We start from the raw sequence: 136,755 nt of genomic DNA, 5'->3' as shown, positions 1-136,755 counted from the left end.
CCCATGTGGAGCCCAAACCCCCTGCTCCCACCTTGACTCTTTTTCCCTGTCTCATCCCAGGGCTGGGACCAAGTGTGGGTGTGGGTGTCTGGTGTCCCCCTAACCTTGTCCCAGCTCTGGGTCCCCTGCCAGCACAGCAGGTCCCTGATCCCCTCAGGGCAGCTGGAGTTGGTGAAAATCCTCCCTCCCATCCCTGGAAGTGCCCAGGGCCAGGCTGGACAGGGCTTGGAGCGACTCAGTTTAGTGGCTGGTGTCCCTGCCATGGCACAGGGGATGGATGAGGTGATGTTTAAGGTCCCTACCAGCCCAAACCATTCCAGGATTTGGTGATTCTCTCCTCTCTGCCCTGCCCAGCAGAGATGGGTTTGCTGCAGGGAGCTGGAGCTGGGTGGGCAGTGGGAGCAGAGCTTGGTCACGGCTCCTGGGGCTGGGCACCACTGCCAGCATCCTCACCCAGTAATGAGGGGTTTCCATGGCAACCTTATTTGAGCATCTCGAGTGACACAGATGTAAATTTTAAAATGAAATATTCAGACCACAGTCCTATGAGCATAAATAAACCCCTGCACATGGGCAATTTAACAGCATTTTAAAGCAGATCCACAACTCCCCAGGGCCAGAGGAGTCTCTGTGGGATTGGGAAATTCATGGGAATGGAAGGAAAAGCGTCCTGACCTCTTTCTGCCCCAGGAATCCCAGCCTGAGTCCAGAGCAGCAGCAAATCAACAAGGTGTTGGTCACACTTGCCCTGCAGAGGATGTGGCACAAAGGGACAGCCCAGGAGGGACAGCCAGGTGTCCCCTGGAATGGGAGGAAAAGAGCTCCAAACTTTCTTGGCCTCTGCTGCACTGTCTTCCTGAGCAAAACCTGGGCATCTTTTTCCTTCTGGATTTTCACTCCCATTAATTACTCCATGGAACAGTCAAGGTTTTCCCATTGGACTCTGGAGGCTCCCAGCATTTCCAGGCTGTCACCCACATTGGGACAGGCACCCCTCCTTCATCCTCGTGCCACAGAGGAGAGCAGCCCTGTGTCCTCCAGCAGCAAGGGGAACGCTCAGCTGCAATCCATCCACAGCCCTCTTGTAAAAACGAGAGCAGGCTCCTGGTCCTAAAGGGATTTCGGCATTGATTATAAGAAAAATAAAGGCCTAAAGCAAGGGGGCCGAGCAGGAGTGCTGGGGCTTCCTGATTCACAGATCAGTGGGTCAGAAGCCCCTTTTTCTCCTGGTTTTTGTCCCTTTGGACTGGTTTCTTTTGGGATCCTTCATTTGCATGAAGGTTTATGGCGCTTGATTGGCCATTATAGTTCTGTCCAGGCTGGCTCGTTTCGCTTGGGGCGTGGTGCACTTTACTGGGGTGTGTTGAGGTACTTGAGTGCTTTATTTCTTATAACTGCCTGTTGAGGTGTTGATGGTGAGAAGAATTGCAGATTTGTCTTTCCAAACAAGCTGTGGGTCTGCTGGGAGATAAAACCAGCACTGGGAGATAAAAGAAACAATGGGAAGGATTCCACTGATTGATGAATGGAAAAAGAGATTTGCTTTTACAAATAAACTTGAGGTTTGTAAATCAAGAAATTAGACTTTGAAAGGTGAAAGAAACAATGGGGAAGAAAAACTCCTAAATTCTGTAAGAATTAAAAGTTAAAAGGGAGGGTTGTACATTAGAGGGAAATCTTTGGGATCAGGTGTATTGGGAAGTTTGCACCTCTCAAGTACCTCACCCAATGGGGAAAGAGAGAAGAGAAAAGCAGATGGGAAAATGGGATAAAAAGGGAGGCTGAGTCCTCCAAAAACTGGGAAGACCCCATGGGAATGCCCCATTGCCTCTCCCTTTATTTGAATAAAGTCAAAGGACTCCTCTGTCTGTTTTTTGGACATGCATCTCTGGTGTTTGTAGAATAATTTTCCTAAAAATGGGTGCCCCAGGACGAGGTGAGAGATGAGAATTTGAGTCCAAGTTCTCAGAAGGCTGATTTATTATTCTATTCTATTCTATTCTATTCTATTCTATTCTATTCTATTCTATTCTATTCTATTCTATTCTATTCTATTCTATTCTATTCTATTCTATTCTATTCTAGCTATACTAAAGAAAGAGAAAGGATATATCAGAAGGCTAGATAAGAATGATAATAAAAACCCATGACTGACCAGAGTCTGACACAGCTGGACTGGGATTATTCATCAAGTAGAATCAATTCACATGCTGGGTAAACAGTTCTCCAAATCACATTCCAAAGCAGCAAAACAGGGAGAAGCTGAAGCTTCCCAACTTCCAAGGAGAAAAAATCCTGGAGAAGGGATTTTTCATAAAATACCATAGTGACAACCACCCTTTTAAACCTCCTTTTACAATATAATAACCCAACTAACAGCACACGCTTAACGATCTATCAGCTCTTTCCCAACAGTTTCTAACCTGTTTTCAGCACTCCCGTCCCCGTCTCACCTTTGCCGGGAGAGCGGCTCCGAAGCCGCCGGTGCCGCGGGCAGCCCCGGCCCCGGCTGCGCTTCCCGGAGCTCCCACGGGCATGACTCACCCACAGCGGGTTGCTACGCTTTTATTTGCTTAGAGGGGGAGCTGACAGGATGCTCTTGAGGAAAACTGGATTTTTTTTTTCCTTTCCTGTTGGAAAAACTTGATCTGCTGGAGCTGTAGCTGCAGGAAAAGCTGGGATTCGCGTCTCCTGCTTGGAGGCAGAGGCTGCATCCGCCTGCGGGGACGTTTGGGGAGTGAAAGATTGTTTCAATTAAGGTTTTTCTGCTCTTCAAGATTCAGGGCTAAAAGCTTTTAAATTCTGAAACTAAACCGATCACAGCCGAGTGTTTTAATGGACACAACCTGCTTTTTCTCAGTAGCCCACCCCCCACCCAAGCCCTGTTTTCCTCCCTGAGGATGAAATGTGTGCTGCACATGCTGGAGGTTGGCATAGGAGAGGTGGGAGGGCAGAAGGTGCCCAGGGTGCCCCTCTCCACCCCCCAGCCCCCTGGTGAGGAAGGATTACAGCAGGACCTGCCTCAACCTCCCTGCTTTATCCAAGATCTGGATGAACTCATCCCAGCAGGAGTGATCCCATTCCCCCAAAGAGGAGCACGGCAGCTCCTGCCAACCCTGCTTCATCAGCCCTGTGGGAAAGGGGAACTCCAGGGGCTCAGCCTGCTGGCAAAGGGTGCTGGGCAGTGCAGGATAAATCCCAGCTCTCCACGAGGGCTTGGATATGATGCCAGCAGCATCTCTGGGCAGGATTATCCCAGCCCAGCACCCCTGAATGCACCTGAGTCCGTCACACAGGCAGAGCTGAACAGCACCACTAATAGTGCCTGGATCAGCTTTATTCATTTCTGCTGCAATCAGATCCTAAACCCTTCTGGACAGTGATTCCTGAGCTGGAGCAATCCTTGCCCTCCCTGGAGCGAGTGCTCACGGCGATACCATCGGCATTAGTAATGGGAGCCCTGATAGGGCTACTCCTGCTTTGGCTCTTTCGGGAGCACAGCAGCAAAATGAGGCCTTTGTGATTATTCCAGCAGCCTTTTATCAGGCATTTGCAGCTCTCTAATTCCTCTAAACCCCTCTGGCCGAGGTATCTTGGCAATCAGCTTCTCCTGGTGCCACGGCACCTCTGGAGCAGCTGCGTGTTGGCCACGGCTGCCCACGGGACAAGGGCCTGGCTGGGGGTCCTGGGGACCCTCTCACATGGGGACGAAGCTTTGGGGCTGGGAAGGAGGATTTTGGGGCTGGGGAGGAGGATTTTGGTGCCTCTGTGCTGTTGCTGCTGGGATGGCTGTGTGTTGGTGCCCTGCCAACACCCAGAGCTGTGTCTGCGTTAGAGGAGATGCTCTGGGAGCTGCTGCCCTGCCACCCCTCCTTTCCTGCTGCCTCTCCAGAGCCTGGTGCCACCAGCCCAGCCCTGGGATGGGGCTGTGCCCCTCTGGCAGCTCCCACACACAGCCCAGGCTCTCGGCACCGGCGCTTCCGCCTCGGCTAAGTATAAACCGTGGGGGCTGAGCTGGATGGAGACATCCTCCCTCCCCGGAGCCCAGCTTCCTGCAGGCTTTGCACACACCCAGGCATGGCCCAGAATAGTCCTGGAGACCAGCTGTCCTTCTCTGATAAGGTCACTTTGTGCTCCAAACTGTCCCGGCCCTGCCTGGCCCATCCTGCAGGAGCAGCTGCTGTGCCCAGGCTGCTGGGCAGAGCACAGAGCCCCCCGTGCCACCCTCGGGGGTAGCGAGGGCTGCAGGGCCACCACCAAGGTTTTTATGTGTGAAAAATGCCAGTCACTTGTTTTTTAAGATTTTAAAAGTTTAATAATAATAAAATGGTTATTAAAATAGCAATATAATTAGAGTAATAATAAGTTGGACAGTTTGGATTTAGGACAATAGGAGACAATAAAAACAAAGAGTTAGGGACAGTCCAGGTACCTTTTTCTGGGCAAAATATGCCCGAAAAAGGACCCATGTTAACAGAGGACTAACCCTTAAAGCAACAGCCTGTTATATATTCATACACTTCATACATGATGCATAAATTCCATTCAAACAAAGGATTCTGTCTGATCAGTGTCAACTTCTTCCTTTTAATCCTGGCAGTGTCTTCAGAGCTGAGTGAGGCAGAAAGAAGTTCATTTCTTCTGATAAGGGAGCAATAAATTCTTTTTCTCTGAAAAATTTAGGTGTCCTGTGGCTGCTATCTCGCTGCAAGTCCTTTCTTTACAAAAAGTATCCTACACAGCATAGTTTTTATTTTAACATTATCTTATAACCTAAAACTGTATTTAACACACTACTGAAGAAAATTAATACCGCATAACTTTCTAACATAACAAATATAATATTCATTTTAATATTGGCAAAAAGCCAATCATAAAATGCACATTTTTTCACACATGGGTTTGGAGAAGGCTTTCCAGTGCCAAACTGCCCTTGGAGAGCTCCTGATTGGGGTACAAGATAAACCCCTTGTGCATCTCAATAGTGTTTATTTCCTCCAGATTAGATCAAGGTCACACGTGACTATTTCTCTTCCAGCAGCTCTGGATTGATCACTTGTGCAGAGCAGGATGGGTTTTGGCAGCTGGGGAGGGTCCTGTGTGGCCATGATCACCCCATGGGCCTTGGAGGTGGTGGAATGGCTGTTGGAATTCAGATCAGTGTAGAAAGGATCTCACCAAATCCCACCCTGACCCTGCAAACATGGAAACGCACTGCAATCCCTCCCTAAGGATGGGGATACTCAGTTCTGCTCCCCAAACGGGCTCCAGGCAGGAATCAGGGAGCTGTGGGGGCAGTGGGGCAGCACCGAGCTCCATGGGGAGGGAGCAGAGCCGAGCAGCCCATGGAGGTGCTGGAGCACAGCTCGGCTTTGGGGGTGGTGATCAATCAGGAGCTGAGACCCACAATCAATTCTCTTTCTGATAATGTGGAATCAGCCCTTATTGATCCCGGATGCCCCGTGCCTGCCCCTCCCCTGCTCCAGCCCGGCTGTATTCCACCCTTCCCTGGAATGCATTTGCCCTTTACAAACTGCAGCATGTTTAGTGGCTCATTAAGGAGTCGCTTTACAGAGTGTTTTATTTCATGCTTTGTTAAGGACAGAATCGAGTAAATGCATCCTGGCAAAGGATCTAATAAGGAATTAGTCAGCTTTCCAAAAGCATAAAATATGGTTTAAAGGCACAATCCATTAAGAATTAGGGTTCACATGACAAATAACCCGGGGATGCAGGGTTGGTGTTTTTGGGAATGTGCTGGCTTTAAGGACTCAGGATCCTTGATTATCTTGCTGTGAGCCGGTGCCCCAGAATGTCCCATTGTGTCCTATGAGCCAGCAAGCCCCCTCTCCTCCCAGGGCTGTGCTTCCTCCCCTCTGTCTGAGAGCTCCATTTTCTCCCACCATGGACAAAACCTTTAGCTGCAGAGCCTTAAAATTGTCACCTGGGCCATGGGAGAGCAACCACCGACTGCTCCTCCTGGGCTTGGGGTGGGAGAGGAAGAGAAGAGCCCTGGAGAGCCCTGCAAACCTTCTCAGGGCAGGGGAGCTACCACTGGCATGGCCTTGGTGACATTCCCCCCCATCAGCCCATGGCAGGGTGTCCATGGAGGCTGAGATCAGCCCAGGGTGCGATGCAGAGGGAATCAGAGACACCAAGAAACAAGCAGAGGGTGTGAAAGCTCCTGGTGTGGAAGCTTCTGGTCCCCCCCAGTACTGTGGGGATACTGAGGCACCCAGCCTTCCTGGAGGGAGATTATTCAGAGCTGGCACAAGCTGATGGTTGCAGATGATGTGTGTGAAATGTCTCCTAATGTGCTCAGGGAATGGGTGATGGATTTGCTGAGCCACTTGGTAATTAAAGAATTAATGCTTTAACTTGTGGCAAACAGCAGGAGAGGCCAGGAAGCCCTCGGGGGTGGGACAGGTTTGCTGGTGGCTGCAGCAGGGTGGTGGCAGCAGGGTGAAGTGGCTTGGGGCAGACACAGCTGTGTAGCAGGGGCAAAGGACCAGCCCAGGCACCAGCAGGGCATCCAAGGACTCTCCTGGACCAAGGAGCAGTGTAGGGACTGCCAGAGTTTTGGCAGCTCTATCCTTCAGGCTGATTCATCAGCTTTGCCTTTCCTTGTCGTGTTCCTTATCTTTGGTTCTTGCCCGAAACTGTTTCTGTTTTCCAGGAGATGGAGCAAAGTCAGTTTTCAGCACTGCTCAGTCCCTTTGCACAGGCTGCTTGTGCCCTCCCTCAGGCCCCCTGGGCAGTGGCACCCAAGTGTCCCCGTGTTTCAGGATTCACACACAAATGCTCCATTCCCCCCCACCCCCTTTTCACTCCAGTCCTACCTTAATTAGCAGAATTTGAAACAGAAAACATCAAGATAAATGCAACCTAGGAATTGTGCTTTTGTTTAAAGCACCTGTACTGCTGAGGTGAGCTGAGGTTTACCTGGAATCTGCTTGGGAAGGAAACCCTGACTGCTGCTTCAGCCCCCATCCCATGGAGAGCTGGTGCTGTGCTGGCCACACGTCCTGGCTGCCACCACAGTCATGTCACAGCAGCTGGAGCTGCTTTAGGGCTCAGTTGGTGCAGCCCCAGGCCAGCAGTGGGGCTGGGGAATTGCAGACCCCCTGTGCCCACAGAGGGACAGACACCCTGTGATCCATGGGCTCCAAACCCTCCCAGGGGACATGAGGGGGCTGCAATGATGGTCTTTAAGTAGCGTGCATTAAGTGCTTTCCCTGGCAACTGCTGTTTCCATGGAAAGCGTTGACTCTCGGGCGCTCGGAGCTCTTTGCGGCATCTCACAGAGCTCACGGTGAATTCCAGCCCATGGATCACAGCCTGGGTCACACCACAGAGGGGATAAATCTGTATTTGTGCAGTTACCCCCTGGCCAGAGCAGTGCTGGGCAGCTTTGGTCATTGGCTCTTTCCTGCCCATCCCTGCTCCCAGCAAATGTTGGGCTGGGTTTGCCCAACATGGCGGGGCTCTGCTGAGGCGGGTGTGTTGTGCTGTGGGGGCCGGTTGTTCCTTCTTTGGGAAGTGGTGGGTGTTCCTGCAGCTTCCCAGGGGGCTGATTTCACACCAGCAGCACACAAAATTTCTAATTTCATGCCCAGCTTTGCCCAAGTCCCACTTTTCCCTGTTTCTTGCAGACGGCGGATCGGGGGCAGCGCTGGCGCCGGCCAGCCCTGACCCTCTGGCTGTGGATGAACCCCTGGAGAAGATGGACGGTGGAGCTGCAGAGCTGGGACACAGCACTGGTTTGAGTGGTGGAGCTGAAGATTTTGGGCATGCTGTGGGTCCAGACGCTGGAGCTGGAGAGCTGGGGCAGGGCACTGCCCTCAACCTCCTGCTGGCCCCGGAGGAGACCACGCCACTCCTGCCTACGGCCACCGCTGCCCCCAGACCTGATGCCAAACAAACTTCCCCTGTTAAGAAAAAGCTACCGACTCTAAAGCAAGTAAACACAGGGAGGAAGCACCCAAGGCTGAAGCCCACCCCAGCAGGGCCCCCTGGGACTGCCTCCCCAGCCAGCCCACGGAGCTCCAGGCTCCCCACGGCCTCCCCAGGGCTGCGGGTGCCAGCAGAGGACACGGAGCACAGCCCCCCTGAGCTGCCCTGGGTGGACCAGGCCACCACCAGCCACCCCACGCTGCAGATCTCCCCTTCCAGCCTTCCCCCAGCCCTCTCTGACAGCACAGGGGATGCTGGAGAGGCTCCCACCATGGCTCCAGCTGGCGTTATCCCAACCAAGGGCACGGAGAGGGACTCACATGGCTCTGCACCAGAGGAGAGCCAGGAAACCACCACGTCCACCATTGTCACCACCACTGTCACCACCACGGAGCCCACCCCAGGTGAGCTGAGCTGAGCATGGGCATGGGGCTGTGGCACTGTGGCATGCCTGTGTTTAGGCAGCCCCCCAAAATCAGGACACCTCCTGGGTTTGGGGGCTGCCTAAAATCTTCTGCTCTTCATGCACTTTGTGACTAGAGGGATGAAACACTTGTCCTGGCTGGGAGAGCTGGGAGAAGGCTTCAGGAAGAGCTTAGAGCTCTTTCCAGTTCCTAAAGGGGCTTCAAGAGAGCTGGAGGGAGAATTTAGACAAGGTCCTGGAGTGTCAGGAAAGGGGGAATATCTTCCCACTGCCAGAGGGCAGGTTAGATGGGATATTGGGAAGAAATTCTTCCCTATAAGGGTGGTGAGGCCCTGGCAGAAGTTGCTCAGAGAAGCTCTGTCTGCCCCTGGATCCCTGGAATTGTCCAAGGCCAGGTTGGATGGGGCTTGGAACAACCTGGTCTAGTGGAAAGCGTCCCTTCCCATGGCAAGGGTTGGGCTTTAATGTCCCTTCCAACCCAAACCACTCTGGGATCCTGTAATTCCCTGATGGGGCCAGGGTTCTGGGGTGTGGGAGTGAAGTGCCCTCGGTGTGACCCCGCTGTGTGTCCCCTCAGTGCTCTGCAGCATGAGCTTCCACGAGCCCGAGGGCTACATTGATTCCACGGATTATCCCCCCCTGCCCCTGCACGGGTACCTGCAGTGCACCTACAACGTCACCGTCTACACCGGCTACGGCGTCGAGCTCCAGGTGAGCCCTGCCCTGGGCTGTCCCTTGCCCTGGGCTGTCCCCTGCCTTGGGATGTCTCCTACCTTGGGCTGTCCCCACAGCCAGACCCACTGGTTTTTGTATTTGTGTTGCCACCAGATGAAGGGAGGAAGGATAAACCTGACTCCACGTTCTCAGAAGGCTAATTTATTATTTTATGATACTATATTATATTAAAGAATACTATACTATACTATACTATACTATACTATACTATACTATACTATACTATACTATACTATACTATACTATACTATACTATACTACACTATACTAAAGAATACAGAAAGGATAACTACAGGAGGCTAAAAAGGTAATAATGAAAACTTGTGACTCTTTCCAGAGTCTTGACACAGCTTGGCCCCAGTTGTCCACTGAGTTAAAACAATTCACATCAGAAACCCGATGAAACAACCACCTGTTGGTAAACAATCTCTAACCCCATTGCAAAGCTGCAAAAGAATCCTATGAGATAAGATTTTTTTTCCCTTTTCTCTGAGGTTTCTCAGCTTCCCAGGGGAAACATCCTGAGCAAAGGGATTTTTCCAGAGAATGTGAATACCACAACTGATCACTGCAGCAAATGATGCCAAGCTTTGGGCACCTCTGCCCCGGGCACCTTTACTTGATAAAATAGCCCTTTCTGGAGAAAAAATAGATTTTTTTTCTGAGGCTTTGTAATAAATTAACTCAAGGAGGGAGCTGGAACATCCTGAATGTCAGCGATGATCAAACTCTTTAAATGTCACGCAATTAATTTAACCAAGAGGCGCTGGCAGCAGGTTGTTCAAAAGGCTCTTGGTGGGATGGAGGCACCAGCTCCCTGCCCTCTGCACCCCCCATTGGCTGGGAGGGTTTTGGGTGGCTCTGAGGGTGCAGAAAACCCAGGAGGGCAGCCAAGGTTCCTCCTCTGGCTGGGGCAGGTGCCCAGCAAATGCCCACCCATCAGAGCAGGGGGTTTCACCAAGCTGATGTGCATCATTGCACCATCAGCTGCCCCCCAAAATGATCATCCCTCAGCCTGGTGAGGCTGCAAGCAGGGCAGGGGCCTCTGCCCATTCCAAACCCTCTCCAGGTGAAACCAGACCAGGGTCTCCATGCTGCCTGTAATCCTTCCTTCTTGTGATTTCCCCATGTCACCATTTGCATCCAATTTAAATCCCTTCACTTTGAATTTGTGTAATTAAAGGTGTGCATTAAAAGGAGCTGGAGCTCCAGCAGGGCTGTCCCTGCTGTCCCCCTGGTGGGCACAGGCAGGGGCTGGTCCCCAGGCCACAAGGCCACTGTGGCTGCCAGCCCTGGTGGGGAGGTTGCCCTGGGAGCAGCAGTGGTACAGGCTGAGCACTGGAGAGTCTGAGCAGCTCAGCCACTTCTCCATGGCAGTGGAAAAGTAACTGGACACAGCAACTGTCTCCTCAGATCCACAGGGTGCTAAGGAGAGGCTGCTCTGCTGTAAATTCGCCTCTGTCCATAATCCATCAGGTGACACCACTCCTGACCTCACTCTGTTGCGAGCTGAGGTTTTAATGGAGCATAAAATTGGCCTCTCCACCCCCCCACCAAGCTTTGCATTTGGCTTTGCTGATGCTTTGGAGCGTTTCAGACAAATTAAATCACAACAGCAGGTCGGGACTGGTGGAGCATGGCCTCATCTGCAGCTGGCAGTGCCCTGTGCTGCAGCACCACGGGCTTGGGGCTTGGGGGTGAATTCCAAAGGGAAGGCACTGGATAACCCGGAGTGTGGGGTGTGGGGTGCCATCAGAGGGGTTTGGATTGGATTCCCAGCTCCTGTAGCAGGGAGGTGCTGCCTCTGACCCTGGGGATCTCATTAAAGGCATCTGCAGGAGCAGAGAGAAGCCCCTGGGATGGGAGCCCCTGCATGGGGCTGTGGGACAGCCTGGTGGTGGCAGGAATGCCTGTGCCATTCCAGCCCTGCCCAAAACTGCTCCTGCAGGCACTGGGAGCCATGCAGGAGGAAACAGGGACACTCCACTTCCTTTGGAGCAAGACCCTCACTCACTGCAGGGAGGACACAAAGCCTGGATGTCAGGCATGGTCCTGGGAAAGGCTGGGAGCTGCCCTGGGCTGTGTGAGAGCTCAGGGTCCCTGCTCAGCTCACTGCCCCTCCTTGCACACCTCTCAGAATTCCAGGGAGAGCTGTGTCCCTGCCTGTGCCATGGCAGCCCTGGGAGCTGGAGCAGGCAGCTCTCCGAATGCTGGGTGAAATTATATTTATTTTTAAAATTCTTGAATCTTCTTGGCACGAAATAGAATTTCCCTAAAGAGTTTTTTTCCAGTGGGTGAGCGAGGCTGGCAGCCTGACTCGAGGATCCCTCCTGCCTTCCCAAGGCTCTGGAGGAGCTGCTGTGGGTGCAGGCAATGATTGAAGTCAGAGCCTGTGCTCCCAGCCCCTGGCAGGAGCTCGCACATATGGTCCCTCTCGCAGGGCTGACGGTCCCTGGCATGGGGCCACGGCAGAGTCTGCACTCACTGCTTACTCCAGGCTCATCTGGGAATGCCAGCCTGATGCTGGCACAGGGAATGGCACTTGTGGTGACACCCTGCTCCCCTGGCTCCACCGAGGGGAGGCTGATGGTGGAACTGAGTGTGTGTGTCTCGTGACACCCAGCACTGATCTCCAGCTTCCTCCCTTCTGCAGAGCTCTGCCTGCTCCAGCTGCTCCCCCGAATCCCCTTCCCAATTTCCCAGAGAGATTTGGCTCTGTGTCATGTGCGTGGTGCCACCAGCACTGGAGGGACCCAGCTGGGGAACAGGTTTGGCTTCGAGAGATTGCAGAACAAAATCTGTTACAAACACCTTGGAAAAATCTTTGCAGGGATCCAGACCCAGCTGGAGAAGCAAAGCTCTGTCCCAGTGGGAGCTGGGGGAAATTGTTGGCATCGTATGGAGCCTGCTTGGATCCACTGTTTGGATCCCTGGACTCCAAATAATTCACCCAAATAACTCTTAATTAATCCCATTTATTAATAATCAGATCTGAGCCATCCCACTGGCCACAGTGTGTTCAGGCCATGCTGGGGGGGTGGGCAGGTTTTGGGACAATATCTGGAAAAGAAGAAATGACCCAGGGCAGGCTGGGGGTCAGAGCTGCACATGGCCCAGACTCCAGACAATGCTTTTCCCTGACAGGACCCAGCTGGAAAAATAAGGCAAAATCAGCTCCTCTTGGATTGAAACATGGGCTAGGGTGAACCCAGGCATGCTCTGAACCGAGCTGGGGATGTTAATCCAGCTTTGCAGTGAGGAACGAGTTTTCCAGGGATTTCCTTCAGGTGCAGGCTCAGGATGCTGAGGGCTGGGGGTGGCTCCATGCAGTGCCCTTGGAGCAGGGCATATCCCAGCTTCATGTGCCAGGGGGAGGTGGGCATGGCGGTGACAACAGCCACAAATCCCTGCAGTCACAACATCGTCGGGAGCGCTCCCAATCACGGCTGGGCTGGTGCTAAATATAGAGCCCCGGGCCTCACACACTCAGGCAAACAAACGGTCTGATGAGCATCTTTCTGCTGAAATATGAGCCCATTTATTAAGCTAAATGGACGTGAAATGTAAATGTGAGGTTACTGCTCAGCTATTTCCAAATAATAATTAAAGCCTTTTGGAACTGCTCATTAGATGCACTTGCTGTGTGGCTCCCCAAGCGTTCCCCAGTGGGGTGAGGGATCCTGGGGAGGTTTCCTGGTGCACAGGGTGGGTGGCGAGCACCAAAGCCTGAGGAGTGCCCTGGTTTTGTTGCAGCGCTGTGCTGGTGTGATGCTCTGGGTGTGTGTGATGGGCTGGGATGTGACCCTGGGGTCCCCACTGTGCCCTCACAGCTCACAGGTCTCTGCTCCCCGCAGGTGAAGAGCGTGAACCTGTCAGATGGGGAAGTGCTGTCCATCCGTGGCGTGGACGGCGATGCCCTGGTGGTCTTGGCCAACCAGACCCTTCTGGTGGAAGGCCAGGTGATCCGCAGCCCCACCAACACCATCTCCGTCTACTTCCGCACCTTCCAGGACGACGTGGTGGGGACCTTCCAGCTCCACTACCAGGGTGGGTGTGTCCCCAACGTGGGTTAGAGGGTGTTTGGGGTCAGTCCTACTTGGCTGCAGGGTCAAACCAGTAGGCTGTGCCCCCACAGACCAGCCACGCTCCTGTTCCACCTCGTGCTCAGAGCATGGGCTGGGGCAGGTCGAGGTGTTGTGCCCAGGGTAGAGGGTTCAGTGTGCCCTGATGTCCCCAACCCCAGTGCTGGCTGTGCCTCTCACACCCGCCTTGCCCTGTTTCTGTCCCCGTGCAGCAGCTCCTCCTGCACACACTCACACTGCCAGTCTATTTTTTACCTCGAAAAGCTTTAAAAAATAAATGAGTTCCAGCAAATTATTTTTAAAATAGAAACTGGGTCTGGGCAGGAGCAGTAACAGGTGGGGAAGCAGCGGCAGTGGGGGGTTGGTGGTGCTCTGCCACCGCTCTGTGTGACACGTGGGCACATCCAGCACGTCCCCACGGGGTGGCTGGGAGCAGCTGAGCCCCGAGCTTCCAATGTGTGCCTGTTCCAGTGTTTATGCTGAGCTGTAACTTCCCACGGAGACCTGACTTTGGAGATGTGACGGTGATGGATCTGCACTCGGGTGGCATCGCTCACTTCCACTGTCACCTGGGCTACGAGCTGCAGGGCCCCCGCATGCTGACCTGCATCAACGCATCCCGGCCACACTGGAGCAGCCCCGAGCCCATCTGCTCAGGTACCTGCACATCCCAGCCCCGTGGTGAGAAACTGGGCCCCACTGTGGAAAACATGGATCCCCTGTCTTTGCCCCATGAGATGAATGTGGTCCTGGGAGGAATCAGTGATATTTTTCCCCAATGTCCAGGAGAAATGATGAAGAGGACTCCATCTTATCAGGAGGCTAATTAATTACTTTATTATACTATATTATTCTATATAATACTATATTTCATTACATCTAAACTGAATCTGCTAAGCACTCAACTGCACTCCCCTGCTCAGCATCTCGTGACTGTCAGCCCACAGTCCCGACACACACACACACCTGGATCCAATTGGTCAGTGAATCAAAACACTCACACCAGAATGCAATTACCAATTCCCTTCAGGTACACAATCTTCCACTATGCATTCCACTTGTGAACAACACAGGAGCAGTAAATGAGATAAGACTTGTTTTTTCTTTCTCTGAGGTTCAGAGAATGTGAAACCCAGAAATATTCTTGGGAAGAACTTTCTGTGAAGAATATTTCTGTGTTTCAGAACAGAAATATTCTTGGGAAAGTTCTTCCCAAGAATATTTCTGTGTTTCTGTTTGTGCCTTGCTTTTCTCTGTGAAGAGAAATGTGGTGACAGGGAGGGAGTGAGAGCAATGCCTCAGGTGGTCAGGCAGTGACAGCAGAATCTGTCCCCTCGTTAGGCAGCAAAGGGAAAGGAAATTAGGATTTTATGTCTGTGTGTGAGTATAAATATGTACAGACAGAAAAGCAGAGCCCAGGCAAGAGGTTTGTGCCCTGGGCACTCTGAGGGGCAGGGTGCCAGCAGGGTTGTGCTCTGTGTTGCAGCTCCCTGTGGAGGGACAGTGCACAATGCCACCATCGGCCGCGTGCTGTCCCCCAGCTACAGCGGGAACCAGTCTGGCAGCATGTACTGCGTCTGGGCCATCGGGGCCCCCCCGGGCCAGAAGCTGCACCTGCACTTTGAGAAGCTCCTGCTGACTGAGAAGGACAGGTGAGGCTCCAGGAGCTGTTTCCTCACAGCCCTGGGACTGCAGAGAGATCCCAGGGGGCTTCTTCTGCACGGGGTGAGGAGCGGGGCCTTTTGCTGGGCACTAAATATGGAAAAAATGGAATTATTTGGGTTGGGAAAGCCCTCTGATATCATTGAGTTCAACTGTCCTCCAGCACTGCCAAGGCCACCACTAAACCACGTCTCCACATTTACACACAGCTGTTAAACCCCTCCAGGGATGGGAACTCCACTGCCCTTGGCTGCCTGTTTCAATGCTTATCAGCCCTTTTGGGAAAGAAATTTTCCCTGATATCTTTGATATCCAGTTTAAACCTTCCCTGACACAAGCCATTTCCTCTCATCCTATCCCCTGTTCCCTGGGAGCAGAGCCCAACCCCCCTGGCTGTCCCCTCCTGTCAGGGAGCTGTGCAGAGCCACAAGGTTTCCCCTGAGTCTCCTTTTCTTCAGGCTGAGCCCCTTTCCCAGCTCCCTCAGCTGCTCCTGGTGCTCCAGACCCTTCCCCAGCTCCATTCCCATGCCTGGACACGCTCCAGCCTCTCCATGTCTATTTTGGAGAGAAAACCCCAGAATACACCAAAACCTGGAAGCCCCCAGCTTATCCCAGCTGCTCCAGCTCCCCCTCCTCATGCCCGGGTGGGACTCAGGGGCGCTGTCCCATGTGCCATGCCCCGTGTCCCCGCAGGATGGTGGTGTACAGTGGGGACACCAACCGCTCGGCTGTGCTCTACGACTCTCTGCGCGCCGACAGCGTCCCCTTCGAGGGCGTCATCAGCGACGGCTCCTCCATCAGGATCGACTTCCTCGCCGAGGAGCCCGCGGCTGCCACGGCCTTCAACATCCGCTTCGAAGGTGCTGTGTCCCCGTGCTGGGGTCCCAGGGCAGTGCCAGCTCAGCTAGGATGAGGCAACTCTGGTGTTTCAGAGTCTCCCCAGCCCTGGCTGCTGTGGGTGCCCGAGATAGAGAAGTCTAATAAAGCACGACCTGTCCAAGCCCCTCAGGCAGGGTCCAGAGCAGCAGGCTACCTGAGCAAGCTCAGTTCTTAGTGAGATCAGCTCTCAGTGATTTTCAGCTCATTTTGTGATTTCAGCTCTTGAGAAGCCCTGTGTGAAATTCCACCAAGAAGTCTTTGTTGATGTTTTCTGCGGAGGTGTCAGGGACAGCTCTTCTGCCAGACTGGGCAAAAGTAGCTCTTTATATCGGGTTCAGGAGTTTTAGGAATTGTTCAATAGTAAGGGTCAAAAGGAAAGTGACCTAAAGTCTTACAGAGAGATAAGCAAGGGTCTGAAGGCAGAAAACGGGGCTTTTTAGATCCAGTCATCATGACTTGGCACTTCCTATCCTGGGTTGCTGAAGGCCAGGGAGGCTGTGCAGGCCCTGTGCCTGCTACACCAGGACAGCCAGCTCCAGGGGCAGCCGCAGATATGTGGCTGCAAGAAGGGTTCTGGCTGTCCCTAGCACGGGCAGGCCTGGTGCCCCTCTGTGGCTCCCATTGTCGTTTAAGTGGCTCCTGCTGCAGGATTGTTCCCACAGGAGCCCTGTGGCCCTGAACAATCCCAGGGTGGATGGCTTGGCATCCCCAGCTTGGGAAACACAGTGCCTGGCAGTGCCCCTGAGCTCATCCCTAGTGCTGAACCACCATGGGAGTGGGGTTTGGTGAGGCCTGTGTGGCTCAGAATGGGTAAATTGTTGTTAATCCTAATTGCCTCCCTGGAAGAGGCCATCCATGCAGGTGGGGATGCAGGGGTCAGGTTCTCATGGGGACACCAGCAGGGCTTGGGGAAGCTCAGTGAGAAGCGAGAAGCTCCGTGTCCCTACAGCTCACAGGGATCTCTTCCAGCCTTTGAGCGGGGCCACTGCTACGAGCCCTACATCCAGAACGGGAACTTCACCACCTCTGACCCCACCTACAACCTGGGCACCACCGTGGAGTTCACCTGTGACCCCGGGCACTCCCTGGAGCAGGGCCCCGCCGTCATCGAGTGCATCAACATGCGGGACCCCTACTGGAACGACACGGAGCCGCTGTGCCGAGGTCAGCCCTGCCCGTGGGCACTGCCAGGTGTAGGGTGACACCCCTGGGTCCCCTCTGAGCCCTGCCCACCCTTTTTCCCCCACAGCCACGTGTGGAGGGGAGCTGACTGCTGTGGCCGGGGTGATCCTGTCCCCCAACTGGCCGGAGCCCTATACGGAGGGGGAGGATTGCATCTGGAGGATCCATGTGGGCGAGGAGAAGAGGCTCTTCCTGGACATCCAGCTGTGAGTAGCCCAGGAGCTCAGTGTCTGTCTCTGCCCCAGAAGTGCTTGTCTCATTTTACTGCAGTGTCCCACTCCCCTTGCCTGCACTGGGGAATCACAGAATCCCAGGACAGTTTGGGTGGGAGGGACCTTAAAGCTGATGTCCCATGGGCAGGGACACTTCCCACTATCCCAAGTTCCTCCAAGCCCCTTCCAACCCAGCCTTGGACACTTCCAGTGATGGGGGAGCCACAGAATATCCAGACAATCCATGCTAGGCCCTCACCACCCTCACAGGGAAGAGTCTTGCCGTGCCCTGTTCTCCCCCTCAGAGCTTCCATAATCCCCTTTGATGCACTTGGCACCCTGGGCAGGACTGAGTGGAGCTCTCTGAGTTCAAAGCACCATTACATGATCCATAGCAGCAGTGAATTGCTGCTCCAACAGCTTTGGAATTCTCCACAGGGAGCAGTGCCACAGCAGCAAGTGGCCATGTGCTTCTGGGGTGACACCCAGCACGTCAGGAACTGGGTCATGCAGGGTTAGGAGAGCCTGGAGGCATCCATGAGATGGAAACAGCTCAGTCTTTGGGCTGAATGTGAAATCCAGGCACTAAGGGAGCAGAGCCACTCAGCAAGCCCAGGCTGAACATGCTGGGGTCAGAGGGGAATGGGATCCAATGCCAGGCTGAGAGCTCTTGGCATGGTAATGCTGCTGCTGCAGTGGGAGCCTCCTTTGATGCTATTTTGGGTTTTCAAGAGGAGGACGTGTTTCAAGTAGAGGCTTAGAGTTATAAAGATTTTAAAGCTCCCCATAAAATCCCAAGTTGGAGCTCCCAGCACACCTCTCCCAGCTCTGTGGGTGCTGGGGCTGAGCAGAACTGGAGGCCAAGTGATTTGAAGCATAAATGTCACTGAGAAAATCGTGTTTGACAGAAAGCAGAGATTTACTACAAATGTCAGCTTGCCATGGGGATTAGCTGGGCTCCCTCCAAGAACATTCCTAATAAAACGTTTGGGGATCAGCTCAGGCATCTCCTGTGTGGCTGGGAGCATCCTGGTGCTCTCCTCCCAGGGAAGGGGAGGAGGAATGTCCCTGTCCCAGTCCCTCCCGTGCCACAGCCCCCAGCCCCGGGGAGCCTTGCTGGGGCATGGACACGGCTGGAGAGCGAGCAGGAAGGGTTGTCACTGCCCACCCTTGGGGCTGATGTGATCGTTCACCCACGCTGCCACCCCCGGGCACCCAGAGAACCCTCCCGACACCAGAGCTGTGTCCCCTGGCGTGTGTATCCATCCCCTGCCCTTGGCCTTGGAACGGGAGGAGAGCAGCGAGCCCCCCATCCCCTTCTGCTCCAGGGCAGTCGCATTCCCGGGGTGGACGGGGGCTGCAGCTATCCCCAGCCGTCCCCGCCATCCGCGGGCCGCCACTGCGCTCTGGTGGCCGCGGGGACAAGCGCGGTTCTTGCGGACCGGCGCTTCCAAGCGCGGGGTCCCGGGAGCAGCCGGCACCGCCGGAGGGAGGTGACCCGGAAAGAGGTGACCCGGAGGGAGGTCACCTGGCTGTCCCTTGAGCCCCGCACTGCTGTGTCCTGCCTGGGCTCCCGGCACACGCTGCTCTCTAACCAAACTCTCCTCTCAGCCTGAACATCACCAACAGCGACATCCTCACCATCTACGACGGGGACGAGCTCTCCTCCCGCATCCTGGGGCAGTATGTGGGCAGCAGCGGCCCCCAGAAGCTCTACTCCTCCAGCCCCGACCTCACCATCCAGTTCCACTCGGACCCTGCTGGGCTCATCTTTGGGAAGGGGCAAGGATTCATCATGAATTACATAGGTACGGGGAGCAGGGTGCTGGTGTGAGGATGTCACACACAGCCAGCTCAGAATGTCCAGCTGTAGGGCCCGAAAGCAGGGAGAGTCAGAGGTGGCACCACACCCCCTCCTCATCCCACCCTGAACCTCCTGCAGGACCCCCAGCCCAGCTGCAGGTCTCTGGGTCAGTCACTTCTGGAGTGTCCCTGTATGTGTCCCCTCCTTCAGGCTGGCAACGAAGCAGGTTTGGTCCCTGTTACCCCTGGTCTGGCCCAGGGGGAAAGAAACTGCTGGAAACAGGGATGCAGGATCCCCACAGATGCCTTGTCAGGCAGGGGTGGTCACTGAAGCCAGTCCCTGGGTGGGCTCCTGAGATGGATGTCCCCATCTCTGTGCTCCAGAGCAGCTCCTGGAGACATCTGTTCCATTGTCCTTCAGGGCAGCTGTGCCTGCCAGGCTGGGGCTGTGGGTGCCCACAGCGGGGACAAGGACTGTGAGGGGCATTCCATCCCCATGGCTGCCTGTCCCCCACCCTGCTTCCCATGCCAGGCTCTTTTCAGGCACGTTTTCCTTGCACTGCTGACAGCCCTGGCTACGACAAACAGAGCAAGCTGCAATGCAGAGCACCTGGGAGGCTGCAGGGCCCTCCTCGGTGCTCTGCAGCACATGGGGCTGGGAAGGGCAGGCCACAACCCCTCACCTGAGCAAACCAGCCTGGGGGAAGCAGGGAACAAATCCTCCTGTGAGCAAACCAGCTGTGCTGTGACCGTGCTGCTGGCATCTCTCCTGCACCCACAGCTGGAGCTGAGCCTGGTGCTCCCAGGTTATCCTGACCCCAGCACAGACACTGCCTTATTTTCACCAGCCCAGCCCTCTGCCTGCCTGTAGGGTCAGGGCTAGGGAGGCTTCAAAGAGCCTCTGTCCCCCACTGCTGCCCTTTCCCTGTGCCCAGGGGATGCTGCCTGCAGAGCAGCTGTGCCATTTGTGAAGTTGTGGGGAGGAACAGGCCCTTGGGAAGAGCCGTGTGTCCAGCTGGGGTGGATCTGAGGAGGGCTGTGCCATGGGTCCTGCTTGGTGGGTGACAGCCAGAATCCCTCTTGGCTCCAGAGGTGTCCCGCAATGACTCCTGCTCTGACCTGCCCGAGATCCAGAACGGCTGGAAAACCACGTCACACACAGAGCTGGTGAGAGGGGCCAAGATCACCTACCAGTGTGACCCGGGTTATGACATCGTGGGCAGTGACACCCTCACCTGCCAGTGGGACCTCAGCTGGAGCAGTGACCCCCCCTTCTGTGAAAAGAGTAAGTGCCCACAGGAAGGTGCTGCTGTCCCTGTCCCACACCCTGTAACAGCACTGGTCCTGCTCCAAGGGGCTTCCAGCTCTGAGGGGCTCCTGCTCTGAGGGGTCCTGCTCCAAGGTGCTCCCCTCAGCCCTCCTCTCTCCCCAGTTATGTACTGCACGGACCCAGGGGAGGTGGAGCACTCCACCCGCCTCATCTCGGACCCGGTGCTGCTGGTGGGCACCACCATCCAGTACACCTGCAACCCTGGCTTCGTGCTGGAGGGCAGCTCCCTGCTCACCTGCTACAGCCGCGAAACCGGCACCCCCATCTGGACCTCGCGGCTCCCGCACTGTGTCTGTAAGTCTGGGTGCTCTCTCCTGCTCCCCTGCAGTCCAGCTCCTCTCTGGGGGTTGTGGGTAGCACTTTCCTGCAGCCAGGACTCTGCCCAGCTGTGGGGGTGGTGCAGATCCTTGAGCCTCCTGGAAGCAGAGGGGAGTGAGAGCTTGGGTGCTTCCTCACTGCCCCCAGGCTCCTTCTCTCCCTCACCCTGGATGTGTTTCATTCCCTTTCAGCTGAGGAGTCGCTGGCCTGTGATAACCCAGGGCTGCCAGAAAACGGGTACCAAATTCTTTATAAGCGCCTCTACCTGCCAGGAGAGTCCCTGACCTTCATGTGCTATGAGGGATTTGAACTGATGGGGGAGGTGACCATCAAATGCATCCTGGGCCAGCCATCCCACTGGAGCGGCCCCCTGCCCATCTGCAAAGGTAACAGGGAAGGGGAGGGGGGCAGGGGGACAGCAAACACCTCTGTCCCCAGCCTGGGACAGCTCAGGGACCATCGTCTGGCTGCAGCCTTAGCTGGGAGCTGAACTCAGCTGAGAGCTGGAGCTTCTCTGGATCTGGGCTCTGCTCAGCCCAGCCTGCTCAGTCCTGGCCACATGCTTACAGTCACCAAGAGCTTATTAAAAACTGGCAATTTACAGCACGGTTTGGGACCAAATGGGGCAGGAGATCCCAGGTTTGGGTTTCCCAGCAGGCAACAGCTGCCAGCACCCAGCCAAACCCAGCTACAGACCAGTAACTCTCCATCTCTCTTCCAGTGAACCAAGACAGCTTTGAACACGCTCTGGAAGGTGAGTGACGTGGGTTTCCTGGAAGCACAGCATCATGGTGGAGCCTGGATGAGGAGGGGGAGAGGCAGAGAGGGGATCACCTGGTGCCTGCAAATGCCAGCACAATAGATCTTGTCCTTTCAGTAGCAGAAGCTGCTGCAGAGACGTCGCTCGAGGGGGGAAATATGGCCTTGGCCATCTTCATCCCGGTGCTGATCATCTCCCTGCTGCTGGGAGGAGCGTACATCTATCTCACCAGGTGGGGCTGCAGGGGCTGGCACAGAGCGGGGGCACGGCCAGGGCTGTGGCTCAGCATCGCCCTCGCCATTCACACTGCCTGGAGCGCTGGGAGGAGCTGGGATGGAGGGATGTGGTTCTGGAATCCCCAGTGACGCCGCCTCTCCCCCGCCCCGCAGGTGTCGGTACTACTCCAGCCTTCGTCTGCCCCTCATGTACTCCCACCCCTACAGCCAGATCACGGTAGAAACGGAGTTTGACAACCCGATTTATGAGACAGGGGTGAGTCCTGCTGTGCCTGTCCTCCCTAGAGACGCTCCTGAGGGGCTTGGGTGGCTGGGCAGCCATGGGATGAGTCCAGCCAGGCTCCGTGGGAACAATGGGATGGGAGGCACAAGGGGGCTGAGGGGTCCTGGCTGCGAGGGCATCATTTCCGTGGGAGCAAAACAATGGGAATGTTGTTTTGGGAACAAAACACCCAGGATATCTCTTGCTGCCTGGGAATGGGGAGACGATCCTGGAATGCAGCTGCTGCCCTCAACTGGCTTTTCCTTGCTTGCAGGAAACACGAGAATACGAGGTTTCGATATAAGGACAGCGGTAAGAGAGTCTCCAGCAGCGAACTTAATGTGCTCTCATAGAACTTCCTCAGTAACTAATCCAGAGACCACGTGGAGTTTGGTTGGACCCCCGGACCTGCTGTTGTCTTTCCTTTTGCCTCTCTATTGAAGATTTTACTGTTTTCTTCACTGTATTTATTCTATTTAAACTGCGATAGGTGTGCTGCCCAGCCCTGGGCACAGGCAGCAGCTGGAGCCGGGGCAGAGCTGGGTCCTGGTGAGGCCAGGGGTGCACGGGGGCACTGCTGTGTCCCTCTCTATGGCAGAATGTCCCCCTCCGTGGCGGATTGTCCCTCGGCACTGCCCACACAGATGCAGGGGGATTTTTGCAGTTCTGATGTTGTTAAAAATTAAAGATGTCTCCATTGCAAGAGCCTGCGGTTGATTGCTGGGAGCTGAGGTAGCGCAGGGTCCCCCACAGGGTCCCACCCCGCAGCTCCCAGGGGGCTCAGGGGGCACTGGCCCAGGGACCGTCCTCACTGCAGGGCTCAGAGACAGCCTGGCACACACAAGGTACGTGCTGCTTTCTTTTCCCACTTCGCTTTGGATGTGGAGAGGCAGTGAGCCAGGACTCTGGGGTGATACTCTGTGGAGAAGCACCAACCTGTGGAGAGTGCCACCCTGCCGCTGGGAGCCCTGGAAGTCATCCTGGAAGCCACCTCGGAGCGAGCAGAGCACCCAGCTGGTGCCCCTCTGCTCTCTGCCCATTGCTTCTGTCCAGCAGCACCTCCAGTCACCTTGCCAGGATCACCCCGACCCGGCATGGCCGAGGGTCACTCTGTGCCCCTGGCAGCATCTCAGGGTAAGCAGGATGGGCTGGGCTCCCTGGCTCCTGCTGCAGGAGGGGCCCTGCTGGGGGTGGGCTGTGCTGTGCAGGGGATGAAGGTGGAGCTGATGGGAAGGAGAGGCAGGTGGGATATGTGGAGGCTTCAGCACAGGAGCTCTGTGGGGAGCAGAACAGGCAGAAATCGCCCTCAGTCCCACCCTCGCCATCCCCTGTCCTCCTTCACTGCATCACCCCTGCCAGAGCCACACAGCAGTGGGGACACAGACCCCAAAGGGCCACCACTGTCCCTGCTGTCTCCCAGCCAGCCCCTAGGGAGGGCAGCGAAGCCACCGCCACGTCCTTGGCTGCTGGTGTCCTTCTTTTGTCCTTGTAGAACAATCACGAGCGCGGGAGGCTGGGGGAGCTCGGGGTGGTTGGTGCAGCTCTGCAGTGTACAGCTGGGGTTTAGGGGTTTTCCTTTCAAAACAACGAATGTGTGTTTGTAATTTGTAATGATTAAAAAGAAGAAAAAAAAAAGAGGAAAAAAAATGTGCCAAAAAATGTACGAAGCATTTCATTTCCCTTCATACATCTCTGTTTTTATAAGAACAATGTGAAAATTGATGGGATTAAATATTTTTGAACATGATAAACTAGTTCCGTGGGAAGCTCGAGCATTCAGTATAACCTTGATAACAATTGTTCTGTATTTTTAAATGTCTGAAATCAGTTTGCAGATGCTCTGGCCACAGGCTGCAGCCATGCAGGGCAGGTGATGGCCAGGTACACTGCATGCCCTGCTCTGGGATGGTGGCCCAAAGCCACTGGCTTGGCTCTGAGTGCCAGGTCCTGCCCTGGTGCAGCCCCATGGTGCCCTCTGCTCCTGTGGGATGGAGGTATCTGAGCCCTGCTGGGACATGAGGTGACCTGGCATGGCCCTGGGGACATCTCCTCTCTCTGGGTCACCCCACAGCATTGCCCCTTCCCATGCCAGCCCACCCCAGTGATGTCTCACAGAGTGGGTGGGAGTCTGGGTGCTGCCCTTAGGCACTGGGACCCTACTGGAGACTCTTGGCCCTGTCACAATGGACATGCAGAAAGTTCTGGGGAGCCCTGGTAGCCCAGCCCCATTGGGCAGGGGGTCTGTGGGGACCCACCCTGCCTGTGCCCTACTCCCCCACTGGCCACCCAACAACCTGTGGCTGTCACCTGGCAGCTCCCCAAAACTACAGGGAGACCATTGTGGGGACAGGAGGGGGCTGCCTCACCTGCCCCCCAGTATGCAGGGCGCTGCATCCCACCCGGAGCAGGCAGAAAAATCTTGCGAGAATCACAGGGCTGGGTGGGAAAGGTCCCCCCCTGCTCCCTGAGAGCCTCTCTGGCCTGAGCTGCCCTGGTGGGGGAAGTAACAAGCCCCTGCGAGGTTTTCCTCCAGCATCAGGTGTGGGCAGGGCAAGGCTTTGGGGGGACCAGGGGACCCTGAGCACAGCCTGGTGGCAGCACGGTGGCTGTCACCTCGCCAAGGAGCAGCGCCACCGGGACACCCCAGCTGGAATAGCACTCCCTGATGCCAGCAGCCCCAAGTGTCCCTGGCAGCAGGGAGGGAGGGGGATGCTCAGCCCACTCTACACCCCACACCCCGGGAAATGCCCGGCCGAGGAAACCTGGGCCTCCCATCTGACCCTGCCCCTTTGCACCCAAAACAATGCAACGGCGCTGCCCTCCCCAGGCGTGCTTTTAACCAAGGTTACGCTGTGACATCGATAATGGCTTTGCTCAGCAGCTGCCAGGCTAATGCACGGGGGGCGAGGGAGCCAAGGCTCTGATGCAGAGCATTCCTGGGGGAGGGAGATTGGGTTATTTTTGGACAGAGATTGCAAGAGAATTAAAATGAAGGGAAAAAAAAAAAAAAAAAAGCCCTTCGTGCTGCCGTTCCTCCTCGGTGACGTAAAGCCGGAGCCAATCTCTGGCCTCAGGCGTTGTGCTGCGGTTGGAGCTTTGTCTGGGCCCAGCAGCCTCGGCCACAACCGCCTCCCCCGCCTGAGGCTGGGCGGGGACACAGCGGGGCCGTGCCGCGGCAGTCACAGGGCTGGGGGACTCCCGAGGTCAGGGATGGAGCAGCAGGGACCCCTTGATTCCTTGCAAGCTGCATTGGAAGCTGGTGAGGGCAACAGCATCCCTGCCCAGCCCAGATCAGGCACAGCTTCCTGCCCACTCCAGGTCAGGCACAGCATCCCTGCCCAGCCCAGAAGGCTGGGAAAAGCCCTGGGATGCACTTGGCACAGCTCTGCCAGCGACACCCTGGCAGGAGCCCAGTCTGTGGGCAGCCTCCTGGCTCCAGTGGTTCCTTCTCCCTTTTCCTGAGCTGTCCTCCTGGGGCAGACACTGCCAGTGTCCTCCCCTCAGCTGTTGCCAAAACTGTGCTTGTGTTCTGCCAGAGCTGGGATTTCCTGGAATGTTTAGGCTGGAGCTGGGGCAGTGCTCCTGGAGGGGCCTTCCCTGCGCTGAGGAATCACAGAATCATGGAATCATTGGTTTGGGTTAGAAAGGACTTTTAAAGTGCATCTTGTTCCAACCCCTTGCCATAGGCAGGGACACCTTCCACCATTCCAGGTTGCTCCAAGCCCTATCTAATGTAGCCTTGAACAATTCCAGGGACTGAGCAGTCATAGCTCTCTGGGCAGCCTGTGCCAGGGCCTCACCACTCCCAGGAAGAATTTCTTTTCAATATTCTATCTAAACCTATTCTCAGTTTTAAGCCAGTCCTTGTCCTGTGCCTCCACACCCTCTTCAAAACTCCCTCTCTAGCTCTCTTGCAGCCTGCAGAAAAGCCAGGTTGATCTGCAGGGAAGAGATGAGTGGTGGAGCTGGGGACCAGGGGCTGGTCCAGAGGCAGCAGAGAGCTCAGAAGGAAGAGGCAGGGGAGAAAGGAGGGGAGAGCCCAGAGCCGCGGAGCCTGCGAGTGCCGACAGAGGGATGCATGTGCTATCTGCCAGGAGCAGGAGCTGTGCCTGAGGCTGGGGGGATCTGGGAAGGAGCAGGATGGAAAAAATTCCCGTTCCTTTCATCCTGCAGCACACAACACGGCCAGGGTCCTGCAGCAGCACACCGGGCTGGGGAATGTGCTTGTGGGGGCACGGGGAAGTGGCAGGAGCAAACAGGAGGCAAAAAATGTGCCAGGATGGAAAACAAAGTGCATTTTAGGACTGCCAGGGATGAAGCTGCTCGGAGGAAGCACAAGCACACCTGAGAGGCTGTGCAGGACAGCTCGGCTTCCACTCCCAGAGCCCTGAGCAGTGCCAGGGGAGGATGCGTGGGCACCGGATGGCAAAATCTGCAAAACAAGGCAGGGCTTTCCTTGTGCCCTGTGGCGGCAACACGTGTCCTGCACGGCTCCTCGTGGCACCGCCACAGGGCAGGGCAGGGCAGGGCAGGGCAGGGCAGGGCAGGGCAGGGCAGGGCAGGGCAGCGCTACCAGGGCTCTGCCTGGCCCCGGGATCTGCCTGGACCCAGGAACTGCCTGCACTGGGATCTGTCTGCACCTGGGCGATGGAGGAGGAAGGACTGGAGCTCTGGATCCCCTGGGACTCCCAGAACTGACAGCATTGGCTTAGGGGAACAGGAAATGGGTTGGGGAGGGAAAAGGCAAGCAGGAGGACTCACGACAGTTTCTCCACTAGCACTAAATAGTTGTCAAGGGACGCTCCAAGCTGGGAACAGTCTCCCCCCATCCCTGGTGCCGCAGCACAGCCTCACATCCTCGCTGAGGCATTCCCTGGCTGCCTGCATCTTGGGCATTGCCTCGCTGGGACCTCCTGTCCCCTGCATGCCAGATGCATTTATTCTTGGAGACAAGCAGCCCCTGCAACCCGAGGGCTGCAGCACAAGGGGCGGAATCCCCGGATTTCTGAATCCCCAATTCAGGAGCCTGTGCTCCTGAATCCCTGGAACCAGAACCCTGCACCTTCCGACTGCTGCATCCCTAATAGCCCGTGTCCCTGGAGGCAGTCCCCATTCCCTTGGTGGCTGCATCCCTGTGTGCTCCCACCCCTGGGACCAGCATCCCCAGACTGCTGCAGCTCCCAGCGCCTGAATCCTTGGAGCCGCCGTCCCCGCGCGTCCCGCTGCACCCCCGGTGCCCCCGCACCTCCCGCGCTGCCGCTACCCAGCCCCCGCGTCCCGGGATGCCCGGGGCCAGGATGGGCGCTCCCTCGGGGACCATCGCCGCCTCCTCCAGCCGCTCCATCCCCCGGGACCCCTCCCGAGTGCCGCAACCCCGCGGCTCCCCCGCCCCTCCGGGCCCCTCCCGGCAGCGCGAGGCGGGAGCGCGGGGCGGGAGCGCGGGGCGGGGGCGGGCGCGGGCGCGGCGCGGGGCGGGCGCGGGGGCGGGCGGGCTGTGCGGGGCCGGGGCCGCAGCTGCCGCCCGGCGCGGTCCCGGCGGGGGCGGCGCGGCCCCTCCTGCCCGGGCTGCTGGGAGTTGTGGTCCGCGGCGGCGGCGGAGCGGCGCGGAGGGAGCGCGGCCCCGCACGGCCCCGCACGGCCCGGCGCGGGCGGCAGGTCGGTACCGCAGCGCTCCGCAGCGCATCGCGGGGGGGCCGCGGGGGCGCGGGGCGGCAGCGGGACCCGCGGCGGGGGCGCAGCCCGAACCCCCCCTCCCCGGCCGGGGCAGGGGCTCGGCGTCGGGCGGGCGGCACGGCCGCGCCGGGTGACAGCGCGGCGGCAGGTGCCACCGGCGCGCCGGGTGATGGGACACCGGCACGGCCGTGCCATTGCCACGCCGGGTGATGCGGCCACAGCGGTGATACCCGCTGACGCCGCCACGCCGGGTGACACCGTCACACTGGGTGAGAGCAACGCGCGGGTGACAGTTACTCTGGTGCCACCGGCGGGGTGGCATGCTCAGGAGAGGGTGAAGGGAGCACCCACTGCTCTCGTTCCGGAGTGGCAGCGGGCATCCCGCCTCATCCCAAGGCTCCTGCTCTTCATGATGCTCCCAGAGGCGACACCTGCCGTGCCGAACCGAGGACATCCCCGTCACTGCAGGCCCACGGCCCGGGGACCCTGACTGGGCTGAGCCGAACCTGCTGCCTCCAGGAGATGCCGTGGCCACCACGGAGTCACTGAGATGCAACTTTTTGCTGCATCGAAGCCTATGCCTTCCTTATGTAACACGGCTGCTGCTGGCACGGTGCTCGCCTCCACGTCCTGCACAACTTCGGTGCAACGTGGAATTGATCTCCTCTCCCTGAATGGCTCTGCCATTATCATTAGCTGAGGAGCCTTTTCTGGCATCTCAGGCCAGGAGTGCTGGATGTGACCCGTGTGGGTGCAGGGCTGTGGCTGGGAGGTGACAGCACCCACTGGGTGCCCTGTGCAGCCCCAGCTACATGATGCGTGTTGGGAGCAGTGCCGATGTTTGGGGCCCTGCCCCAGCGCTGGCACAGCCCCTGTGGGTGTGGGTTTGGTCAGGTTTGCAGTGGGGTGGCTGTGCTGGCACAGGAGGCAGCTCCTGGGCAGGTCCCATGGAGACTGTGCCCAGAGGATCCCAGGGCTCTGCAGCCCGAGGCTCCCAGGCTCTGTGGGGTCAGGCAGGCAGTGTGTGGGCACGGGGGCTTGGATTTCTTGCTGCTCTGATGGTTTCCCCCTGATCTGAGGTGTTGTCTGCATCCCTGGGGCAGCACTGGGGCCATGTTTGTGCTGTGCCACCCTTGCAGGGTGTGACTCTGACTGGGGACCCCGAGGCTGTCAGACCCCCCCAAGCTCTGTTCCCCTTTGTGTTCCCATCAGCTCTGACTGAGCGTGGCTGCTGTGCCTGAGCAGTTCCCTTTGTAGGGCAGGAGCCACCCTGAATACCCATCACCCAGGGCTCTACTCCCTCCTAACATGCTCCAGTCCTGCAGGTAGCATGGGGGTTGTGCTGGCCTCAGGGGACATCCCTGGCACCGACTCTGTGGTTGCACCCCGGGAACGGAGGCCTGGGCGGGAGAAGCGGGAGTGTCTGGAGGGATGCCAGCCGTGGAGATAGAGGAAAGTTATCTTGAGATTCCCTGGAGGCTGTGACATGCCACGTGGACTGCAGATCCCGGGATGGGGCATGCAGGCAGCACGCTACAAGGAAGTAGGGTGGAGGGAGGTAGGGTGTGTGGACATTCCTCCCTGGAGTGTTACACTGCCTGAATTACAGGTCTCCAGCCCTGCAGTATGTCCCTGCTGTATGGTCAGATCCCATCTGCAGCCCGTCTCCATCACTATTGATAAGGAAATGCACGTTGAGAGGCTGCAGGACCTTGGCAGGAAGGGCTGAGGAGGGTTTGGATGGCTTTCCTGGCTCATAAGCCCATCCTGCTACTTAGAGTCAGTGCTCTTACTGGTGAGCTGGTGAAATCAAACAAGCCAACCTGAGCTGCCTCTGTTGCCACCACCCCGACCTACTCCTGTGGCCATGTACTGGCCCTGTGGCAATGTGCTGGCTGAGGTCTGGGCTCTCCCACAGATCAGTCTCTGGAGGGAGAGTCACTTCAGAGCCATCAGATGGAAGGGATAAGCTGATGTGCTGCCAGATGGGGCAGTGAAGTGTGTACTCTCAGTGTATATTCACTTAGCAGCCAGATTTCAGACATGATAAGGCAGCAGCTTAGGAGAGAAACTGGAGGACGAGCAGGAGGGGACATTGTCACTGGGGCAGTGGGAGATGGGGTCTGGGTCGGGGCCTTTTATTTGGGTATTTGTGGAAGATGTTGTTGAGAGCACTGGGGAATTTACTCAGCATGGGCAGATGTTGGGCTCCTTATCCACCATCCCCTCCTTGAGGAGCCAGTGCCCCACAGAGTCCTAGCGCACAGCTCCAACTGTATCCCGTGCACTGACCCCAGCAGGGACCCCACGGGGCAGCCCTCTCCCTAACACCTCTGGGTTTCTCTCCCCAGAACCTCCCTCCAGCACTGCCTTTCAGGATGATGGGCCCAGGAACACCAGCGGGGACCCTCCGGCCACGTGGCTGCTGACCCAGGGATGCTGCCAGGCACCGCTGCCAATGCAGAGCTCAGGGCCGAGCAGGGCAGAGCCACCACTCCGCTCACCCATGGCAGCCCCTTCCCGCCGTGCCCTGGCCCGGCTGCATGGTGTGGGTGCCCCTGAGCCCCACAAGCAGTGACCGCCGGGCCCTGCTGCGTGCTCCCAGCACCACCACCATGTCTTTGGAGTGGCTGTCAGACTGGAGCTGGTCCCTGGACGGACTCCGGGATTTCATTGCCACGGGCATCCAGTCTTTCCGGGACTGCGACGCCACGGCCCTGGTGGCTGTCGCCTGCCTGCTGGTCCTCTTCGTGTGGTACTGCTACCACGTGGGGCGGGAGCAGCCCCGCGCCTACGCCACAGTGAACGCGCTGATTCAGAGCGCCGAGGCCAACGGGGTGCAGAACGGGTTCGTGTACTGCCAGTCGCCTGAGTGCGTGCGCTGCTCGCACCACGACGGCCTCAACCAGAAACTCTACCACAACCTGCAGGAGTACGCCAAGCGCTACTCCTGGTCCGGCATGGGCAGGATCCACAAGGGCATCCGTGAGCAGGGCCGCTACCTCAACAGCCGGCCCTCCATCCAGAAGCCAGAAGTCTTCTTCCTGCCTGACTTGCCCACCACGCCCTACTTCTCCCGGGACGCTCAAAAGCACGACGTGGAGTTGCTGGAGCGCAACTTCCAGACCATCCTGTGTGAGTTTGAGACCCTGTACAAGGCGTTCTCAAACTGCAGCCTCCCTCAAGGATGGAAAATGAACAGCACGCCCAGTGGGGAGTGGTTCACCTTCTACCTGGTGAACCAGGGCATGTGCGTGCCCAGGAACTGCCGGAGATGCCCACGGACGTACCGCTTGCTCGGGAGCCTCCGTACCTGCATTGGCAACAATGTCTTTGGGAACGCCTGCATCTCTGTGCTGAGCCCGGGCACTGTCATCGCCGAGCACTACGGGCCCACCAACATCCGCATCCGCTGCCACCTCGGTGAGTGTCTGGCACTGTGGTTCATGTGTCGAGAGGGTGTGGAGGGTGGCAGCTGTGCCTGGAGCTGCAGAAGCCCCAAAAGTGTCTCTGGCACCCTGTGCTCTTGGGGCTCAGACACCTTTGGCCTGAGGAAGGTTTTGGGGGCTTTGTTGGTACTCAGTCTCTGGGTATCTGAAATCCCCAGCATCTCCAGATCAGCAGCAGGAGGGTTTCACCTCCTCCTCCTGTTGACCCAGGGCCGTGGACTCTTGCTGGTGTGTGATACAGGACTGATTTTACATAAGGGTCTCTGAGCATCCCCCTCTGTGCAGGCAGGTCCCTTTCCCATCCCAGGATGTGGGGCAGCCTGGGGCGCTGCTCCAGGACTGTGTTGTGCCACTGGCAGCTCCCCTCTCCTGGAATCTCGGCTGCTCTGCATGGGACATGGGTGGATGGGAGCAGAGATGCTGCTTTGGGGTTTGCAAAGCTGCAAGTGAGGGCTGGGGGGTCCTGGGGTGTCCCCTGCGGTGGGTCAGGCACAGTGCTCCCTGCTCTGCAGGCAGGGACGGGGAGAGCCCACACGGCACAGATGGCTGGGCTGGCACAGCACCGGCCGTGCCGGGGGAGGCACCGCACGGGCCCGGCTGGCAAACACCAACCGCGCCTGTTCAGCCAACAGCTCGGGTAAACACACCCAGGCACTGCTGGCCATTTGTTGGGAATTGTTTTCAGAGCTGATCTCAGGAGCTGCCCTTGCTGGTGCCAGGAGGAAGCTTGTCACTGACCCCTCTCTCTGGGGCACTGGGAGATGTGCTGCCCTCATGAGGGGCTGGGAGAGGCTCCTGGGAGGAGCCAGTGATGTCTGAGTGGGCTCAGGTGAGCACACCTGGAGCACACACACCCTGGGCAGAGGAATGACATGGGTCAGTTGCTTGTCCTTCCGCTGGGACTCGGCATTAGGCCGGGGGCACACTGGCACCCCTACCTTGGTGCTGGGAATGCAGCTCTTGCTGTGCTCAGGGCATGGATGTGTTAAAGACACAACCTGCCCTTTCTGGCACCTGGATCTGCAAAGCCAGCACAGCCATCAGTGGGGCAAGTCACTCCCGAGGATTTGCTCCATGGGCCAGGGCAGCATCCCGAGGGTGTGGGTGGGATGGAAGGGCTGCAGGCTGCTCCCTCCCTCCATCCGCCCGCAGCTCAGCTTCCCTGTTCCAGCATCTCCAGCTGAGGCTGTTGTGCAGGGAAATGGCTTTGGGTTTTGCAGCCTTTGAAACAGCAGCTTTGTAGTCCCAGCTTTGCCGGGCAGCTGGGAGTCCCTGCTGCGCTGGCTGGGTTTGGCATCTCTCTTGAATCCGTCCTGCTCGTTTGCTGCACCGTTACCATTCGGGAGCCACGTGAGCCCTGACCCCTTTCTCCACCACGGCCACATCTTCAGGGCAGGATGTCTCTGCAGCAGCTCCAGTGTCCCCAGCACTGCAGGGGGTGACAGTCCTGGTGCAGGAGGTGATGGGATCAACCCCTGTCAAACTGCCTTGGCTTGTGCTGGTATTTTAGGAAAAGACCCATTTTATTTCTAAGGTTGTCCTTCATGTGGCCCTCACAGAGCTGCTTCCCTATGGGCATTTTGTGACTCCCCCAGATTTCTGTCCTTGCAGCTCCATGGGTCACCCTGAGACAGCACCTTGGGTGGAGACTGTGGGATGAGGCAGGTCCCTGGGGAGCTTGAGGCAGAGCCACAACTGAGCCCCTATTTTCCAGCTCTAGTATAATTCCTGTTCTCCAAGCCTTGCCTGGGGCAGGGTCTCGCTGCAGGGCTGGAGGAAGGAGCAGGCAGGATCTGCCTTTGGTCCTGAAGCTGGAAAATATCCCAGGAGCCTGGCTCCCTGTGCACACCTTGGGGCCTTGGGCTCTGGGGACTGGGAAGCTGTTCCAGATATGAAAGTAGTGCCTGCAGGGCTGAGCTTGCTGGGTAACAGTGAAAAGGCAGGAGGGAGCAGACAGGGGGTGAGGCAGGGGCTGAGCTGCTCCAGGCTTGGAGTTCAGGTCACTCCCTGCAGGGGAGCGGCCCCTCAGCAGCCACATGGAGCTCACTCAGAGCTCAGTTTGCTCCCTGCTGCCCCACCACAGGGAACTCGGCACGGCCTGACCCTCCCTGTCCTCTCTCTTTTGTGCCTGAAGGTCTGAAGACACCCAGCAACTGCGAGCTGGTGGTGGGGGGCGAGCCCCAGTGCTGGGCCGAGGGCCGGTGCCTGCTCTTCGACGACTCCTTCCTGCACACGGCGTTCCACGAAGGTGAGTTCAGTGTGTGGGGCCTCGTGGTGTCCCCTTTGTGTTGGGGACTGGGGATGAGTCAGGGGGGCACCCATGCCCAGTCCCTTCTGCTGCCCCAGCAGGGCTGGGTCCCTGTGTCCTGAGGGGCTCAGGGCCATGGCCTGCCCCAGATGGGAGAGCCCTGTCCCTGGCATGGCAGGGCTCCCCATGAACACGCTCCCCCTCCCTCACAGTGCTGGGACATCCTGACACCCTTTCCTGGCACACCCCTGGAGCCCCTCAGCCAGCCCATGGCTCGCTCCCATCCCGACTTGCTCGTGGTGCTGTCGCAGCAGTGCCAGCCCAGCACAGGGCCTGCTGACCCTCTTCCCTCCATAGTAGCTCGGCTTCCTTCATCACCGAGCTCTGCAGGGCAGTTCCAGCTGCCGTGCCATGGCCTCGGCCTCCTCCTCCTGCCCTCAGAAACCCCTTTTGTCACCCAGGCAGGGAGCAGAGTCCCTCGCCAGCCCAGCAAGGCAGGAGCCCTGACCTCCACCCTGCTGAGGGAGCAGCACACACAGTCGTGCTCTTCAGTCTGACCAAGGGCATTAGCAATTGCCCAAATCCCTTCCTTGCTCCATCTGCAGCCCTGCTGCTGCTCGGTGCTGACAGGCCAGCAGGAGAGCAGCCTCATGCCCGCTGGATTGTTGGATTGTTCCTCCTTCCTCCTGACGGAGCCTGTTCCGCTCCAGCTCTCCCGGATTATCCGGCATTAGTCGCCCGTGGCATAAAAGCATCAGGCAGAGCTGTTCTACACAGGGGGGAGTATGAGGAGAGAGTGGGAGAACAAAAGCTGTTGCTTCCACATCAAACCTGCTGTGGGATCGGGAAGCCCAGCTCTGTGCAGGGCCGGGAAGGCCGGAGAGGCGCAGCAGCCGCTCCCTGCACAGATCCAGGACGCAGCTCCAAGGAGGCCCTGCCTCAGGAATCCTCCATGCACAAAGCAGGCCTGGCAGGGAGGAGCGTGCACTGTGTCCCTGAATTCCCAGTAAGCAGCTGTTTACTGGGGAGGTGCCTCCCTGCCCTCACTGTGTGTTTCCACTCCCTCAGGTGCCCCGGAGGAAGGTCCCCGTGTGGTGTTCATGGTGGACCTGTGGCACCCCAACGTGGCGGCGGCCGAGCGCCAAGCCCTCGATTTCATCTTCGCGCCGGGACGATGACGGCGCTGCCCGGCCTGGTGGGTTCAGGGCAGCTCAGCCGGGGCCCTCTCCCGGCACACAGCCTCGGTGCTTCCTCCCGGGGGTCTTGTAAATGGAAACTGTGACGTGTATCCGCGCCCATCTCTTTCCTCCATCCTTGGCTTCAGGGATTCTTTTCCAAGCGCCGGAGCCTCGGCCCCGCCGGGGCTCGCTGCCAACCCTGCTCCATTGTGTTCTGTTGCTACTGTGTTTTGCGGTGTTCAGAAGTAGAGTAACAAACCCAAGGGTGCTCGTTTGAATGTAATGTAAAATTTTTCTCGTGGTCATCAAAGGAACAACACACACACACACACACACACACACACACCATAACAGCCAACCAGCCTGCCCTGCCCGGGATGGACGGACAGGTGGACACTGGGGGCTGCCATGGGCACTGTGCTTCCCTCAGGCTGGGTCTGATGGGCTGGGCAGGGCACAGCTCTGCTCACAAAGAACCCTTCTGGGGCTCCTGCTTCCTCCTCCATGTGCCAGCTGGGGCACCCCAGCCCTCCTGCCCTCAGAAACCCCTTTTGTCACCCAGGCAGGGAGCAGAGTTGATCGCCAGCCCAGCAAGGCAGGAGCCCTGACCTTCACCCTGCTGAGGGAGCAGCACACACAGCAGCTCTTCAGTCTGACCAAGGGTGTTAGCAATTGCCCAAATCCCTTCCTTGCTCTATCTGCAACCCTCAGTTTTCCCAGCTCCCAGCTGGTAGGCCCTGCAGGGGCAGGGATGCTGTTTGGAAACAGAGAATGGGGGTTTTGTCTGTCTGTAGGAAGAAAGGAGGTCACCATTCCTTCTGCTGCTCCATCTTCTCCTTTCCTCAAGCCAGGGCAGGAACACACAGCGGCAGCTCCCATGGACCTGACACCACAAGACAGCTTCCCAAGGGGGGCTAATTCTGCAGCCTGAACAATGAGGCCCCACCCTGAGGTCCTGCCCACCTAGGGACTACCACGCTTTTCCTAAAGTCCCCCAGCACCAGAGTCTGTTTTGGGGTCTGGGGGCTGGTTTATAACACCCCCCAAAGAAAAGTGTGTGGTGGATACTCACAGCTCTAGCTGGAACCCTTTGCCTCTGTGCCCTGCCCAGGAGGGACCAGCCCTGTCCCCCAACAACTTCTTTACAGACTTTTCAGTGAGTCAATTGCAAGAGAAGGAAGAAATTTCAAATACATCTGAGATATTTTTTACACCCGTCTTGTTACAGACTACCTGAAGTGCATGATTTCTACACGCATTGGCTACCTGGACACAGGCCCTGGGGAAGCAGGCTGGCTCTGTCCAAAGGTTGGTAACATTCATACAGTGGATAAGCAAAGATTATCAATAAACAGTTGTGCTGAAAACAGAATGGGCTTTGCCTGCTGCTCTAATGAGTCCAGGGTCAAGCAAACACTGAGGGGTTGGGTCCTGCTTATCTAGCTGCTGGTGGGGAGAAGTGGCCTGGAAAGAGCAGGAGCTGCAGGGTGGGAAGGGGCACGGGCCTGTTTGCCAGGGATACAGTGAGAAAGGCTAGTGCTCAAAAATACCCAGCCCATGGAAACTCTGTCCTGACCAGCCACAGCCTCCCAGGCCTGGATTTGGCCAGGTTGGATGGGGCCCTGAGCAACCTGGTCTAGTGGGTGAATCCTTGCCCATGGCAGGAACTTGCAGATGGATGTTTGAGCTCTTTTCCAACCCAAACCATCCTGGGATTCTGTGATGTCTGTGGAGTCCAGGCTGCCATGGAGCACAGGGAGCATCTCCCACAGCCTGCTGGTGGGGGACAGCTGTGGGTTCCAGCCCTGCTGCCTGGCCCAGGGCAGCAGAGACTGTCCACAGCCATCCCCAGGAGCAGCTGTAGGCCTGAAGCTCCTCACAGAAGCCATCAGCCTTGCCAGAGCATCCACAAAACATTTCAGGAATTGCTTCCAGCTGCTTGCACTGATTCATCAAAGGCAGCAGCTTCCCAGGAGCAGCTCCAGGGCAGAGGGTGCTGCTCAAATCCCACCCAACTGCCTGCAAACCAATGCCTCACCCCCTTAAGCACAAAGCCAGCTTGGCAGGGCAGGAATTTCTCCCCATGAGCCCCCCTGGCAGCACTCAGACAGGCCCAGCTGATGGAGCAGATTAAAAATGCCCCATTTTTAAACATCTTCTCCAGCACAGCCATCGCCCTGAGGGCTGCGAGCTCTCTGTGTGCTGTTCCCTCCTGACCAGCACAGGGCTGGGTGGGCAGGCAGGGGCTGGGTGGGCAGATTCAGCCTGAGCATCTGAAGGAGCAGAGCCAGCCCAGCTGTTCCTGGCTGGCAGACGGCTCAGCAGATTGCAGCGCAGGATCCCTGACGGCAGCAGGCAGGAGCATCCATCCGGTTTGTGCTTTGCTGCTGTGCCAAATCTCCCTCCTGTCCCTCTCAGGCTTTTCCTTCCACTTCTCTGTGTTTCCTGCTCAAGCACACAACCACTGCTCAAGCACCCAGGCAGGATCCAGGTGGATCTCCCCGAGGAGCAGAGTAGGCTGGAGCTGCTCCTGGTGCTCCAAGGCTTCCTCTCCTGGGAATTACAGAGGGAATCCAGATCTACCAAGGGCACAGAAGGGACAGGCAGAGCAGCACCTCCCAGAGGAGTCACTTAGCTCAGCTGAGCAGGGATCCCAGAGGACACAACCCTCATCCCTCCTGCCTTCTCCAACCCTGCAAAACCTCCCTGATATTGTTCCTCACGATGTTCCCTGCGCTCCCTCCAGAACCAGAGCAGTTTGTCCATCACCCAGTGGAAATGTGCAGGGAAGTCACCAGGGAAGCAGCACCTTACCTTGTGCCATCTTCCACAGGGGTGGAACTGAAACAGGAGGGCACCAGGGTGGCTCCAGCTCAGGCTTCCCAGGGAGTTTTCACTCCTATGCTGCCAAGAGGCTCCTGACAGTCCTTCCATGCCCAGGATGGGAACAGTGCCACATGACTCTGCTCCTGCTGAAACACCTCCTCAGCTGCCAGGGCCGCCAGCCAGGTGGCATCTCTGCCCAGCCACCCCTGAGCAAGCAGCAGGCTCGTCCTCTGGAGTCCTCTGAAATTCCCAGCAATGTCTGAGGAGCAGCCCTGGGATGACAGAGCGACCTTGGGAACTGTCTGTGCTGGAGTGGGAGCAGAAGTTGTGGCAGTGGTGACCTTCCCATCCCAGCTCTGATTCTAGCACGAGCCTGCTCAGCACCTCCCCACGTTCATGTCCCTGCTCACCATCTCTTGGTGACACCAGTCACACATCTATCCATCAGGAAGCTTCCAAGCAGCTGCTCTGCAGGGCTGATTGAACCAACAGGCTCTGCCTGCTCAACCCCAGCACTGCAGGAACCACCCTTGGAGGAGGTAAACAGGGAACAGCTCCCACGACCCAGCCCATCACACCAGGAACCACAAACATGACAACAACGTGACTCTGCTGGGATGAGCCTGGGAGACTCCTTTATTTCCACAGTCACACTGAGGGGTGTGTCTGCACCAGCAGCAGGTTCCAAACACAGCTATCCATCCCTCAGTCTAAGCAGCCACCACCACAGCCCACCCTGGCCACCACTGACTGGGGACACTGTCAGAGCAGAAAGGGGATACAAAACCTCTTTGGTCCCATCAGCTAAGAGGCAACTTTGGGGTCTGCAGAGTGTGGGCAAACAGAGCAGAAAGAGCAGTGAAGTGAGGTCCTGCAGCAGGAGGGAGGGAGCACAGGCTGAGGGACACTCACACCATCCTCACCCAGCCTTTGTGAGGCTGCACAGCCAGGTGGGCACAAGGAGGGCAGGGCTGGGCTGGACCATCACTGACCAGGGAGGTGTGGAGGGACAGGGACATCCCCCCAGAGTCACCTATGGCATAAAAACCTCATGGGAGCAGCCAAAGGGGGACTGTGAGCACTGCAGCTCTTGTTCTGCTCCCATGTGACAACAGGCAGGCACTGCTAACCAAGGTAAGGCACGACGTCATGGAAGGATCATTCCCATGGATTAGGGGACAGAAATAAAGCCAAAGCCTGACCAGGGCAAGTGCAGGCACAGATAGTGGCTGACTGACATCTCTGAAAGGCAGCAGGGCATGGGGGCTGTGTAACTCACAGCAAGGTGAGGTTTTACCTCAGATTAAGGCACGTGGGGAGTCTGCAGATCACCAAGGAGTCCCTGTAAAGTCCATGTAAACCAAGAGCCCCAAGATGCTGCGTTCTGTCCTCAGTCTTTGGTAAATGCTGTCAGTGACACCTGCATCGGCCCACAGCGTGCTGCAGGACAGGGCAAGGATGTCCCTTCCTCAGGGCCAGGCAGGCTGGAGCCCCCACAGTGGCAGGGCAGGACCTCCTGCCTGAGATTTTCCTTACTGGAGATGAGCATTCCGCAGGGCTCAGCCATTGTGAGCACAGCAGCTCACAGCAGGTTCACCCCATGCTTCAGCAGCTTCTGCTTGGCCTTGCTGGGCAGGCTGAAGGCACTGTCATGAGGGTTGGGGACGCCTGAGTTGCGGAGTGGAGCTCCCAGCTGCTGGAAGTAGGTCTCCTGGACAGGATTCCTGCAGGCATACACGGCTGTGGAGGCGTTCCTGGAGGGGCAGGGAAAGGCAGGGGTCAGATTGACAGCTTTGGGCAAGATTCACAGCTGGGCACTGGGCTCCCAAGTTTTGAGAAGGACTTTCAGATGTCTCAGCATGGAGCTGAACAGGCACCAAACCCCTGAAGGCCAACTTCTAAAGGGTCCTGGCATCCGGGAAAGTGAGATAGCACAAAATCATTTCGTTTGGGAAAGACCTCCAAGACCATCAAGTCCAACCTTTGACTGAGTCTAGCTCAGTGCTCTGTAGCTCAGTGCTCTGGACTGGGTGACAAGGTGGGGATTGGTCACAGGTTGGACACAATGGTGTGGGAGGGCTTTTTCAATCTTAGTGATTCTGGGATTCCGTGTGTGGCCACGCTCCAAAGATTCCCCTTGCTGCCAGCCCAGCCCAGGACACCACGAGCCTGGAACACTCCTCGTGCCTTGACATTCCTCCTCTCCCACTGCTGCTGGCCACAACTAAATCCCAGCACAGCACCTTGCAGCAGGAACCACATGTTCACTCACAGGTGTGATGAAGCTCAGACAAGAGTCAGATTCAGTCACCACCAAAGCTGTGATTAAAAACATTAATGAAGACTAAGAATGCCCCCTCCCAGAGTATTGCCTGCAGGAGGGCTGGCAGGGATCAAAGCCAAGGACCCTGGATTCCTCCTCGAAGGAGGAAAGCAGCAACTGCTATGTTTGCTGACACCCTTCTGTGACAACTCTCCATAAAAGAAAGCAGTTTTAGTCATCTTGTTACTCAGGCTGATTCACACATGGAGTTGCTTTTTTCGGGGTAACAGGGAACATGCCAGCTTAGCCAGTCAGTTTAGGATTGGATTTAAGGAGCCAGAGAAGCTCATGCTAAACAAGGAGTTCTCCAGCACTGAAGTGTGTGATTCACATTCCCTTGGCAAGTAGTGCCAGAGTTACTGTGTAATTCCCAGGAGCATCTTTATTTCATCATGTTTTGGACAAACAAGCAGGACCAGGTGGGTGGAATCTGTGCACTCCCAGCTCACTTGAGGAAAGGGGTGTCCCATGTCCTGGGAAAGGGCTCTGGATGTCAGGAAAAGCTCTGGGTTTTGGGGAGGGCTCTGGCTGTGATAAGACCATCCTGCCTGGTGCATCACAATTGAGTTTGCCATGCACATCACAGTGTGTTTCCAACCCAACAAGCCGTGCAAGAAAACAATATCTAGGTTGCCAATTCTGGGAGCCTCTGGCTCCCTGCCGAGACACAAATTTATTAGGAACAGCTAAATTTAAAACTGTGTCTTAGAACCTTACAGTGCCAGGAACTGGCATTGTGTGAGTGTTGCATCTTAATCCAAGCCATGGCACCACTCAGCTGTGCCCTCAGTCCACCCTCCTGGTGCCACTGCAGCCTCTCAACATCCAGGAACCCACAAGTCAAAGGAAACTTAGGGAATAAAGCAATGTGACTGGTCCTTGGGTGTGGTAACAACCTGGTCAGAACCCAGCCAGCCTTGGAAAGGGGTTCTGCCCTTCTGTAACCACCTGGGGCAGGAGGGCTGTGAGCACCCCTTACCTGATGATCACTTCTGAGGCCGTGGGGAGCTGGCTGAAGTCGGAGTGGATGAGTGTGGCCGCCCTCAGGAAGTGCCGGTCCAGGGGCCCAGGGGTGTGGGGCAAGTTGGCTGCACAACAGGAGAGAGGGGTGTTAAAAACCCACTCTGCAGTGTGCCCCCATTCACTGAGCAGGAAAAGGCTCTGGAGCTCACCACACACCCTGGGCAGCTGCAGAACAGGCTGGGGACACCCTCAATCCCAACAAAGCTCAACCAACAGGGCCCTTGATCTGGGCTCTGTGGTGGGAGCTCTGCTGAGAAAGTGTCTGAGGTGTGAGAAAAGGTTCCCATAAACCCCATTCTCCTCATTGCTCCCTCCTGCAGGCCCTGAAGATGAAGACTCACCTGTGAGGACATTCTGGACACAGTCATAGTGTGTGAAGCTGTAGTTTGTCCTGGCTGAGGCTGAAGAGTCCTTGGGCAGGGTCTCCCTGAGGTGAACCTCGAGGCCATTTAGGGAGGCCAGGCTGCTGTGGTACTGCAGGAAGAGGGAAAGGCAAAGCTCAGAGCCTCACCTGGGCTTCAAGGAGGTCCTGGGAGGAGTTCAGGTGACAGAAGGACCGGACCCTTCCTCGCTCTGCTGTCCAGGCTCCCACCTAAAATGGCTGAGAAATTTTGGCACGGAGGGAACAGACAAGTTACAAAGATCCCAAGGCAGTGATGGGGCTCTGAGCAACCTGGTCCAGGGGGAGCTGTCCCTGCCCATGGCAGGGGTTGGAATGGGATGGGCTTTAAGGTCCCTCCCAACCCAAACCAGTCTGGGGTTCTACGACTCAGAAAAGAGCCCTCCAACCTGACAATCAGCCATTAAGCCACCTGATGCTACTAATTACAGGAAAATGCAAGGCCCCATTAATTTACTATCAACCATTACTCTCCAGGGCTTATTTCACATGATTTACAGCCCCAGCAAGGGACATTCCTTTGCTTACACCGGGCAGTACAAACACACACAACAAAGCACTGAATGAATGCCAAGCTGCTATTCTGGATGGATTTTCAGTAGCCCATAGGTCCTGATCATGCTGAGGCTCCCTGGGCACAGGCAGGGCACAGGCAGGGGTCCCCCACCACTCCTGGGAAGATTAACTCCATAATCCTCATCCTGCCAATGCGCTTTCCCCTACTGGGGAGAGGATCAAGCCTTCGTTCAGCAGGATGGCAGTGCCTGGCCTATCCTTGACCCCTGTCAGGGCACAGATTTTCCTTTCTGTGCAGTGAAATGAAGGGATAAGACCTAAAGAGCAGCAGGAGGCGAGGCCAAGAGCCTCCCACTCCACAGGGAAAGTCTGGGATGGAACCCACCCTCCCAGAGGTTCACAGCTGCACAAGTAGCATATTTTACCCTTCTTTGGTGTCATTTGGGGGCCTCAAAGCATTCAAAAAAACATTAATTATAACTAAGCTTTGACATCCCTGAGAGCTGAGGGTCATTTTTACCCTACAGATAAACAAAGGACAGACAAGCTGAGGTTGTGCCTCAAATCCAGCAGCAGAGCCCAGCTGCCCCTCCTTCTGGGACAATGGGACATGCAGGGCCCCTCTCCTAAGGGATAACACACCTGCACCCACGGGAGGATGCAGCAGAAGAGCCCAGCCACAGCTGAATTCCAAGCTGTGTGACAGCGCAGTTTTGGTGAGATCCAAAACAAGGGTACGTGAGATGGAAGCAGGATGTCTGGAAAAAGAGGAACCTGAATGGAATGAGAGCTTGTCAGCCCAGGGCAGCACATCAAGGAAGATGGACTGTGCAATTCTGTGCAATAGGGATTCCGCTCTCCAGCCTGACAATTCCCACCTGCCTGTGTCCCCCCTGCTGATCCAGACGAGCAGAAAGGGGACAAAGTGCCATGTCTGGTGCAAAGGACCCTGGTTGCACCTCGGGGCTCAGCTGATTTGGCAGCAATCCCAAGCCAGGCACATCAGCCCTGCTGTGCAGAGCAGACATTCCCCAGCTCCTGGGGTCCCAGGTGTCCCACAGCTCCGAGGGGAAGGAGCAACCTTGAGGCTCTGCATTAGTCTGAGCTTCCCTCCACCTTCCAGTCTGGCTGGGGAAGGAAATTAGGTTGTTCCTATGGCAACTGGCATATCAAACAGGGCTCTGCAGCTTTGACTCAGCTCCTGGTAGGGAGGCAGAGGCCAGGCAGCAGCTCTGCAGCTGATGCTTCCAGGGAAAGATGGGGGGCCAGGACATCCTTTCCCTGCAGCCCCATTATCTCTGCTCACAGGGGAGTCTGGGCACCCAAATCCCACCACAGGGATATTTGGAATTGCTCTGGTGTTACACAGGTGCAGTGCCCTCGTGGCATCCCTGTCCCCAGCCCCAGGGAGCAGCCTGGAGCTCCCACAGCCAAGGGAACCTCTCTGGGTCCTGCTGCCAGCCACGTCTGCGGTGCTCCCCAAGGGAGAGGCAGTGACGTGCAGGCTGGGGCTGCAACACAACCAACCTCCCTTCCCAAAAACCACCAAACTGACAGGGATCCCCAGCGAATCCCAGCTCCAGCACGGGCCCCTGGCAGCCCGCGGGTGTCTGTCACACCCCCACACTCTGCTCCGGAGCCGGCAGTGCCAGACAACAGCAGCAGCACCGGGAGCCGCCTGTGAGACGCGGCTGGCCCCGCTCCGCTCCGACAGCTCCCACGCAGCCGCGGCTGCCGAGCCCGCCACAGCTCGGAGCAGGTGATGGAGGCACCAGGAGCACGATTCAACACTCCCTCCTCAGCTGTGAGCCCCGTGCCCCCCAGCAGTGCAGCTGCAGTGGGGCAGAGCTTTCCCACTCACCACGTCCTCCACGGCGCTGCGGTCGCGGCGCAGCTGCTCCTCAGCCAGCAGCGACAGCACCAAGCCCTGGATGCAGTGAACGTAGAGGCTCAGCTGGGCTGGCTCACCCCCTCTGCCACCCAGCCTGTCCCTGCTGCTGGCACATGGCCTGTCCCCTGCAGGGGCACTGGGCAGAGCCTCCTGAAGCTCTGGGACCAGTGGCTGCCTCCTGCTGTGGAGCTGTGTGTGTCCAGCAGGGCCTGGACAATCCAAGCCCCACCCGTGGTCACCAGCTGTGCTGTCACTTCTCCCAGACACACGGTCCTGGCTCACAGGCCATGGCTTGTCCTCCTCACTGGATTTTCTTCTGTTCAGCTCCTGGGCAGGAGAGGGAACAGCTGAACTGTGGCTGACTGAAAGGGAATTTTGGGAAGCACAGTGACCAACATCAGAATCCACAGGGGATTCCCCCTTGTCCTGGCTCTCCTGCTCCCAGGAGTAAGGGTTGGGAAAGGAAAAGCCTTCCAGGTATGGACCTGTAGTCCAAGTACATTCAGTCTGGAGTGAGGAAGGGCTTGGGAGCTTCTCTGTGTCGCTCTCTGAGGGGAAGGATGTTTTCCTGCTGAGCTCTGAGCTTTCACTGCCTGTTCCACTCAGGTTTGCGGCTGGAGAATTCCTTGTGCCGGCTCCCATTCCGGAAAAGTCCACCAGAGGACTTGCAGGGCTGCCCAACTGCACAGCATCTCCTGGGGCAGGTGTTCCTGATTTATCCTCGTGGGACTTCTGCACAGAGATTCCACCTAAGGCTTGTTTTTCATGAGCTCCTGTTGATTCTGGAACTGCCTGGGAGCAGAGAGCACTCTCCTCTCCTCTGGGGCCTGCTGGGGACATGGGTGACCTAGTGGGAGATAACAAGTGGATGAAACACTGAGCAGGATCTGTGTGGAGTTATCCCATAGCTGCTAACCCCACTGGCTCCTGGCAATGATCAATGGCTGGCCACTGATCAGTGGCTGATCCATCCCCAGCTACAAAGAGACCTGGGAAAAGGATGGGCTGAGGTCTAACACCGGTCAAAAGCCTGGGAATCTTACACTGCAGTCTCCTGGGAATGTCCCTCCCTTGTCCACAAAGTAGTGCTGAGGGACAAGAGCTCACAGCTAGTCTGGGGAAGCAGCTCTGCTCCAGGCTGCTCCCAGCAGGGATTTGGACATGGGAATTCTGCCCAGCCTGAGGGGCTCAGGCAGCTCCAAAGGCACTGACAGAGCCTGAGTTAGCTCCAGGGAAAACAGTGACAATGGGAACAGGGACACAGTGTGAGCTCCTGCTGTGAATCCTGCCTCTGGGTCAGGCTGGTCTCCTACCTGGCCATCCACTCCACGGGGAAGTCCCGGAGAGCAGAGACCTCCTCTGCTGTGAGGAACACCGGCAGGACTCGGACACCCGGCGGCAGCAGAGGCTCTGCAAGAGCAGGGGAGAGGGAGGATTCAACAAACATGTCCCAGCTTAAAACCACAATCCAAACTGTCAAGGACATATTTTATGAAAAATCCTTTTGACAGGATTTTTCTCCTGAGAAGCTGAGAGGCCTCAGAAATGAAATGTAAACAATAATTATCTGCTGCTGTGGAATGCAACAGCTGCATCCTTGACTGGTCCATGTAAGTTGCTTCTACTTGATGACCAGTGAGAGGTCCAGCTGTTTTGGGACTCTGGTCAGTCACAAAATTTTATTATCATTCTTTTCTATTCCTTTCTAGCCTTCTGATGAAATCCTTTCTTCTATTCTTTCAGTGTAGTTTTAATACACCATTTTCTCTTAATTATATATCATAAAACAATAAATCAGCCTTCTGAAACATGGAGTCAAGATTCTCATGTCTTCCCTCATTCTGTGACCCCTGTGAACCCCACCACACCAAACCCCATCAGTCCAAAGGCTTCTGCAGGAGCTGCAGGCCTGCCATGATCCTGCATCCCAACTGAGGTGGGCAGCCTGCTCCCACCCTCCCAGCATTTTTCCATCCCTTCATGCCTGACACAGTTAAATTCCCCCTCAGTGTTTCCATCCTGGCAGATCAGCTCCACATTGATGCTGAGAGGGGATGGCTGGAGGTTTGGACTACAAGCACCAACCATCTGTTGTCAGGGCCTGGCAGTGGCCAAGTGGCCACATGGGGAATTGGAATCAAGGCAGGCATGGCTGGGAATCTGCAGAACTGGAATCAAACCCAAAAGAGCAAACCCAGCAGAAGGAGCTGGTTCTGATCACACAGCACAGGCTGGCTGGTGGCAGCAACACCCTCTGGGATATTTTGGAGCTATTCCAGCACCCAGAACAGCTTGGGTGTGAATCCCAGAGAACCAGCCTGTGCTCCCATGCAGGGAAGGCAGCCCAAAGGATGCAGCTGGATGCTCACCAGGCTCCTGCAGCTCCTCAGCTCCAGGCTCACTCTGCAACAAAAGCCAAAAATCAGCTCAGTGCATGGATCAGGGACACCAGGACACCTCTGTCACCCTCCTAGTCCCCCAAGGCTGCAGCAGACCCCACAGTAGCCCCCCAGCAAACGCTGGAACTGTTCAGTGCTGGGAAGTGTTTTGGTCCTTAGGGAGCTCTCAAAGCCAAGGGGAGCTTCCCAAGAACCAAAATACACCTAAAATTCAGGACAGAGCCCAGATTTATCATCACCACCTGCTCAGGGAACAGAAATTCCCTTCATTCAAGCAGAAGAAAAGCAAAGGTTGCCTTTATATCTGCATACTGATGGCTTTTATAGAACATCTTGTTCACATACATACTAATTTTTGACAAGTTTTAAAGCAAATGAAAACTGCTGTTTGTCAGAGACTCATTTGGTGGATTTCCCAGTAAATACCAAAACTTGTGTAAAAAGCAAGTCAAAACACCACATAAATGAGAACTCATGAATTCAGTAAGTTAAAGACTGGGGAAAAAAAAAAGCTAATTCCTAGTGCAGAAGTCTTGGAACCTTTTTAAATCATAAGCAATAAAAGCTTTAAGCACCATCACCAATATTTGTCCTTCCCCATGGTGACACATGCCAGATCTGTGTGACAGGAGCTCCCACACCACATCCTTACAGGAATCTGCTTGCAGGGAACGTGTTCAGTACCATACCTGGCCTGGGGACTCGCTGCCCTGCAGGAGGACTTTGGCAGTGAGTGGAGGTGGCAGCTGGGTGCTCACAATCCTGAAAGGACACAGCAAAGTCAGAGAAACACAGAATGGTTTGGCTTGAGAGGGAACCTTAGAGATCATCAGCTCAGACAACTCTGATGACATTTGGTGACAAAATGTCTCTACCAGACAGACCAGAGGCACAAGGTGACACACCCTGGTGCAGGACAAGGCTCCCAAGTCCCTCCTCAAGTCAAATGTCCAGGTCCTTTCACTCTCAGGTGATGCAGTGACTCACTCCAGTGTCCTGCAGCTATGAGGTCACTCCCTGGCAGATGCTCTCCCTGTGGCACATTTCCAGTGCTTGTAAAAGGTGTCACTGGAACAGTTCATGACAAAGAAAAATGGCACTTGAGCACCGCTGCCAAGGAATTCTCGGAATTCCCCACCTCCTGTCTTTCAGGGCCACCTTGGAGGCTTTCCTTGAAGTCATTCAGTCATCTTTGATTGAAGGAATCTGGAATTTCTCCTGGGGAATCCTGGCTCATCCCCCTGTGCACTTCCTGTCAGTACAGACAGTGGTCCTGGCCAGCAGGTCAGACAAACCCAGGGACACATGGACACACCTGCACTGAACTGCACACCTGCAGAGGGAACACTGCTGGGAGAGCACAACATCCACTCATCTTCCTTTTCCTGGGTGACTTCCCTCAAAAAATTCTCAGAAATTCAATCCTCGCATCCTGCTGAGTATCAAACCCAGCAGATTTCTACTAAAACCCAAGTCTTGAACTCCTTCATGGTGATGAGCACAGAAAGACTTTTCACAAGGGCCTGGAGTGGAAGGACAGGGAGGCAATTAATTCAAACTGCCACAGGGCAGGGCTAGATGGGATATTAGGGAGGAATTCTTCCCATGAGGGTGGTGAGACCTTGGCACAGGATGCCCAGAGAAGCTGAGCCCTTGAATCCCTGGAAGCATCCAAGGCCAGGTTGGATGAAGTTTGGAGCAACCTGGGCAAGTGGAAAGTGACCCTGCCCATGGCAGAGGATGGAACAGGATAGGATTTAAGATCCCTTCCAATCCAAGCCATTCCATGATCCCACGATTCCATGACTCAGTCTCAGTGACCCACAGACAGCCAGGGACTGCCTGGCCTGAAGCTCTTGAACAACCAGGAGCAGCCCTGGCTCTGCTCCCTGGATGCACTTCAGGACCCAAGCCCTGGAAAGGGGTGGATTTAACCCTCCAGGGAACAAACACCTGGTTACTTACAAGCCTTTGTAGAGGATGCAGCCAGCCAGGACATGGGGAGAGCGCTGGCACGTCTGCAGGATGAGAGCTGCCTTCAGCAAAAGCAGGGGATCCACCTGGGCAGGGAGAAGCAGGGCAGTGAGGCCACAGCATCCTGGGAAAGCTCCAAACAAACAAACACAGTGGCACTGGGACACTGCAGACAACAGGCGCTTACCTTGGTTTTGTCCAGATGCCAGAGAGAATTGAAAATCCTGTGGAGTTCACTGGTGTTTTTTAGGATGTGTTCAATGCACCTGTCCCACTCCCTGCTCAGCTCCTCCTGGGAAAATGCCTGTGGGTGACAAAACCCCCACAAACACTGTCACTGCAAAGTGTCCAAGCACTTGGGATGGGAGATGCAATCCACAGGGCCTGCCAGGTTAAGGTCAGGAAAAGGTGGGAGACAATACTGAGGGGAAACTCTTTAGGGTGAACATCTGGGAAAGGTTCAGCAGAGCCCCCCAGGACCTCGGAGCAATGGCAGGGATGACCTGCTCACTTTTCCAGGTCCCGTTTCTTGGATCTGTGACCCTTGGCAGGAGGAAGGCAACACAAGGGAACAATGCAGAGCTGGGACATCACAGAAGTGTTTAAATCTCCCCAAAAGTCACCGTGTCCCCAGTCCCTCATTACCATGTCCCAGTCTCTTGTTACCATGTCCCCATTTTCCCAGTCTCTCCTTACCATGTCCCAGTCCCCTGTTACTGTGTCCCCATGTCCTCAGTCCCTCACTACAATGTCCCAGCCTCTCCTTACCATGTCCTCACATCCCCAGTCCCTTGTTACCATGTCCCAGTCTCTTGTTACTGTGTCCCCATGTTCCCAGTCCCTGGTTACCACTTCCCAGTCCCTCATTACTGTGTCCCCACTCCCCCAGTCCCTGGTTACTGTGTCCCAGTCCCTTGTTACCATGTCCCCACATGCCCAGTCGATCATTACTGTGTCCCAGTCTCTTGTCACCCTGTCCCCATGCCCCCAGTCCCTTGTTACCATGTCCCAGTCCCTGGTTACCATGTCCCTGTCCCTGGTTACTCTGTCTCCATGCCCCCAGTCCCTTGTTATGGTATCACAGTCTCCCGTCACCCTGTCCCACTCCCCCAGTCCCTGGTTACCATGTCCCAGTCTCCTGTCACCCTGTCCCCACTCCCCCAGTCCCTGGTTACCGTGTATGCACCGCGCACGGGGCCGTGGTAGAAGGTGAAGAGGCCGATGAGCTGCTCCAGGAGCCGCCGGCAGCTCACGTCAGGCAGCTCCACGGCACAGCCCAGAACCTGCAGCAGACACAGCAGGGGATGCAGAAGGTTGCCTGACAGAACTCGGGCACGACAAGTGAGAACAGCTCTCATCGCTTTTACACAAGGACAGACAGCTCTGTGCAGGCAGACACCCCTCGGAATCACAGTCACAGGAAAAGGAAATGCAAACATACCCACACAAGAGCCCTGGCACAGACAGGATAAATAAATATCAGAAATGCAGCGCTTCAGACACACTCCCTTCCCACGTTAGATGACCTAACTTGGTGCTTTAATAGCTAAGTACTTCAAAATATTCAAATTAACTCATTATTAATGTTATGGTGATGCTCCATCTAGTTTTTGAATTGCTGAACAGAGGCAGCAGTGCCAATTAAATGGGGCTGATTGGCCTCAGCCCAGTTCCCAGGGGATGGTTTGGGGCACTTTTGTCACAACTGTCACATGCTGCTCTTTATATTCTAAATGTCTGTGGACACTGACAAAGCTCTGGGGATGCTGAGGGCTCGAATGAAAGAACAATCAGGCTATCAAACAGAGACTGTGTCCTTACAAACTGCAGCCCCATTCCTGGAATGCCAGGTTGCACTGGGACAGGGGAAGGTGTCCCTGTCCATGGCAAGGAGTGGAACTGGATAAGTTTTAAGGTCCCTTCCAACCCAAACCAGTCTGGGATTTTGGGATTCTGTTTCTAGCCAGGACCATCTTAAGAATTTCCCTTGGGTGTGGGCACAGAAATGAAGTACTGGAAATTTTTCTGCAGGAAGCTGAAGTGACCGCCAGGCCACAGAAAACAGAATTTAAGTTATGAATGAAATGAAACTTGTGCACTGCAAGGACCCTCCCCAGCTCTCCCTGGGCGCAACTCACACCCTGGAAAAGAATCAGATCTCTTTGTCTGATCCCGTCCTTCAGCCCCTGGCTGGTTTCACTCTGTGACTGCTCTGGAGCTCCTGAACTCACCCAGAGAAAGTCTCCATCCACCACCACGGCAAACTTGAGCTTCCTGAGGCGGACGAGGCTGGGAGGGGCCCCGGAGATCTCGGTGAGGCAGCGAACAACCCCGGCCATCTGCCCACACAGCAGCTCCTGCTGCTCTGGGATGGTCTGCCAGGGAGAAAAGGCTTTAACTTCCCATTAAAAGAACTCAGAAAAAAAAAAAAAACACTGCTGTTTTCAGGTATAAATATAAAGTAATTATAATTCAACTCAATTTGCAGAAAGGGTTGTTAGGAATTGGCACAGGCTGCCCAGGGCAGTGGTGGAGTCACCATTCCTGCAAATGTTCAGAAAATGTGTGGGTGTGACACCTGGAGACAAGGTTTAGTGGTTGGACTTGATTTTATTCCAACTTTAACAGTTCTGGGATTCTATAAATCAAACGCAGTAGAACAGGCAAATTTCTGGAAGAAAAATAATTGGATTGCTTTTTCCAGGCAGCACAAGGGCCTGGGGCTTATGGAGAGGAACTTCCATCCCTGATATGTGCTTGTTCACATCACCAGGACAGAGCTGGGCTGTGCTGGCCCATTCCTCAAGGAGGGAGTAGAGTTTAACCCCCAAGAGCCCAACCCTGCTCCACCTGGAGCTAATTGAGAATTGGGATTTCATAAAAAATTTCTTAAAACTCTTGTGACTACTAAGTAAGGATTAATCCAAACCACCTGCAAGCCCGACCCCTCCTGAGCCAGAACCATCAGCTCTACTTTACAGGTACTGAAATAAAGCAGACATTACCTGGGGAGGGTAAAAATAACAGATGCCAGCACTTGTAGGATCCCCTTCTTCCTTCACTTTTGAACCATCATAAAGGAAAAAGTAATTCCACCTAAAAAACATTGGCAGAAATGACCGTGTATTTGAAAACTGTTACCCTTCTCCCTCTCCTGTCTATTTCTACAGAAGAGCAACAAAAAGTTATTGCAAATGAAGAGACGTGATTCTTTGCACAATCACACCGAGTTTACACCCAAAAGCAGCACCAAAAAGGTCCCTCAGGGCTAAATTTGACCACTTCTGTGAGTTCAAAATAGGTTCTATAACTCCAACTCTCAGACACGTGGAAGGAGTACTGGAAAGAAAGTGGATTTGTGAGATGTTGCACCCTCAGCACACGGGATAATTGCAATTAAGAGAGTACAACAATTATTATAATTATTGAGAATTATTATCCATGTGCATCTCAAGCAGCTCCCGGGTGCTGCCTGCACCCAAAAATCGAGACAGCAGGGTCCCTCTGACGATTTGATATCATTCTGCTCAGAATTTCTTGAGCGCACGTATTCAGTAACAGTCTCCATCCTGTCCTGTCAGTCAGCACAAGCTCGGAACCAGCTTCGTGCGGGAGTTTTCCCCTAGGAATGGCCCGGGTTTGGAGCACAGGCTCTCTCACAGGCGGCACCGAGGAAGCCGCGCAGCTGCCGGGCCAGGAGGGGAAGGTTGGATCCGCTCCCGGACCGCCCCTCCACGGCCCGGGACCGAGGTGCTGAGCCCCGGGAGCTGCCAGACCTCACCCACCACCGGGGACAGAATCAGCGAAGGGCCGAAGGTGCTTCCCGGGGCACCGGCACGGGTGGGCGGGGGGCGGCGAGCGGGGAAGGGGCTCACCATGGCGCGGGGCCGGGCGCGGCGGGGCGGGACATGGCTGCGGGAGGCTGCGGCGGCTCGGGGATGCTCGGCGCGGTTCCGGGATGCTCCGGGATCCCCCAGCTCGTTCCCGCCGCCGGTTCCGGGCGCGCCCCCGGTCCCGTGACCGCGCACGTGACCGCACGCATGGCGGCGGTGGCGGGAGGGTGGCGAGCAGGGCGCGCCCGGCGGCGGCGGCGGCGGCGGGGCCTGGGCGAGGAGGAGGAGAAGGATGAGGACGAGGAGGAGGAAGGGGGTCCCGGAACCGAAGCGGTGCTGCGGCGGCTGCGAGAGGCGCGGTGAGTGCCCGGCCCCAGTCCGTGTGTTCGCTCCCCGCCGGGCCCTGCTAACGCCGCGCTCTCCCCGCAGGGACGATCTGCTGAGCTCCGGCTTCTGGGCGGCGAGCGCTGGTGAGTGCGGGGAGCGGGGGGTGCGGGACAGCGGGGACAGCGAGCCCCGGCGCCGCCGCGCTGACCCCGCCGCCCGCAGGAGCCGTGCGGGCCCCGCTGAACTCGGAGCCGCCCGCCCGCTGCGTGTGCTACGGGCTGGGCCGGTTCGGGCGCTGCCCCATCGCCCGGTACCAGCTCGCCTTCCTGCTGCTGCTGCTGGACGAGCTGCGGGTGAGCACCGGCACCGGGGGGAGCAGCGGGGGCAGCACCGGGGCGCTCCCCGCTGACGCCGCGCTGTCCCCGCAGGTGCCGCCTGCCCGCTGCGCACTGTTCGACCCGGCCTTCTCGGCGCGGGAGGCGGCGGCGCTGCGAGCGCTGGGGCTGTGCCTGCTCCCGGAGAATGAGGTGAGGAGACCCCCGGGTCACACCGCGGGGCCCGCGGAAGGGCTCGGCTGTGATGGGCTCGGTGGTTCCCGGGCAGGAGGGGAAACACGGCATCGAGGGCGCGGCCACGCTGTTCTACATGGTGCACTGCGGGAAGGCCCTGTACAACAACCTGCTGTGGAGCAACTGGAGCCCAGCGGCGCTCTCCAAGCTGGTCATCATCGGGAACAGCTTCCGAGGAATCGAGGAGAGGTCTGGGCACAGCCTGGACAGGCTCTAGTGCCTCCCACCCTGCTTTCCTCTTCTCTGTCCCCCACTTTATTGCTTCCAACAGCAGTTTCCCTGTTTTGTGCATTTTTATTGCCATAAAATTTTCAGTCATGAGCCCTCTCCCCCCTCTTCTGTCCCACCCCCATGCAGAAAACTTATCTAAATCCACAGGAATGTCATGTCTAACATGGACATCTTCTGTTATTGCAGATTGCTCACCAGAATCTTGGAGAGAGATTATTCTTACATAGCAAAGGTATGAGGCAAGGGTTTAACATTATTGTTCCATGTTGACAACACACCTTTTAATGAGAAAGGAAATGAGTTGCCATTGGAAAGAACAGGGGGGTTATTTTCAAAACCCTTTTCCTAGACACTGTAATATAAAAGCTAATCACTTTAGGATTGTTGAACATCTGCAGAACATCCTGCACACAGGGGCTGAGGGCAATGTAACACCATTCCCATCCTTACTGGCTCTGCTTTGCAGGAAGGGGCTGCTGCATTGTCTGTAACTTTTCCCCCAAATGATCTTTAGGTCTTGAAAGGAGTGGAGGAAGTGGCACTCCCCAGTCACCCCCGCTACCTGGACACCTTCAATGACACCTCTGTGCACTGGTTTCCCTTGGATAAACTGCAGGAGCTCTCCCCTGAGGTCTGGGACTTCATGGAGGAGCCGATGTACCAAGATTGTGAGGACCTGGAGATCATCAGGAAGGGGGAGGAAGCTACTGCCAAGTCCTGACCATCCCTGTGGTGGCAGGGCTGGGATCCACATCTCTTCCCATGGAAGCTTCTGTGCAGCTTAGATGGAGCTCAAATAGCAACTGCAGCACCAGGCTCTGTCCAAAGTGGCAGCACCTGAATGCTGAGGTGATGGGACATTCTTGTATTTTATTTAAGAAAAAAGTAAAGCAGAGCTTTGATTTACACTCACTGAACTCCAGCAAACTAATTCCACCAAAACCTGCCTTGGGAGCCAGTCACACTGCAGTGACTGCTCTGATTCCCTCCCCTTCCATAACAATTCAAGGCATTTGCATGTCCTACACACATTGCAAAGCATCAGGAAGGGGAAATTATCAGAGGGGTTTGTAGTGGGAGGTGTTGGGGTCTGGTTCCCAGTGCACACTTGGAAAAAGCTCCCAGCTCTCATTACTACTGAGATCAGCTCTTGATCAGTCCTGAGAACAACCAGGTTGGTTCCCTCCAGGAGAAAAAAGCCTTAGGATTCCTTCCCTCACCTCTGTGCTCTTAACCACAGCGGAGAGAGTTGGGACAGATCCTGGCTGTGTGCAGCAAAGAGGAGCCCACTGTGTGAGGGATGTTGTGGGGACAGTAATTCACTGCCAGCACAAGCTGTGACATCTGTCACAGGAGATTCAGGGGATTCAGCTAGGCCAGCCCTCACTGAGCAGAGAATGTGATCCCTCCTAACCTGCTGGTAAACCTCTGTCCCAGGTGGCAATTACAAGTGTCAGCACTGCTTGTTCTCCTTTAGCCTGGCTTCTTAGGTTGGGAAGTCTGGCCCTCCACCCTCTTACCACTGCCTGAACACCCCTTCCAATAAAACCATCCTGGCATCCAGCTCCAGTGTCACTATTTACAAACCTGGAACTTTATTCTAGGGTTACCCAGAGGCTGTTCCTGGCTGGTGACTCAGTCCCCAGCAGGGCCTCACTTGGCCATGTCTAAGGCTCTGTAGCAAGGTGGGCACCCAGATCCTCCTTTTGCACAAAGGCCTCACTTGGCCATGTCTAAGGCTCTGTAGCAAGGTGGGCACCCAGATCCTCCTTTTGCACAAAGGCCTCACTTGGCTATGTCAATGAGGCTCTGCAGCGAGGTGGGCACCCAGTTGGTCTCCCCCTGCACAAAGGCCTCACTTGGCCATGTCAATGAGGCTCTGCAGCGAGGTGGGCACCCAGGTCTTCTCCCCTTGCACAAAGGCCTCACTTGGCCATGTCAATGAGGCTCTGCAGCGAGGTGGGCACCCAAGTCTTCTCCCCTTGCACGAACACCACTCCCCTGTCGATGTAGATGACGATCCTGCCGAAGGTGTAGAGCTGCTTGCCCTCGTGCCTCTTCCCGATGACGGGCATGAAGACGATGTTGTGCTCCTCGGCCTTGGTCTGGATGAGGTCCTTGAAGTTCATGGGCACGGAGCCGGCGGCGGCGCCGATGCCGCGCTGGGCCATGTTCTCGGCCTCGCGCCGCTCCTGCATGGCCTCGTACTGGAAGTCCTTGCGCCGCTCTGTGTGCGTCAGGTACGCAATGTTCTCCCGGGCACCCGGCTGCATGTACCCACCTGGGGAGAGAACACGGTCCTGAGCTGCTGCCAGAGGGAAGCAGCTCCACTCAGGACATGAGTTGGGAGTGTGGTGGTCAAGTTTGGGCTCAGAAGGGAGTTCTCAGTTTTGGAAAGAGGGCAGATTCCAGGTGATGCTCCCTCAGGCATGCCCTTCTCTTTTACACCACGTAACTCCCAACTATCACTTATAGGTAGTAGGGAGAATCATGTGGAAGGGAACTGCTGGTTCCCTTCACCTCACCACAAAGAAAAAAATACCCAATAATGACAGCCTTAGAAGTCAAGCCCTAAAAGATGATGTCTGACTTGACAGGGCAAGGCTGGAAGAGGATCAGTTCAACAGCTCAGGAAGCCACCAAAAATCTGTTTCTGCTTCAGTGCAGTCCAGAACTATTGAGCAGCACCTCAGAGGTGTTCTTTAAGGACAGGGCAAGGCAGAGCTCACTGACTTTTGCTCATAGGAGTTACTGCCATGGTGCCAGCAGGGCCATGCCCCAATCAGCCTCCCATGCTGCCAGCCCAGAGCAGCAGAGCCACTCCCACAAGCCACCTACCCACGCTGGAGGACACGGCCCGGTTCATGATGTCAAGGGCTTCATTGAACTTGTCTTTGATGGAGGGATGTGCCAGCACCTGGTCTGAGAACATGGACTTCCAGCCCAGGTACCACTTGGTGATCTCTTCGTAGTTGGGGCTGTTACTGAGCCAAGAGCAGAGGACCTGCAGAGCAAGGGACAGGTCAAAGGCAGCACAGGGATGTCTGTGCAGGAGAGGCCTCTTTGCCCCAGAATCCCAGAGTCATTTAACATGGAAAAGAATCCAAGAGTATTGAGTCCAATGTGTGACCAATCACCCCCTTATCAACCAGCCCAGAGCACTGAGTCCCACATCCCTGGAGGTGTCCACTCCTTGGACACCTCCAGGGATGGGGACTCCATCACCTCCCTGGGCAGGCCCCCTCCAGTACCTGACCACCCTTTCTTTCCATGAGGAAATTCCTCCTGACATCCAACCTGAATCTCTCCTGGCATAATTTACCACTTGGTTTATTACTGTCATTAAAAGGAGGAACTGTTCCAATGACTACTGAGCTGAGAGTGGGCACCAATCCAGTTCAGCACCAGGGCAGCAATTCCTGGACAGGAATCACTAAAACACTCCCCAGTTAATCAAACCTCTTTCCTCAGCCCCCAGTGTCTCACCTGCAGCCACTTTGGGAAGAAGTGTTTCTCCAGCAGCCCAACGAGGCTGGAAACAGAAATCATCCCCTCCCAGTCGATCACCCAGTAAAAAGCATCCATGTGCTGCTGGTGAGGGTTGATGATGAGCTCATTCAAACACATTCCTGGGAATGGAGAGGACAGTTAAAAAAAAGCCTCACTCAGTTTTATCTCTCAGTAACCTGACCTCTTTCACCACCAACACACAGAACTTGAGCAGCACCTTTTTGTTATCCTAAAGGACAGTGGGGATCTTTGGCTATTCCTGCCACAGAATGGTGCATTTCCACTTCCAGTGATTACAATTTGCAGCCAGAACTGAGAAACTAAAAGCACTTGACTATTTTTTAACCTTTGAGCCTCTTTGCATTACAAAACTCATGGAGAAAAAGAAAAAAAGTAGAACAGACCAAGGAATTCAAGAGTAACAGAGAGACATCTTACAGCCCGGTCCTACCTGAAGCTCTCAGATATTCCTACCAGCTGGAGATGGATGACTTATAAAAAATAAGACAGAAAACCTAGAGAAAAACCAGAGTAATTCCTTGTATTTTTCTATCTTTCTGCTTCTGCACAGGACTGGTAGCAGAAAATCAGAGGCAAGCTTGGTCTAACCTCACTAACAACAATCTCTGAAGTAACACTGGCACCCACATTAGCAAGGACCTTTCCTTTCGGGGGGAAGGTGCCACTGCCAGCAGTGTCTATTGTCTCACCGAGTTTTGGCACGATGTTCTTGACCATGAAAGCCTCCCAGGAGCCAGGAGTGAACACATCCTTCCAGGGCTGAAGGATGAGCTTGGCAGAGGAGTCGCTGGGGTGCCACTTCTGCAGGGCATTGGCCAGCTTGTTGCGGATGGGCGAGTACAGCGGCTCCAGCCGCGCCTGCATCAGCGGCAGCCAGGGATGAATCCACGAGTGGATCGGCACCGTGTCCGTCAGAGGATTCCAGCTCTCCACCTTGGGGCACAACAGCAAAGATTAACTAAATCCAGCCACCAGCAGTAAATTTTTTTGAAGCATAAAGAGCTCTGTTACAACCCCCGAGTCCTCAATCCATTGGCAGGAGTTGCACACTGGTGTTTGGGAGTTCCAGCTGGAATTCAAACACTGGCTCAGAGCACGACTTTGCTTTCCCCTGCCCTCTTCTCTCACCTCCTTCTGCAGCTTGGGGAAGATGAGCTGATCCAGAATGTTATCCAGTATCCACACAGGGACAACGTTCACCCAGCTATCCAAGAAATCCACCATGGATCCGCAGTTCCTCGGCTGCCACCGCGCCACGATGTTCCTGACATATGGCATCCAGATCTCCCACATCAGCCTGGCAAGAAAACCCAAATAAATTAATGTGAGGCTCAAAGCTACAGCCTGGGCCTAAATAAATTAAATGGGAGCTGTTAGCTAAAGCTGCTTCTTTTCTATAGCTGAAAACTGGATTTTAACAGACCCAGCAAGGGAATCCTCAGGAAAAGCTCCCTTGTGTCTGCTCTTTTTCATCCCCAAGGAAGCAGCACAGGAAGATGCCGCACAAAGTACAGATCATTTGTTCTTTACCTGTGGAAAGCATCTGTTGACAGGTCCTGCCCACTGTGGGATAACAGCTGATCGTTTTCCAGAAGGCTCTTCCACTTGGCTATGATCTCTGTGCCATATGTACAGTCCTGGGAATGACAGGGCACAAATGGTCCATATCCTTTCCCATTAATTCCAGCTGGGATCTGCACAGAGCAGGCTGAGGGTGTGCTGAGCACAGCCAGCAATTTCATCTCCTCTCGGGGCAAGCCAGGAGCTTGCAGTCTTAATTCCAGAATCCCACAATCACTGAATTTGGAAAAGAACTCCCAGACCACTGAGCCCAACCTGTGCCCCTCCCCACCTTGTCACCAGCCCAGAGCACCAAGTGCCACATCTGTCATTTCTTAAATGACTTTTAGTAAAGTCCTGCCAGAGAAAAATCCCACCTTGCAGTACTAACACACCTGCAGGGAGAGGACAGTCTGAACTTTTGCAGGTGTACAGAGAGATGCAGACTCTATTCCAGTGTAAATGGCACTGAGAACAGATTGTGAACCTCTGGTACCTGACAGACAAACCTCCTCTGCTTTTTGCTGAAGAACAACAGCTAGAGATTTGTTCTTCACCAATTCTTTCATCCCAACACTCATAAAAGGGATTTGTTTTAGCCTTACAAATGCCTAAATTTTTACCCAGCAAATGTCTGAGAGTGGGGACACTACAGAGTTTCATTTTGTCTCTTTTCTTTTTCTCCAGACTGATCAGGAATTTAGAATCCCAGAATCCCAGACTGGTTTGGATTTGAAGGGACCTTAAAGCTCTCCTCATTCCACCCCCTGCCATGGGCAGGGTCACCTCCCCCTAGACCACAAAGATTACTGGAGCCATCAAGTGAGAACTGCAGATAACTCACACTAACACACACCTTGAGGGGATCCCAGTTCTTGAAGTATTCCTTCATGAGAGGATAAACTATGGCCACTGCCAGGTCCACCCTGTCTGACATCCTGTACTCCTCATAGTACTTGTCCTGCAGAGTCTCAAAGATCTTTGCACACTCATCCAGGGTCAGAGGGTTCTCACAACCCGGCTGCATCCGCCTCTCACACTCCTCCACCATGTCTAGCACCTTGCTGAGGTTGCTGATGGCCTTCTCCTCGTGGGACAGCACCTCAGCCATCTTCTGGATCTCGTGGCTGAGGTTGACCACCATGTCCCTCTCGTACTGCAGCTGCCGGTCGCTCTGGATGATCTCCTGCTCCGTGATGTCGATGAGCAGCTGCAGGTTGTGCTCCAGCTCGGGCAGGGCAAAGCCCTGGGGCTTGGAGTCCTTGCCCAGGGGCTGCTGGGGGCTGTCATCTGGGATGTTGTGCTTGTGGCTGATCTGGCTGTAGCTGTAATAAACCTTCTGCTCCCGGCCTGTCATGTCGATCACCTGTCAGCACACAGAACAAATTCTCTAACAAAAAACTCTCAGCTTCAAAAAAAGGAGAAAATTCCTGACTCCAAATTGAAATCTGATGATTTCCAAGGACCTTAATTGCTCCAGGAGGCTGCTAGTGTATACTATATTTGAACAAGGGGACTGCCTCCACAATGGCCTTCTCCAGACACAAGGAATCAGAACAAATAAGAGCCAGTCTGGAATCAGAGCCAGAAGAATCTCCTCATCTCATCCCAGTTTTACTGAATGATTCTACAAGCAGTGATCTTGCCATTAGTTACTGCACTTAGAACTTTTATAATTTTATAAAGATACTTTAATATCAAATTCATAATTTTATTGAGTGCACACCAGACTAATCCCTTACTGTCCCTTTGAGGTATAAGATGGTTCAAACAATCCCAAAAAGGACAACTGTGCTTTCAGAAGTGGGTGAGTGTTGATTACAACAAATGTGAAACAATTAAGTTGCAATTAACCCTCTACACACACTGGCATTTAATATCATTTGTCACCACATCCAGGTGACACAGAGCTGTTGCATGGCTCAGGGATGAGCTCCATGAGGCTGCATAGGCAGTTGCTAGGACTAGCTTTTCTGAGGTTACCGGTGCCTAAAATCTGTTGGTGACACTAAAGGGCCCAAACTGTTCCTCAGGGGGTCACCTCTTGGCTCATCAACCTCACCTTGACCTGGGACAGCTCCTTTTGAGGGGCTGCAAGCTGCTTGCTGATCCTGCCCTTGGCTTTCAGCTCTTCCACTGTCTTGTAGCTGTACTTGGGCTTTTTCTTGCCTCCGTTCGGGTCCTTCCGCCACTGGCTGAGCTCCTTCTGAAATTCCTGAACAAAACCAGCAGAGTTGAGGTGGCTGCTCTTTGTCACACCCCAAATCTGCCTCTTTTGCAGGAAAATAACCATCAGATCAATGAGGAATTTGTACAGAAAATAAATGGGAAGTGGAAAAGCTCATGGCAAACCAGCTTGGATGCTGTGGGCCAGTCACCCACCCTATGGATTAAATGAACAGGATGTTCCTGGTCTTTTTTTTTTATTTAAACAAAAGACAAAGACTAGTTATGTGGGGGACTCTTCAAAGGAGGGATTCTAGCAAAGCTACTGAAATAGAGTGAGTCAGAAACAACAAAACATTACAGTGACAAGGAAGATCAGCCTAAATGAAATCAACATGCTCTGTGTTTGGCTTCTTATCTAAAATGAGCCCAAACAGTTCTCTGACACAGAAATTAAGAAAACTGAATTGTGGACACACAGCACAGCAGGGAAACAGCAAGAACCCCAGAAATACCTCCTCAGTTTCCTCTTCTGAGTCCACCACAGGGAAGTCCTGCAAGGACTGCGTGGTCCTCTCGGAGCCGTAAGCACCCACAGCACCTTTGCCTTTCCTCTGCTTGGCCTCGATGGGATTGATGATTCCTGGCAGGATGGGAATGGGGTCAGCAGGAGCAGTCTGTGTGCTGGGAGAGAGCTGAACAGCCAGGCTTTCCCTGTGAGTTACCAGATCAGCACCAACACCCTCCCTGGCACTGCCTGCAGCACTGTAGTGCTTCCAACATCACCAATTCCCTGTAAAATCTCTTCCTCCCAGCACACACCAAACTGCCAAAGCCTTACTCCCAGCCACATTTCACTGCCTGTTTAATCTGCCATATAAAACAGCATTTCCTTTCCCATGAGATGACCGCCTTTGGAATTTACTGCCTTTCTTCTTGCTCTTTTTCTCTTGCAAATGACCACAGGTCACTTTGAACATCCCTGACTCTCACCACAGGGCCCGGATCACTGGCAGGAAAACAAGAAGGAAGTTTAAGCCACCTGGGGCTGGCAGTTCTTTAAGGAATCCAACCTCTCCCCCAAATCCCCAGTCAATAATAAACCACCAAACACACTGACAGTACCTTGAGCATTCTTCCCCAGACCCCTTCCAGGGACATATCCCATCTTCTGGAGAAGCTTCTGCCCAATTCCTTTAGTGTGTCTCTCCCAGCTGCCAAAATCCACGAAGGACTTGGAGCCCCCTACGAAGCCTTTCTGGCTGGGCTTGAAATTTCCACCCTGTCAAAAACAAACACACAAAATCCTGCAGCCCTGAGGCTTTAAATAACCAAAGTGTGCAAAACTCCCCTCAGAAGGTTCTTCCCACACCGCCCAGCTCACTGGAACCTTGCTTGTGCATCCATGAAGCACCAGTGGAGATCCCTGAAATTCCTCAGATGGGAAAGGAAAATCCTGAAAAAACTCTGGTTGACAACCTGACAGTTCTCAGGGTCCATCACCAGATTTAGCTGAAGCTGATTCCTGATTCTTTCAGGTTTTAATTGAAAATAAGGGCTTGAGTTTTAAACTATAACATGCCTGGATTTGTCTGTTCTGTGAAAGCAGAAAAATAAAGTCTCTGAAAGGCAGGAAACCACAGGAATTCTCTTCTTTAAACCTCCAATGACCAAAGGGAATATTGAGAAAAAAATGAAAGGACTGATTCCCAAGGACACACAGTTATTATATCAATGTACAGTTGTACCAATAATTTATTATCCTGATTTTTGTTTTATCAATGTATTTGTATCAATGATACAAAATCTAGAGCAAACACTTCTCTTACTGACACATTTGGGTCCCTGGTTTAATTATTCCTCCCTTTTTTAAGGCTCTGTTACAGTCTCACTGCCCTCAACCACAGACTGAATTTCATAAACATAAAACAGAGAACAGTAAATTTCCTTGAGAACTCACTGTCTTTAACTTCTTGGGCACAAACTCCTTGGGAATCTCCTCCTGCTTCACAGGCTTCTCATCGTCATCTGAGTCCTCATCCGAGAGCTCCTCGGCCGCCGCCTTCCTCAGCCCAGCACTCACAAAGCTCACGGGGGCCGAGTAATCCCTGGAGCTGAAAAACGAGAGGCAACTCTGCTCATTCCTGCAGGAGCCTGGAGGCTGCTGTGCCATACACCCCCCAAAATGCGATATTAAAGGCCGTCGAGCTGTTTAACCCTGCTTTTACCAGGCAATCCCCATCCTCCCCCCAGCGCTGCAGAGAGCGAGCACAGGGAAGATGTCTAAAGGTGAGGGGGTCCCGAGAGTAGCCCGGACTGCTCGGGTGGGTATTCACAGCTAGGAAAGGCCCAGGGAAGCGGGGGAAGCTCTAGGGAACAGGGGGAAGCTCCAGGGAACGGGAAAGCTCCGTGGCCGGGGCAGCTCCTAGGGTCCCTGAGCGGGCCGGGGGTCCCAGCCCGGCCGTACCGTTTCCCTCCGAAGCTGGGCCGCTCCTCGTCCGAGTCGCGCTCGGCCCACACGCCGTAGGTGGCCTCCTCCTTGGTCTGGCGGTGTCGCTGCCGGTGCGGGTTGAATTCGTTCTGCAGGTCCCAGTCCGACACCTCGAAGCTCTCCATCTCCACGCCATCGTCTCCGTCCGTGCCGTACAGGTGCGACATCGACATCGTGGCACTGCCGCGATGCCCCGATCCGCTCAGGGAGCCCAAGCTCCCTCAGGAACTCCTGACCCGGGACCCCCGGCCCCGCTCACGGACCCCAGCACCGGCCCGGGCCGCGCCGCCACACCGGATGCGGCCCATTCACTTCCGGTCCGCTTCCAGCATCCGCAAGCCCCGCCCCGAAATCATAGACTCGCCTGGAGCGGAGCTGGTAGCGCCACCCTGTGGCCCGGCGGGGTACAGGGGGCGGAGCCCGCGCGATAAATAATTAAAATATTAAATATCAAATCAACACTTTAATGGTGTCCGACACCGTTGATGGGGGGAAGGGGGGAGGGCATATATTAACTCTGCAATAGCCTCTGCAGGGTCGGGGATAGGGCTGGGGGGAGGGCACACGCACCACAAAGGCTCTGCAGGGCCAGGGGGCTGATCCTGACCCTGGGAGTTGGGAACAGCAGGACCGGGGTGGCTCTTCCCGATCCCAGGAATACGGAACAGCGGGGATGGGAGGGCTGTTCCCCACACCGGGAACGGTGAACAGGATCACGAGACACAAACGCGATGTACGGAGTCCTCCAGCCACGGCACAGGCAATCTCCTCCCGTCCCCTCCCCGAGCCCGGGTTTCCACAGCTGCATTCCCCACAGAGCGCCGGGACGGGCCGGGGACGTTCCCGCCGTGGACCACGTTTGGCCTTTGCAAATAAATGCAAATACATTCCTGGAGCGCAGTCATTTGGCAACAGTAGGAGCAAGCAATATGCTTGGAGAACAGATTTCCACGGGCCCACTGCACACTCGTCCTTCTCGGGCAACAACAGGCCATTGGCAGCGTTCTGGAAGAGATAAAACGGAACCTCAGGGGCAGGATCCCCTCAGGGAAGGATCTCCTCAGGGGAAGGATCCCCTCAGGAGCAGGAGACCTTCAGAGGCAGTATCTCCTCTTAGGAACAGGATCCCCTCGTGAGCAGGATCCCCTCAGGAAGATGATCCCCTCAGGGGCAGATCCCCTCAGTGAAGGATCTCCTTGGGAAGAGGATCCCCTCAGGAGCAGGAGACCTTCAAAAGTAGGATCTCCTCTTAGGAACAGGATCCCCTCGTGAGCAGGATCCCCTCAGGGAAGAGGATCCCCTCAGGGGCAGGATCCCCTCAGGGAAGAGGATCCCCTCAGCGAAGGATCTCCTCGGGAAGAGGATCCCCTCAGGAGCAGGAGACCTTCAAAAGTAGGATCTCCTCTTAGGAACAGGATCCCCTCGTGAGCAGGATCCCTTCGGGAGCAGATCCCCTCAGGAAGATGATCCCCTCAGGAGCAGATCCCCTCAGGAAGATGATCCCCTCAGGGGCAGGATCCCCTTGGGAACAGGATCCCCTTAGGAACAGAACCCTTTCAGGGGCAGGACTCCCTCAGAACAGGATCCCCTCCGGAGCAGGATCCCCTCAGACTGGCACAACATGGCCCGACTGAGGGTTTAAAGCCCCTGTGACACAAAAAATGGACAGAAAGGAACCAATTCTGAGCCCAGGACAAGGGAACACCCAATTCCTAATCTTCCCTCAGTGCTTCTGATCTTTTTCTAGCCCAACCATCTGCTTGTACACAGAAAGTTTCTCCTAAAGGATTGGTTTTAGTACCAAGAATGGTATTTTATGCTTTAGCATGGAGGAAGAACATCCAACACATCAACAGTTGTCTCTAGAGCAGCAGCCCAAGGCAGCAGCTTTGTTTTCCATCATGTTTTCCTTTGTTTTCTATCCCCTTCCTCAGGTCCATGGCACGTCTTTGGAGGCATCTGGGGAGCAGCTCAGCTCATCCACACATTCCATGTGTCCCTGCTGTCCGCGGGGACGGGCTGCAATAACCCTCCCAGGCGGCTGAGTTTCATTTTGCAGCTTTAATCCTGTTCCCAGAGCTCAGGAAAAGAATTCCTTAAAAATGGTCCCACACAGCAGCATTGTGTGGGAAGATCTGAGGCGACTGTGAAGGATCCCTGGCACCAGGAGTGTTCCTGGAACTCCAGCACATCCACAGAAATCACACAAACCAAGTGCTGGTCCTGGAGCAACGCAGGCAGATTTGCCCAAATCCCAAAATTAAGTAAACAGGGTCTTACCTGGAAATCATTAATTTTCTTAGTGAGAAGATGACGTGTTCTGAGTCACCTGGAAGAGCCCCAGAAGAGAAGGGTCAGCTCTGAGCCAGCATTCCCCAGGGAAGGCAGCAGCAACCAGGTACCCTGGTGTGTCCCAAACCCCCAAACCACCCTCAGGGTGCTCTTACCTGCAGGTGACCTTTGAGATTGGCCGGTGTTTTATAATCCCCCTTTAAAACCTGTGGGAAAGAGAACCTGGAGTGACCTCCTGGGGCTGTGGAATCACCTCTGGGTCACTGCTGCCAGCCATTCCCAGCCTTCCCAGGGAAAAGGCTGTACCTTGAGTGCTCTGTCCTGCTCTGGGCCCCTCTCTCCAAAACAGACATGGAGGGGCTGGAGCGTGTCCAGAGAAGGGAAGAGAGCTGGGGAAGGGGCTGGAGCAGCTGAGGGAGCTGGGAAGGGGCTCAGCCTGGAGAAAAGGAGGCTCAGGGGGACCTTGTGGCTCCGCACAACTCCCTGACAGGAGGGGACAGCCAGGAATGTCAGGCTCTGCTCCCAGGGAACAGGGAAAGGAGGAGAGGAAACTGCATCAAACTGTGCCAGGGGAGGGTCAGGCTGGAAATCAGGAGGAATTTCCCCATAGAAAGGGTGGTCAGGGACTGGAAGGGGCTGCCCAGGGAGGTTTGGAGTCCCCATCCCTGGAGGTGTCCAAGGAACATGCTCCATATGGCACTCAGTGCTCTGGTGGGGATCGGGCACAGGTTGGACTCAGTGGCTCTGAGAGGCCTTTCCCAACCTGAATGACTCTGGAATTCTGTGATTCTGTTTTCCCTGTGTGAGGCTCTTTCCCCCCCTCTTCCATCCTGACCCGGCTCAGGAGCTTCCTTTGCTCCAGAGGGCTGTGTGAGCCCCTGGCCTATCCCCTCCATGGCAGCGCCACTCACTCTGTGCGTGTTGTTGACAACCAGGGGGTCGGGGTGGCCGTAGTTGGGGGGGTTGGCATAGGGGTCGTAGCCGAGCCTGGCCAGCATGGGGGCGATGTGGGCCATGTCCTGCAGCACATCCCCCGGGATGTGCCCGATCCATTTGGATAACGCCTCCATGTTCACCGGCTTGATCACCTGGTCTGTTGACCTCTCTATCCTGGGGAAAATAAAGGAAAAAAAAACCAAAAGACACAATGGTTGGATTTCACACATGTGCTGGGCTCACACACAGCTCGCTGCCACCTCCAAAGAGAACCACAGGGTGGGATCTTAAATCCCATCCCGTCCCACTCCCTGCCATGGGCACAGACACCTTCCACTATCCCAGGTTGCTCCAAATCCTGTCCCACCTGGCCTTGGGCACTTCCTTGGATGGGGTAGCCACAGTTTCTGTCCCTCACAGCTCTGCTCTGGGAAAGCAGACCATGGCAGGGGGTTCCACAGCCCCAGAGGCTGGGTCCCTCTATTTAGAATCGTGGAATCATTAAGGCTGGAAAAATCCTCTAGGACGAGTGAGTCCAAGCATTCCCCCAACACTCCTAAGGCCACCACTAACCCATGTCCCCAGCTGTCACATCCACACAGCTTTTAAATTCCTTCAGGGATGGTGACTCTACCACCGTTCTGTTCCAATGCTTAATTACCCTTTCAGGGAAGGAATTTTCCTTTTTATCCAACCTAAACTTCCTCTGCAACAACTTGAGGCTGCTTCCTCTTTTCCTACAGGAGGTATCTATCCTGCACTGGGACAGAGGCTCTCACCATGACACCTCTGCTTATCAGAGGAAAACAATGTAAGATATGTGAGCTGTAGCACAGATACACTTGGTGACCCCTATGAATATTCAAAACCTGATCTAAGCAACCTGGACCAATTTACTCTGAGCAAACAGGGAAGTAGAGCTGGCTGCACTCCCAGGGCATCCTGGAAAACTGGAGCAACTGCACATCCCCCCCGTGCCTCCTGTGCCCTCACCACCGGGGCACCAGCAACTGATACAGAGACTTGGATAATTCCTTTACACTGCTGATTAAATTTTGCTAAGCCTGACTTAAGCCTCCATTTAGAAAAGAAAAAGCATTAAAAGAGGAAGAGAAAGTGGGAGAAGGCAAACACCCCCTACACATGGAGAGGGCAGGAGGGAGGGCTGGGTGTGCCTCCACTGAGCAGGTGTTGCTTTTATTCTGCAATACCAACCCCAGACCTGGCAAGAACTGCAGCTCATCATCATTAGCAGCACAACTAATCACACCAAGGAGGCATCTGAGGACGGGTGGAGAAAGAGACATTAAAGAGCTCACGTTTCAGAGCAAGCAGTTCTTTGCAAATTAGAGACTGAAATAATTTCTGCAGTGTCAAGAGAGATTAAACAGTCACCTGCTCCTGAAATCCTTGCTTGACAAGCTGTTCTGTGGAGTACAACAGATTGGGAGCATTAAAGCCATCTCTTACTCGGGAACACAAACCCCACTGCAGTGCAATGTGTTGTCCCTCCTCCCCCAAAATCACACACAAACACGGCTCTGCCCCCAGTTTTAGCCTGCTTTGTGCAACAAAAAGCTGAGGAAAGAGCCGAGACTCACTTGGAAAGGGACACCCCACCGGGCTTCCCGATGAGCTCCTCGTGGTGCAGCACCGTGTCGCTCCAGGAGATGTCCAGGAACCTCATGATGTTGTGCATGGACTGCTCGGGGTGCAGCACCAGCTGCTCGTAGTAGACGGGCAGGCAGCGGGCGCGGCCGATCTCCAGGCACTGGGAATACATCACCTCGATGGCCTTGTTCCACTTGGTCAGGCAGTCCCGGTAGCTGTTCAGGTCGAAGCCGGCGATCGTCACCTTGCGCGTGATCATGGAGTGCACCGAGGCACGCCCGTCCCGCACCATCAGCAGGAACTTGGAGTTGGGGAACAGCCGGGACAGGTACACGGAGGACTTGAGCGTGAAAGGGTCTTTGTTGCACAGGTACCTGGCGGGCTCGCCATGCTTGGCGATCACTTCCAGGATGAAGGCCTGCATGGCCGCGTCCAGCACCTGGTCCGTCACCCCCGCCTCGTCCAGCCGCATCTTCTCGCGGCCGGACTTGGACCAGGCCTGGCGCATGGCCAGCACGCGGGGGATGATGCGGGTCTCCTCCCCGCAGCGCACCTCGGGGTGGGCGTCCAGCATGGCCCTCATCAGCGTGGTGCCGCTGCGGGGGACACCGCCGATGAAGATCAGGGGCATGTCCTTGCTGTACCGGTACTCCACGTGGTTGGCGTCCACCATCACCAGCTCCTCGTTCTCCGGCCTCATCAGCCTGTGCCTCCTCTCGCTCAGGACCTGCTGGCACTCCAGGACCTGCTGCCCGAGGTGCAGGGTCACCATCAGGGCCGCCACCGAACCCACCAGCAGCAGCACCCTGCGCGTGGTGACCCGCATCCTGCTCTCCTGGGCACAGGCTGGGGGCTTCAGCTCTCCGCTAGCGAGTGTCCAACCCCACGGGCATCTGAAAGAGAACAGCACTGTCAGAGCAGCGATGGGATGCTGACACCATCCCAGATTTCATCACCTCCTTCACTTATCAGCACCTCTTTCATTTATCAGCACCTCCCAGGCTTGGTGCTCTACACCCAGCAGGTAATTAAAGTCTGCCTCAGTGCACACCCAGAGAGAGAATTTCTGCATTGTGCTCCCAGAAACACAGGTTTACAGCTGGAGCAAAGCTCCAGGAATGTTTTGGAGAGGAGGAACACTGTATATTCAGAGACTCCTTAAAACAAAATCTTTACAGAGAGCCTGCTCCATCCTAGATGAAGCCCAGACCCAAGCTGAGGTTATTCCTCCCAAACCCATGTCAGCACTCCAGCACTGATCACCTCCCAGTCACCTGCATCCTCTGTACATTTTGCTTAGTTTAACCCTAGGGTCACAGGGGAGGGGGAAGCTGAAATAAGAGAAAAACAAAAGCCTCTCATGCCAGCTTTAAGGATCTGAGTCAGGAGAAACCGTTAGAATGAAACACTGAGAGAGTCAACCATCTGAGAGTGAACACGCAGCGTTCACCACCCTGCCCTGCCTCGGGAACTGACCTGACAGAGAAATCCGTGAAACTTCATCTGGCACCGAGACTTTTCGGGGTTTTCCACGGCTCGGCAGGACATCCAGCAGGAAGGCTGCAGCCTCTGCAAGTGCCCAGCTCAGCTGCGTGCCCGGAGGGACTCCCGGGAATGCTGGCACCGCTTCCCGCCCCCTCCCCCCCGTCCGCCCCAGTTGCGAGTGCAGGTTTTGCAATCCTCCCCTGGGCTCACCCCGGGATTTCCAGTTCTTTGTGATTATGTGGCTGGGGCAGGAGCTGAATGGAGTGGAAGGAACGGGCCGTCCATGGATTCTGTTTTGCTGACAGGCCAAAGAGCTGCTCCAGGAAAGAGTTTCCCCCCGCAACGAAGGAATCCATTGTGCAGCAGCCCATGCAGAGCAGGGAGCAGGCAGGAGAGAGCCTGGAGCTGGGCAGCTTTCCTGCTCCTCCTGCCAGGCACTCAGGGACTCGCTCTGCTCCCCCCTTCCAGTCCCTGACATCCCACTCCACCATCCTGGACTCCACCCACTGGCTTGTATCCACTCCTGCACAGGCAGTGCCTCTCTGCCAGCCCAGTGATGCCCTCCCACAACCCAGCAGCACAGCAACATCACCACCAAAAGTATTTTTGCAGCTCTTTACTCCCTGGTCCACCCTGACCAGCTGCTTGGTAACATACCTGAAGGTGAACAACCTCAACTGCATCCCCACGTATGAGATAAAGTGGGTGGATTTGTTGGGATGTAGATCAGAGGGACACCCAACAGCTCTGGCATTTTTGCAGCACCAAGCAGAGTCAGGGCCATTAACAAGACAAGTGCTGCTCCTTCCTGCTCTCTTCATCTGTTTCTGTCATGTAAATATATTCAAATATTCACCCCAAAATAATTGCAAATGCCACAAGACCCATTTCAATGGATGGCAGAGGAGCAGGCAGGATTTAGGGCCAACTGGAATAATTAGGGCGATGCAGACCAAGACAGGCTAATTAACAGCAAAGGCTGCAGCATGAAAGGAGGCTGGAGCACAGAAGTGCTCTGTTCTCCAGGAGAACCAGCTGACAGGGAGCAGCTCCCACTGAGATGCTCCAGCAGCTCCAGCCAAGCTTCGGAGGGAACAAAGGGACTCTCATATTATGTTTGAAGGGGCTGCCAGCTGTGCCAGGGGAGGTTCAGGTCAGACATCAGGGGGAATTTCCTCATGGAAAGAGAGGTCAGGTCTTGGGAGGGGCTGTCCAGGGAGGTGGTGGAGTCCCCCTCCCCGGAGGTGTCCATGGAATGCCTGGATGTGGCACTCCGTCCTCCGAGCTGGTAACAAGGTGGGGACCGGGCACAGGTTGGACTCCAGCTGGATGGTCTGGGAGGGCTTTTCCAACCTGAATCATCCTGGAATTCTGGAAGTCCCTGGGGACTACCATGCCTGTCCAGCAGGCAGAGACTGAGTCCTCAGTGCTCCTATCCAACGCCACCAGCATGGGAAGCTCTCATTCTGCGTGGGGAGTGGGGAAGGCAGGTGCCCAGAGGAGCATGGCCACTCTGCACTGCTGAGCTCTGGACTCCAGCTCTGCCACTGCACGGCAGCCCCTGGGCCCAGGAGGGCTGGAATGGGACAAAGCTCTCCAGAGGGATCACCCTGGGATCACCCCAATGTGCTGGGAGGGCTGAACAACACCCAGAGCATGTCTGGCCACTCACACTCGTGCACACTCTTGCACACTACTCACACTCGTGCACACTCTCACACACCCGCTCACACTCTCGCATGCTCACGCACACTACTGACACTCGCGCACAGGAATCAGGGTGTAATTAGGTGCAGGGCTGTCTGAGTCAAGACAGCCCTTCCAGAGACTGCACCCTTTTAAATGCCCAAGCTGGCTCTGAGAGCTTCCCACTTGAGCAGGATTAGGGAGCTCTCAGAGGCTACTCTGGCAGGGAATAGTGACATGGGAGCAGAAAGCAAAGTGCCAGCAGCAATCCAGGGCTGAAACCCCTGAGTACAGCTTGGACACGGAAGGACAGGGATATCACACAGGGGCAGGGGCTATGTCCCTGGCCAGCATCAGGGGGCCAAGGCTGTTTCCAAAGAAGAAGCCATGGAGGAAGCCATGTTGTGGCAGTTTTGTTTTCCCTTTGGGATGCTTTTTGCAGCCTGGAGCTATGGGCTTTGTGGTTTTCAAAACCCTAACCCTAGGCATAACCCTAACCCTAGGCAGAGCACTTGTAAGGTTGCCACCCAGAGCATGGGGGAGGATGGGGACCAGTGGGGATGTGACAGCAGAGTGACAAGAGGTCCTACAGGCACCAAGTCTTCCGTATTCCCGTACTGATGGGACTTGAGCATGAAGAAGGCTGACACGGTGTCGTGCCAGCTTGTGAAAGCAGCACAGGATCAGTGGGGCACCAGTGGTGGTGTGGACAGATGTGCAACATCATGAGACAGATGTGCAGCAGCCACCCAGCCTCCCAGGGGAATCACACATCCAGCAGCTTGCTCTTACCTTTTCTCCGTACGGTCATTGTGCTTCTAGTTGAGCTTCATGCTGAACCCGTGGCCACCAAAACACCTGATGGGGAAGAGAAGCCACAGTGCTGATTTGTTTATTTAGCACACACATCTGCTCTCCTCTTCAGCACCTTCTGCTCCTCCCCACAGCCTCCTCTGAGCCCCAGGGAAAGGTGTTCCTCCTGGAGCTGGTGGCCCCAGCTCATGGCAGAGCTGGCAGCTGGACTTGGCACACCTGTCCTGAGACACCAGCACTGTTCACAGAGCACAGCCAAGCCAGGAGACACAGAGGGAAGCAGCAGGGCTGCGGCTCTTTTAGGAAATGCAGCCTGCTGGAAAGGAGAGAGATCTCAGGGGGACCCTAGCAGCCTGGATGTTTAAAGCCCAGGGGATGACAATCCAGCTGGACACAATTCCAGCACACACTGGCCAGCACAACAGTCTTGACCAGAGGAAGCAGCTCCAGACTCGCCTGCTGCAAATGCTGAAATCAGACACACGTCAGACTATGACCAGAGCCCCCAAATCAGTGACAGTGAAAGGAGACAGACCCCAGAAGACCTGCAGGCCTGGCAGGAAATATCTCCAGGTTGGGAACCAAACCCCTGGACACTGGGTTTCCCACAAGGACTGCTCCATGCCAGGGAGCATAGCAACCTTGGCTGAAGCCATCCTGCAAGCAAGAGCATCCTGGGGACAGTCTGGGACATGGAGCTGCAGCAGAGCACCTCGAGGGGCCAGGACCTGGCAGATCACCAGATGTCACTCTGCTCCCAGGATCACAGCATGGTCATGGGACCATCTTAGGGTCACTGCTGCTGGGACATTCCCAGTCAGCTCCCCCTGGCTGCGCAGCAGGTCCTGGCCTTGCAGGATGTCCCTGAGAACATTTCCAGCAGTGACACTAATGGCTATTCCAGTCTCCTCTCGTGCCATCAAGTGTCACCAGCCCCTCCACCTCAGCACTAAAGAGAAACCAGAGGGAAACTCCACCCAGCAGGAACTCTACAAGGTCTTATCCGCAGTGCAGGCGCTTCCCTGCGAGGCTTCCTGCTCAGCCTGGCCTCCATAGATTACAGGATTCCAGCTCCAGACGAGGCTGCAGCTCCAAGGAGCTGCAGCTGCATCCCTGGATGTGCCTCTGCAGTGCTCCGAGTGCTGAGGTGCAGGGACAGAGGTGGTCCAACTGCCCACCCAACTCACCCTGCTCCAGAAACAGCTCCAGATCCTGCCCAGGCACAGACACGGACAGACACACAGACTCGCACTTGTTTGTGACTTCCTTCCTGATGCTGGGCAGGGCGTCACCACTAGCTGGGCTCCAACAGCAGCTCTGACCGAAACCCGACCAAAACCCCCCCTGACCTTGGCACCTGTGCTGGGAACGGGTAAAAACCACCCCCGGAATAGCCCCAGAGCCAGCACAGCACCCTCAGCAGTAAGGAAACACCATTTGTTAAAGTGTTACAAACAACCACAGAAACAGTTTCTATGAAAAGCCCCATATGATCTAAAGTTGCATTTTTCTTTAAACCATTCCCAGAAATGAGTGTCATTAAGTGCAGCCTCCCCAAAACACATAGGTGTGGCCTGGAAAATTTGAGCTCAATTTGTTGATGCTTAATAAAAGGATGAGGATCTGCAGACGCCCCTGTGGCGGAACAGCAGCAGAAACTGTGGTCAGCAAGAAATGTCCCAACATATCCAACTCACATCTTTAAAAATCAGCAATATTTAATTACTGAATTGATAGTCTCCAGTTCATTGACAAAAATAAACATAGCTTGCCTGAGGGCCACTGCTTCATCCCAACCTGAGCTCAGTCCGACACTGGCACTGTTGATGGCAGCTCTGCTCCTCCTGGATGCTCCTGCTGGCACCTTGTACAGCATATTTCCGAACATTTCCCAAGTATCTCTCTTAGCAGGACGGGAAGGCAGCAAGCATGGGGCATGGAGCATGGGGCCAGCCCCAATCTCCACCAGGAGCACACAGAGGCACCACGGGGGTGGCTGTGGTCACTGAGTGCAGCGTCAGCCCTGTTGCACAACCCCCAGCTTGTGCTCCTCCACCCCAGCACAAACCGGATCGATCACACGGGACAGTGGGAACAGAGTCCAACCCACCCACCCCAGTGGTAGCACAGGGGCTCTGCGCCTACCTCTGCTGCAGGTGTGCCATGGCCTTGGAGAGAAGATATAAAAATTAAGCTGCAGCACTCAAAAAAAACCCCACACAACAGAAAAGAAGCTGCTGTCAGCCTCCACGTGGCAAGAGCAGCACCACTGAGAGCAGGACTGGTTTGGTGACTAAAACTGAAGCTGCACTGCAGGTCATGAACCCAGGGCATCCACTGGAACAGAAGCCAATTCCAGTGAAAACACAACCAATCCCAACAAAAACACCTGGGTCTGGAGCACTTTGGAGTTCTGTGTCCCTTGGAAAATCCCCAAACAGCACTGACAGCCCTGTGGTTTACACTTGCACCGCCACCATCATCCCAGGAAAAAAATAACAGTCAAAAGAGTTCAGAGATGAGTGTTCAAGCAGCCACCTCAGCATCCAAACCACACAGAGGCTGCTCAAGCTGCATCTTAGCACCCAACAGGCTCAGCGGGCAAAGAGGAATTTATTCTCGCTCCTGAGTACTAAGAAAAATAAACCAGCAGAACCTGCTGCCCTGAGGATTAAGGCAGCGTGTGTCAGTTTAAAACACTTTCTGGCTCAGAAAAGCCTGCAAGGTGAGAGCCCTAAGCCACACCAATCATTCCAGCTGAAAATCCCAAAGAGCCCAGCCAGGGATGGGGCACTTTGTGCCAGCCAGCTCCAACAGGCTCTAAATCACATCAGCAGAGGATCCACAGACATTTCACAGCACAAACAGACTGTTGGTTTATCGCCTCAAGGCTGTTATGATTAGCAAAACATTTTATTATCCTGCTCAGTGGTACAGTGTTCCTCAAACAATAAAAATCCCACCAATTTACAGTAACTCCCCTCCGCCCATCCCTTGTTCCAAGCACGGCAATGGCTTTTTATCATCGGGAGATGGAAACCTCAGCACTCACCCTGCCAGCCTCGCAGGGACACGGCCTTCAGCTCAGAGTGGCAGATTAATTATGGAATGCCCAAGGGGGAAGCTGCTGGCAGGACACAGGGATGGAGGCACCTACCCACTCCCCAGCACCTGGCACCGTGTGCCTGCACCGCAGCAAAGCTCAGGCACGTCAGACACGCTTGTGCTGAAATAGGACACGAGCTCTGCACTTCAGAGGGAGCTCCTGACTTTTAATTAACCCACAGAGCTTCAGCCTTCCGTAATTACTCTGCAGTTGCTGCCTCAGGGGGACAAAGGCAAAGCCAGCAAAGGTCCACTGATGGTGACACTCCTACGTTGGTTCCCCTTGTGCCCTGACCAGTGACTGCATTGTCCTGCTTGAGGAAGGAGCTCTGGGAAAGCACGTAGCTCTCCCCCAGCTCCTTTTGCCCAGGGAAGCTGTGGCTGCCCCATCCCTGAAATGTCCAAGGCCAGGCTGGATGGAGCTCTGAGCAACTTGGTCTAGTGGAAGGTGTCCCTACCCAAGGAAAGGGGGTGGAACTAGAAGATCTTTAAGATCCCTTCCAACCCAAACCATTCCACGATTCTGTGACGATTCTATGATTCCTCTCCATGTCTCTAATCAGTTCCCTCCAACTCTCACCCCTCGTCCAGGGTATGTCTGGGAATCCCCATGGGAGAGGGGCACTGGGCGAGGGGTGCCGAGGGCTGCAGCCTCCCTGTTCACTCACCACGCTTGATGCAAACACATCTCTTCCCTCACAAAACTGCACAAATATTCCCTTGAAGGAATGTGGGTGGTCAGAGCCTGCCATACAACAGGGAGGAAGAGAAGTCAGAGGAACTGCTAGAAAAAACACCAAGTATCTTCAAAAAATATTTTCCCAATCCACACGCCAAACCCTAAGTCTCAACAAGCTCCATTCTTGCATGCACAAAGATCAGGATCTGCAAATAAAAAATTGTTTCTGCAAGACAAACCCCAAAACCTCAAATTTGCTTAAGAAACAAAATCAAAGTGTTTTATTTCCCCATGCAGCAGCAGCAGCAGCCCTGGAAGCACTGCCTGAGGGCAGGGCAGGGCAGCAAGGATGGAGGTGCCACTGCTCACCCTGCATGCAGGGATGGGAGAGGGGACACTGCTCCCCATCTTCTCCAGCTCCTCTGCTCGTTCTTGTCCTGTTTCCTGCAGCTCCCTCAGGAGCACAGACCCAAGCACAGACCAGACCCAGGATCTCCAGCAATGCCCAGCCATCCTCAGCACAACGGATGCCACAAAGGCAAACATTTGGCATCTCCACAAAGCCAGAAACTTTGGGAAGCACCAGCACCCACTTCAGCAATGTGTGTTTGTGGCCTCCCACTCCCAGCCCCACCGAGGATGGGCACTGACCACTCCCAGGCCCTGGCACGGGTGAAGCCCTTGTGAAACCACCGATGGAAGAAACAGAACTGGGTCCTTCCGAGCCTGCGCCGCTGCTGCCTCATCAGCCAAAGCACCCTGCACAGCACATCCGAGCTCCTTCCTGTCTGCACCAGCCCAGCTGGAGCCCTGCTCCTCCTCTGCTGCCACTTGCATCTGCAAACGCTGGGCCACCAAGGCCTGTGCCCATGCCCTGAGTGCCACCTGGCCACGCTGGCTCACAGCCAGCTCTGAGCACAGCTGCCCGAGGGGGGCTGGCTCTTATCCCACTCCCCTTGAAGCTCAGCCACAGCCAGCAACAGCTGCTTGCACCACAGGATCCCTCCCAGCACCAAGCAGGAACAGAAGTGCTGGAAAAGCTTCCCCTGCCCCAGCACTGCAGCCTGTGGCTCTGGAGCCAACATGCTCATGGCCATTCCTCAGTGGAGAAGCACCTGCATGCTTCAGCCCCTTCAGAGCCCTCAGTCTCACTCTGGGGTCACTGCCTGGGAATGCACAGTGGGAAGCAGCTGCTTGCTTCACTTCCGAGCACTGCGTGTTGAGCAACCCCCGCTGCTGCTCTTGTTTGATGTCCCTGGGAGGGGACAAGGGGCTCCTGTGGCAGGGCCACCCCCTTGCCTGCAGTCACACTGTGAGGCACCACAGCACGGACTGGGGACCAAAAGGGGGGCAAAAAGGCATCATTCACCTTGAGAGGGGAAATCTTTGAGAGAATTCCTGCAGGAATTCTGGAGGCAGACAGGGCTTGGAAAACAGAGTGAACCAAAGCGGGCAGCCAACACCAGGGCAAGCTTCTCCAGGGTTCTGTGTGCCCGCTGCCTGTGGAATCTGGAAGGAAACGTGCTGGGCCGAGGCGTGAGGCTGAGGTTCCTCAAGGCATCACAAATTCATCACAAGGCACATCTGCACGGTGCCAAATAAAACCACCTGCTGGGGGTTTGTTTTCTCTCTCCAAAAATCTTCTTGACAGTCCCCGCATTTTAACAGCGCTCCTGCCATCCCACACATCCCCAAAGGCTGAGCGTACCCGGAATGCAAACTGCCTTCGGAAAAATCTCCTTAAAATAGCGACAGAAATTACTAATACTGCTTGTAAAGCCTACAGGCAGAGGATAGCCATGGCATGAGCCTGACCATGCTGGTGAGCCCACCAGTGTCCTACAGAGAGCCCAGGTCTCAACCTGCCACATCCCCCCACAGTGAAGCCCCCCAATGCCAGCTGCTGTGGGTGATGCTCGGGAGGACTCACACAGTGCCCAGTTCAGCTGCTGTCCCCCAAATTCCAGGCTGCCTCCCTTGTGTGACTCCACACAGACCCCTGGGCTCCCCTCAGGCTCTGCAGCAGAGCCGCTCCTGTGGTGCCACATGCAGCAGCCTCAGGGCACCAGCTGCCACCTGCATGTGATGGCAAACCCCGCTGGCAGGTGCCCGCGTTGGCACTTGACAGCTCCCCACAAGCAGCCTGCAGCATCCCCACAGAACACACAGCAAATCTGGAAACCTGTTGGCACCAATCTTTGGGATCTCCCCACTCACCATTGCTCGGTGCCTGAGCAGAAGGGAGCAGCACGGCTGTGCTGAGGGGGGACTCCGCTCCTGAAACAGAGTCCAAGCAGCCGGCGGGGCCTGGCACAGGGGAGGTGTCTGAAGGGGTTTCAAGCTGTGAGATGACTTTTGGACAGAGCCTGAGCATGCAAACAAACACAGAGAGGGACAGAGCAAAGGCCTCTGTGATGCAAACCATCCCCTGCCTGCCCAGGAGGGCAGCTCAGCTCATGCTTGCTGGCCCCAGTGCCAGCAACTCCAGCCATGAGTCCCAAGAACTTGAGCTGGACAAAGCGTGGATGTCACATCCCTGCCACATAGGGCACAGTAACAGATGGGCACTGCCAAGAGAGTGCCAGTGCTTTGTGTGGGCTGCAAGGTGACAACACAGCTGCTCAGGAGCCCATCTGCACCCCCTGCCAAGGGACCCACATCCCACAGCCACCCCAACCTCGGTGCTGCCAACACCTCTCAAGCCTCAGCAGAGGCTGATGCTGCCCAAGACCTGCAGGTGCAGCCTCCCACTGGGCAGCCACTCTGCCTAGGCCACCACGCTCATCCTGGTATAGAAGGGCAGTCCCAACCCTGGCTGAGCTCTGGACACCTGGACAGACGGACAGCCCCAGCCCATGGGTGCCTCTGTGTATGGCAGTGCTCAGGTTATGGGGGCACGGCTTGGTGCTGGGCTGCCAGAGGGGAGCTACGGGAGGGAGGAGAGGGCACTGTCTGCCAAAGAGCAGAATGGGAGGACAAACGTACGAGGAGAATCCTGCACTGAGCACCTTGTCCCACCTGCCGTGTATCCTGCACTGTGTTCTGTGCACTGAGCACCCTGTAGGCACCTCAGCACACCCTGCACTGCACTGAGCACCCTGCACCCAGCACCACGCTCTGAACTGAGCATCCTGCGCTGAGCACCCCGCACCGAGCATCCTGTACTGTGCACCCAGCAGTACTCTGAGCACTCTGCACCGAACACCCAGCACCGAGCACCGCTCCGTGTCCCCAGTACCGCACACCGAGCACCGCTCCGTGTCCCCAGCACCGAACACCCTGCCCCGCTCCGATCACGCATCACCACCCGGTGTCCCCAGCACCGCGCACCGCGCACCCCCCGCACTGCGCACCGAGCATCCCCCGCCGCTCCGCGCCCCGTTCGCTTCGCCCGCGCCACCCACCGAGCCCCGAGCCGCTACCAGGCGGCGCCCGCCGGTGCCAGGCACCGCCCGCCGCGCAGCCCGGCCGCTGTCACCTGCCAGCCGCCGCGGCTGGGGGGACAAACGGCAGAGGCACACGCGGTTCCCGGGCCGGGCCGGGCCGGGTCGCTCCCCCCGCTGCCCCCGGTGCCCCCCGCACTCACCGGGGCCGCCACCGGCCCGGAGCGGCGCGAGACGCGGCGACGTCACGCGCACACGGGGCCGGGATCCCCGCCCGCCGCTCCGCGCGTGCGCCGCGCGCGCCGGGCAGCGGGCGGCACCGGGGGACCGAGCCCGGGACCGAGCCTCAACCCGTCCCCCTGCCTGTCCCCCTGCCTGCCGCCCCCCCATGCCCTGTTGCCCTTGCCGGTACCGGCCGTGGCTCCGCAGCCGCCCCCGCCAGTTGCCGGGAGCGCTCCGCACCGCGCTGCCGCGGCCTCACCGTTATCCCCGGTCCCCGCCCCTGTCCCGGTGCTGCCTGTGTGCAGCGCCCTGCCGTCACTGCTATCGCTGTAATTAATCACCGCCGTCGCTAATTAGCGGCGTGGGAGCGCAAGGAAATGCCACCCGAGGTGCCCGACTGGGGGGCAACAGGATGGGAAGGGGGAATGAGGCGGCAAAGAAGTGCCCGGTGAGGAGGAACAGCGTCCGATGGGGGAAAAAAAAAAAACCTCCTTGAAAGTGAATCGGTCTTCGATTGACTGCAATATCGGCTGTTAATTAGCGCCCAGGTGGATCCCACGGGCAGGGACCCAGGACCCCTCGCATCCCCCCGGTCCCCCAGGCGTGGACGGAGCCAGGAGCCCGTCCTGGATTCCGTGGACAGAGCCAAGAGCCCACCCAGATTCCGCAGCTCCCGGGGCACCCCGAGTCCCCCAGCTGAGAGGGTCCCCATGGAGGCTGATGGGGTTGGGCTGCAGAGCCTTTGCCACCCCCTTCCCCCACACCGAGGGTCTCCTGTGTCCCAACCCCAACGCGGGGAGTTTCTGCATGAGACATTTCCCTGGCAAAACCCCCCTCCCCCGTATCCCACCCGGCTCCAGTGCAAGGCTGGCACATCCCGGACAAGCGGAGCCGCGTTCATGCACCACGGACCCCCGAGCAGTTCTAATCTTCTGGTTTTTTTTTAATTTGCCTCACAAGGTAGAGTACATCCAGGGAATGTGCAATGTACAAGGAAAGTGCTGGGCAGGCGAGCGCGAGGGGAGGCGGGGGTGCCCCACGGGGCCCGGGACTCGTAGCTAGCAGGCAGCACGCTCAGTCAGAGGGCGCGTCGGGGGTGACAAAGGTGCCCTTCTGGTCCCACTGCATGTCCCGGATGCGGCGGATGGACTGGATCTGGGGCTGGAAGGCAGACCACTCATTCCAGTGTCGGAAGTCTCCGGTCTCAAAGAGGTACTGGTAGCCTCTGTAGCCAGGGTACTGGTACCCGACCCAACTGTGGGAAAAGCAAATACAGGGCACCTGAGCGGGGTTGGCCTCTCCAGGCAGCAGCCACATGGCTGGTGGGTGCTCGGGGGGACTGGTGGGGCCTCCCTGTGCTGGCCACCAACCTCTGGGGGATGGGCCACACCACTACAATCAGCCACACCACCCAAAACAGCCACGCCAACCGAAAACACCATGCCACCAGAAACAGCCGTGCCACCAGAAACAGCCGTGCCACCAAGATCAGCCATGCAGCATTTTCTAGCTGCCTGAGAGCCCACAGCAGCTGGTTAGGGAGGACAGGGAGCCTGGCACGAGGCAGCTGCCAGTGCAGCCCAGCTTACGTTCCACTGGGCACCTGCACGCTGCCCACGCGGTCGCAGAAGCCATAAGCCCAGAGGCTGGGCACGTCGTCCTCCTGGATTTCCATCTTATTGCCCTTGAAGTCAGCAGACTCGTAGAGGGAGATTTTGTGGTCCTCAGCCTCCTGGGGAAGACAGAGGGAGGGTGCTGGGCAGTGTGGCCAAAGCCCTGGAGCTTTGCTGCAGTGAGGCATCGAGCACACAGCCCTGGGCAGACCCCACCAGGCTCTCTGCTCCCCAGCACTCACCATTTTGATGGGACGCATGGACATGAAGCAGTCGCTCCGGTAGCTGCTGGACCAGGTGTCCCAGCGAGGGTACTCGCCCTTCTCCAGGATGAACATCTCCCCACGCATGTTGGCCTGCTCGTAGGCCACCCAGCTGGGGAGAGAGGTGGGCAAAGAGCGGGTCAGGTGCCATCCAGTAGTTCCCCTCCTACTCAGCCAGCTTGCAGGACAGTGGAGGGGTCTCCAGAAAGGCTGAGGCCCCACCCCATTCCCACCTTTCTCATGGACCAGGCACAGTGGCCTGTGCAGAGCCAGCATTGATCCATGGGCTCCAGGCTGGAAGCTCACTGGTGTGTGAGTGTCCAAACCTGCAGCAGGCACCAGCACTCACAGTGCTCCTCTTCCTCAGCAGGGGACCAGCAGGACCCCTGCACAGCTGGTGACCCCACAGAGTCAGCTCAGGACTCTGTTGTCCCTCCTGCCTGGGCTGTGTAACCCTGGCATGCCTGCACGCCTCACTGCTCCAGCGCCAGCCAGCGCTGGCACCCATCCCACTGCTGGGAATGGGGCTCACCCAGCTGCAATGTCACCCCCTCAGCAGAGCCAGGAGGTGCTGAGGTGCTGGGAATGTCATGGGTGTGGGGCTCCCGAAGCCCCCAGCACCACAACAGTTCTGCATTTGCTGCTTCCCCTTTCCCTGCAGAACAGCTCTTCCTGCAGATGCCAGCAGGGGTTTTCCTGCTGGCAGGAGATGTGTTCAGGTACCTCAGGCTGCACAGCCTCAAGCTGGCTGCTAAAGCTCAGCTTGGTTGTTTTGCTTTTGTCTTTCCCTAAGCACATTTTTGGATGCAGAGTTCCATCAGTGACTCTCAAAAAAGCTTCTAAGGACCCCAATGATACCCAAGTTCTCTCCTCCCAGTTTCACCCTTTCTATGTCTAATGCAGCTTCCCAGGTATCATATCTGAGCTCCTTCCAGGCTGCTCCATCCCTCCTTTGTTTCAAGAAGAGTTGGATATTCTGGGTCCCTAATAAAAAAGTCATAGGTGCTGCATGGTGTCATTCCAGGTCATCCTCCTGGTCCCTCAGGGATGCTGTCAGGACAAGCCATGTCCTGTGCATCCTCCCCACAGCTCTACCAGCCCCCCTGCATTCCTGGGTACGCTGTTTCCAGCCAGGCACGCCACGGTGGGATGCTCTTTCAACATGGAGATCATCTGTCTGCTCAGTTATCTGCTTTGGGGATCGTTTTTGTCCCTGCCTGTGTCAACTGTTCCCATGGCTTTGAGACCTGCCCAGCCCCCTTGTTGCTGCTCAGCTGCCTGGGTGCAGGCGGGTGCTTGTCCCTGCCCGTCCCTGCCTGCCCCATCCTGGCCCAAGGATCCCACCTCATTTCACCTTGACTTCTCTAAAATCTGCAGGTCCCTTGTATTCCATGCACAGCTCCAGGTGGCTGAAATGATGGACATGTTTCCTCAGCCCCTGGCTTTGCCTCTGGTGCCCTTTGCTTTGCATATGACCCTGGCATCCTTCCCACCCAACCTGGCCCTCCTGTCCTCCTCGAAGGAGATCCGGGATGCCCTCTCTGCTCCTGTGCTGGCCCTGCTGTGCTCTGCCCAAGCAGCAGCGAAATGTCCCTGAACATCACATAGTGCCCAGGGCTGTGTCCCCACCCACCGGGAACATCCCCAGGGTCACAGCCCCCTCCGTGGCTGGGGTCACTTACGGTCCGGAGGTGACAATGACGCTGCGCACCCGGTCGAAGCCACGGTCAGCCAGGTTCAGGCACTCGGCGGTGAACTCCATCTGCCTGCCCTGGAAGTTCTCCTGGTCAAAGACAACAATCTGGGGGTGCAAGGAAAGGGTTGGATGAGGACAGGCATGCACAGGGAGGGCAGGCTGGTCCTGGGTGACCACTGCCTGAGCCCACTGCTCCACGTGTCCCCCTCGGCTCTCCAAGCCTTCCTGCAGCTTCTCAGTTCTGGTGCCCACCCATGTTGAGCTGGGCTCTGTGCACAGGCATGCCCAGCACAGGCTGAGCACAGGAAGGCTCCCCCAAGATGGCCTCATCCTACTGCTGGTTTTGCTGCTGCTGGTGCCCACACTGGTGTGAAGGAGCTGCTTCTCCAGGTGCTCTGTCTGCACCTTGGCCTTCTCAGCCTGGCACGGTGTCACCGGAGCCCTCGTATCACTCTCCCACCATGCCAGCCCTGCTGCTGTGCCCTGATGGCATGCTGGTATTACTGTGGCATTTCAGTGCTGGCTCTGTCACTTCTAAGTGTCCCCTCCACCTCCCCACAGGACCCCTGAATGCAGGGGGTGCCTAGAGGGAGCAGGTGACAGCAGCCAGCCTGACACCACAACCCAGGGGAGAGCACTTCCAAAGCCTGTGGTCCCCAACAAGCTGTCCTGGCCAAGGCATCTTCAGACTGTTCCTCCTGCAGCAGCTGCCCAAATTCCGTGCCTGCTGTCAGAGGGACAGAGCAGGGATGGCATCACCCACACTTCCTCAGTCCTTCCCCCTGGAACAATCTCCTCCTGCCCTTGTCCCTCAGCCCGGAGCGTGTCCCTGCACATGGGGAGCCACAGGGCTTACCCTGAAGGCTTCTGGGGAGGGCTCCTCGCCCTTGCTGTTTGCGACAGGAGCAGGGTCGAGGGATGGGGTTGGAGCAGGAGCTGCCTTCTCCTTGTCATCCGCAGCCTGGCCGGGAGCAGCGGGTTTTGTGGTCTCAGACATTGCGGTGGTGGGCTCAAGTCTGTGACAGGGCACCAGCAGCAGGTTAGAGGGAGGAATGGATGTGGGCACCCACAACCCACCCCAGGAACGGTATCATCTGGATGGGGACTCTCCATGGGGTGGGTGGGCAGGGCCACTAGAGGAGCTGCTGGAAGGTTCTCCAGCAGGCACAGGCAAGGATCCTGCCTTCACCAGGGGGATCACAGGAGGTCCTGGAATCCACACTCTCCTTCTGTGGTCAGGAGAGCCCTGAGCATGGTCCCAGCACTGTAGGAGTGCCCAGGGATGGGGCCTGGTGCTGTGCCAGGCACTGGGGCCATCCCGCATGGGGTGCACCTGGGAGCCCGGGGGATATCGGGCAAGCATGTGAGCGATGGGAAGGGGACAGCCCTGGTCTGCTGAGGCCCTGCAGCTGGCACCCTGCTGTGGCCCCGCAGGTGAGTGTCAGCAGCAGCTCCCCGGGGAGTGGGGGGCGGTGGGATGCTGAGCACAGAGGTGCTCCCAGACGTGACCACCACAGCGGTGGTCACGGCTTAGACCCTGAGTTTCCCTCTCCCCACCTCGGGTCCGCTGCAGCCCGGTGTCCGGGGACTTTGTCCTCTTACCTGGGCAGCTGCTGCTTCTTGTTGGAGTGAGCGGGCTTGTGTTTCGGGGCGCCGCGAGGCCCCCACTTTATAGCCTGGCAAGGGCAGACCCCCGGGCGGGCTGACAAAGGAACTGCCAGCTCATCAGTGTCTGCGCGGCCGCCCAGTCATCACATCCTGCAAAGCGCTGGGCGAGCTGGAAGCCTCTCCCCGGCCCCGTGCCCAGCCGCTGAACCCAGCACTTTCCTTTGTGCCCCCGGCACAACAGAAGACCTGACCGTGCCACTTTGCAGCTCGCCCGGCACCCGCTGCCCCGCGTGCGGCCGCCCCGGCAGGGCATATATAGCCCTGGCACGGCCCGGCCGGCGCCGGCACCGGCACAGGAACACCTCCCGTGCCCAGCTCCCCGGCCCAGGGCCCGCGGCGACACCCCGCTCCCAGCCCCGCCATGCAGGGCCTGCGGCCGCGCTGTGCCCGGTCCTCCCCTCCAAACACTGAACCTCTCCCCGTGCCCGCAAGCACCGGCAGCGCTGCCCTGGAGATGCCAGAAAGAGACACCTGAAATGTTCTGAAATGCTTCAGGAGTCAGGTTTTTTTCCAAAGGATGTGTAATCGAAGCTGACACTTTCCGAACCACCTGAGTGCCTGAAAACAGTGTTTGCTCTCTCTTGGGAATGTCCCTGCTCACTGGCAGGCTTCTTCCTTTGCTGTTTAGCCCATTTCCCTGTGATGTGGTCACCCTGTACCACCCCTGGTTCTGCCACCACCACATTCATGGTTTTGGAGCATCAGTTCTGTCTGACTAGTGAAGGATGGTCATGAGGTGGCTGGTTGGGGATGCACTGGCACCAGTCCCCGCAGCAGCTCTGGTGCCACATCTCCCCCACCCCATGGCACCTCGAGGGGACCTTCCCCTGAGTCCCTCTGAGCCTCTGATCAGTTTTTCTACATTTCCACACCCCTGTCCAGCACCCTCAGCGTCCCACAGCATCCAGCACCAGCAGTGCCTCACCCGGGGGTGTGCGGGCACAGGGCTCAGAGCCCCGTGTGCTGCCCTCCTCTTTTGTTCCTCTCATGTGTCACCCAGCAGTGGTGGGATCCAGCTGCACCCTCTGGGCCATTGCACAAAATCCCCAACAAAAAGAATGTATTGATCCCTTCTTTTCCCGAGGTTTTTCAGGAGGTGTGCTGTGCCCGTGACATGGCTGGGTGTGGGGTCTGCTGCCCCATCACCCTGGGCATTGGCTCAGTCTGGTTCTCATCTTGATACTGAGCAGTGTTTTATGATTCACAATCTCAATTTGTGCTCGTTTCCATGGTTTTTATCCAGATTTCTAATTTAATCTGCCCTCTCTTCCTCCCAGAGCCAGTATGGGTGCTCTGCCTGTGCTGCCTCCCCTGTGCCTCCTGGGCATTAATCACCAGGTCTCACCCACCCCCTGCTCTTGGCTCTGCTTCCCCTCCCAGTCCCCAGCACCTTTGAACCTCGGCGTTGGAAAACCAGATCAGAGGGGCGAAGCTCTGCTCCTGAAGGTTGCTTTGCTTCATACTGAGCGCCCAGCATCCCCATGGGCTTCCCTGACAGCAGGGATCAATCCTTGGCCATTCCTGAGCCCCCCAGATCCAAAATCTCTGCCCTGCCATGGACCCTGTGCCCTCACTGCCCCATCCCTCCCTGGCACAGAGATGCACAGCTCCACCACAGCAAAGAGCTGCCCTGGAAGCAGACAGCCAGAGCTGGCACAGTGTGGCCACAGAGGGCATGGGGATGAGGGTTTGTTCTGTCCTGGTGAGTCCCACTGCCTGTGGATTTCCTGCTGCTGCATCCCTGCCTGGCACTGAGTGCCACCGTGGGGGCACAGGCTCCAGTGACCATGTCACACTGCCAGGACATGGCGTGGACAGCGAGTGAGTGGTGGTCACTGTGCTGGTGACCAGCACAAGCTGAGTTTAGCTCAGGCCACAGCAAGAGGCCAGGGACAAATTGTGCCAGTGCCAAGAGGGCTTTTGCTGGGCTTGCAGGTGGCAGGGACTGCCCGTGCAGCCCTGCTGTGCCCTGGGGCAGCCTGTTGTGCTGAGTCTCCCCAGCTGCCCTGCTCTGCCTCCCCCAGGGTGCCCAGGGCTCACAGGGCTGCTGCAGCTGCATGAGGGGGACTCTGGCTCAGCCTCCTGCCAGTTTTCTAGCAAACTCTGTCCCAAAACACAGCACTCCCCGTGGACACGGGTTTTCCCATTGGGCTCAAGAGCTTCCATTGCCTGCTGCCTGCTCTGTGGGGCAGGCCGGGTGGGTGCCTCTGCCCAGCCTTTGGAGCCCTGGCACCACCCCAGGATGATTTGTGAGGTGTATGGGTCACTGTGAGCAAAGCTGGAAGTTGTTTAGGTCCCCAAAATGTGGGGGCAGCAGGGTCTTGTCAGCACTCAGAGGCAGGAGGCTGCTGCAGGGAGCATGACTTCCCAAGTCATGACCTGCATCTCCAGTCCCTCCTGTGCCTTTTACACCCCCCACCACCACTTTCCAGGCCCTTGGTCCCCACTTCTTATGGTGTCCATGGCTGTTGCGTGCCCAGCCTGCAACAAGCCACCCCAGATTTAGGGCAGAGCTGCTCTGCCCTTGCAGGGAGAGCAAGTGGAGACGTGTTCTTCCTCCCACTTCCCAGAAAAGGGTGAGGAAACCTCCCCACACCCCCAGTGCAGGCAGCATTGCCTGCGGGCAGGGGGAGCGCTGCCAGAGCTGAGACACGGCCCCAGCCCAGCCCCACGCCAGGGAAGGCACATGGCAGGAGCGCTGGCAGGGCCTGGGGGCGATGCCCCAGCCCTGGAGCTGTGGGGTGGGGGTCAGAGCCCGTGCCTGGTGGGCCAGCTCGATGTCCCGGCTCATCAGCGTCTCTGACACGGCGCCTTTGTTCTGGCCAGTCCCTCCTCCCCACCATGTGCTGAGTTAGGGGTTTCAGTAATGCTCCCCTGGGCTCTGTCTCTATCTGGAGGCTATAAAAACCCAGCCGGAGGCTGCTGGACATGTCACCTCCCTGGGCACCAGTGCCTCACCCCAGGTAAGCGCTGGAGCCTGGGGCAGCTGCCCCATGCCATGGCAGGACCTGGGAGTGAGCAGCTGTGGGAGGAACATCCAAGATCTTGGGTTAGACCTCTCCTCAGCACTGGGAGCTGGTGGGAGTTGGGGGATAGGGGGCTGTCCCTGGCTGTGGCAGTGGCAGGGGTTGATGGTCACTGTGGGCATGCCTCTGCAGTGCTCCCAGCTCAGCACTGCCCTGCCAGCACCGGGGCTTTGGCTCAGGGAGCTGCCAGTGGGAGGAGGAGTTTCCCTGGGCACGGGCAGGGATGTCTGCCAGGGCCAGGTGCCCACTGGGCCAGGTGCCCGCTGCTCCACATGGCCCTGATTGCAGCTCCAGCTGGGCAGGGAGAGCCACAGAGCTCTTCATCTGCTCCAGCATGGAGCAACCCCCTTGTTGTCCCCCACACTGCTGGTGAAAGGGGACAGCAAGGGCTCCTGAGGTCATTTTCATCAGGGCAGAGAGGCAGCTTAAACTGTGCCCTTCCCCTGTGCTCTGGCAGAGCCACCATGAGCCACCGCTGCAAGAAATCCTCCGGTCTCTGGAAGGTACGGGAGCCCGGGCAGGATCAGCACCATGCCCTGTGAACACCCGGGAATGGGGCTGCAATATCTGCGAGAGCCCCCTGACTCCCTCCATTCCCCCCAGATCGTGGTGTGGGATGAGCCTTTCTTCCAGGGCAAGAAGCACGAGTTCACCACCGACTGCTACAGCACCCCAGAGCACGGCTTCAGCACCGTCCGCTCCTGCAAGATCGAGAGCGGGGCGTGAGTGGGGGTCCCGGGGCACTGCCATCCCACGGTGCTGCGGGACCCCACGGATAGCAGGGGGGTTGGAGCATGGCGGCCTCCAGTGCCTTTTGCTACCCGAGCTGCCTCCTGTGGGCACCGCTGGGCGCAGCGAGCACAGCCCGGCTGTGAGTGAGGTGCTGGGCACGCTAGGAGTCTCACCCCTCCCGCCCCGGCAGGTGGGCAGGCTTCGAGCACTGCGGCTTCCAGGGGCAGCAGTTCGTGCTGGAGCGCGGCGAGTACCCGTGCTGGGAGGCGTGGAGCGGCAGCAACGCCTACCACGTGGAGAGGATGTGCTCCTTCCGCCCCATCGCCTGCGCCGTGAGTGCCCCCGCCCCGGCTCCCCCCGCGGGGCGGCCCGCGTTGCCCACCTCTGGCCAGGGTGGCAGTGCCAAAGCCGTGCCCGTCTCGCTCGCAGGACCACGGACGGAGCAGGTTGATGCTCTTTGAGGAGGAGAACTTCCAGGGCAAGCGGGCAGAGATGAGCGACGACTGCCCCTCGCTGCCCGCCTTGGGCTGGGGCAGCAGCACCGTGGGCTCCTTCCTTGTCCGTTCCGGAGCGTGAGTACCCGGGGGTCGCAGCCTGCCGGGACCGCCGGGGCGCGCAGCGGGGCCGAGGATGCTCTGGCAGCGGAGCCGAGGATGCACTGGCAGCAGGGCCGAGGATGCTCTGGCAGCTGCCGGTGCTCCGCGGTGCCGCCAGCCCCGAGCCATCGCCGCTCTCTGCTCTGTCGCAGGTGGGTCTGCTCGCAGTATCCGGGCTACCGGGGCTTCCAGTACCTCCTGGAGAGCGACAGCCCCGCGGGCGAGTACAAGCACGTGCGGGAATGGGGGTCCCACGCTCAGACGGGCCAGGTCCAGTCCATCCGCAGGGTCCAGCAGTGACCGCGGTGCCGGAGCCCCCCCGCCCCGGGCCCCGTCTGTCCCCTGAGCGGGGACAAAGCTCAATAAAGGCTCAGTTGTCCACGGCGGCGCTGGCAGTTGGGGATGAGGGCCATGGGGGAGCGTGGCCGGGAGTGATGCCACTCCCGAGGGCGAAGTGGGGCTCTGCAGCGGCAGGGATGAGGTGGAGGGGAATTTTTCTGCCCGGGTGCAGGGGCTCTGCAGGATCCCCGCATCCCACCACCCCACAGAGACCATCTGTTCTTCCAGCACCTGCTAGGGGCTGAAAGGAGCTGCAGGATCAAGCCAGTGTGAACGTATGCCTGTGTCCATGCACACCCTGTACCCATCCCAGCACTGTCACCCACCTGTACACACCTCTGCACCCATCCTGCCACACATCCCTCACTCCTGCACACCCAGTGTGCAGCCAAAGCTGGAAATGCAGCCGGGAAAGGCTGCTCTGGAAAAATTCCTCATTTCAGAAGAGCTCTGGAAGAAATGTTTGATGTGGTGAAAATGTCCCATCCATGACATTTGCAGCAGCAAGGCCACCAGCGGAGGGAATGCTGCCCAGAAAGGGATTCTCTCCGCAGGAAATCACAATTAAAAAAGGCTAAATAGAAGACGAAACAAAAAGTTGTGGGATGGGCTGAATGAAACCCTCCTGCTCCCCAGGGCAAACCCGGCCGGGGCCGGCAGCCAGGGAGACCCGAGGAGCGGAGCTTCCTGTCACCCCCCGCCCTGGGTACCCCCCCCGTCTCTGCGCAGCTCCAGAGCCCTGGGGGGACAAGGGGTCCGGGAGCGGGGCCAGCACATGGCCAGGCACGGCGGGCAGCTGGCGGCGAGACCAGGGGGTCCCCGGAGAGCCGGCGGGGACTTGGAGAACAATGCGGGAGCCCAGCAGCTGCAGAGCGCTGCGGAGGGGCTGTCACAGCCCCCGGACGGGAGGGGAACTGGCCCCAGCATGTGGGGGGGCTGTCCTTGGACAGGGCTGTGTTCCCAAGCCGGGCTGGTCTGTCTGCCATCTGTCCCCACCGAGCCCGGCCTCATCCTGCCACTGTGTCCCCAGGGATGTGCCCGACAGCCCCTGCCCCCCTTGTCCCCCGTCCCCTGGGTCACACCCATGGCTGTGGGGAGCCCGTGACTTCACGGCGAGCAATGCCTGGCAGGGGGTGACAGCGGCATTTGCAGCCGCTGTCGTGGCAAAAGGGTCCCCAGGGTCTCCTGCAGCGGGAGCGGCGCGGGGAAAAGGTGACTCGGCCGCATTTCCAGCATTAAAATTTAATGCGAGTTGCAGCATCCTCCTGCGCCGTAGGTAGGGCCGGGGGGGCCGGGGGCTGCTGGAGGAGGAGTTTGCTTGGCCGCCTCTTCCTCAGGGATGCTCTGGGAAAGCTCCAGCACAAAGGAGCGGCGCGGCGGGCAGGAGCGAGCGGAACCGGCGCCCCCCAGACCCAGCCCGGCCCCCCGGGAGCAGGTAACGCACCGCGGACATGGCACCGCTCCCTGCGGACGGGGATGGGGTCTGGGGGCGCGGGGAGCCCGGGGACCGCCCCCACCTCCGGCCGGGAGCGGGGGTGATGTCGCCCCGGGACTCGGGGGGTCCTGCGGGCATCTCTCCGGGAGGTGCGGAGCAGGCGGATGCGGCTGCTGCCTCCTCTCCATGCCCAGAAAATACCCACCTTCTCAATATAATATTCCTTGGTTATAAATAACCCCACGAGAGGCCCCCCCGGTAGGATCCCCCTCCTTCCCCGGGGGTGCCAGGCCGGGCCCCCTCCCTTTGTTAGGACAGGAGCAGCCGCGCATCCCGCAGCGTGTTCCCGGCACATCCCGGCCCGGCGGGCGATCCCGGTGATCCCGGTCCTGTGGTAGCGCTGGGCAGCCCACCCCCCCCTCGGACACCGACTGCAGCCCCCTCCCCCAAATCAGAACTAACTGCTGCACAGCTTGTTTGTATTTTTTTTTTCCAGAATCCTCATCAAGAATAGGGCTCCTGCCAGGTAAATGGATTCTTGCCTGATTTTCAATGCTCCTGGGAGGATTTGTAGCCAAAATGCTGTCATAGTGCTTTGTCTCCAAGCCCCCATTTTCTCCTAAAGCTGATGATCCTAGGCGGGGTTAGAGGCGAGGCTGGGGCCAGCAGCCCCAGGGCACAGCCCAGCCCTTCCCTCCCCTCAGCGTTAACCTGGCAGATGCTCTTCTTGCGGAGCCATTTTCTCTCCCTCATTGTCTCGCAGCCTTTTGTGTGTGAGGGTAGGTCCTGCCTGGGAGCCAGAAGGAGCCCAGAAATAATCAGATTTTCAGGCGCTGTGGGCTTGCAAGGAGCCTTTCACAACCCTCACAACCCTTTTCTGCCGGGCTGCCCAGCCCCAGAGCTGCAGACAAAGGCAGCAGTGCCCGGCACCCCTGCAGCAGCACCGGAGCCTGGGCTGTGCCAGAGCCTGGGCTCTGCTGGATGGCAGCGAGGGTCAGGCAGAGCTGGCAGGGCACAGGGCCGGGGTGTCTGCCCACCCTGCTGAGATGTGGAGGCTCAGAGTGCCTGGATGCGACATCCCAGACATCATCTCTCTGGGATCTCTGGCCTGTTGTGCCCTCATCTCCCAGCTCCTGCCTGCAGTGGAGCTTGTGCTCCTCTTCCTCCCTCTCTCCTCATTCGAGGAGGGGGTTTAGCCCCATTTAATTCGGGTGTCCAGCCCCCAGGTCCACTGTATGTGCCACCTACGACTATGGCAGAGGCAGCTGAAGCTCATGCCCAAGACGAGTGTTTAGATGAGTCCTGTCTGCACAAAATTGTTTTTCCCTCCCTGTCCCCTGGGATGTGCTTCATTCCCAGGCCACAGAGGCCATCCTGCCCCAGCACAGGCACCTCCCGCTGGAATCCAGCAGGGGATCCATGTGCCAGAAGCTCAGTGCCATCTCCACAGCTCATTCCGGCTGCTCGGCCCCACCGCAGCTGGGCTGCAAACGCCGCCCGGACGTGCTGCCCCCACGGCAGGGACTGTCCTGCCGGCAGCGCCGTGTGGTGACAACGAGCCGTGGGAAGCAGGAGCGGCTCCGCAGCTGAACTGCAGAGTCATCACGGCCCGGATCCCCCGGGACCTGCTGCCGTCCTGGTCTGCCCAGGCAGGCAGGGCAGGGCAGGGCAGGGCAGGGCAGGGCACAGATGTGAGCTGGCTGCTGGCACCGGCCACGTGTCCCCAAATCCCCCAGGAGATGAAGCAGCACTCATGGCTGTGACTGCCAATTGTCCCAGTTTAACCAGTGCCTGTGGAACCACAGGGTCCCAGTGGCTCAGGTTTACCCCAGGGCAGGGGCAGAGGTGGCAGCAGAAGTGGCAGTGGCAGTGGCAATCAGTCCCTGCTTCCAGTGAGGTAGGGACAGTTTGGGGCATTGCCATCATTTCTGGTGTGGTCGTTCCAATGCCCCCCCTGTGCCTGGCTCAGCTCCTTCACCCTGCAAGGGGACAGGGACAGGAAGGTCCATGTCCAACCCTCCTGCCAGGCTCCTGCCAGCTTGGCTAGGCTGTGCCTGAGGGCAATGCCCTGTTTCTCTCCCTTTGCTGCGTTGGTTGTTTCTTTTGCAGCTGCTAATGACTGACCTGAGGTCTGTTCACACAGTCCCCTCGCTGCCCCCAGGGCACAGAGCCACGTGGAACAGGGGACATTGCACAGCACTCCGGTAGCTGGTGACCACAGGTAGGACTCTGGGGAGGGGAGACAGGAAGTGCCAGCCCCATGCTCTTCCACCCCTTGTGAGCAGGGAGGTGCTGGGAAGTCGGGATCATCCTTCCTCCTCAGGGCCCCATCTCCTGGAGGGTTCTCCCCAGGCCCCAGTGGGGTGCAGGGGTTCACACCATCCCCTGGGCCACCTGCATGAGAGGATGTGTCCCTCATGTGTGCTCAGCAGTGGGGAGGGGGTGGCTGCCACAGCCCAGGGTCTCACAGCATCTCTGCTCCTCAGTGCCACCATCCCAGGGGTATGGCCCAGCTCCTGCCTGGCCAGACTGACCATGTCCAGAGGGGAGCCGGGCTCAGGAGCTGCCATCACCACCAGGACATGATGCCAGAGCCAGGCTGGCCCCAGCAGAGCACCCTGGTATCCACTGCCATGGCGTGGAGCCACCAGCCTGGCCACTGCGGGGGACACGGCCCAGGAGACTGTGGTGGTGACACCTGAGGACACGGGGCTGAGCCTGCACACGATTCTCTTGCAAGGTGCTGGGGTGTCCTTGCCTCTCACAGCTCCCCCCAGGCCTGTCCCCTCCCCTGAGCACAGAGTAGGAGGAGGGAGAAGGAAAAGGGATTGGGAGCAGAGCTGTGCCAGCTCCTCATGGTGACACGATGGGCAGAGCCCAAAGGGGCTCTGTTTGTCCCCTCTGATCCTGCCCTGGTGAAGTCCTGGTGCTTTCTGAAACACCTGGTGTGTGGAGCATCCTGGGGCTTGGGGGGGAGCGTGGGCAGGGAACCCTCCTGCCATGGCCTCTGCAGTGGCCCTGTAAGTGAGTGGGACCCTGTCCTCACCAAGCAGCCACTCGGGCCCATGTCCCCACACAGGCACAAGGAGAGGGGGTGCAGTGGGCTGGGGGCAGACACAGCTCATGGCAGGTGTTACAGCCTCGAAGTCCAAACTGGAAAAGTGTCTCTTGGGGACCAGAGGAGCTCATGCTGTGGGAGAAGGGGACCCAGAGGGACTCAGGGCAGAGGCTTTCCTGGGTGTCCTGTCCCAGCCCTATTTCTTGGGGCACAGTGCTCCTGCAGCCCTTGGAGCACTGCTCAGCCCCACAGAGAGGCAGCTTCTGATGGGGAGGGGGTAAGGTGTGGGTCACCTTTCCTCTGCTCCATGGTAGTTTTCCCTGCTGGACCTCCTCCTCCCTGCACGTTCAGTGGGAGCTGGGTCAGTCCTGGAGCAGCTGTCGTGATCTAGGCTGGAGCCTTACCCCTGACACCACCAGTGATTCTTTCACCCCCCTCCTCCTCTGCTTCTTCCAGCTCCTTTGGAGTCCTTTAGACACTGCTGGGGCTGTGTCCTCCGTGCATCCTGTCTCTCACCTTTCCCAGCACCAGACATGGGAAGCCCATGTTGTGAGGGTCCTTTGGTACCTCCCTGGCAGGGATCAGAGGGGCAGATGCCTGCTGAGCATTTCATCCAGGGACAGGTTCTGTTACACCAGCTAAACCCTCTACTAACACCTTCCCAAATGCCAAAGCCCAAAAACGCCTCCTGCTCTTGTGAGCCAGAGCCCTGCTGCTGACAGGCCTGGCTCTGCATGCTGCCAATATTAACCTACTAACCTGCTGGGACCCCTGTGCCCTCCCTGGGGCTGCCAGAGCCCCTGGCACACGGACTAACCCACTAACCAGCCCAGCGCATGCCCTACTAACCCACAGCAGCCCTGCCTCGTGCCCACTAACCACGGCAGCAGCGCTGCCTTTAAAGGGGAACAGAAAAGCTGGAAAAAGGGTTTGGAGGTGCCAGGTGTCAGAGCCAGGCTGCACAGGCAGGGGCAGGCAGGGGCAGCCTTGGAGAGACAACTGGCTGCTCAGCACTGGGCAGGAGGGGTGTTGGGCAGCTCCTGCCTGTGCAGGCAGCCCTGGCCTGGGCAGGAGAGGGGACTGCTGGTCCCTGGGCAGGAGAAGGGACCAGCAGCCCATGGCCCGGGCAGCCCTCGGCAGCACGAGGAGACGGTTTCTCCCCGCACACCCTGCCCAGCCCTGCCTGTGGAGCCTGTTGCTGACTAGGACCCTAAAATGGTTTTATCAGCAGAAGCTTTTCAGTTCCTTTTTAAGCCAGTAGATCTCTGTTACTAACACATTCCTGAACTGAATTAAACAAACTAACCATTGCTGCTTTTCTCTTCATTTCTCTTCCAGTGTGTGTGTCCTCTAAGGCAGACCAGCGCCCTGCTTCTGTTACTAACCTGTACTTCTGTTCCCACTCTACTAATCCTCCCTGACTGTTCCTCTCTTGCTACTAACAGCTCTCTTTGCACTTTGCCTCTCGGGTGCTGTTTGCCATGACAAGTGACAGTGGCTCCTCCTGGACTTACTCACCTGCAGCACTCGATTTTCCGTGCTGCTGAGCATCCCTGGCTCCCGTTTGGTACTATGGGAAAGAAGATAGATGCTCAGCCTGGGGCACTTTGAATATTTCCCTCTTGGCCTGTTTTCCAACAAATTTCACCTGGCACAATGAGGAGAAGAGGCTGAGTGGCAATAGGGCAGTGCAAAGCCATTAATGACTGTAGAGGCCCAGCAAACCCAGTTTGCAAAGAGCTTCAGCCACAGAGCAAAGCTGTTGCTGTGAGCCTGAGCTCGGGGCTCTCCTGAGGCCCCAGGTCACCTGTCATGGGGAATGTTCTCGTGCTGCTCCCAGCATTGGTGCTCCTGGGCTCCTCTCTTCCTCCCTGTGTCTCTCCACAGTTTCTCTTGTGCCTGGTGCATGTGGAAGCCACTGCTGGCAGCGTGGCCCTGACTAACTCAGCTCTGTGTCACCATCCCACTGCAGGCTCCCCTGGGCCCAGCCAAGGACAGGGGTGGGCAGTGGGTGTCACAGGGGCTCTGCCATCAGGTAATGGGGGCACAGCCTGGCCTTTGCTTTCTGTCCGTCTGTCAGCCAGATGAAGGTCCCCTGCCTCTGCAGGGACCCTGCCAGGGTGAAGGATTCAGGCCCTGGCCTGCTGTTGGTTTGGCACATGGCAAGGCACTGACAGCATTCAGAGTGCCATGACCAGGAGGACAGAGCCAAGCTGTCCCTGTGTGCCAGCAGAGGATGGTGGCCCTGTGCTGCTGGCTCATGAGGACATCCCAGACCTGGTTGTTATTGGGTCACACAGCTCTGTCAGGGGGGCAGATCCAGGCAGGGTCCAGCTCTGGCTGCTCTCTCTTGGCTCTGCCCTGTGCTCTCTCTCCCATGGCCAGGGCTTCCCCAGGCCACCCACTGTCACCCCATGGCAGCTCTCCTCCTGCACTGGAAGGCAGAGCCAGAGGGGTCTCCTGGTGACCCCATGACACTGTCACCTCCCCCTGAGCACCCCTGCTAGGCACTAAGCCCAGCCTGCTCCTTTAGCTGGGGGGTCTCTCTCAGGCTGTTGGGGGTCCCCTCCCCACCCAGCTCCATGTCTGTTCGACCTCCACCTTATCCCACTGATCCCCCATCGGTCCTTCCTCTGCACAGCTGCCACCAGGATGGGTTTTAGGGCTGATGCTCCTGTGTTTGATGGAAGGGGGAGACAGGGGCAGAGTGGGGAGCACAGGGACAGGAATGGGACAGGAATGGGACAGGAGGACAAGCCAGGTTCGGCCCAGGGTGGGCAGATCAGGGCTCCTGCACAGGACAGGAGCATCACCAGCACTGGTTTGGAGTTGTCAGAGCCCATCTCTGTGAGGGACTCTCCTCCCCACCCTACAGACCGCCCCCTTTCTGCTCCAGAGCAGCCCCTCTCTGCCCAGGGGGACCTCTCCTCTTTGGTCATCCAGGGGAGCCGTGGGACCACAAGAGGATGCAGCTGGCAATGTCACCCTGCACAGCCTGCACAGTGGGGACAGGCCCCCAGTGCCCGAGGGTGGCTGCTTCCCGCTCAGAGCAGGGCAGGAGGGCAGAGAGGCTCCACCAAAAACCAGGTCACTTCTTTGCTCTGTTCCTGCACCTCTGTGCTCCCTGTCCCTTCTCCCCAGTCTCCGTGGCTGGCAGGAGTTGATCTGTCTGTCTGTCCATCCCTCTCTGCTGGTGTCCCCAGAGCTGTGTGGAGAGGGGCACGATGTGTAGACCCCCTTCCAGCTGTGGTGGTGGACGTGTGGCCAGGGCAGCCCAGCAGTGACGCGGGCAGAGGTGCAGCCCTGGGGACACTGTCCTGCCCAGGCTGCTCCAGCCCAAGCTGGTCAGGGCTGCCCCTGCTCTGTGGGCACAACCACGCTGGCTGGGCACTGGCCACGAGTCCCATAAGTCCCCACAGCCCCGAGGATGTCCCCACAGCCCGGAGGATGTCCCCACAGCCCCGAGGATGTCCCCCCTGCCTGTAAAGTCTACTGTGAACATGGCAAGTGTGCAACCACCTCGCTGTCTTCTTTGTCTTCTGTCTTTGAGCAGCATGGGGGACTGGGGAACCGTGTGAGGCTGGGCTGGGGTTGCAGTATAGGGGGCGTGGGGGGCCAGGACAGGCCGTTCTCACCGCGGCCACCTCAGCATCCTGCTGAAGCACCGGAGCCACCGGGGGTGTGGCAGGACCGGGGGGGCCCTGGGTGGGCGGAGGAGAGAAGGAGGGCGGTCACCTCTGGGCACCCCGGGGCACCCCGGCTGGTGACTCTGGGGGCGCGGTGCCATCACCCAGCGCAGGGAGCAGGGCGGGCACGGAGCCCACGGAGCTTCGGAGCCGGGGCAGCCCCGGGCGCCGGCGGGGAGAGCGCTGCGGGGGCACCCGGCGGTACCGGGCCGGGCTCGGAGGGCGGCGGCAGGTGGAGCTCGTGCTCCAGGAAAGCCCGGTGGCCCCGCTGCGTCCCTGCAAGTGCCCGAGGCCAGGCTGGACCGGCCTTGGAGCGGCCAGCCTGCCATAGTGGAAGGTGCCGCTGCCCACGGGCGGGAAATGGAAGGATTCGATTTCCCTCTCGCCTTCCAACCCAAACCATCCCACGGTTCTGCGATTCCAGCCTGGCACACGAAGAGCAGGACACGGCTCCTGCCTGCCTTTCTGCGGAGGGGGAGGCTGGACACCCCCGGCTGTGGGGAGGGGTCCGGCTCCATCCCTCCCTGCAGAGCGGAGCTGCCGCGTTTATTTCCCCAGCATTTTGTGGTGTCACAGCCAGTGCCCCCAGCCCGTGGTGACAGAGAACGCGTACGAGCAGGAGAAATGATGCTCATTTCCATCAAATTGCGGCTCTGTGGAATGGATCCGGGGCATTCTGGGGAGCGGCTGCGAGCGCGGGGCTCTGCCACAGAGGGGCCCTGCGGGAAGGGCTTTGCCGGAGGGATCGGGAATGCCCCAATTCCCTTTCCCAAATGCCCAATTGCCATTCCCAAATGCCCCAGCGCTGGCCTTGCAGCTGCCGAGGGAGCCAGGGAAGCAGGCAGGGAGCCAGCCCAGGCAGCAGCTCCATGTCCACAGCTCTGCCCGAGATCAGCGTCTCTGTTCCCACTTCTGCAAATAGGGCATTGGAAACCCCACAGATCTTCTATTCTCCCCTCCTTCCCTTTCAGCCGGCGGGCAGATGCAGCAGTTCTCACACAGACACACCCTTATCCAGATCCTGGAGCTTTATCCCGGGAAGCATCATGTGTTTGCTGTCCCCAGCACCTCACAGGGACAGAGCAGGACTTTGAGCCACCCTGAGTGGGAAAAGTCGCTAACTGGGGGCATCCCCCCTGCCAGCAGCTCCCCTAGGGCCGCTGAGCAGTGCAAGCAAAACCCTCCTTAACTCCACCCGTGCCCAGCTAGCTCTGTCCATTTTCCCCCAGCTAGCTCTGTCCATTCCATATCTTGCAGCCAGCAGAGCCAAGAGTCACATGAGGGATACTGAGTGAGGCTGGAGCTGAAGGCAGGACATCCTGGCACATCTGGAAGCAATTAAAGTATCACTTACAGAGCTCTGAGCCACCTCCGGTCCTTCCCTCTTCCACCCTGCAGAACAAGGCAGGGGCTGGGGCATGGCTGGGCACCAGGATAAAGATTTCAGCTGGCAGAAAGCAGGTTTAGGTTGAATACCAGGGAAAAATTCTTCCCTGGGGGGGTGGTGAAGCCCTGGCTGTGGCTGCCCCATCCCTGGAAGTGTCCAAGGCCAGGCTGGACAGGGCTTGGAGCAACCTGGAGCAGTGGAAACTGTCCCTGCCCATGGCAGGGGTGGCACTGGATGGGCTCTAAGGTCCTTTCCAACCCAAACCATTCTGTGATTCCATGTCATGCCAAGGGGTCCCAGATCCTGATTTCTCTAGGATCAACCATGTTTGGGCTCTTCCCTCCACTGGGAGCAGCTCCAGGCCCGTGCAGCCACACTCTCATTAATATGTGGGATTGTGAGGCTATCCATAATTAGATGCTAACTGAGTTTTCTCTAAGTTGGGTGAGGGAAGGTCACCAAGGTAGGACTGGAGTCAGCTTATTGTTATTATCAATCAATAACCTATTTATTTTCCAACATTCCTATTAACCTCTGCGAGCCACTCGCTGTTTCCCTATGAAAGGGCTGTGCTGCTGCTTTGCTGACTGGACAACTCTGATTGAAAATGGAGCAGTGACCCGACCCCAAAAGCAGAATCCAATTAAAATCATTTTCATTTGTAGATTAATATCTTTTAACATGTTCTACATCCCTTGCTTCAGCATTTCACACAGGAGCTGCTGCCTCGTTACACCAGTGCCCGTATCAGTGGTGCCATAAGAAAATAATTACAATTAATTAGACACGGAGATAATTAGGACTGTCCTTTTCCAGGACTGAGGGACAGTGCCCAGCTGTGATGTGGCACTGCCATGGTGGCAGTGATTTGTGGCTGGTGGGACAGGACTGGCTGTGCTTGGGGCAAGGTGGGGACAAGGAGGCCTCAGTGTCTGGCTCCTTGTGCCCCTGTCCAAGCACAGGGAAGGAGGGTGGGTCAGGGTCCCTGGTGGTCCATCCTGTGCTGATGGAAGAGGTCCCCAATCATGGGGGTTCATCACATCGTGGTGGGTCCCATCCTTGTCCCCTCCCTCGTGCTGGGCATTGCTGAGCACAGGAATTGCCAGATGCAGCTCGGTCTCAAGGTAAAGTCCATTATTAATAACGTGACTTTGATAATAAAAAGATTAAAATTAGGTTTATGGTTTGCCGACTGCCCTTTCCATGCTGTAATCATCCCTCATCCATATTCATGAGCCTCTCATTAGTAACCACTGCTTACAAGGCGGCTAAACATCCCAACCCTTCAGCAGCCACCATCTCCTTAACTGCTTAACTTGCTCGCTGATTACCAACATCAAATTAACTCTGCAGAACGGATCTAATAAGCTTCCCGGTGGCTTCAAACCTCCTTGAAAATTGCTCTGATGTCTCCATGGGGCCCTATTAAAAAAAATCCTTCCCCTGTGAGTAGAGCAGGGAAAGCATCGGGCCGCGGCCGTGGCGCTGCCGGTGCCCAGCCCTGCCCGGTGCCCCGGGGCAGCTTCCCGGGTGCTCCCGCAGTGCCCAGCGGAGCAGCCCCGCTCTGTGTGGTGCCTTTGCACCGGGAACAGCTTTTTGAAATGATGAGCTGTTTTCCCTGATCCTTCATTAAACACTCCAAGACTTAATTTCGTTATTTGGTAGCTCGGGGGTTGTGTAACAAAAGAATAAATAAGAACGACCTTTCCATTTAATTACTTTTTTTTAGATGTGGGAAATGCCTCGGCTCTCTGGCAGAGGGTGTGTGGAGCTCTGGGGATGTTTAGGAGTGATGGGAACCAACCTGATGATTGGTTGGTTGGGCTCTGGTCTGGGCCAGGTTTGGGGACAGCCCACAGTGCTGGGGACAGGGCACTGCCACGGAGGACAAGCCATGGGCTGACACTTGGCACAGAGCACGGGGGTGGCTCCCTGGCAATGAACTCTGAGCATTTCAGCAGCGGCCGTGGCCATGCGGAGGAACGCCAGGGAGCGAGGGAGCCTTCATCCCTCATTGCCATGGCAACCGTGCACAGGGATGGAGAGCTGAGGGGCCTGGGAGGATGCATCCCTCCTGGTACACAGACCTCTGGCAGGGGTGGCTGCTGAGACACCCCAAAACCCCTTCTGGGATGGGGATGGATGGGCTGCACCCTCTGGGATGCCAAGGGCCTCCATCAGCAGATCCAGCCCACCTGGGGCTCAGAACCCCCTGGATGGGAGACCCACCCTTGGGACAGCAGGCAGGGCTGGCTGCATCCCCTTCTCCTGGGAGAGGTGTGCCAGGTGCCAGGCTGAGCCCCCAGCCCCTGTGCCATGCTCCCCCACCCCCTTGCCCTGCCTGGCACTGATGAAGAGAGCTGGGTGGCTGCAAATTCCCACATCCAGCCTGTATTTCCTGCCTGCTGGAGAGAGTGCCCTGCAGCAGGCACAGACAGGGAGATTTAGGAGGCAGGAGGTGGAGAATTTGTGTGCAGGCTCCCTGCTTGGTGCCACCAGGGGCTGGGAGCTGGAGGAGGCAGCTGCTGGCCCCTGAGTGAAGGACAGGGATTCTCCACTGGGTCCTGAGCCCTGGAACCCAACCCTGGGGTGCTCACCAGAGCCAGCAGTGTCCCCCTGCATGGTTAGAGGGGTCAGGAAGCAGGCTGTGTGCCCAACTCCTGCCCCAGGGTGGGCAGAGGATCCTGTGGCCCTGATGCACAAAATCCCAGCCCTACATCATCTCTGTCCCCCACCATCCCTGTCCCCCACCATCCCTGTCCCTGAGCTGCAGGGCACAAAGGCTGTGGCAGGGGCACAAGGCCACTGCTGTTGAGCAGGTGAGGAAGGAGATCCTCATCCTCCTGCCCAGCCAGAGGAGACCTTCCCAGCTGGCCCCAGCCCAGCTCAGAGCTGGGGCACTTGGGAAGGCAGAATTCCACACCCTGGTCCCTCACTTTCACCCCACATCTCTCCCCCACTACCCCCTCCCTGCATATTCTCCCCACATTCAGGCTGATATTAATAATGGCTAATTTCAAGCTCTCAGCCCACTTTCTCTGAAGAAAATATTTATCCTGAGCTCCATTTTCCATTTCTTTTCAATTACCCAGGGCAGATCACCGCCCCACAACTCTCCTCTTTAGCCATGAACACAAATCCTATTGCCTTTTCTCTTTCCCTGTATTTGCCCTTTGATTTAAGCTGCATTTTCTCCTGTTTTCATCAGTTCTGGCCCTCTCCTGCTGTATATCTCCCTGTTTATCTACTTTCCAAAGGCCTCCCCCTATTTCTCTGGCCTGGATCAATACAGCTGCAGAACCAACTGGCAGCTCCTTGCTGCTGCTGCCTGTAGTTTTTCTTAGGGGACTTGTCCAGTATTTCTTGTTAAGCTTCTGTCTCAGCTTGTTCCATTTCTCATTAGGTTTTAGCCCTGGCATTGTAGTATTTCTTGCATTTCCATGCTGCCCAGTGGATCTCTTGGAATTCTTAATGTTGAGGCTTAAAGCCTCCTCTTTAGTGGGCTCCTGGGTCCTCCCCAGCAGGCTGGAAGTGCTGAGCAGTGAGACACTGGATTTTCAGGTGGAGAAAAGAATTCCTCTGGCTCCAGGCCACTTGGATTTTCTCTTCAGGTGGAGAAAAGAATTCCTCTGGCTCCAAGCCGGGCCAGGAGCCGTTCTTACCAAAGAGGTGATGGGGATTTATTTACATTTTATAGTGTTCTTAGCAAGGGGTGCATTTCCTGGGGCTGTTGTGGGTGGCAGTGCCAGAGGGTGGGGGAAGGATGGGGTGGCAGGAAGGGCAGAGTGTGGCAGCTCCCCTGAGCTCCCTCTATGCCCCCAAAACCCAAACCCATTCATCCCTACCCACCAGCACACATCCTGGCTATTCCAAAGAGTTTTTTTTCTTTTTTCCATCTGCATCCCTCCCAGAATTTTCCTTCTAAGAGAAAAGCTGCTGTTAAAACCCAGCCCAGCTTTGCAGCTGTCAGGAGCCAGCAGATGTATTGCTCTCATGGCTGCATCCCTGAGTATTAAACACGACGTGCAGCCGCCACCACGCAATATTTCCTGGGATGCCACGGCTCTGCAGGAGCCAGGCAGTGTCCTTTAAAATCAAACCAATTTTTCCTGTCTCCTCCACAGAATAGTTTTATTTATCCACACTCCACCAGCTGTTACTGCAGGTTAACCAAAGGTTGTAAAAACACTTTTTTAACACCCTTTAACTTTGCGTGGTTTGTTATTGAAATTGTTCATCTTGGATTGAGGGGTTTTCCTTATCAGGTTGGGGTAAAACAGGGAAATCTGGCCCTGCCCTGCCCTGCAGGATGCTCTGTCCCTGGAGCTTGGAGCCTTCCTGGAGCTGTGGAGCTGCTCCACATTATCTGGGAGGGATGGAGATTCCAGGGATGAGGATTGAGGGATAGGGATTGAGGGATGGGGATTGCAGGGATGGGGATTGAGGGCTGGGGATTGCAGGGATGGGGATTGAGGGATGGGGATTGCAGGGATGAGGATTGCAGGGATGGGGACTGCAGGGATTGATGTTGTGTGATGGTTCACTCCTTGCACACCCCTGAGTGCCATATTTGCACCATTTCTGTGCAGGTGATTCCCTCATCCAGGAGGGGAAAATGAGGTTGATGAAATCCAATCTCCTCTTCAGTGTGATTGGGATAATTCACCATGAACTAAGCAAAAGGGAATTATTATTAAATGCAAATAAAAGTTAAATAAAGCTGCTTGGGAGCTGCTCTCTGATGGACCATCCACATCAATCAGGGGGAAACACATCACTGGAACTCCTGCTCAGGTGTCCAGAGCTACCCAGACCCTCGTTACCTCTCTGTTAATGGGGACAGTGAAGGCACCATGGGGGATGTGGAGGGGAGCCACAGCTCTGACACAGCCTGGGGACAGCACAGCGAGGTGGGCAGGGGGACAAGGGGGGCAATGGGGACAGGAACTGGCTGGAGGTGTCTGACTCACACCAAGGAGCCACGGAACATCCTGGTGTTTGCACTCCTCTGCAACCCACCCACCAATCCCAGGGCTGACAGAGATGTATTTTTAGCTGCTGCAGCACAATTAAGTCTTCTCGTTAGTCTCAGGAGGAGAGGGAGGCTGTTGGTTTACTTGCAAATGCTTGAGGTAATTCTCTAATGGCTCCTCCACCATTACACAGACTCTGTTTTCCATCTCTTATCATATGTAATCCCTAATGATTCCTCCGTTATGTCCTGTTTTATTAAAGCACCATTGAACTATAGCCTATTGATTTAGATTTCACAGACAATTGAAATTTAAATTGACTCCAAATTGAATGTCTCCATGCAATCTGTGTTCTGCACTAAAGATAGATAAAATGCTTCTATTTTTGATAACAACTTACAGCAGAGGCACATTTTAATTTCAGGAAGCACAGAAGGGCGTCAGGATTTCCATGACAATGGCAGGTGGCCAGGTGGCAGCAGGTCCCTGACCCCTCTGGGCACTTGCTGTCCCCTGGGGCTCGGAGGGAGCAGCAGGGCAGAGTGCACGTGGCCATTTGTGGTGGATTTGGAGAAAAATGGGACTTAATGCCTTGAAGGCTGTGGCTGGGGAATTCCTGGAGGGCTCTTGATTTCCTGAGCACCAGCTGAGCCACCTGTGCTGGCTGCCCGAGGCACAGTGGGTGCTTGGCCCTGGGATGCTTTTCACAGACCACAGAACTGTGGAATCCCAGACTGCTTTGGGTTGGAAGGGATCCTGAATCCCCTCTCATTCCACTTCTGCCAGTGCTGCTGAGGGATATCAGGGGATGCTCCAGCTCCTGTCCCCAGGCAGGGACTGTGGGGATCACCCTTCCTGACAGGGCTGTGTCCATCAGCCAACAAACAGAATTATCTCTGCTGGCATTGAGGTTGGCTCTAACACAGTGAACATTCCCAGCAGGAGGCACATGAGCAGAGCTGGTGGCAGAACCCTTGGTTATTCACACCAGAGCTCCTGGGAGGTGGGGGAGAGGGGTCTGGAGCTGCAGGGGTGGCCACACTCACCCTGTGCTCTGAGGGGACACCCAGAGATGGGTACAGGGAGTGGGGAGTCACAGTGCCAGGTCTGGGCACAGCTCCTGGCAATGAGCTCCTGCCCCAGCCAGGTCTCTGCACCCCCAGAGCTGGATTAACCCTAAATTTGGTGGATAAAACCTGTAAGACATTTGGGCTCTGGTGGGTTTCCCCCTCTGGAGCTGTGTCTCCATGCTCTGTGTCAGTTCTACTCTGTGTGTGCTAACAGTGGGATTCCTGAGAGTGTCCTGAACAGGGCCAGCAGCTGGATTGATGATCCTTGTGGGTCCCTTCCAACTCCAGATATTAGGAAAAAATTCTTCCCTGTGAGTAAGGTGAGGCCTTGGCAGAGGCTGCCCAGAGAAGCTGTGGCTGCTCCTGGATCCCTGGAAGTGCCCAAGGCCAGGCTGGACAGGGTTTGGAGCAGCCTGGGAGAGTGGAAGGTGTCCCTGCCCATGGCAGGCGGTGGCACTGGATGAGCTTTAAGGCCTTTTCCAACCCAGGCTATTCCAGGATTTCCCAGCTGTGTGTGGGATCAATGCATGCTCCAGGGGTGGAGAGTTGAAAAAAACCTAAAAAATACTAAAAACCCCTAAAAAACCTTAAAAAAACCCTAAAATCCCCTAAAAAACCCTAAAAAACCCCCTAAAAAACCCTGCTGCCATTGGTGCTGCCCACCTGGAAAACAACAACCTCCAACACCTCTGCTGAAACCCACCTGCCTTTGAAACCCACCTGCATTCCTACAGCCAGAGCTGTCACCCAGTTTCTCAGGGCACCGTGGTTTTCTCTGAATGATAGACAGTAATTAAAACTCAGCTAATAACCTCCTCACTCCTGACATTTCTACAGGGGTTTTCTTCACCATTATCTACATATAGATTAAAAATTGTAATTGGACCAGAGATAGGGTTAGAAAAATCCACCCCCTTCCCACTGATCGTTTGCTGCTGAGTGACACTTGGAAATTTTATTTAATCTGAGGAAAATTGAGTTGAACTCCAGTAAAAGTTGAGTTAACGTGAAGTACCTGCGTTGGGTAGGAAATGCACTTGGCTGAGGGATGGAAGGAAAGGGTGGGAAAGGGGGTGGAGCAGCAACAGGGATCATATTGATGTTTCCATACCAAAAAAAAGTTAAAAAAAAAAAAGGCAAAATTGGTGATGTTGGCAGCACCAGGTGCTTTAAAGATTCATTGGGAGCAACCAGTCAAGCTGAGAATTAATTCAGCCTCACCCAGTAATTCCCAAACTCTTATCCCAAGGTTCATGCTGTCCTGGAATACCCAGCTGCCCCCTGGGCATCCCAGGAAAGCAAAGATCCTGTGAATTCCGTGCATCCTGGTTCCCATCCCAACCCCACAATGACTGCAGACACTTAATTATGACCTCAATAATTATTACACCACGGAATTAGTAATGGGATAATGACAGCATTTATTGGAAGCGGTGACATATTAACTAAGCAGGGCAGTATTAATTGCAATGGTGAATTATTCTCATTGCCACTATTTCAATTCTTGTTTTGTCACTATTACATTTATGACAGCAATAATTACATCTCTAAAATACTCATTATTGGGAGATATACAGAATAAGTCTGGATAAATGCAGCAATTAAGGGATAATGCTCCTGGTGGGGAGTTGAGGAGCTAGAAATGGCTTTTTAGGCTGGTTTTAAGGGCTCTCCTGATGGAGATGACCTTTCCCAGGATGAAGGCTTGGCACAGGGAAGCATCACATTGCCCCAAGACCCCAGGGAGGCCTGAGCTCCTGGAGAAGTTGGAGCTGGGATCTCTGGGGATGTTTCCACGGGCAGAGGTGCCCAGGGGTGCCACTCTGGGGGTCCCTGTGAGCTGGGGTGCCCAGGAAAGGTCATTAAGGTCATCAAATCCAACCATCAGCCCAGACTCACCACTCAGCAAGGTGACCACATCCAACATGTTTTCTGAACCCCTGCAGGGATGGGGGCACCACCACCCCTTTCCAATGCCTGACCACCTTTTCCATGGAGAAATCCTCCCTGAGGCTGGCTCCTCTTCTCCTGCTTGTTGCTCGGGAGAAGAGCCCGACCCCCACATGGCTCCAACTCCTTTCCAGGGAGTTGTAGGGAGCAGAAAGGTCTCCCCCCTACAGCCCATGCTGCTTCCAGACCCAATTCCTTCTCCTGTGCTCATCTCCAGGAGCCACAACACGGCTGTTTGTCCCCGAGAGTGCTGTCCCTCCTTTTCTCCAGCCTCATCCTGCTCTTTCACTATTCCCAGCAATCCTTGTCTGGCTCCATTGAAAATCAAAGGCAACTCCGACCAAGGGGAGAGAAAGATGAGGAGGACTCCATGGATATCAGAAGGTAAATTATACTATAATTATATATACTTTTATTATAGAATTACACATTCAAATTTATAAATTTATATTATTTATGAAAGTTTCTATATACTATACTATACTATACAATAATAAATATACTATACTATACTAAATATAATAAATATAATATAATACATATATAATTGATATAATTAATATGATATAATAAATATGATATAATAAATAGAATAGAATAGACTAGACTAGACTAGAATAGAATATAATAGAATAGAATAATATTGTAATAGAATATAATATTATACAATGTATTGTAATGTAATATAATATATATTAAAACATATATACTATAATTATAATTTACTTTTTATACTATACTATATGCATTTCATCTAAAACTGGATCTGCCGAGGACTCAACCCTGCACACACCTGCTCACAGTGCCTGAATCTCGTGGCTATCACCCGACAGTCCCGACACACACCTGGCCCTGACAGGCCAAGGAAACAAAACACCATCACTTTGGGTAAACCACCCCCATGTTGCATTCCACTTTGGCACAAACACAGGCGCAGCAAGTGATGAGAATCGTGTTTTCCCTTTCTCTGAGCTTCAGAGAACGCGAATCTCAGAAACCCTGGGGAAGAATCGCGCCTTGCTTTTCTCAGTGCCGACACCCTCCGCCCGGCTCTCGGGGTCGCAGCCACCCCCGGCAGTCCCCGCCGCTCTGCCTTGCCCAGGTGTCGCGCCGGTGTCGCGGCGTGTCCCCACACGGTGTCCCTCTTCCCCCGCGGCACGGCCGCGTCCCGCCCCGCCAGCGCCGCCATCCATCAGTGCCGGAGGAGCCGCCGCTCCTCCCGCACACAATGAGGGCAAATCGGGGCTTTTCAGGAGCGCCACTTTGTTGTTGGTACAAAGGAGTTGGGCTGTTAACACGTGTAAGGTAATGGGATCCCCCCCGGCTGCGCGGGGCTCTGCCTGATGGATTACCCACCCCATTCATCTAAATTATGTCACAGGCAGTGAGCGACCGGCTTCGTCTGCCCGCAGCCACGGCCGGGGTGGCAGCGCTGACACGCTCCGGCGCTTCGGTCACAGCGGGACAGCCCTGTCCCCACCGTCCTGCCCCGCACCTTCCAGAGCCACATCTGCAGCTCCAGAGCCTCCCCCAGCGTGGGGGGAGCCGAATTCCATTAAACCTGGTCTCCTGGAGCCTGACACCTGCAGAAATGTGGCCCCAGTTGGCAGCAGGACCCGCAGCCAGAGGTGCTTTGAGCACCCTGGGGCTGTGCAGGAGGGCAGGACCTGCCTGTTGGCAGGAAAAACCTGGAGAGGCTGCAAATTCCAGAAAAAAACCTTAAAAGTGGGTTCATATCCAGCTTGAAGACCCCCTGCCCTGCAGAGGGATGGGGACACCAGGGGATATTTGGGCACAGCAGCCAAGGGGTGGAGAAAGGGAGGAAGAGCAGCAGGTGATGCTCAGGGTGTGCTGGGCTGGAGGGCAGCACCCGCCACCCCCTCCCGCTGCTGCTTGGGGGATCCTTGCTGGTTTAATCCGCAGTTATTTCCCTTCTTTCCCTCTCCCGGCTTCCCTGACAATCGTTAATGTGCGAATTGACTGATTTTCATGGTAATATGCTAAACAAGTGCCTCTTTCAGTGATCCGGGCGACTCCTGGCTCCGCCAGATCGGGGTCGCATCCCCCGAGCAGCCCCGGGCGCAGGGAGGGTGCCAGACCCCAAAAAGTGCTGCTGGTGTGGGGGTGGGCAGGGTGGGGGGCGTGGGTCCTCCCCCGGCTCTGCCACAGAGTCCCCGTGGTTTTCCAGGCATTCCAGGAGCTTCTAGAAGAGCTGGAGAGTGGCATGGGCAGGTAGTGACAGGAAAAGAGGGGATGGTTTTAAAGTAAAAGAGGAGAGATTTAGATCTGGTGTTGGGAAGAAATTCAGAGGACAGTGAGGGCACAGGGTGCCCAGAGAAGCTGTGGCTGCCCCTGGATCCCTGGAAGTGCCCAAGGCCAGGCTGGAAAGGGCTTGGAGTAAATTGATCTAGTGCAAGGTGAAGAATTTCTTCTTCTCAGTGGAGAATTTCTTCCTCTCGCCCACGTCAGCTCCCAGCTGCACAGAATCCCCAGGGATCACACCAGTGACAGCAAATTGGGTCCATCCCTGCTCACACGTCCCACGCTGGGGCTCACCCAAAGGAAGAATCAAACTGGCTTATTTTAGAGATGAAGAAAGGAAGGAGAGAAGGGAGAGAACCCAATTTTCCTCCCAATTTAGTGCCACGCTGACGCCTGGAGATGGTGTCTAATTTGACAAGGCCGTTGGTCCTGCAGTGATGGTGTTTGACTAATGACAGGATGAACTCTCTGTCGGTGCTGCCTGCACTGGAATAGCCCTGGGCAATCACCCAGCCACATGTTCCAAATGTGGCAAAGGAAATTGTCTAATAAAGCGATAAAGTGAGGGACTCACTAAATGATTTATCTTTTAACTATTGTAATGGAATTTTTTTTTTCTAACATTGTTTTATGTTGGAATGCAAAAAATTATTACAAGTAATTAGAGTCATTTTGATTCAAATCTCTGCTTGGTCTTGACATATTTTGCATACTTCCACCCCATATAACAAGTCAGCTCATAAAAATGCAGGCAGCTCGGAGCGTGGCGGCTCAGGCGAGAGCCAGGGTTGTCTAAACCACCATCAGATGCCTTTGCCTCAGTGAGGGGAGGGAGGGGGGGGGATGCTGCACCACGAAAATTTATTTTGTCTCATTAGGCAGCAAGGAAGAGGCGAGTTCTGCGTGGCCACAGTGAGAGCCGCTGTGTCACCGCTCCCCTGGCACTGGCACAGCTCCCACTGCAGCTCCCTGGGCACCCACACCCCCAGGAACCACCCTGGGAGGGGAAGCTTGGGTGTTCCATCCTGATCCTTCAGCTCCCTGAGTGTGCACAGGCACAGGGAGCAGGGATTTATCCACCCTGCCAATAGCAGGAGGGTTTGAGCACAAAACCTTTGGAGCACCTTGGGGGTGCTTGACAGGCATCCTCTCCCCCCTTTTTCTTCCCATGGGCTCATCAGGATTTTAATAACGTGATAATGGATGGAGTCACACATGGCACAGATGCCCATCAGCCTGGCACACACAGCACCAAGGGCACCACTGCCCGTGGCATTGGCCAGCCAGGAGTGTTGTGCCAGGGAAGAGGAGAGCTGAGGAGCCAGAGTGAATTTCTCAATTCAGCCTCTTCAGGAGGAGTTCAGCACAGGGCAGGTAGCAGGAACGGGTTGGTTCTACCCCAGCAGCCAGGTCTGTGCTGTTCCCTATGCCCCAGTTCCCACCTGGCTCTGGCACAGCTCTGGGCCATGCACTCCTGCTTAGCACAGCCTAGACTAGCCTGGATCCCTGGGACTGTGCCAGAGAGGAGATGGTGCCACCCAGCTGGGTCCAAACCCTGCCAGGACTGTGCCAGAGAGGAGATGGTGCCATCCAGCTGGGTCCAAACCCTTCCAGGACTGTGCCAGAGAGGAGATGGTGCCACCCAGCTGGGTCCAAACCCTGCCAGGACTGTGCCAGAGAGGAGATGGTGCCATCCAGCTGGGTCCAAACCCTTCCAGGACTGTGCCAGAGAGGAGATGGTGCCACCCAGCTGGGTCCAAACCCTGCCAGGACTGTGCCAGAGAGGAGATGGTGCTATCCAGCTGGGTCCAAACCCTTTCAGGACTGTGCCAGAGAGGATTCTGAGCCCTGCCTGTCCCCATGGAGGGAGCATGGCACGCTGACAGCGCCGTAGATCTGCTCCCCTCAATCAGATGGGATCTCTTACCCGCCGCTTTATGTATCTCACCCTGTACACAGCATCTCAATACCAGATCTTATTCTTTCTATTTGTCTTGTTTGAAAGCCCCTGTGTAGGAGAGACAATTTTTTAACTGTAAGATGGATTGCCTGGAGCTGTGCGACAGCAGGGACAGGAGGCAGGGGATGATGGATAACGTACAAATGATTAGAGGACAGGCCGCACAAATTCAGATGGAGAAAAAAATCCTTCCTGGCAATGTCACGGCTCCCTCCCCCCTGGTCAGCGCTGGCACAAGCCCCTGGCAGTGCCCACAGCTCCTTTATTCCAGAGCTGGGGGGTCTGACAGAAAGCCTGCCCCTCCTCAGGGCTGCAGGGCTGCCCCAGGTGTGCTGCTGGTGCTGCAGGATCCCTCCAGCCTCACAGGGAGGGCACAATGGGGCAAGGGCAGCTCTCCCCAGGGCTTCATCCCCACCTCGGCCTGTTCCCAGGGCAGCCTCAGGCTGAGAGGGTGATGAGTGACAGAGGGAGGGGGCAGGGACAGCTGGAGGGAGACCTTTGCTGCCAGACCACGTCTCTGCCATGGTGCATGCCAAAGCTGAAGCTCTTTTCCCAAGAGGATGCTTCAACCAGGACCTGGCTGATGTAAGATTCCCATCCTGTGGGCAGCCCCTGCTGTGGCACTGCCAGGGACAGCCCTGACCCCTCAGCAGAGCACCCAGGGCCATGCAGGGTGCTGGCACTGCCACTGCCTGGGCACACGGAGGCAGCGCCCACTTGCAGCCTGGCACGGGCTGCCAGCAGAGCTGGGCTGGGCTTGGAGCTCCCTCCTCCATCTCATTAATCCTGATTTCCAGGAGGAGGCAGCAGCCCAGGGCTCCCCTAGCAGGCTGCCCAGGCTGATGTGCCTGTGCTGGAGGCAGCAGAGGAGGCCACGCTGGGTTATTCAGATCCACACGGGGAGGGAAGCAGGAACTGCCAGCACGGTGTGGCTGCTCTCTGGATGCTGTGGGTGCCAGCAGGGTGCCAGACACTGTCCCCTCACACATCAGGGGGGACCAGCATGGTTCTGAGCCCCGGAGCTGGCAGCCAGCAGGACCCCCATGCCTGGAGCTGCCCGGCAGTGACACACACGAGGTGCCACATGTCACCAGTGCCAGCCAAGCCCCAGAGCTCTCGGCAGAAGGGTGGAGCTCCCCCTCCATCTGCTCACCCAATACAGATGCTAGCACCTCTTTACACCTCTGTTCAGCTATTTTTCAACTTAAAGAGCTAATAATGCCTTAATAAAACTCTTTAATTACAGAAAATGTCCTTTATTAAGCATAATCACCACATGGTTGTAAAGTACTTATGGCCACATCCGTTACCTGGGGAAGTGAAACTTCTCTGGTGGCACCAGCATTAGCAGGGTGTGTATAGTTTATCCCACAGCACCCATCCTCATGCTCTGGAGATCAGAGGAGTGGAAACTGTTGTGGTGTTGGGTCCCCAGGATGAGGTGAGAGATGAGAATTGGCTCCATGTTCTCAGAAGGCTGATTTATTACTTTATGATATTATATTAAAAGAAAATGATATACTAAAACTATATGAAAGAAAGAGAAAGGAGACATCAGAAGGATAAAACAAGAATGAATTATAAAAACCCGTGACTGACCAGAGTCCCGACACAACAGGACTGAATTGGTCATTAATAAAAAATAATTCACATGGAACCAATCAAAGATGCAACTGTTAGTGTCAGGGATCCATTCAGGGTGTCAAGGATCTGTGCAGGGTGTCAGGGATCCATTCAGGGTGTCAGGGATCAGTCCAGGGTGTCAGGGATCATTTCAGGGTGTCAGGGATCATTCCAGGGTGTCAGGGATCAGTCCAGGGTGTCAGGGATCAGTTCAGAGTGTCAGGGATCCATGCAGGGTGTCAGGGATCAGTCCAGGCTGTCAGTGATCCATTCAGGGTGTCAGGGATCCATTCAGGGTATCAGGAACCAGTCCAGGGTGTCAGGAATCAGTTCAGGGTGTCAGAGACCAGTTCAGGCTGTCAGGGATCAGTTCAAGGTGTCAAGGATCATTTCAGGGTGTCAAGGATCTGTGCAGGGTGTCAGGGATCCATTCAGGGTGTCAGGGATCAGTCCAGGGTGTCAGGGATCATTTCAGGGTGTCAGGGATCATTCCAGGGTGTCAGGGATCAGTGCTGCCTGCCCAGGACCATGCTCTCCCTCTTTTAATCCCCCAGCACCCAGGAATTGATCACTCTGTGCAGGAGCAGCCCACCACAGACACAAAGAAATGTCCCTTCCCAGCACAGCCAGACACAGGCCCCTGGGAGAGCTTTGCTGAAGACAAAGGGGGCTCCAGGGACACCTTTGCACCTTTGTCCTCTCTGGAGTCTTGGTGTGAAGCTGGAGGAGAAGGAATTGAGCTCATTTTTCAGCTGCCGCAATTTTACGTGTAATTAAGTTTATTAATTGTGTGTATTAGTGATGAAATGGAGACACATGACTGTGGGAGCCCACCCCAGCAGGCATCCATCTCCCAGGCATCTCCCAGACCTTCTCCCAGAGGAACTGGAGCTCTGTCACACCATCTGCTGAGGGATCCAGTGGGTCCCTGGGTCACCCCACTGCCCTGCCCTGCCCTGGAGCAGGGTGGGTGCTGCTGCTCCTAAAGCTTGTGGAAATGGGTCCCAAAAATGCTGCTGGGAGCATCCTGGGGCTGTGCAGGGTGGGGCTGGGGGCTGCTGAGAGCAGAAGAAGCAGCAGAAGAACCCATCCAACCTGGCTTTGGACACTTCCAGGGACAGCAGCTTCTCTGGGCAGCCTGTGCCAGACACTCTGGGGACAAGAGGAGAGAAGGGGTGAATGTGGATGGGTGGGGAGATGGACAGGCTGAGGCATCCAAAGGAAAAACCACTCTGATCCTTATTCACTATAAATAGAAAAAATCTGTTAATTGCAGTATTAACCTGGCAGCTCCTCTGCCCGGTTTGGGTGTCAGCTCATCCCCAACATCCCCTCCTGCTCTGTGCTGCTGTCCCTAGGGCTGGCAGCGGTCAGGGGACCAGCAGGGACATGGCAAGGGCTGGCTCAGCACAGGAGACTCCTCTGGCAGGTTTCTCCCTTGGGCTGCTGGCGGGGGTTCAGGCCCATTAAGGATTTGCTGATTCTCATGGCCCTGGGTGCAGCCAGAGGCTGAAAACTCCTCATTTCCCTGCTGCACAAGCCTGAGCTGGGATGAGCCTCTCGTTCAGATGCTGCCTCGGCCTTTTGTCCTGATTGGATTTAGGTTTTGCCACCAGGAATAAATCCAAGGCACGGAGTGTTGGATGCTCAGGGTTTGCTCCTAATTTGCACTAAGGGGCTCTGGAGCTGCTGCCCTGCTCCCAAAGCACCACAGCTCCCCTGGAATGTGGCTCAGGAGTGGAGGGACACACACACTCCTCTGCAGGGGTCAGCTGATGTGGTGGCAGTGCCCATTTGCAGGGAAAAAATCCTGTCCTGTCCTGAATTTTGGCTGTTTGCAATCCCACTGTCCATCCCAGGCCAGGACACTGGGAATTGGTTCTTTCCCAAGCTCAGCTGCCTTTGTTTGCAGCCCCACAGCTCCCTGGGCTGGGGTTAGTCCCAACCAGGGACCCCAGCCACTCTTTCCATGACGTACATTTTTTTGGGAACGTCTGCTAAACATTTCCCAAATGGAAAGAACTCTTCTTTGCTGAAAAATGGCTTCTTTCCTCTTCTCAAAATTGCTGAGAAACAGAAAAAATTGTTCTTCTCTTAGCTTCCCTGGGCTGTTCTGTCCTTATCCTGCTTTCCTGAAGGAACCTGTCTGAAAGGTCAGAACCTGCCATTAAGGTCCCTCCCAAAAAACACCTTCCCTGGACAGTGTTGGATCAGCCTCTGCCTGCAGACACCCAGGAAAGCAGGGCAGGACTTTGTCCTGGGGTCACCCTCCTTGTCCCTGTCAGGGGACACGACTGTGGCTTGACTCCCAGCCCCAGGAGCTGAGGGTGTCCCCACTCTAGGAGGAGCCTGGAGCTGCTCCCCACCGCAAGGCCAGAGTTTGTGTGGTCTTCAGGCCCTGTGGCTTGCAGGAATGGGGTGAGACCTTCACCCCACATCCTCCTCCCCATGGGAGCCCAGCCTGGTTGAGGCTGCCCAGGCTGATGGGATTCTAAAGCTTTCTGTGGAGGGGAGAGTCTGCATTATTTTTCCCCCACTTCAAATCTCCATCCCTCAGATTTGATGGGGCCCTCTGGGGAGCAGGATGCCGTTTGATCTCATTTTGTGTTCCATTTCTGATGTTACACCTTGTCATGGTGCATTAGGGGCCATCCAGCTCCGAAACGCGCTGACACCAGAACCTGATGCTACATGATAGACAAAAACACGCCTGTCCCCAGAGCCCTGCTGACACTGTCAGCTCCACGCCTTGTGCCAGGCACAGACCCCCTTCCCTGGCAGCTCCAGAGCCTCCCCCAGCATGGGGAGAGCCGAATTCCATTAAACCTGATCTCCTGGAGCCTGACACCTGCAGAAATGTGGCCCCAGTTGGCAGCAGGACCAGCACCCAGAGGTGCTTTGAGCACCTTGGAAAAACCTGGAGAGGCTGCATATTCCAGAAAAAAACTTGAAAGGGGGCTCACACCCAGCTAGAGGACCCTGTGCCCTGCAGAGGGATGGGGACACCAGGGGATGTTTGGGCAGAGCAGCCAGGGGGTGGACGAGGGGAGGAGCAGCAGCAGGTGATGCCCTCCAGCCCAGCACACCCTGATCTCCTGGAGCCTGACACCTGCAGAAATCAGGCCCCAGTTGGCAGCAGGACCAGTACCCAGAGGTGCTTTGAGCACCTTGAGACTGTGCAGAAAGGCAGGACCTGCCTGTTGGCAGGGGGCAGCGCCAGGAAAAACCTGGAGAGGCTGCAAATTCCAGAAAAAAACTTAAAAGTGGGTTCATATCCAGCTTGAAGACCCCCTGCCCTGCAGAGGGATGAGGACACCAGGGGATATTTGGGCACAGCAGCCAGGGGGTGGGCGAGGGGAGGAAGAGCAGCAGGTGATGCTCAGGGTGTGCTGGGCTGGAGGGCAGCGCCCGCCGCCCCCTCCCGCTGCTGCTTGGGGGATCCTTGGTGGTTTAATCCGCAGTTATTTCCCTTCTTTCCCTCTCCCGGCTTCCCTGACAATCGTTAATGTGCGAATTGACTGATTTTCATGGTAATATGCTAAACAAGTGCCTCTTTCTCTCCGCAGCGATCCGGCGGCTCCGCCAGAGCCCGGTGATAGACTCGGTGCACAATACCCTGATGCAGGGAATGTGGCATGCCAAAGTAATTCCCAGTGAAATCCCGGGGGATTTATGTCAAGGACAAAATAGTGTATCCCATGGGTAAATATAGTTAGCACAGCTGCAAAACAGAATTTATTTCTTGTTTGCGATATCATTTGTAAAGTATGGCATAGGGGAAGCTTTAAAAATGAAATTATAGCAGGCAATAAAAAAAGCTCATAGCACTGTATTCAAATTATGCAACAGTAATATGCCGAGTTCATAAATAAACATCTCTTATTAACCCTTCTCGTAACAAAATGGTGTTTTTTCCCCTGGAAAAAAAAAAAAAAACAGAGTGAAAAAACATCCTCAAACCCGGGTGAGGCAGGGCTGCAGATGGTGGGACCTGTGGGATCCATGCCATGATCCCGCACCCCAGCTGAGCCCAGCTCCTGAGAAAGCAGGAATTTGGGGGGTGGGCATGGCAGGGACACCCTCAGGCCTCAGCCCTGCTCCCCCAGCCCCTCCTGGGTTATTAAGCCGAGCTGAGAGCAGTTAATCAATTTTGTTTGCATATGCAGGGAGGGCGCTGCCATTTCATTAGCTCAAGTAAGGACTCAGCACACTTTCTGCAGCTTCAATAATTCTCTTTAAAGTTATTGAGAAATGGATGCTTAATTATATTTGCATATGAAAAATAGGGTCTAATTAGTTTGATTGATTATTATTTTAACCTTAATGACATTTTGAGTATCTGTCCCAACTAATAGCAAATGTATCGCTAATAAATCACGAATTTTTATAGCGTGTTCTATCGAGCTTCCTTTTGAAATACATTTTATTAATCCACCAGAATGTATTGAAAGTGAAACAAGTCAAACAACTGCTCATTTATTAAACTGTTTAAATGTCAGATTTATACAAGTGTAATAGTACAGGAAATACGTCCCCATGAAAGACATCTGTGGGCCAGGGACACTCCAAATCTTCATTATTTTAGGGAAATATATTAAGGAGATAAAAATTCAATTATGTCATTTATTGCACTAAATAAATTTATATCGACTGGCATAAATGTTTTGCATTAGCAGATGTTCTCCCCTGCAAACTCTCAGATTTGCTGTGGCAGAGCCCATGCTGATGCTTCCTGATGGAACAGCAATCCCAAAGTGGTGGCATCTTCTAGCAGGATCCTGATCTCTGGGGGATTTTAGTGTCAGCTCAGCACTGGGAAAAATCCCAGTTGGAGCAGAGGTGTCCAGTGTGGGGCGGTGGGCCAGAGGAGGAGACCCCCACCCAGCCTGGGATAAGAACCTGGATTCTTTCTGCACTATCTGTGATTGGAATTCTTGGGGGGGGTGGTGGTGGTGTCCCTGCCATCAATGCCTTAATTAGAAATTAGGATAGTCACTTTGGCATAAATTAAATCAGACTAAAGATGATTAACAAAGTAATGCAAGAAATCATTAAATTAAACCACTGCGCCAAGTCCATTGCTGATCTATCAGAAATTTGGGCTGCTAATGAGGTCTTAATTAGTGAGTTCGGCTGGAATAATTCATGTCATTCAATTTGGAGGAGTAACTTTATTTTTTTTTCCAAGACTGGATGCACATTTATCAACAAATGGGCCCCACAAACAAACAAACAGACAAACAAACAAACACACAAACAAATAAACACATCCCGGTGCCAGCTCAGCCCAGCCCTGGCAGTGGTGGCTGGGAATTGCAGCACTGGAGGAGTTGGTTCCCCCTTTTCCAGGTGTCCCTCACCCTGTACCCATCACCCTGCCCATCTTTTTGGGGTTGGATCAAGGACGTTGTGCCTCAGCTCCGAGCAGCGGGGAGATGGTGCAGCCCTGCCCCGGGGCGGGGACATTCCCGGTCCCCAGAGGGTGGCACCGCGGGTCACCTCGGCGGTGGAGCAGCGGCTGTGCCACCGCGGGGCTGCGAGTGGCAGTGTCTGCAGAGTAATGAGCCCGGAGCAGCGCAGCCCCGGGGAATTACTCCATGCTGGGTGCCACAGGGGCAGGAGAAGTCCTTGGGCTCAGCCCTCCTGAGAAGGTGGGGACCCTGCCGTGCTCTGCAGGGTCTCTCCATTGGCAGAAGTTTATGGAATCGTGGAATCACGGGCTGGATTTGGTTAGAAGGGAGCTTCAAGCTCATCTCATTCCACCCCAGTCATGGGCAGGGACACCTTCCACTAGCCCAGGTTGTTCCAAGCCCTGTCCCCAACCTGGCCTTGGACACTTCAGAGATCCAGGGGCAGCCACAGCTTCTCTGAGCACCCTGTGCCAGGGCTCAGCACCCTCACAGAGTAATCCCAGGGCTGCTCAGTGTGCTGCTGTGCCAAGAGCAGGTGGGCAGTACCAGGGTCCCCAAAAGCCAGAGCAGCTCCTCAGCTGCCCCACAGAGGGATGTGCTGGAGGCTGGGCTGTCTGCTGGAAAATAAACCTTCCAAATTGGCCGTGGCAGCTTTGGGAAGTGCCTCAGTGCTGAAGATAAGGATGGGGTAGCCAGACAGGGAACCCCCAGCACCTCCTCTCCCATCCAGGGGCTTGTGACCCATCTGGGCTGGATGCCCAGAGTTCCAGAAATGGGGGGATTTTCCACCCGGAGTCTCTCCAGAACTGGGTGCTGCTGGGTCCCCTGCCCCAACCCAGCACGGGAGAAGGGCACCAACGAACACTGATCCTGTCAGCCCTGCAACACAGAGCAGGGGGAGCAAGGAATGATCAGAAAGAGCCAGGGAGGGTGACCTGGAAACCTCGTCTGCATGCACAGTGGGCTGCTGCCGTGACTACTGCGTGGGATGTGTTTGGGGAATTAAGCAAAGCACATCACTTTTTTTGCATAATTGAATTCTCTGCATATTTTTTTCTTTCTGTGCATAATCTTCCTTTCATGTTGTTCATGTACTTCCTAGATAATTCAGAGGTTACTTTCCTTGAAAAGAAAATACTGAAAGAACCTATGGCACTATATCCTTAAGTATTCCACTTGTTGTAAACTCCCTGAGGAATCTTACAGACACTAAACATCAGTGGAAAAATATTCAATACATTTTCAGAACAGCTCTTTGTACTTGAAATACTCTGGTTGATATTAAAATATTCTCATCTCCCTATAATTTATAAGAATTCATAGAAGTAAGAGGACTCTATTTCTTCCAAATTCTGTTTTGTGGTGGCACTGGTGCCAAGCATGGGGCACGGATCAGTGTGTGCCCGGCACTGGCACCACCGTGAGCCCGCGGCCACCTCCTGCACTTCCCACCCCGGCAGGAGCAGGCAGGGATCACGCTCTGCTTCCCAGCTCACGGACAAAAGGAGATGTGGAGGAGGAGAGGAGCGGAAAATTGCCCAGTGACATTTCACCGGCAGCTCTGGCACCGCTCGGCCCCAGCCGGCGCGGGGTGGGGACACGGGAGCCCCGGGGAGCGGGGCCGGGCACTCTGGTGGGGTGTGTGCCACAGCCAGGGTGACAATGGGTGTGCCACAGTTGTGGGGACAATGTGTGTGTCACAGCCACGGTGACACTGTGTGTGTGTGTGCCACAGCCGTGGTGACAATGTGTGTGTTACAGCCGTGGTAATAATGGGTGTGTCACAGCCGTGGTGACAGTGGGTGTGCTACAGCCATGGTGACACTGTGTGTGTGTGTGTGTGAGTGCCACAGCCATGGTGACAATGTGTGTGTCACAGCCATGGTGACAGTGTGTGTGTGTGTATGTGTGTGTGTGTCACAGCCATGGTGACAGCATCTGTGTGTGCCACTGCCATGGTGACAATGTGTGTGTGTCAGTCACAGTCATGGTGACACTGTGTGTGTCACAGCCATGGTGACACAGTGAATGTCACCACCATGGTGACTCTGTGTGTGTGTGTGTGTGTGTGTGTGTGTGTGTGTGTGTGTGTGTGTGTGAGACAGTCATGCACAGTGTGGCACACGTGGCACCTGCGTGGTGTGGCATGCCTGGGGTCAGCCTGTCCATGTGTCCATGCGTGTTCCCTCCTGGGAAGGGCTGCCAGGGGCAGTTTGAGGTGCACAGGAATCCCCAGAGCCAAATAAGGCTCCCAGCAGGGCCACGGGCGAGCTTCCATTTTGGTGTTAAAAGGGGAATTTTCCACTCCTTATATGGGCCCCAGGAGAGGTTTGAGGAAGGCAGAAGGATCCAAGCCAGGGTGATCACCTCATCCTGCCTGGACAGGATTCATGGCTCCAAACCCAGCACTTTGCCCCCAAAGGCAGCGCCCTGGTGGCCACCCCTGCCTCTGTTCCCTTTGCAGGGACACCATCGCCCTGAAGGGCATCGGGAAGGAGCTTCCCAAATTCCTAGCACTTCAGTGGTTAAAATGTTATCACTTTTATTCGTGTAATAGAGATGAAGTTCCTGGGTCTTCCAGGAGCATCAATCTAGAGATTTATTAACCAATTTAAAATACTATTGTCTTTCACTTCAATGTGAGATTGAGGTGTGTTGTCGGAGGAATATAAAGCCACAATCAGCGAGCCGCAGTGCTGGGAGCCGCCAGTACCTGGAACTCAATAGATATTCATGAACATTCTCGTATTTAGTGAAGGAAATAACTTAATACCGACAGTGTCGATGGAATAATAGCCATTTCCTGGCTGACTTGCAGCCCTCAGAAAATGAGATTGCGCCTGCCTTCATTTTTCTTGTCTTTCCCGGGTTTCTCGCCGGGGCCCGAGCGGCGCAGGGATGCTCTGCGCATTCCAAATCAGCCGCAGGGCCGGCCCCGCCACCGCCCCGCGGCACCAGGAACACCCCTCCCCGCCAGCACCGCGGCCGCGGGGAGATTATAAATATTCCAATTATTATTCCAGGCGAAAGGAGGGCGAGAGAGGCTGCTCCGGCATCCCACGCCGAGCCCCGCATTTCCCCCCCTCCCCGCCGTGCCGCACACGCGCAGCCTCGCACGCTGCATAAATATTCATGGCAAAATCAATTTGCACCTAAAGATCTCTCCTGAAATTGCATCCCCTCCGCCGTGGCGTGGCCCGGCAGCGCAGCTGGGATGTGGCTGGAAATGCCACCTTCAGCCCAAATATATAGAAGGGGGTAAATCTCCTGTAATTGTTACATGATTTCTCTTATTCCTCCGTCATAAACAGCACTAAATTGGGGTTTATCATCTTAAAGGCTGCTGGCAGATGCTGCTGGGCAGGCTCCAGAAAAAAGAGGCCCCCTCCTCTTGCCAGGGTGTCAGCAGTGCATTTGCTCAGAATCAGAATTCCAGAATCCTGGGGTCATTCAGGTTGGAAAGGTTCTCCCAGACCATCGAGTTCAACCTGTGCCAAATCCCCACTTTATCTCCCAGACCAGAGCACTGAGTGCCACGTTCAGTCATTCCTGGACACCTCCAGAGGTGGTGACTGCACCACTGAAGGGCAGCCCCTTCCAATGCCTGACAACCCTTTCTATGAAGAAATTCCTAGAAATTCCTTTCCATGGAGAAATTCCTGGAAATTCCTTCCCGTGGAAAGGCAGCTGGGGACAGCAGTGACACACAGCCACAGCAACCAGCTTGATCCCCAGCAAAGGGACTCAGGTTTTGGACTCAGGGGGCCAAGGTGGCCAAACTTAGAAATACTGGGAGAGTTTTTTAAAAAAAACACATTATAAAATGAACAAATGTAATCCTTAACTCCAGTCAAAGCACAGTGGGCAGAAATCTCGAGCAAGGAAAGACATCTCCCATTTCAATGCTCTCATTTGTTTTACTTGTCTAACACCAGCTGAAAACAGATCCCAGGGTGTCCTTGGGCTGTGGTGTCTGGAGAATTTCCCTGCTACTCTCAGCACTACCCAAAAAGCAGCTCCCAGATTCCTGTACCCCTCAGAATCTCCAAAACCTGTGGCTACCTGGGGTTTTCCTCTTGGCTTCCTCAAAGCTCCAGCTCCTGGAATCACATGAAAACAAGGATCTTCCCCAGAAGTTCAGGAACCTCCTGTCCCATCTTTTTTGCAGGGTTGGAGTGTGGAGATGACCTGCACAGGGGACAGGTGCCTGTGGAGCCACTGGGATGTGCCTGGGGCTGGGGATATGTCTCTCCTGCTGGGGACACGTCTCGCAGCTGGGGACAGACTGCGCAGTGAGAACACTGATCTTCCAGTCTCAGGAAAAGCTACAGCTCCCACCAATCATTTTTATACCCGCTAAACAAAACCTGACAATCAGGATTTATTGCTTATAATATTAAGTGAAGTTTAATTTAGACCATCTATAAAAGTCCCATTCCAGAGCGTTTCCCAAAGATCCTCGACACTTTAAAATAAAGAGGACAAATACTGAAGTGCTCTCGGAATGTTATGGGACAATTTCCTTTTATGTTGCCATTCAGCAATGTTTTCTCTCTGGCTGGAACCCAACGTTTCAATGAATTTTTCAGACTCTATCAGCCTCTTTCCCTCCCGAGCTGCCAAATGATGCTCAGTCGAACGAGCTCGTGTTGGCAGGACAATATCCAGCACTCAGCATTCCCTGGAAGCCCCTGCTCATTCCAGCTCATTCAGCTGAGCACGTGTGACATGCAACACGTGTCAGGGACCCCTTGGAGCTGCTCCTGATCCCCCCTGCCCGCCTGCCAGAGGGGATGGGGACAAAGGGGTGACCCCCATGCCCAGCTCCCTGCAGGGACAGCAGCAGGGTCAGTGCTGGATTCCATTCTTTCTTTCTGGATTTTCCTTGCAGGTCGAGCACATGTGCTGGCAGGGTTAGAGAGAGCCAGGATGTATTCCTGGGTGAGGCAGTGCCCATCCCAGCTCTGCCTGGCTCTGGGTCTCTGGGCTGCTCCCAGTCAGCTCCTTGGATGAACAGAGAGCAGAGTTTGATCTGCTGGAGGCAGAGCTGGAAATGGCACGGCGATGACGAAGAGCATTGCTATGGAAACTCCATCAGTTACAGTCCTCTGGCTCAATCCTCTCCTGGAGCCAGCCAGGCTGGGAGGAGAGGTTGGGAAAAAATAGAGCTGGGAAGAGTGAGACATGAACTCACCTGGAGCCAGCGAGGGCAGGGGCTGAGCAGATCCATGGCTGCAGATGGGAGCTCTCGTTAGGAAGCACTGCTTCAGAAATCAGCAGAATTTTAATTAGGTATTGACATGCTTTATTCCTAATGATGAAGAACCTGACAGCCGTGACAGGCACCGTTAATTACAGCTTCTCCCAGCCCTGGTGCTCCCACCCTGGGAGCAGCACCCGCAGTGGGGCAGTGCTGGGGGTCACACAGCCAACCCTGCTGGGGGCCTGGAGTGGGGTCTGGGGTCCGTGGGGAGATGTCTTCATGACAGTGAGATGCTCCTGCCGTTCTGGGATCTGCTCTGCTCATCAGTGACCCCAATGTGAGAGCAGGAGCTGCCCCCCAGTTCAACCCTTTGCCCCACGGTGGGCAGAGCAGAGAGAGCTCCTGGTAGTAAGGAATGTTTCTTTAGTTTGCTGTTCCACCCCAGATAGGAGGGTTGAGGTCTTTGGGATGGATGTTTGTAGAGCTCTTGGCATTATGGCTTTTCAACCTGAGCTCCAGGCACCACAGGGGATCCCTTGCAGGACCAGTTTGCTGCTGGAAAGGCAAACCATGGTGAACAACCCCCCAGGACCTGCTGGGCTTGCTGCCTGAGCAGCCTGGCAAGAGGAACCTCTTGGTGCCTCTGCTTTTGGTTTTATAAAGGCAAAAGAGCCCTTTCCTGAGACAGAGGCGAGCAGGAGGGGCAGGGGACTCGAGACAGGTTTGCTTGTTCATCCCTCAGTGTAGTGAACTGGTTCTTCTAAAACACCCCGGAAATGATGGTAAATGTGTTTTAAAATTTTGTGACAGTGCATGCACAAATCACCAATTAAAGGCTCCCTAAGTGCCCATTAACATGATAAGTCGTAACAGCTCCAAAAGAGACATTATTGTTTATCACGTCAGCGACCCGTGGATTAAGGACTCCCCAAGTACACATTGACAGGGGGAGCAGAACATCTCTGGAGCTGTTCCTGCACTGCTGCACTCAGCTGTGGAGAATGGCAGCACTCAGGAGCCAGGGCAGCACCCAGCCCTGCTCAGCACCCAGCCCTGCTCAGCACCCAGCCCTGCTCTGCCCCCAGCCCTGCTCAGCACCCAGCCCTGCTCTGCCCCCAGCCCTGCTCAGCACCCAGCCCTGCTCCACCTGGAGGTTCTGGCTCCCACAGCCCCCACCATCCCTCCAGCCCCACTTTAAAACAGCCTTAAAAATTAAATTCTCATTAATCTCCTCATCCTACACATCCCCATCCTTCCTCGTCAACCTGCAGCAGTTTGAGCAGGAATATGATCTGTTTTGGAGCCGCTGACAATCACTGCACCCACTGTTTTCTAACAGAGGGGTTTTTTACTCTTTTATTTGCAAATAGCAGCAGTTTGTGCTTCAAATTCTTCACTTTGAATCAAAAAGCAAATTTTTTTTTTTTCCCCCCACAAAGCCAAAATATTACAGCCAAAAATGGAAGCATTCTGCAGGGGCTGTGCTGCCAGGGAGACTTGTGGGAGCTGTAGTCCCTGTGCTGTGTTCCCAGCACAGCATTCCCAGCCCCAGGACACCCAGTGCCAACCCTCCAGTGGGAGCCCCCACTCATCCCTTCACCCAGGAAAAAAGGTGTCCATGTCCAGCTGTTTCTCCTGTTTGCTCCCACTCTGCTTCCAACTCCTTGACCACAGCCATGAGGGAGGAGGAAGAACAAGATCCTTCACCAGCATCATCTTTCAGAGACCCCTGAAAGACCCCTGGCATGACCAGGGGGCACAGGGTGGTGGCACAGGGCTCTCCAGTGGGAGCAGAGGCTCCCTGGAGTCCCCATCCCCAAACAGGGACACATGGGACATTGTGGAGTCCCCACAAGTGATGCCTTCCCATTTGCCCAGCAACTGAGCCAGTGCTGTGCTGAACAGGGCAATCCCTGCTCAGAGTGATCATGTCTCTTAATTTCCAGCCAGCCTCATTCCGAGGCAGGCCAGATAATTACACACAATACACAATTTGTGCAGGGAGTGCCAATTCCCAGGCCTATAAACATCCCATTTCCCATTCTGGCTGCACTGACAGAGTTGTATGGTTCAATTTCTACTGAAGCCCTCATACGCTGTCTGGTCCCATGAAGAGCTCTCTGCTTTAGTCTGCTCATCCCAATTATTGTCTCAGGACCTCAAGTCAGGCAGGATTCAGGCTGAATTCCCCAAATCTCTCCATTAAACAGATCCCTTCTTGTTAGAACCTATTTATTCAAGATGCAAATGACAGGCTCCCTCCCCAATTGGAATCATTTTCACTCAGAGCCAAATAACACACTGTAGTTTTCCTGGCATGAAGCAGTGAGCTATTAAAAATGGGAAGGAAATACAGCCAGGCAACTCCATTCCTTGCTTCAGGCCTTCTTCATCAATATTTCACTTAGGAAGCCACAGCTCCATTTTTATAGGAGCCCTGTACCAGCCAGGTGGCAGCCAGGAGTGCCGTGGCACCTGTTGGAGCTGGGTGTGGAGGCATGGATGGGCACAGCAGGTCCCCTCTGCCTCAGTGTCCCTGGCACCAGGTGAGATTGGTGCCCAGCAGCTCCTTGCCCCAAAATGCTGCTGCCCCCCCTGGAGCTTCCCAGGAAAGAGGAATCAGGAGCTCACTGGAGGAGGTGAGGTGGCTGCTTCTGGCTCTGCCAACCACCCAGGCATGGCTTGACCTTGGAGAAAGTACCAGAGACCAGTATGAGCCCCCAGGGACTGCACTCATCCCTGGTTTTGCCTGGATCCCTCCCAAGGGTTACAGCAGTGCCCAGCAGGATGGGTCTGTACCCACCTGTGGCTGCTTTCCTGAAGGAGAGGAGAGCTGGGGAGTGGAGCAGTGTCAGAAGCCAGGACTTCCCTCTGGCTGTCCTGGATGGCTCAAGCCCCTCTCAGGGAGCTCAGAGACCTTGGCACAGAGCCCAAGACACCAAGACTTTGATTTTGACCCATGGAGTAAATTACCACCTTTATATGGAGAACTGCAAGCCACGAAAGTTTAACTAGAGTAACAATTAGTTTATCACAGGGTGAAAATGTAGAATTTTGGGGTTTTTTAGAATGGGGGTTCAGGAGGCAATATGGAGGAATTTGGGTGTGTCCAGTCTTTCTCCTTCTTCTTCTTAGCCTCCATCTTCTGCTGTGATGGTGGCACTTTTGGATTGGTTTAAGGTAGAAACTCACTGTCTAACAGAGGTGAGAGGAATTGGGAAGTTATGGTAAATAATGTACATGTAGTTTTTAGTATAAAATATAACACTGCCCAGAGGGCAGCCAGGTTGGAGAAAGACTTTTATAGATAAGAAATAATACATAACCTTGAGAACGAGAGCAGAAGAATCCTGACCCCTTCTTCGACTTCTGAGCTGGGAAAAAGAGACTTGTACGTATCTCAGAGTCAGTGTGACCAGCAGAGATTCTGAGAGAGCAGCAGGGAGGAGGCAGGACAGGCAGGGCCACTCAGCCCAGGGATGGCATCTCCCTGCTCCTGGCTCTGGTTTGCTGCTCCCACCATCCAGGGAGAGGGAAGGCTCCAGGAGATAGCAGGCTCCGTTACAGCAGGAGAAGAGCCTGTTATTTGATCCAAAAGCTCCAGGAGCAGAGATGAATAACGAGTCTACAGCACATCCACTTGTTTTCCTCAACAGTCAGACTTGGCTTCCTTCCCTGGGCTCCGAAACCAACAAAGCTGTGTTTGAGACTCCCCCGAGTGTTCCGTAACCATGCCAATGTGTTCCCCGCTTCCCCCGGCGCGCCGCCGGTACCGTGCAATTACACCTGACACCGTGTATTTAGTGGGCTTCAGTCACATCAAACCCTGCACTGGGTGGTGTCTGAGGCAGGGGCTGCCTCCAGCTTCCCAGCCCTGCCAAAAACTCACAAATCAGCACACACCAGCAGGCACAGGCTGCCTGTGCAGGTGGCCGGAGCCCAGCCCGGTGAGGCTGTGTGGGACATTGTCACTGTCATGTTTTCTGAAAAATCTCTTTGCTTCTCCTGGGACGCTGAGAAGGCTCAGAGAAAAATGAAAACAATAGTGATCCGATTTGCTTCTTCTGTGTTTTGCTGCTTTGGACATTGTTTACCAACTGTTTAATTGGTTCTATGTGAATTTTTTTGACTTAATGACCAATCACCGTTCAGCTCTGTTGGGGCTCTGGAGAGAGTCACGAGTTTTCATTATTATCTTTTAGCCTTCTGTCTGTATCTTTCTCTATTCTTAAGTATAGCTTAGTATAGTATTCTTTAATATAATATAAATCATAAAATGATAAACTAACCTTCTAAGAACATGGAGTCAGATTCATCATTCCTCCCAATGACAGGAGACCCCAAAAATACCACAGGACATCCCCGGGATGTGCCCACAGCTGTCACTCTGATTTTTTAAGATTTTCTAAGCCTTCTGATGCTTACATTCTTGTAACGAACTTTCTCACACACTTTCTGTAAGTAACTTATTGTTTTGCATTCTTTTATGAAAGAAGAGACATTTGATAGACTGTTGGTTTGTCCAGTGTCATTGGAGAGGTGGCACTGTCACCCTCCAATCCACTGTCACTTTTAGAAATCTATAAATATTAGAGTACAAAAAATAAACTTCCCTTTTTTCACCTTGAGAACAACAGCGTGTGTGCATCATGTCATTTTGTGTCCTGCAGTGACACACAGCCAGCACAGGGAACCAGGGGTAGGTGCCACCCGGGCTGAGGCCATGGCACACGGCATGGCACAGGCTGGCAGCCACTGTCCCCTCCGTGCCACCCAGGCTGCCCGTGCCGGGATGGGAACGGGAATAGGAAGCACAGAACGGAGCCATTCATGTGCTAATGACAGCGAGAGGCTGTGTGGAACCACTCTGCCTGTCCCCACTGCAGCCTTGGGATCCTTCCCAGACTTTTCTTGTCCCTCCGTGGGTTGATTTGGCCTGTAGAGATGCTGGGCATCCCTCTCCTCTGGCCAATCCACGAGAACCCCCAAAGCTGGGCCCCGAAAGCATCAGCATCATCCTCCTCATCCCTGGGAGATGCCCTGTTCGGGAGATCGGAGCTGGCAAAGAGCTTCGGGGCTGGGCTGTGTGGAGAAGGGTCAGGGCGTGATGGGGAGGATTTCCTGGGCTCGATCCCATCCACAGGGACTGCAGAGCAGTACCACCGTGGCCCTAGAGCTGCCAGGAGCTGACATTTCCTCCAGCAGCAGCCACTCCTTGCAGTTCCTCTCATCCCTGATGTGTCCCTGGCTCTCCAGCTGCGGCCGGGAGCTCCTCGGGATTATTTATAGAAAGTTAACTAGGATCTGCAGGGCGGTTGTGAAGTAACAGCATCTCTTACAGGTTTATTTTATTGAAACATCTTAACATTACCTCAGCAATTTCTCTGTCAATATTTTGAAGTTGTTTCTGTCTTGTCAGTGAATTTTCCTGGGGATAGAGCAGGGCTGAATGCTGGGTCCTGCACCTCACAGAGCAATAAAAGGACTAATAATTAGCAATTAATGCCATTATCAGCACCCTCAGGGTCTCACCACGTGTCGCCTCCACCCACAGCCCCTGAGGTGCTGCAGCCCCCAGAGCCCTGAGCACCAGGCTGGGACCTTGGGGACAAGGAGGTGGCTGCAGAGGGGACCCTGACCCAGAATCACCAAGTTCTGCAGCTCCATGGAGCTTGTCCTGCCTTCCCTCGGTGTGCTGGCTGCTCTCACCTGTGGCAGAGATATTGGATGGCATCCCTGAACGGTTATGGAATGTTAGAGACAATAAATACATTTTAAAGCTGGGGATGCAGAGTGTCAGCTGAGCCATTTCCCCTCAGTGAAAGGAGCTGGGAACGGGAGCAGTGGAATCACCAGGATCCTATTTCAGACTTCACACGGCATCTGCAATAACATCAGCACCATCCAAACAGCAACAATGCACAGTTTATGAGCACCTGAAGTGCCTGTTGTACCTGTATTTACTCCATTAGGTTGTGTCACATCGCATTTGAGCCGCAGGATTCGAGGCTCAGGCTGCTCTCACGCTGCAGGAGGAAGGAGGAATCCTCCCAGGTGAGGGAAGGATCCCACACAGATTCCTCACCATGGCAATTGCAAAGGAAATTGGGATACTGGCAGCATGGGTGGGCAGCACCTGCAGATGGGAACACGCTGGGAACGCAGCATCCCTGGAGAAGGTCCCAAATTCCTCTCCAAGCTTGATAGGAGAAGACAAAATATAATAGAATGAGGTGGAAAGGGGGTAAAAAATGGGTGTGCTGAGAAAAAAAACAAACAGGTATATAGAGAGACAGCTGGGTAATTAAATGGAGAGAGATGGATAGATATAGAAATAGCTGGGCAGATAAATAGGTGCACAAAGTGTGTGTGAAAGCACATTCTAGAGGAGCAGGAGAAGATTTCCACAGTCTGTTTTCCCTCCCACCTTCTTGTGCCCCCTCAGAATTCCCATTTCCCTTACAATTCCTGATTTGCACTGGTTTTGGGATGGTGGCCACAGTGCCACACCAATGTCCATTGTGGGTCAGTGTCCCTGCATGGCAGAGGTAAGAGGGGACAGAGTCGTCAGCCCTGCCAGGGTTAGGGGTGACAGTGACAATTGTTACAGACAGTAATTTCTAAATTTTAACCATAGATGGAGGGGGAAAAAAGCACTTTCTAATTAGCACAATCACAGCTCCATGGAAACTTTGGGGCAATTCTGTCTTTCTTCTGCTTTGGTGACTTCAGGAGAACATGAACCATCCAATTATCCAATCATTTCTACACCACCCGAGCAGCAGCTAAGAAAGGGGAAAGGTCAGCACATTCCAGAGAGCAGGACTAAAATGCCTTCATTTTCTCTAATATCTGTCTGTTTAATTACTGGAACAATTGTTTGAACATTTTAATATATTAATTTAGCAGGAGGATAATTGTATGATTACAAATTCACTTCTAATTGTGTGATTACAAATTCGCATGGGCTGCCATCAACTGAAAAGCTGGAGCTTGTGCTGAAGTGAAATCTGGAATTTGTAGGAGGAAAAAAAAAAAGGAAGAGGGGTGTATTTAGTTTCCTGCTCCTTCCTTTGGGAATGGTGTGCTGAGTGTGGCATGCCAGGAGGGTGCTGGTCCCACTGGGGTGGGGTTTGGGGCCCTGGAAAGGGTGTGAAACACCAGGGCTGACCTGAGGGAGAAACAGCCATGAAAGAAAATGGATTCAGGAATTCCTGGCTGAGCTTCTCTGAGATTATTTGATCCTTATGCTCCTGGGAAGGGGTTGGATTCGAGTTTTTAATTTTTCCTGAAAAGGAGGCAGTGGAACATCAAGCCAGAACCTGGGGCTGGGATTTCAACACAGCATTTCAGATTTTGCTTGAAAAGGTCCATATTGATAATTGATTAATTTATGGTCACTGCAGCCAGGGGTCCCTGAGCTGCTGCAGCCCCCAGAGATCCCCGAGTCCCCTAAGGGTGTGGGAGCAGGCTCGGCCCCAGGGTGTCTCAGGGTGTCCCAGGGAATTCCCTGGCCCAGGGAGGGGTCAGGGTGTGTCTCTGTGCGCAGATCAAGTGGAATTTCTGCCACCACCAGCGAGGGAGAGAATTGGTGTTTGACAGCTCTTCATAGAAATGTCACCGGGTGTAAACACGGGGTGGCCTTTGCTGCTCCCCCCTCTCCTGGGGGATCCAAATTCAATAACGCAGCCAGCGGGTCCTAAACGATGTCACCTCCCCTTTTAAGTAAATTACCACCAAATCCACCTGGCCTGCTGCCTTTGGTGGCCCTCACACCAGGCACCTCTGCCCTCCAGGCTGTCTGCAGACACCTCCACAGCCCCTCCCGTCCCCAGGGTGTCCCCACAGTGCCACACCCCGCCTGGGTAATGGGGTCAGGGCTCAGGCAGGGCAGGGGTCCCTCTGCTAAAGGACACAGGGAGCCAGGGGCAGTGAGATCCCTGCCCCCACAGCCCCCGGGACCATGCTCATCCCTGCCCGCTGCTGGCAGCGTTCCTCCCGCTGATGGGATTTTCAATTACCAGAGAGGTTCCCAGATTTCTGCCTTTGTCCAGTATCTTCCAAAGTATCTCATTCCAGACAACAATTCTATAATCCAACCGTGACAGGACAATCAGTCACACTCTAAATTAAGCATCTCAAATAAGGATTTATTAGAATTAATCAGACAATTAATGTATGGCCATTAAATGGAGTTTATTAAAATACATCTAAGTGTATTAACTGTTTAATAGGAGAGCTATTGGTTAGGGAGTTGGCAAGAAGATTTCAAGTTGTCCCCTCTCTCCCAAATTCTGGTGGGCAGCACCATGGGGGCAGGATTGAGGAGGGGAGGAGGAGGAGGAGGAGGAAGGAGGAGAAGGAGGAGGAGGAGGAGAAGGAGAAGGAGAAGGAGAAGGAGAAGGAGAAGGAGAAGGAGAAGGAGAAGGAGAAGGAGAAGGAGAAGGCGAAGGAGAAGGAGAAGGAGAAGGAGAAGGAGAAGGAGAAGGAGAAGGAGAAGGAGAAGGAGAAGGAGCAGGAGAAGGAGAGGAGGAGGAGGAGGAGGAGGAGGAGAAGGAGAAGGAGAAGGAAGAGAACAGGGCTGGTACCAGCACCTGAGCCCTTCCTGAGCTCCCTGGTGCTGCCCAAACCAGAGCAGTTTATTCCAGTCCCAGCTCCTCGTCTGCTGCTGTCTCTGCCTTTCTCTTCCCCCTCTCCTCTGAAGTGCCTCCATCACCTCGAGTGCCATCTCCAGCCACTCCAGATCATCCCATTTATCCTTTGCACTTGTGCAGAGCTTTACACTTGCAAAGCAGCCCTTAACTAATTAATCAGATGTTAATGATTCCTCCAAGGTGCAGCAGAGCAGACAGCTATCAATCCTCGCCTCTCCCTCTGCATCTCCCCCGCCTCCACAATTAGATTCCAGCCGATTTTCCTCCTACTTTGCTCTGTTTTCCCTGTGGCCTCTGTTCCAGGGAAGGACGGTGCAGCAGCATCCATCAGCCCCGTGCTCGTTAGCGCTCACTCAGCCGGGCTTGGCCACCCTTCCTGCCGGGAATTCCAGCCTGGGAGTGCAGAACAGCCAGGCAGGGAGCAGAGGAAGGCCAGGCAGGAGGAATGTACGGCCAGGCTGCAGAAATTTGGGTTAGTCTGGAGAGGCTAAAGGTGTTCTCAGAGAAATGACACGTCCTAGAGCCATCCCACATCTGCCACCCTCTCCTTGGTGGCCCAGCAGGGAGGTGGCATCTCCCAGGTGTTCCCAAGTGCACTCCCAGCACTGGGAGTGAGAAGGTGAAGGGTTGGGGGCTGCTCCCTCTCTCCTGGCAGTGGCTGTGTCCCCTCTGCAAGCAGAGCTGACTTTCAGGAGAGCAAAACACCCCGTTCACCCCAAGCTGGTTCCTGCTGTCCCAAACCAGGGAGACAGATCATGAGGGATGAGGAGGGGGAGAGCTGCAGAAGCACCCAGCACCTGAGCTGGCAGCTTTTGGGGACCACCACCTCCTCCAGAAACCCAGTGTGGGATCAGGGAAAGCTCCTGGCTCCGTGCAGTGTGTGGGGGATCTGACCCACAGGGCTCTGCACTTCCCCTTCCCAACGAAGCTGCAGGGAGGGGAGCAAGGGGAAAAGGGCAAAGCAAAAATACGGGTTTTTATGATATGCAAAAATATTCCAAGACAATGCAAATGAAGCAATTTAGCCTTGCAGGCATTCCTCTGCACACCATTATTAAAAGTTCCCAGCCTGGAATTGCCATTTCTAATCCAAGTGGGATCCAAGGCAGGCGCAGCCAGAGTTGGGGCCAGGCAGGGCTGGGGAGATGGGAGGAATGCAGGCCAGGTCAGAGCCTGCTGTGCCCATGCTCTGGGGGCACAGAGACCCCAGGAACATCAACTCCTTACTCAGGGGCCCATGGCAGGGGACAGGGAGGCGGGATGGAGTCCATGGAGAAACCAGTTTGAGTTTACTGAGCTCCCAGTAAACTCAGGGCAAGCCTTCAGGTCCCAGGATGGGACAGAGAGCTCCAAGTCACCCCCTCCCATCATCAACACCCCAGTGAGCCTCTCCCCCCTGAATTGGGGAGCACTGGTGAGATGGGGGAGCATGGTCTGAGCAGAGGAGCTGGGACACACGAGGGGGTCTGAAGGAGCACATGAAATCCATAATTATAATTACAATAATGGCAGCTCCGTGAGCAGCTGAACTCAGCCCAGCAGTGGTGATATAACTTGGCAGGGCTTATCAGAAGGAACGGCAGATCCAATTAGGAATTAACGGGGCTGCAGCCATGGAGCAAACACCCCTCACCCAGCCACCAGCTTCTGCTGGGAAAGCCTCTCCCCTCCCCAAATTCCCAAGTGAGGTCCCCTCCTAGTGACAATGTCTGTGCCCTGCTGCTGGGAATGCTGGCCCTTGTCCCGTGATGTCCCCTTGTGATCCTTGTATTTTGAGATACCTTGTTTATTACAGTAATTTATTTAAGAACCTGGCCATTCCTGCTCTTTGTGTGAATTTTTCTCTTTCTATAAGTCCACTCTTTTCACTTGGCTTTCCTTCCTTTTTTCCTCCGAGGAATTATGAATTTCATTCTTTCACAGCCATTCCCAGACAAGCCTGCTGCCTTCACATTCCCCGCTCATTCCTCTGCTGATTAGCCCCAGATCCAGAAGAGTTTCCTCTCCATTTGTATTTATAGCTACACTTACAAATGGTTTGGTGCAGAGGAATTCGGCAGAGCCCTGTGAAATAACCTGGAATGGGAGGGGGTGAAAGGAGAGACAGAGGAAGCAGCTTTTGTTTGGCTAAAGAAAAGTCCGAGGGGAGAGGAGAGGACGGGCTTGGAAATGCAAAAGGCAGCTGAAGAAGAAAGTCACGCACTGCTGGCTCCTGCGGGGAAGAAAGGGAATTCGGGCTTTGTGTGAAGGATAAAGAAGCTTTTCAGGCCAGGAAGGACGAGCAGCTGTCGGGAAAGGCTCAGTCCCTGTTTGCCGCTGACCTCCAGCGGTGGCTGCGAGCCCCGGGGCTCCCGGACTGGCCACGGCTGCTGAGTGCTCTGGGAGCCGCTTCCCAGAACCCCGCTGAGGCCGGGAGCTCTGGAATCCCGGGATCCTGCCCCCATTCATCCCCCTGCCCATCCCCTTGTCCCTGTCCCTGGCAGCTCCTGCCCAACCCCACCCAGGAGTCTTTCCCCATTCCATGAGGACTAACGATGTCAGACTAATTAATAAACAATGGAAGTGTAAACAATGGTGTCAAAGGGAATTTAATTATTGGCAATATAATATGATTTTGATTAATACAATTAGATTCTTTAATTGCATTAGTAAAACAAAAAACTAGCTCCAGGTCACTAATTTGATTGAAATTTCCAGCTAAATAAGCTCCAGTCCTTCTCTCCTCCCTGGGAGATGGGAATGATCTGTGGCACCAGGACAAGGACCTGCTGGCCCAACACAGGGCAGTGCCAGCACAGGTGACACCCACCCAGCTGCTCCCTGGCCCAGTGGCAGGGGCTGGCAGCCCTGGGACCATGCCAGGGGTGCAGAAGCCTTCTCACCCCGGTGACACCTGGCAGCCCAGCACTGTCCATGTCCTGCTGCTGGTCTGGGACAGCAGTGTCCCTGTTGGGCAGGTGGAGATGCTGCTGAGGGTCTTGTGAGCACTGGGAAGAAGAGAGACTCCCCAGGTTTTTGTGTTTTGCGTGGAAGAGTCTGAGAATGTTGGAATTGGTGGTGGTGCCAGTTGTTCCTGTGCTCCAGCAGGCCCCGGGCTCCAGCCGGGCGCGCTGCGTGCAGAGACAGCTCAGCTGGCTGGGCAGCACTTCCAATTATGGGTGATCAAAATCTAATTATTGACTTTAATAGGAGCTGAATCTGGCCTGAAGAATCCAGGAACAATTATTCTGGGTTCCTGTTACATTAAACAGGAGCGACAGGACAGCTCCCCTTCCTTGTTGTGCAGAGATCACAGCTGGAGAAAGGCTGAATAAAAACTTGGGCTGATGCATTTGGTTTTCTCCTCAGTCCAGGTATGGGAGCTGTGCCAGATGTCAGCCCATGGACACCCCAGGGATTCATTGAATCCCAGAATGGTTTGGGTTAGAAGGGAATTCAAAGCTCATCCAGTTTCACCCCCTTCCACTATCCCAGGTTGCTCCAAGCTCCGTCCAACCTGGCCTTGGACATTTCCAGGGATGGGGCAGCCACAGCTTCTCTGGACATCCTGTGTCCCCACCCTCACACAGAGGTTCCTCCCCACTGGCCTCTTCTGATGCGATGCTGTACTTGAGGCAATTAAAAAATTAAGCTCAATAAAATTAAAGTTTGACTTTGCAGAAAGTTCTCATGTGGAATTGACAATTTGCTCGAATAAGGAGGAACTTTTAAGCACAGTTTCCCACATCCCCACAGGAGTTTTCCTGTCGTTATTTACATTAACATTGAAACCAACATGTAAATTATTTAACTCCTGTCCATGCAGGAGGAAAAGCCACTGTGCAGCTCAGGGATCCCTTTGTAGGGTGGGATGTTCTCCTTGGTGCTGTCCTGGCAGCATGGGAAGGTTTCAGCCCCGTTCTCCCCCTCCCTCTGGATCCCCACAGGAGCACCCTCTCCATCCTGTGGGATGCTGGGGACACCAGGCCTGGCCTCCTGCCCCGCTGCCAGCTCGGAGCAGGAGCTGCTGCCAGCACCTTCCTGAGATTTATCACTTGTGGAAATGCGTGAGAATGGAGACAATTTTTCCAGCTGTGCATTATCCACCCGCTGGACTGTGACGGCTCTTTGTGAGCTGTGACACCGCCTCCTATAAAAGCTGTATTTAGGATCCAGTTTAAAATTCATATTTTCTACCACATAGAACATAACTGCTCCTTGGGAGCCCATTCAGCCGTTAGCAGAGGGATGATGTGTTTGTGGAGTTATTTTTGAAGGAACACATTTATTTAGAGGCTGTTTTGAGGAGGTGCCCCAGCTGTCCCAGGGCACTGCCCTCAGGCTGCTCTCTCACCCCAGGAGATCCTGGGGGGACAAATATTCACATAGATGGAGGAAATCCTTCCCTGGCACAAGTTTCCCAGAGAAGCCACATCCCTGGAAGTGTCCAGGGCCAGGCTGGACTGCCCAGTGCTGGTACTACCCTGTCCTCCTCCCAGGCAGGAGCTCCCAGGTGAGCAACAGGTCTGAGGTGGGCAGGCATCCAGAAAAAGGAGAATATCTGCTCCAAAACAAAGGCATAAAGCCACTTTTTGGTACAAAATTTTCCTTTGTTTCTAGCAAAAAGCAGATTTATGGGTTAATAAACATCTACGATTGGCCTCTGAAAAAATACACTTAGGTAGACAGAAATTAGTCATTCAAATTAACTATAAATTAAGATCAGCCTAATTTACTTCCATTAAAATGGAAAAGCATGTTATCTCCCATTCAAAGGAATTTGTATTTGATGCAAATAGGACAAATTCAGAAAGTTTGGAAATGTTCTCTGATTGTTCATTTGCATCGTTAACCGGCAGAGAATGGGCCTGTGATTTCAAAATGGGAGAACAGAAGGAACAATAATTAGTTATGTAAATAATGTGGCATTCTTGTTTATAATTAGTCCAAGAATAAAATAAAATTCACGCATGTCACAGGACTCATTTTCGTATGCAAATGAACAATCAAAATTATAAACGGTAATAATGCAGTTTGGGAGAATGTGGCATTTCTAATTTATTAGCCCAGAGAGAAGCCAGAGCTGATTCCAGTTGATGCTGGGAGATTTCAAAGGTACCTCCAGGATGGAAAAAACATCCTGGAGGATGTTTTATAAATAAAAAGATAAAAATGAGAGGGAGCGGGAGGAAATAGTGTGGGATCACCTGTTGGAGATCCTCCTGAGGGGAGAGCAGTGCAGAATTCCCTGTGGCTCCTTCACCAGGAATGCTCCTCCTTAAAAAACTGCAGGGATGTGGGAATGCTTTCAAATACCCAAAGATTGCCACGGTCTGTAACCACTGAGATGGTCTGGTTTTTTTCCAGGAAAGTGTGGTGGAGAAGGGAGCTGAGGCTGGAGAAGTTCCCTCTGGGGTCTGACATTCCACAGGCTGTCCCAGCACGGAGGTGGACATGTCACAGAGAGGGTCATGGATCCATCACTGGGTGACACAGCCCCAAGGGAATGCCTC

The 136,755-nt window shown here is 55.5% G+C and overlaps 8 protein-coding genes across 14 annotated transcripts; 4 read left to right on the top strand and 4 right to left on the bottom strand.

Annotated features, from left to right (window-relative positions):
* Nucleotides 1–7,607: 7,607 nt before the first annotated feature.
* Nucleotides 7,608–23,038, top strand: SEZ6L (seizure related 6 homolog like; the record flags this gene model as incomplete). Its single annotated transcript, XM_050980737.1, is given in 17 exon segments — nt 7,608–7,635; nt 7,638–8,357; nt 8,955–9,088; nt 12,967–13,159; nt 13,666–13,851; nt 14,681–14,846; nt 15,550–15,716; nt 16,705–16,899; nt 16,985–17,123; nt 18,741–18,937; nt 20,023–20,217; nt 20,365–20,556; nt 20,772–20,966; nt 21,302–21,334; nt 21,458–21,572; nt 21,730–21,832; nt 22,113–23,038. Coding segments are annotated over 17 exon segments (2,988 nt in total), but the record flags the coding sequence as incomplete, so codon positions are not given.
* A 6,869-nt stretch (nt 23,039–29,907) lies between these two features.
* On the top strand, nt 29,908–36,551 carry ASPHD2 (aspartate beta-hydroxylase domain containing 2). The gene is made up of 3 exons (XM_030230273.2): nt 29,908–30,934; nt 33,095–33,208; nt 34,277–36,551. Exons 1-3 carry the CDS (start codon nt 30,055–30,057, stop codon nt 34,384–34,386), a joined length of 1,104 nt encoding a protein of 367 aa, XP_030086133.2. The 5' UTR covers nt 29,908–30,054; the 3' UTR covers nt 34,387–36,551.
* A 1,269-nt stretch (nt 36,552–37,820) lies between these two features.
* On the bottom strand, nt 37,821–51,783 carry HPS4 (HPS4 biogenesis of lysosomal organelles complex 3 subunit 2). The gene is made up of 13 exons (XM_030233349.2): nt 51,614–51,783; nt 50,744–50,834; nt 49,970–50,113; nt 48,914–49,021; nt 47,926–48,042; nt 47,730–47,824; nt 46,454–46,526; nt 45,735–45,768; nt 44,679–44,775; nt 43,336–44,212; nt 40,900–41,032; nt 40,515–40,623; nt 37,821–38,966 (listed from the first exon to the last, which is right to left on the bottom strand). The coding sequence occupies exons 1-13, from the start codon at nt 51,778–51,780 to the stop codon at nt 38,795–38,797; spliced, it is 2,217 nt and encodes a 738-aa protein (XP_030089209.2). The 5' UTR covers nt 51,781–51,783; the 3' UTR covers nt 37,821–38,794.
* Nucleotides 51,779–53,606, top strand: SRRD (SRR1 domain containing). The gene is made up of 7 exons (XM_030233352.2): nt 51,779–51,930; nt 52,001–52,041; nt 52,121–52,251; nt 52,327–52,425; nt 52,502–52,656; nt 52,885–52,930; nt 53,213–53,606. Exons 1-7 carry the CDS (start codon nt 51,779–51,781, stop codon nt 53,417–53,419), a joined length of 831 nt encoding a protein of 276 aa, XP_030089212.2. The 3' UTR covers nt 53,420–53,606.
* A 659-nt stretch (nt 53,607–54,265) lies between these two features.
* Nucleotides 54,266–62,764, bottom strand: TFIP11 (tuftelin interacting protein 11). The gene is made up of 12 exons (XM_009092389.4): nt 62,423–62,764; nt 61,916–62,069; nt 61,081–61,237; nt 60,471–60,598; nt 59,852–60,004; nt 58,646–59,155; nt 57,760–57,866; nt 57,358–57,526; nt 56,919–57,162; nt 56,185–56,327; nt 55,537–55,702; nt 54,266–54,979 (listed from the first exon to the last, which is right to left on the bottom strand). The coding sequence occupies exons 1-12, from the start codon at nt 62,617–62,619 to the stop codon at nt 54,624–54,626; spliced, it is 2,484 nt and encodes an 827-aa protein (XP_009090637.1). The 5' UTR covers nt 62,620–62,764; the 3' UTR covers nt 54,266–54,623.
* A 132-nt stretch (nt 62,765–62,896) lies between these two features.
* Nucleotides 62,897–78,713, bottom strand: TPST2 (tyrosylprotein sulfotransferase 2). Of its 6 annotated transcripts, XM_050980416.1 has the most exons (9): nt 77,271–77,398; nt 71,249–71,314; nt 69,428–69,597; nt 68,762–68,854; nt 67,276–68,178; nt 65,650–65,848; nt 64,894–64,944; nt 64,727–64,775; nt 62,897–63,451 (listed from the first exon to the last, which is right to left on the bottom strand). In XM_050980416.1, the coding sequence occupies exons 5-8, from the start codon at nt 68,109–68,111 to the stop codon at nt 64,746–64,748; spliced, it is 1,116 nt and encodes a 371-aa protein (XP_050836373.1). In that variant the 5' UTR covers nt 68,112–68,178; nt 68,762–68,854; nt 69,428–69,597; nt 71,249–71,314; nt 77,271–77,398; the 3' UTR covers nt 62,897–63,451; nt 64,727–64,745. The 6 variants fall into 6 exon arrangements, with proteins under 6 accessions (XP_050836373.1, XP_030089211.1, XP_009090636.1 ...); XM_030233351.2 differs by lacking the exons at nt 69,428–69,597; nt 77,271–77,398 and adding an exon at nt 78,640–78,713; XM_009092388.4 differs by lacking the exon at nt 69,428–69,597.
* Nucleotides 78,714–79,685: 972 nt separating this feature from the next.
* On the bottom strand, nt 79,686–83,227 carry CRYBB1 (crystallin beta B1). Its single transcript, XM_050980736.1, has 5 exons — nt 83,087–83,227; nt 82,217–82,389; nt 80,514–80,646; nt 80,248–80,390; nt 79,686–79,913 (listed from the first exon to the last, which is right to left on the bottom strand). The coding sequence occupies exons 1-5, from the start codon at nt 83,225–83,227 to the stop codon at nt 79,733–79,735; spliced, it is 771 nt and encodes a 256-aa protein (XP_050836693.1). The 3' UTR covers nt 79,686–79,732.
* A 3,980-nt stretch (nt 83,228–87,207) lies between these two features.
* Nucleotides 87,208–88,636, top strand: CRYBA4 (crystallin beta A4). 2 transcript variants are annotated; one of them, XM_050980494.1, is made up of 5 exons: nt 87,208–87,427; nt 87,528–87,646; nt 87,847–87,988; nt 88,086–88,228; nt 88,405–88,636. In XM_050980494.1, exons 1-5 carry the CDS (start codon nt 87,389–87,391, stop codon nt 88,550–88,552), a joined length of 591 nt encoding a protein of 196 aa, XP_050836451.1. In that variant the 5' UTR covers nt 87,208–87,388; the 3' UTR covers nt 88,553–88,636. The 2 variants fall into 2 exon arrangements, with proteins under 2 accessions (XP_050836451.1, XP_050836450.1); XM_050980493.1 differs by having other exon boundaries at nt 87,208–87,646.
* Nucleotides 88,637–136,755: the final 48,119 nt, after the last annotated feature.

The sequence above is a fragment of the Serinus canaria genome, chromosome 15, assembly GCF_022539315.1.
Source record: "Serinus canaria isolate serCan28SL12 chromosome 15, serCan2020, whole genome shotgun sequence".
Lineage (NCBI taxonomy): Eukaryota > Metazoa > Chordata > Aves > Passeriformes > Fringillidae > Serinus > Serinus canaria.
Note: the sequence above shows the minus strand (reverse complement) of the source record. Positions and strands in the feature narration are given on the sequence as shown.

Excerpts from the sequence above, each read along its gene's own strand:
- ASPHD2 (XM_030230273.2), top strand. The coding sequence starts at position 30,055 with ATGGTGTGGGTGCCCCTGAGCCCCACAAGCAGTGACCGCCGGGCCCTG. Across the intron at positions 30,935-33,094 it reads CCGCATCCGCTGCCACCTCG|GTCTGAAGACACCCAGCAAC; the intron begins GTGAGTGTCTGG and ends TTGTGCCTGAAG. Across the intron at positions 33,209-34,276 it reads GCACACGGCGTTCCACGAAG|GTGCCCCGGAGGAAGGTCCC; the intron begins GTGAGTTCAGTG and ends CCACTCCCTCAG.
- SRRD (XM_030233352.2), top strand. The coding sequence starts at position 51,779 with ATGGCGGCGGTGGCGGGAGGGTGGCGAGCAGGGCGCGCCCGGCGGCGG. Across the intron at positions 52,252-52,326 it reads TGCTGCTGGACGAGCTGCGG|GTGCCGCCTGCCCGCTGCGC; the intron begins GTGAGCACCGGC and ends CTGTCCCCGCAG. Across the intron at positions 52,426-52,501 it reads GCCTGCTCCCGGAGAATGAG|GAGGGGAAACACGGCATCGA; the intron begins GTGAGGAGACCC and ends GTTCCCGGGCAG.
- HPS4 (XM_030233349.2), bottom strand. The coding sequence starts at position 51,780 with ATGCGTGCGGTCACGTGCGCGGTCACGGGACCGGGGGCGCGCCCGGAA. Across the intron at positions 50,835-51,613 it reads GCGCCCGGCCCCGCGCCATG|GTGGAATTACTTTTTCCTTT; the intron begins GTGAGCCCCTTC and ends AATGTTTTTTAG. Across the intron at positions 44,213-44,678 it reads CCCGTGGAGTGGATGGCCAG|GTCACCCATGTCCCCAGCAG; the intron begins GTAGGAGACCAG and ends ATCTCCCACTAG.
- TFIP11 (XM_009092389.4), bottom strand. The coding sequence starts at position 62,619 with ATGTCGATGTCGCACCTGTACGGCACGGACGGAGACGATGGCGTGGAG. Across the intron at positions 57,163-57,357 it reads TCCCCAAGCTGCAGAAGGAG|GTGGAGAGCTGGAATCCTCT; the intron begins GTGAGAGAAGAG and ends TTGTGCCCCAAG. Across the intron at positions 54,980-55,536 it reads GGCCGTGTCCTCCAGCGTGG|GTGGGTACATGCAGCCGGGT; the intron begins GTAGGTGGCTTG and ends TTCTCTCCCCAG.
- TPST2 (XM_030233351.2), bottom strand. The coding sequence starts at position 68,111 with ATGCGGGTCACCACGCGCAGGGTGCTGCTGCTGGTGGGTTCGGTGGCG. Across the intron at positions 65,849-67,275 it reads GGTGGGGTGTCCCTTTCCAA|GATAGAGAGGTCAACAGACC; the intron begins GTGAGTCTCGGC and ends TATTTTCCCCAG. Across the intron at positions 64,776-64,893 it reads ATCTCAAAGGTCACCTGCAG|GTGACTCAGAACACGTCATC; the intron begins GTAAGAGCACCC and ends GGGCTCTTCCAG.
- CRYBB1 (XM_050980736.1), bottom strand. The coding sequence starts at position 83,227 with ATGTCTGAGACCACAAAACCCGCTGCTCCCGGCCAGGCTGCGGATGAC. Across the intron at positions 80,647-82,216 it reads GTCATTGTCACCTCCGGACC|CTGGGTGGCCTACGAGCAGG; the intron begins GTAAGTGACCCC and ends CTCTCTCCCCAG. Across the intron at positions 80,391-80,513 it reads CCATGCGTCCCATCAAAATG|GAGGCTGAGGACCACAAAAT; the intron begins GTGAGTGCTGGG and ends TGTCTTCCCCAG.
- CRYBA4 (XM_050980493.1), top strand. The coding sequence starts at position 87,456 with ATGCCCTGTGAACACCCGGGAATGGGGCTGCAATATCTGCGAGAGCCC. Across the intron at positions 87,647-87,846 it reads TGCAAGATCGAGAGCGGGGC|GTGGGCAGGCTTCGAGCACT; the intron begins GTGAGTGGGGGT and ends CCGCCCCGGCAG. Across the intron at positions 88,229-88,404 it reads TTCCTTGTCCGTTCCGGAGC|GTGGGTCTGCTCGCAGTATC; the intron begins GTGAGTACCCGG and ends GCTCTGTCGCAG.